Raw genomic sequence first — 121,896 nt, forward strand, 5'->3', positions numbered from 1 at the left:
GCTGTTTTTGGATTGAGCCAGTTTCTTTTTTTTTGCTCACAACTTCTCCACATTTGGAAAATACTCGCTCACAAGGAGCAGATTATGCTGGCGTGCATAAAAATCGTCTGGCTAGTTTGAACAGATGAGGGTACACGTTTTGATGGATCAACCAGTAAGCCAGTGGGTCTTCTGATCTTTCCAGCGGTGGATCAGTCACTGCACCTCCACTGTAGCATCCGCTAAGGCATTCCTTGCCCTCCTTGCTTCAGAAGCATCTCTGTTCAGAGTTTCCCAAAGGTTAATACCTGAAAGACAAAAGTAAAGGTAATCATCAGTACTGAAAGGTTTCAGTTTGTATCCTTTTTTATTTGTACGTATCTTGTCCTGCATTTTATCAATAACATTAGTTGTGGATGATGGATTTTCAACATTTGCTGGTGCTGGTTGGTGCTTGCTTCTGTAGGTGTGTCAGGTGGTGTGTATCTTATCAATTGTGAGCATTGTGCTGTCAGTCGTTTTACTGATGCCTGTGCCTGTACTTGATTGTAGAATCCAATGGCTTTGAATCTAGGATCCAGCAGCGTTGAAATGGTCAGTGCTGTTTGGTTCTCCGTAGTGTCAAACTTGTTTTGCATCACTGACACCAAGTTCTGTCCCAGTAGTTTAGCTGTGTTGTGGCTTATTTTCCCCATTGTGTCATACAAGTATAACATTAACATTTTCGTCATTGGGATAACCTTTGACCCTGAGACTCCTCGGACAGTTGTACTGTTGCCTGGTAAAAGGGGGCAAGCAATGGCAGGCATGCAGCAGCTGTTTCATAGTCCTCAGAGGACAGAGGTCTCACGTCTGTTCTGACTGTCTCGCTTCGAAAAGGCGTTGTAGCATGAGGAAGGTGCTGTTCCAGCGTGTGTCCACCTCCTGAATAGGCTTCATCACTGGGTGATTCATCTGCTCCTGCACTTCTCTGAGCCTCTCTTTTGCTGTTGTGCTGGTTTTGAAGAATGTGACTACTTTTTGTGCCATTGTGCGTAGGTCTTGTAGGCCAGAAGTTGCATCAAGAGACTTCTTCACCACTAAATTTAGTGAATGAGCAAAGCAAAGTGCATGTCTTAGATTTAAACTTCTGACAGAGGCAACCATATTAGCTCCTGCATCATTAATAGCTGTTTGGAACCTTGTTATTGGGGCAGCTCTTGTGTTGACATTTGAATCGCAGATTTTGAACGGACACACGCCGACAGGATGGAATGTTCTCGCATCATCAAAGGCAGAATTCCGTGAGGTTCTGAAGAGTATATAAGTAGGTGACATTTCTTCAGGCAGTCACGTCATTTCATTTCAACCCGTTCAACAGCACTGTGAGACGAGGATATCTTGGAAGAATTGACAACGCAGACCACTGATACAGACAACATCTGTTCATCAGAGCCCAACTGCAACTTTACACGACAGCATTTCTTTTAAATTGGTTCTTCCAGCCAAAGGAAATGCAGCCAGTACGCGAGCCAAGGCGATACAACAGGGACGCCGGTCAGCAGGCCCTAGTCGTGTCTCGCCACAACGTCCCGATGGAGTCTGATTCACTTCGTTCTGAAGTTGCGAGGCTTAATGAACTCTTGGAGAGAGAGAAAGCCCGCAATTTGAATGAAAAAGAAATCAGAGTCCAACTTGACCAAGAGTTGGATGACATCAAGGTGAAACTGACCAAGCAGAAAACCCTGAAAGAAATGTATATCAACAGGGAAAAGGAAACCAGAAGACAGCTAGAGAGGCTGCAGCAGTGCAGTGATCAAGAAACTCTACGCACTGCAGAGGTTGCTGCTCAGGGGAGGGACACCAGCCAGCATAAGAAGACGGCTGATCTCCGTCTGGAGATCAGCTGTCTCAAAGAAGAACTGGAAAGGATGAGCGCTTCACACCATGAGGTCAGCGTCCGCTATGAAAGGGACCAGCATCTGATCCAGACCTTGAGGGCTGAGCAGGACGCCCTCCGTCAGAAGGTCTCAGAAGAGGTGCCGTGCGGGCAGAGGGAGGCCATTCCGAATGCTCCGGCCATGACACACAAAACCGATGTTGACGTCCCAATGGAGTCTGATTCACTTTGTTCTGAAGTTGCGAGGCTCAATGAACTCTTGGAGAGAGAGAAAGCCCGCAATTTGAGTGAGAAAGAAATCAGAGTCCAACTTGACCAAGAGTTGGATGACATCAAGGTGAAACTGACCAAGCAGAAAACCCTGAAAGAAATGTATATCAACAGGGGAAAGGAAACCAGAAGAGAGCTAGAGAGGCTTCAAGAAACTCTACGCACTGCAGAGGTTGCTGCTCAGGCGAGGGACACCAGCCAGCATAAGAAGATGGCTGATCTCCGTCTGGAGATCAACCGTCTCAAAGAAGAACTGGAGAAGATGAGCGCTTCACACCATAAGGTCAGCATCCGCTATGAAAGGGTCCTGGCCACTGTCAGACAGCAGGCTGAAACCCGTCAGTGTGAGCTTGAGAAGGAAATCAGGTGTCACGCAGACAGGGTGTCAGAGGACCAGCGTCTGATCCAGACCTTGAGGGCTGAGCTGGACGCCCTCCGTCAGAAGGTCTCAGAAGAGGGGCCGTGCGGGCAGAGGGAGGCCATCCCAAATGCTCCGGCTATCAAACCTCTGAAGGAGGCTGGTGTCCCAGAGAAGAAGCCGTGCGAGCAGGAGGAAGCCATTCCGAATGCTCCGGCTATCAAACTTCTGGAGGAAGTCGAGATCTTAGAGAAGATGCCGTGCGGGCAGGAGGAAGCCATTCCGAATGCTCCGGCTATCAAACTTCTGGAGGAGGTCGAGATCGTAGAGAAGATGCCGTGCGGGCAGGAGGAAGCCATTCCGAATGCTCCGGCTATCAAACTTCTGGAGGAGGTCGAGATCTTAGAGAAGATGCCGTGCGGGCAGGAGGAAGCCATTCCGAATGCTCCGGCTATCAAACTTCTGGAGGAGGTTGAGATCTTAGAGAAGATGCCGTGCGGGCAGGAGGAAGCCATTCCGAATGCTCCGGCCATGACACAGGAAACCGATGTTGATGTCCCAGAGATGAAGCCATGCAAGCAGGAGGAAGCCATTCCGAATGCTCCGGCCATGACACAGGAAACCGATGTTGATGTCCCAGAGAAGAAGCCATGCAAGCAGGAGGAAGCCATTCCGAATGCTCCGGCTATCAAACTTCTGGAGGAGGTCGAGATCTTAGAGAAGATGCCGTGCGGGCAGGAGGAAGCCATTCCGAATGCTCCGGCTATCATACTTCTGGAGGAGGTCGAGATCGTAGAGAAGATGCCGTGCGGGCAGGAGGAAGCCATTCCGAATGCTCCGGCTATCAAACTTCTGGAGGAGGTCGATATCGTAGAGAAGATGCCGTGTGGGCAGGAGGAAGCCGTTCCGAATGCTCCGGCTATCAAACTTCTGGAGGAGGTCGAGATCGTAGAGAAGATGCCGTGCGGGCAGGAGGAAGCCATTCCGAATGCTCCGGCTATCAAACTTCTGGAGGAGGTCGAGATCGTAGAGAAGATGCCGTGCGGGCAGGAGGAAGCCATTCCGAATGCTCCGGCTATCAAACTTCTGGAGGAGGTCGAGATCTTAGAGAAGATGCCGTGCGGGCAGGAGGAAGCCATTCCGAATGCTCCGGCTATCGATGCCCTGAAGAAAGCTGATGTCTCTCAGGAGAATCTCCCAGAGATGAAGCGGATTTCAGGCTTGAAAAGATTTCGCCACTTTCTGGGTTTGAGAAAACCAAAGTGCTGGAAGAAAAAGAAAGAAGAAAACGTGTCTCCATCCAACTGAGGCACCTTACCGGACTTTCCCCCCCCCCCACCTACTGAGGCCAAGAAGTCCATAGGCCCTTTTCACAGCAAACATTTTGTCTTGTCGTAATACGACAAGCCAAAATGTCTGCAGTGAAAAAGGTTTATTTGATAACATGATGAAAACCATACACCCAAACAAGGCAACATCATGTCATTTCACATCGGCATGGAGGTGCAGTGGTCTTCCACGGAGAGAACCTGCCAAACGGCTGGTGTATTTCTGTGTGGAGGTCTTATGTTCCCCCCGTGCCTGTTGGGGTTTTCTCCGGGTGCTCCGGTTCCCCCCACACCACAATAATAATAATAATAATAAATAGATAATTAGATAAAATTCCTGTATATGTATTTGTGTTTTGTTGTCGCTGTCCAGTCAAGTTTTTAAAGAATCTGTTCTCCAATTTAGGGTCACGTCTCTCTTGAGGTGGGGATACGCATTACCACTGTTGACCTGATTATGAGTATAATTGCCATTCCCAATAAGCATCTGTCAGCTTAGAAATTACACGATAAACAAAGGTGCTGGTTGCCTGGAAACTAATGTCTTCAGATGTTGTACACTATCAAAAAATTTCGTAGATTTTACGATGAAAAACTGTCAAACCATGACAGTGAAAATCTGTAAACTCTAAAACAGTTTGATACTGTTTATACAACACTGAATCACCATAAATAAGTTAATCAGGAAAAAAAATTATATTTTACAGTTTTTCTCTCGAAAAAATACATTTCCCTACTCTTACACTGTTTTTTTTTTAATGGAAAAATGCCGTAATATGTCTAACATTCAATACTGTGATTTTTGCATTTATTTCTCGAAAAGAATACAATTTTTCACAGTTAAATGAACACACTATTGTGCTAATAACGGAAACATGCCGTAATATTTATAAGAAGTAACATGACGATTTTTGCATTTATTTTATGTAAACAATACAGTTTATACCTGTGAAATTGATCTACTTTTGTGTTAATAACGGACATTATTGTACATGATTTAATATTTATGACAGCTATAACCGCAATTTTTGCATACACGTCATGCTATAAATACATATATTAAATGTTAAATACACAAACTGTTGTACTGACAATGGAAAAATGCTGTAATATTTATAACAGGTCACATTGCAGTTTTTACATTCATTTCTCGTAAAGAATGCAGTTTGTAACTACTATTCTACTATACTATTGTGCAGATAACAGAACTATGCCATAATAAACTCAGCAAAAATAGATTTTTTGTAGATAGATGTTTTGTAGATTATTTCTCTGTTGTTACAATGCTAATTGTCATTGTTTTTCATACGGTTGGAGAGCCTGTTTATTTGCCTTTACAATGAATTACATTAACAATTTCCATCCTAAAAAAAAAAAATATTGCCTTAAATGTTGTTTAAATTCATATCTTGAAAGTAACTCTCATACGTGAATCTCTCATGAACTTTTGGAATTAAAACATGCATACATTTTGTAATTTTGTGTTGGTGTCAGGTTATTCAACTTCTGTGTAGACTCCATTGTTCCAGTAGAGACTGTTCACTGTTACCCAAACAACAAGCCGTGGGTAACAAAGGACATCAAGGCCCTCCTGAATGATAAGAAGAGGGCTTTCAGGGCTGGCAACAAGGAGGAGATGAGAATCACACAGAGACACCTGAAGTACAAGATCAGAGAGGCTAAGGAGGAATATAGGAAGAAGTTGGAGCGGAAACTCCAACAAAATAACAACAGAGAGGTCTGGAGAGGGATGAGAACAATCACTGGTTTTAAGTCAGCTGGCAACAGTGGAGTTGAAGGCAGTGTGGAATGGACCAATGAACTTAATCTGTTCTTCAACAGATTTGATGCCCAGGCCCCTGCACTCCCTATAGACACTAACATCAACACCTCGATTATTCTGCCCCCAACAACACCTACTCCACTCTCTCCCCCTCACCCTCCTTACAGCCTCTCATCTTCAAGGGAAGGCCACTCTCTCACCTCTATCCCCACCCCCTCACCCCCATCTTCAGTGACTATCACAGCTGAAGATGTTAGAAGACAGCTGGGGAAACTTCACTCTGGCAAGGCTGCAGGCCCTGATGGTATCAGCCCCAGGGTGCTCAAAACCTGTGCCATCCAGCTCTGTGGAGTTCTTCAGCATGTCTTCAATATGAGTTTGAGTCTGCGGAGGGTCCCGGTGATGTGGAAGACGTCCTGCCTAGTTCCTGTGCCAAAGAAGCCGCGCCCCGGTGACTCTAAGGACTACAGACCTGTGGCGCTGACCTCCCACATCATGAAGACCCTGGAGAGACTCATCTTGGAGCAGCTCCGGCCCGTGGTCAAATCATTTTTGGACCGCCTACAGTTCGCCTACCAGCCCCAACTTGGAGTGGAGGATGCCATCATCTACCTGCTTGACCGCGTCTACACTCACCTGGACAAGACGGCGAGCACTGTGAGAGTCATGTTTTTTGACTTCTCCAGTGCTTTCAACACCATCAGCCCAGGTCTACTGGGTAAGAAGATGTCAGCAATGCAGGTGGACCCCACCATCGTGTCCTGGATTGTGGACTATCTGACTGGCAGACCACAGTATGTGCGCCTGAAACGCTGTGTGTCAGACAGAGTGGTCAGCAGCACCGGGGCCCCACAGGGGACTGTCCTCTGTCCTTTCCTCTTCACCCTCTACACCACGGAAACTACTGCACGGAGACCTGTCATCTCCAGAAGTTTTCTAATGACTCGGCGGTGGTTGGATGTATCAGCAAGGGTGATGAGGTCGAGTACAGGGCTGTTGTGGACAACTTTGTCACATGGTGTGAGCAGAACCATCTACAGCTCAATGTGACAAAGACGAAGGAACTGGTGGTGGATCTGAGGAGGACCAAGGTGCCGGTGTCCCCTGTTTTCATTCAGGGGGTCAGTGTGGACATTGTTGAGTATTATAAGTACTTGGGGGTACACATTGATAACAAACTGGACTGGGGGAGGAACATTGATGCCCTTTATAGGAAGGGCCAGAGCTGTCTCTGTTTTCTGAGGCAGTTGAGGTCCTTCAACATCTGCAGGACCAGGGCCGGCTCTAGGCATAGGCCATATAGGCGGTCACCTAGAGCGGCAGCTGCTGGAGGGGCGCTGCCGGTAATAATTTGCATCCCCGAGTGGCGCCCCCCCCCCCCGCCCGCCGCTGTTGAGACGCGCGTGCCCCCCCCCCCCCCCCCCGTCCGGTCCTACACCATGGAAGGGGCGAGTGATCGGTGCACATCTCGCCTAGGGCACCATTATGGCTAGAGCCGGCTCTGGCTGAATTAACTGTGGAAACACTGTTCAGCAGGTGTCACTGACTGTTTCCATCAAACACTGTTCAGCAGGTGTCACTGACTGTTTCCATCAAACACTGTTCAGCAGGTGTCACTGACTTTTACCGTGAAAACAGGTGAGCAGGTATCACTGAATGTTGCCATGGAAACACCTTTCAGCAGGTTTCACTGACTGTCACCATGTTACTTCACTGATAAAGTGGGTGATAAGGAAGCTACCTTAAAATAAGCCTGACTTACTAAAGCAAGCCACGTTTAATCAGTCACTTGTGTGTCCTCCTGTCTGTCCACCATGTAGTACTGGTGTCTCTGGATGTGTTGGTACAACGTGGTGTATTTGGAGACCCTCCTCATCCTTGGCAGGATGAAGGTGTGAGTGAAGGTGTCTCTGCTCAGAGAGCTCCGCCCCTCTGCTGCCAGGACACTGTTAACGAACTGAAGACAGAAACTGAAGCAGTTATGGTCCTGCTCGTGGAACCTGAGGGACAGACAGATGGACAAGAAGAGGCAGGTAGACAGGGGACAGACAGACAGGTGGACAGGGAGAAACAGACAGGTGGACAGGTGAGAGAGACAGACAGGTGGACAGGGGAGAGACAGACAGGTGTTAGCTGTTGAGTTTCAGGCTGGAAGATTTTTTATTTACTTATCTATCTATTTTTAATAGAACTGGAGTGAGATATATCTATGTCGGGTGTGAGATGTTCCCGTGTCTGGTGTGAGATGTTCCTGTGTCGGGTGTGAGATGTTCCCGTGTCTGGTGTGAGATGTTCCCGTGTCTGGTGTGAGATGTTCCCGTGTCGGGTGTGAGATGTACCTGTGCCAGATGGGGTCCCACATGGGTCCATCAGAGAAGCGGTCCAGGTACTGATCCCACTGAGCCAGCAGGTGGAACATGTCAGGCCGGACCAGAGGAACACTAACGCAGCTCTCCCACCCAGTCTGATCTTTACGAACTCCACCAAGAGTGTAGTTATACACAACTCCTACACACACACACACACACACACACACACACACACATACACAATCACACACATTTTATTCAGACTGACATTAACATCCACAGACCTGCTGGGATGACTAATAAATACTTTGTAAAACCACCATATGTGGGATTACAGAGTTTACAGCTGGAACTATTACTTGTTGAACTACAGTTGGATGCGGTTACAGGATTTACTGACCCAGTTCCAGTGCCTTAGTCCCCGAGGGGGGACACTGGACAGACCCTGAACCCTGACAGACTATAATCTACATCACCTGTTTGACATCAATATCTGAGTCAAAGTAAACTGTTATCAGTCATCATGTTGTGTCATTACTGACACCTGTAGAGCCACATGACTGCAATTTACACATCTACACCATGTGCTACAGTGCATTGTGGGCGTTTCCTTTGTCAGATCAAGACAATTTTATTTATGCAGTCACAGATCACAAATTACCTATTTGTCTCAAGGGTCTTTACAGTCTGTACAGAATACAACATCCTCTGTCCTTAGACCCTCGATTCAAATGAGGAAAAACTCCCTCAATGGGGGAAAATGGTAGAAAGCTCAGGAGGAGCATCAGAGGACGGATCCATCACCCAGGAAGGATAGACAGGAAACAGATGTTGTGTGTACAGAATAAACAAAATTATAGAGAGATTGTACACATATATAAAGAATATGGATCCAAATACATTTGCATCACATGCTTTCCTATCACCATAGAAACCTGGAGAAAGGATAGACGTGACAGGCTCACAAGAGCCTCACTGAACTCTCTCAGACTGAACAAGACCATCAGAGTCTGGGAGCAGCTGAGGGGGGGGTACTGGAACTGGACAGTCTGACCTCTGACCCCTGAGTCCTACCTGTAGTGTTGGAGATGCCAGTGTGCAGATCTGACGACCCGTCAAACTCTCTGGGGAATAAGCAGTAGGATATTCACTGGTTAGACTGGTTTCGGTTGGTTAAACTGGGTTCAGCGGTCAGACTGGGTTAAACTTAAAATAATGGTCTTAAACTAGGTTAGAGTGTATGCCTGTGTGTAGTTACCTGTTGCATGTGTGTTTGTGTATATACATGTGTATTTACCTGTTGAATATTTGTGTGTATACTTGTGTCTATTTACCTGTTGTCTATGTATTCGGGTGTGTATTTACCTGCTGTGTGTTTGTGTATATACCTGCATGTATTTACCTGTTGTGTGTTTGTGTATATTTACCTGTTGTATGTTTGTGTGTATACCTGTGTATACTTGCCTGCTGTGTGTGTGTGTGTGTGTGTGTGTGTGTGTGTGTGTGTACTTGTACGAATTTACTTGGTGAGGTTATCGTGTGCAGGTGCGACCAGCAGGCAGCAGGAACTCTTGTGTCCATTGGTGAGGGGGGAGGGGAGGCTGACCGGTGCCTCCTGCAGTCTGCTCCCTCTCAGCTCCTTCCCACAGCTCGGACACTCCTCTGGCACTGAGAAGCAGAAGATTTCCTTCTGACAGTGACTCAGCCGGATAACACTGCGATCCATCTCCGGAAATCCTCACATCCACCTTTACTCTTCACCCTTTTAGTCCTCAGTCCTCCTTTCACTCCTCTGCTCCTCCTTTTACTCTGCCAGTCCTCCTTTCGCTCCTCAGCTCCTCCTTATGCTTCTCCAGTCCTCCTTTCACTTGTCAACTCCTTCCTTCACTCCTCCAGTCCTCATTTTACTCCTCTAGTCCAGCCCTCAGTTTTATTTCTAAAAGCCGCTTTTTACTCCTCCAGTCCTTTTACTCCTCAAACTCTCCTTTTATGCCTCAGTTCTTCAGTTCCTCCTTTCTTCTCCTCATTTCAGACTTCTCTGACTTGTTTTCTTCTCTCCTCCTCCTGCTGTCCGTCTCCTCTGTGTTGCTAGATTACAGCCTATCAGATGACATCACTGCTCGGCCCTGGCCTATCAGGTTGCAGATGTTTTCTGACAGACAGCCATGTGATCAGGCTCACCTGTTCTCCTGCTTCAGTCTGAACAGGTGACCTTCGGACTGTGTTGGCACCGTTGTCATGGAGACCGGCGTTGACCTACTGAGCAATGTCCATGTTACACTGACACTTAATTTGAAAAACCAAATGAAACATTCGTATAGAAAATACATATTAGAATAGAAATCTGTACAAATTGATAATAAACTTTTGTAGAGTAACACTTGTGGCCTTCAGAATAAAACCAGGGAGTTATAATTCTGTAATAACAGCCATGAATGTAAAGCAGCATTTCATTTTTCTAAGCAGCTCAATGAAAACACAAACTAATAACTGGTGTCACAAAACATGTCAAACTGAGTGAAAACTATACCTTCAAAATACAGCTTAGATGCAACTTTAAAGGCCATGTGATCTAATTGGTTCAGCAGACAGACTGTAAGTCAACACTTTTTCCATCTGACCTGTCAAACTGTGTGTGTGTGTGTGTGTGTGTGTGTGTGTGTGTGTGTTGCAGACAGGCTTAGGACACAAAAACAAACACTCACATGTGAAAAAAGTTCACGTGGAAAGAAAAAGTCTTCATCATGTTTTAACCCACATGTAACCACACTGCACATCCTACAGGAATTTAGTGGAATCATCTAATGGTTCATTATCTTCATGTAAATGACAAGTTCATTCAACTTACTGTCAGAACTCTTAAACATAAGGACCTCAAGTCTTTTCATTTAAAAAGAGAGCTGAACATAAAGTGAGTTCACTCAACTCGTCAAATTAAGCCTCTAAAGAAACATGATCAGCATGTCTCCTTTTATTTATAACAAATAGACTCCCCCCTGCATAGACATACCTTATTTTCTCAAATAAAAGCTGGCTGTATAACAAAAGAATCTATAAACTCCCTGTTATACAGTGTGCATGCCAGCTAAGCATTATTTACATTTCCTGTGAATTAATTTAATAAATTCAACAATATATTCATATTATTTTCAACACTTTGTCCTGGATTACTCATCTAAAATGCTACTGTCCTATTTCAGTCACCGTTGGTCCACGTGTGTTAATGTAACTGTAGTTTGTAGTAACTTGAGTACCACAAGTTGTGGATAGCTTTACTTTAAGAGTCATATTGGAACTGTGCAAGTCACTGAATTAAAATTTAGCACAGCAAAAAGAAGATTTTAAAAAAAATACACTCTACCCTGTTGGAAATATGTTTCAAATAAAGACCCTCAGCTTTAAATCAGGTTGCTGCATAAACATTACAGCAGCAGTGTCTATTTTATTTTATTCTATTTTCTTTCATCTGTGTCGTACTCGTATTATTATGGAAAGCACAATAACCAATGTGATCATAATCTCATATGTGCTGGACTTAAATGTAACTCATATGAATTCAGTTTTCCCCCCACTCCTGAACTTGCCTGTGGATGGCAATCTCTTCATTTTGTTACTATACAATTTCTTCTTAATTTCTTCATTTCACAGGTACAACATGAAACTCTGGACAGCTAACATGCAAAATACACTGCACATGTTTGGGAATAAACGATAATCACTATAAAAAAAACCCTCTCTGTCTGAAAGGGAGGGAAGGTTTATAGATGCTTTGACTCTTTTTCTCTGTATTTTTACTTTGGCTATTATATGAGATATCTCTCAGTCACACCTGTGGCTTCTTCCCAAGCAAACAAATAAAAAAAATGGATCTCAGTGCAGTACTGTAGTACATGCAGTGATGGAGGAAGTATTCAAATCCTTTAGTCCAATCAAGTAAAAGTATGACAAAAAAATCCTTAAAAAAAAAAAACGTACTAAAAGACATACTAAAAAAACATACTAAAAGTATGCATTATGCAGAAAAATGGTCCCTGACAATGTTTTACTACTATAGGATGTTTCTAGATTAATATTACTGCTGAATTACATATATGTTGCATTTCACTGCTGTGGATAGTTTAAGGTTGTGATCAGTTTGATCTACAGCAATGCCTCACGGTCTATAAGATCAACACATGTTTGCAGCTTGGTTGTGCATGTTTGATGGATCATTTTGTCAGTCCATGAAGGAACACGCAATCCTTTAGTTTAGCAGAAACATTCAGAGTCAAGATCACCACATCTGCAGATGTGTGGTTTACCCTGGATGGGGGAGGGTGTGAAACACTGTGATCTGAAAAGTAACTAAAGCTGTCAGACAAACGCAGCTGAGCAGGAAGAACCGTATGAAGGTGATACTTCCAGAATGAATACTTTCCAACAATTAAACGTCACTGGAACCTTCCTGCTGTGACTGCACGTGTCAGTCGGAAATGCTTGAGCGGAGCACCAACGTGACAACATAGGAGCAGCCTTCGCAGCTGTTTTTCCGCGAGGAAAATGAGCACCAAACAGGTCACCTGCAGGTCAGTCTTCCTCTCTGTCTGTTGTTCACCTGCCTACCAGTCTGTTACCTGTCTGTCTGCCGGTCTCTCGCTCCGTTTCTGGCTGAGAACACGGCGGGCGCGTTAGCTCCGTGCTAATGTTTTTAGCTGTTAGCTGCTGGTTGTTAGCCTGTGTTCCGCTGCCACTTCTGTGCGTTTGAAGCGAAAACTTACTCACACTTACACACATTATCTTCTGACCCGGCTCCTACATGCACAACATGGAACGGGGGAGTGGACAAAATATCGGAAACACAGACACAGTCCAGTAACAGATAACGTTTTTACTAAAACCGAGATTTAACGGTGCTGCTGTGGACGATCGGACCGAACTACTGGCACGAGTTGCATCCAAACATCCCCATAAACATACATACATATAAGAATACGCTCTGTTGTCAGTTTATTAGATACACCAGGGTAAACCGTATGTAATCTAATGCAACAGCCCTAAAAGAAATCCTGCCTTAATGAAGGTCAAAGTGATCAGTTTGAGTTGAAACTATAATAAAGAGGTTTGGATTCAACTGCATCGTCACTTTGCGGGATGCAGTTTGTGGTGCTGCTGAGTTGTATTGCATTATAAAAAGCATAGACCCTCATAGATAGGAATGGGGTCTGATGTAGAATGATGATTGAACTGTTGCCCCGGTTTTTTTTTTTCCCCTGTCGCCATGTTTAGTGTTTGTTTGTAGGAAACAGGAGACGTCACTTCCTGTGCAGCAGCTGTATCAGTTTTGTTGTGTTTCAGGTACTTCCTCCACGGTGTGTGCAGGGAGGGCAGCCGCTGTCTCTTCTCTCATGACCCAAACAACAGTAAACCTTCCACCATCTGCAAGTTCTACCAGAGAGGGGTCTGTGCCTATGGAGAACGCTGCAGGTAACTCTCACCTGTCAGGTGACACCTACTAAAACCTCAGCTGACATACATCTAAAGCCCGGACCGCACCGCCTTAATGAGCAGTGCGTGTGCATCACCGAACCTTTTTTTTTAATTTTTTAATTTCGCCGCCCCTGATAAGAGGTTAGAGCAGCCAGCCACAGTGGACTGTGCTGCCCGTTCACGTGCTGGTCATCTGACCCATGTTTTCCACCACATGTGCTCAGCAAATGGGTAACTTATTATATCCTGTGTTTATTGTCATCAGGCTGAGGTACAGTTACATCACTTCATGCTAGTGGTTACATCCCTTCCTGTGTGTATTCAGTGTGTATGACCTGTGTGCAGGTATGACCACATCAAATCTTCATCCAGAGGAGGAGGAGGTGGAGGAGGATGCGGAGGAGGTGGAGGAGGAGGAGGATGTGGAGGAGGAGGAGGCGGAGGAGGAGGAGGAGGTGGAGGAGGCGGAGGAGGTGGTGGAGGTGGAGGAGGAGGAGGAGTAGGAGGAGGACCTTCAGAGGATCAAACAGGTGTAGGAGGAGCTGGAGGTGGGGCTTCAGTCAGAGGTGGAGTAAAGAAGACGCTGGTCCTCAGAGAAAGAGGTAACTAACACACTACAAACCAACTATGTACACAGTCAGACATGTCAGCCATGTCAAAATGCAGACCTGATGACCTTTGGGGTCCTGGTAGGGAGGTACAACCCTTCCTTTAGGCATGCCACTACCTTTGTGGTCCACTGTGGGGAGGTCCATAGACGACCGGGGGGAGGTTTGTTGCCTCCTCTATTGGGAGGGAAGTGCATCTCCTCCTCTAGTGGCGCTTTTCCATTACACAGTTTTAGCTCTACTCGCCTCTCCTCGACTCGGTTTGGGTCGTTTTCCATTACAGTAGCTTACCACCTCAAAGTGGGTGGGGTCGTCATAGCAAGGCGGCCTGAAACTCCAGTGGCGTAATTTGTATGTGGCACAAACAAACACAACTAAGGACATGGAGTGTTTGGTTTGCGTGTAGCCGTTTACCTCGTTCACAGAAATAATAAAAACACATGGTTGTTGTTGCCAGGGTTTTAAAAACGGCGGGTTTGGTTCTTGTGAACGAGTCGCTCACATGACTCATCCAGTGACGTCACTCCCTGTCCAATCAGTGGCCTGCAGGCTGTTGACATCACATTTTCGGCTCGACTCAGCTCGCTTGGAACCCCGGCCGAGTAGGTACCAAAAAAGTACCTGGTATCAGGTACTATCGCCTAATGGAAAACCAAAAAGACAGAGCCGAGCCGAGCCGAGCCGAGCTGAGCCGAGTAGAGTAGGTGCTAGTGGAAAAGCGCCATAATGTTCCAGTGAGGGAGGTGCGTCGCCTCCCTTAGGTTGCCAGGGACGGAACTGGTTTGCCTCCTTTAGCGGCAGTAACATAATGTATAATGTTTTTTTTTCAATTGTGGAGGTTTTGTATTTGTAAAGCTTCTACAGAGAAGTGTGTGATTGTCTCAACATAAAGTCCATAGACAGAACAGACTGGGCCAGCATGAGAAACACTGTGATCAGTAATGAATGTATGCAGTTGTCCATGCAACGCAGAGTCACACCAGCAAGCCAGAAAACTATTTTTGCTGATGTGGTCAGCGAACGTTTTTCATTTTCATTCAAGTGAATGGGCACCATCTTTGAGGCTGCCATCTAGTTCATATAATACATCCATGAGTCGTAGGGAGGTGCATCGCCTCATGTGCTGCAGTATAAAAGAAAGTCAGTGAGGTCTTTTTTGTGCGGCTGCTCAAAATAACCGAAGGGGTGATTGTAGTCTATCATAGTGGTCAGAGTGGTATGGTGTCATAGAAACAAAACCCACATGCAGCGTTTCTCTCACTGCACAAGCACTTTGTCAAGCATGTGTCTTAGTGGAGTGTTTTTTTTTTTTTTTTTACGAATTCAAAAACAAGCTCTCTCTCGTCTTGTGTCTCTGTCTCAGTCCTGGGTGTTGACAGTACGTTTGGGGGTCCAATAGACAGCTTAGGGTCAGAGGTCACAGCAGCAGCCCCTCAGTCGTACGTGGACGCCATCAGGACGGGTTTGGATGCTTCGGCACACGAACAAGGTCAGATGAAACGCTGTTTCTGATGTAATCAGCTCCACATAATGACACAATGAGCCGTCCTGAACGATGAAGTTAATGGATGGATAATAATAGCTAGTGTTCAGCACTGACAATCACATTTCTGTGTGTTTTTTTTGTTTACCTGTGTTCTCTGCAGCTCCTCCTCTGATGGCCAGGCCTTACCAGAACCTCCCCCAGCTGTGTCCCTACGCCGCTGCGGGACACTGTTACTATGCAGACAACTGTACGTATCTTCATGGTGACCTGTGTGAGGTGTGCAGGCTGCAGGTGCTCCACCCCCATGACCCCGAGCAGAGGAGAGCACACGAGAAGGTGTGCATGTTCATTTCATGTGATTTGAAATAATTTAGCTGGTAAAGGAGCAGTCAGATGGTTCTTCACGTTTCTGTTGAATTTTTGGACCTTAACTTTAGTAAGCCATCCTGTAAAGCTGCTGCTGCGAGATACAGCATGCAACATTGTTTTTGTTGTTGTCTCCATTCACTTGTGTCTGATATAAAGATATGTTGTTGCTTTAGTGTACTGCTTTGCATACGGACAAAAATAGGGGGAAAAAAAATCCAAAACTGCATAAAAATGTAAACAGAAATTACAAAAACCTAATTTCTTTTCTAATTATTGGCTAAAATTTGCAAATCCATCTGTAAAATCCTTCAAGCTGAGTTTTTCATCAACTGCATTTAAACTGAATAAAGATGACTTCATGTAGGTGCAAGTAAACAACAAGCTGCTGGGTAGACAGAGGGGTACGATATGCTTTAAAGGTTGCTGGCTAGAATGTGGCTGTAACCATTCGGCTATAGGCTGAATCATCGGATAGCACTAATAATACTTGTGTGTCTGTGTATCTGTCTGCAGATGTGTATGCTGGCCTTCGAGGCTGACATGGAGAAGGCATTTGCAGCTCAGCTCAGCCAGGACAAGGTGGGTTCAGTCAGTCACTGGCTTTTGTTATGGAGGCTGAAACAGTAACAGTGTTGTCATTGTTGTTGTTCAGGTGTGCTCTATCTGTATGGAGGTGGTGGTGCAGAAGGTGAACCTCTCGGACCGCAGGTTCGGCATTCTGTCCTCTTGCTGTCACACCTTCTGCCTGCCCTGCATCCGACAGTGGCGCTGCACCAGAAACTTCAGCAACAAGATCATCAAGTAAGAGTCTATGCAGACACGACCAGAATCCAGGACGGGGTCTCTGTGCGTCCAGGGGGAGGGTCTGTGAGGTCAGGACATGAGGTGGGCACATCGTGGTGAAGTAAGGACAGGGCCTGTGAGGTTGGGACAGTGGGACAGAGTCGTGACGTGGGAACAGGCTCTGAGGTGGGGACAGGGTTTGGGTCTGGGTTAGGGTCTGTGAGTTTGGTACAGAATCTGTGAGGTCAGGACAGTGGGACAAGTCTCTGTCTGATGTGATGTATCTCGCTCTCTCAGGTCGTGTCCAGAGTGTCGAGTCATCTCAGAGTTTGTCATCCCCTCGGTCTACTGGGTGGAGAACCAGGATGACAAGGACCAACTCATAGAGCTCTTCAAGTCAGGAGTCAGGTGAGACAGTGAGCAGCTGATCAGGATAATGTTTTGTTGATAACAATTCTGAATAAATGTATTAAAGAAGCTCCATTTGTAGGTTAATACCTCCAGTCCAGAGTGACCTCAGATCTGATCAAATATTAAATCAGAGGTCATTTGTTGTTATTTTCTGTCTCTTCAGTAAGAAGTCCTGTAAGTACTTTGACCAGGGTCGGGGTTCGTGTCCGTTTGGAGGGAAGTGCTTGTATCTTCACGCCTTCCCAGACGGAACCAGAGCGGAACCCGACCGGCCACGGAAACAGCTGAGCTCCGAGGGGAACGTCCGGGTCAGAAACCTTTGCCACCATTTTGACTCAAAATTGTTGTTCATCAGCTCAGCGCTCTTGGGTTTTGTAGTTTATAAACAGTGCCTTGTTGTGTTTTTTTTCAGTTCATGAACAACGTCCGTCTGTGGGATTTCATCGAGGAGCGCGAGCAGCAGTCTGTCCCACTCCTGCCGTCCCTCGATGATGACATCACAGAGCTGAGGGAGCTCTTCATGCAGATGTCAGGGCCAAGCCACGATGGGCCGGAGACCTCGCTCACTGCAGACCAGTAGAGACCCGACCCGACTATGGCCTCAAGTCTCCATGGTGACCGGTGGCTCAGCGGGGGGTGGGGAGGGGGGGGTCTGACTGTCCAGAGGGTTCCAGACATAACAACAAGTCACTGAAATATTAAATCATGTGCTCACTCTACCACTCTCTGGTGTGTTTTAGTCTGGAAAAAGAAATTCGTCATGTCCACAAGTTTGGTAATTAGTTATTAATATATTATTGCCAATTTATTTATGTGTAAATAAGTAAATATTGTATCAACACAAAATTTTCAATACAGCATCACAGCATTGAGATATACTCTACTATAAATGAGCAAGATTGGTCAAACAAACATGGCCACCATCAATCAAAGTATTTTCGCCAAGGGTGGGGCTTAGCAGGAGATTGGCCTTAACTCATTAAAAATATGTCCAATCATCATGAATCTTTGTAGATATTTTCAGAATGTGTGTGTGGGGGGGGGAAAAGGACTGGCAAAGCGTTTTAAACCCGACCCAAAGGGGGCGTCGTGAATGTGTTCTTCAAAACTTGATAAATAATATGAATTCTTTCTACTTACAAAATTAGTAAACAGCAAATATTAACTAAATCTGAAGTGTCATATTGATTAGTGCTAGTGCGTGTGGTCTATTACATATTTGCTTAGAACTCTTGTTGCCTTTGAGCAATCCTGATGAAAACTCCCAGACATTTGCGCTACATCCTCAACGTCCACACAACTGGGGGCAAACGGTGGCACAGTTATTGAAATGCTGCAGACATTGTGATGATGAAACAAGTGTGTTTTTGGTTTCACCCCTTCTTTATACAGAGTTGAACTAGTTGAAGTGACTTTGTGAAGCCTAGAACCCATTCATTACCGCTTTGACTCTGGCCCACTGAGCTGTTTCCTCTTGTGAGAGTAAACGGGCATCAACCTGCTAATTGCCACTCGCAGCTATATTTTCTATTTGTATTTGCACATAGTTAAATGTTTGTTTGCCCTTGTTCAGCTTTGTTGTCCTTGTTTTTAGTTGTATGTCTATTCTATGTAAGTGAATTGAGAGCAACGGGGAAAAATCCAGAGACAAATGAAGTGTATGTGTACACATACATGGCCAATAAAGCTGACGCTGATTCTCACTCTGAAGTCTAGTCACTCACTTAGAGCATTTGGAGCTTGGATTTCAGCAAGACACTGGAGGCTACCAACCTGGCTCTGCAGACCAAAAGGCAATGTTGATATTCTAAATAATGTATGAAAGCAATATTGACTTTTTATCAGCAGTAAACAACATTAGTACAGTTTGAAATAAAACTAGAACACGCTCAAAGTATTACCAGCAATTAGCACAGGCACAGAGCTAAGCCATGATGAGATTAATGCTTTTTAGAATATCATCAGACCAAAGCGCTCACCCTGAACCAGGAGTAGCAGCAATATCAAAATTATCCACCTTTAATGTAATCCAATGAGAGCAGTGCTTAGATTTGGAGTTGTAAACACCAAGACTATACACATTTCAACGGTGTCAACAACAGCAACACTGAACAGAAGTACTACATATCAACTCTTCAGCAATACTAGACAATAGTTAGAACTGAGTGTAATCCAGTGAAGTACAGTTGTAGTTCAGCGTCACCATCCACCTTTAAACAACCCCAGGACTGGTTTTAACCCCTGAGGGCCCTTCTGTCACTTTGCAAATGTTTGCTCTTTTTCCTGCTTTTTTTTCCGTTATCTGCCCTGTAGTTGTCGCCACTGTGTTCCCACCAAACATGAGCTGAATGAGGCTCGGTACAAACAGCAGCGAGGCTTCCTGCTCCTCACTGAAGGTAATAGTTCCTCAGTGAATGTAGAACTACTGAAGGATCCACCGTGATCGTGGACCCACCTGCACCATGCACCTGTAAGTCACACAACATTGTGGGAATGTTGGACAGCTTCACTTAGCGTTCTCATTGGTGGATCATTAAATCAGTGATTAATTATAGCAGATGTAGCCTGCACAGCATACAAGACAAACAACACACAATAATGGTAACCATAACTCAGAATGATGCCATCTTTAATTCTACTGTGTTGGTGTGAAAGGTAGAATCTGCAATGTTGGAGAAACTAGCGAGAGTAAATAGATTTTAAAAGTATACAACCAAAAATATCCCACCCCCTAGTAATGAGTAATGACTACTGCAGGCTCAAAATTATTCTACCCCTTCTTGACAAGCATCTTTAGTACTTAGTTAGAGCATTCTTTTGCTGTTATGACCTGCTGCAAACGTGATGTATAACCAGGCACTAGGTTCTGACAAGTATAAGGATTCCTGATCTTGCAGGTTTCCAGTGCCAGAAGAAGCAAAGCAGCCCCAGAGCATCAGAGAGCCTCCACCATGCATCACTGTAGGCAGGGTGTTCTTCCTCCTCCATACTGCTGATCCATAGACCCGAAAAGTTCCTGTTTTGTTTCATCCCTCTATAGAACAGTATCCCAAAACTTCATGTGGCTTATTTATATGGTTGTCGACTTGTGTTGTGCTTTTGGGTCAGTAGTGGTGTACGTGGAGGCATGGAGGCCTTCAGCGTTTAGAAAGGTCCTTACTGTAGAAACTGAAACCTCAGTCACCAAGTCTTGCTGCAGGTCTTTTGCAGTCACTCGGGGGTTTTGACCACCTGCCTCCTCAGAAATCAGGTGGCAGCCGTTGATAGTTTCCTCTTTCTGCCACGTTCAGGTAGTGTAGCCAGTGTTCCTTTAGCTTTGGACTTGTGAACTATGATTCCTACAGTATCTCTAGGAACATTCAGTGCCTTTCCTATCTTTTATATCCTTTTACCTGATTGTGCGAGGCAATGATCTCCTCTCTTAACTTTTTGGACAGTTCTCTTAGCATACCCATATTTCTAACATGCAACCAAGCATCACTGTGAACAAACCTCTAGCCAGTCCTGGTATTTGATGTGTTCTATCTCAAGCCCACCTGATGCAACTAATGAGTCCCTTGATTAGTTGCATCAGCTGTGCTTGAGACAACATCTGATTTGAACATTTTGCCAAAAACACCTCATTTGCAATGGGGGTTGAATCATTTTGAGTGCAACTGTAGGTAGACGGGCAGGTTGGCCATCCAGCCATTTTATTCAGTCTTAATGAAATGAAATTGAATGAAAATGAAACAGAAATTTATTACAGTCCCATGACAGCCAGAGACACCAGCTTTTTTTCTTTATCTTAACTATTTCATTTATTGATTGCTGTCGATTGCTGTTATGAGAATTTCAACCAATATAACGGAAAGTGCTACTAAAATACGTTACAATTCAAAACTTAAATAAGTAACATTACAGATTTGAAATAACACTCAGAGACAACTTTATAAGAGTAGATGTAATTTGTTACTTCCGGCCCTGCTGATAGCAGACGAGCTGTACGACGAAGCAAGTTCAACACAGCCAGACTTTCTTTGCATGAGCTGGCTCGACATACGCTGAACTCTCAACCAGGACCGAAGGTGGTTATCAGCTGTCTGTGGTAACTCAGGCTTTCAGCTTCGGGCATCGGTGTGAGGATGATCTGCTGTGGAACAACCAAGTACATGTAGTTTCTTCTGACAACGTGATGCATACAGTTTGCACCACTGTAACTGCCTGATGTTTTTCAGTGACATTAATGTACAGCTCAACATGTTTACATCATGATTTGCATGTAGACAGTATAACATTTTCTCTGAGTTATAAATCTACATTGCTCATAGAGAACGTCATAGAGAACAAAGTTTAAAAACGGCTTCCAGCGGTCAGCTTGGTGACTGAAATCTCCATCTGCTGGAACAGGGGGAAAAGTCAACTTAATGTTGGTTCCCAACTTTTTAATGGAATACAGTTTCTTCTCCCACCAGGAACAGACAGACAGGTGACAAATTAAAAAGGACCAAAACAATAATAATAAATGAGCAGACAAACATGATGAATGCAGATGATCCCATTCAGGTGTCTTGATGAATACCAACATCCTGTCATGCTGTGTGACAAGTGACTTGTCCGCAGTTCACCTGGAGGCTATTTATTGTTTTACATCGTGCTTTTGCAACGTTATGATACATAAACAAATATTTTCTCTTCCTATATATTCCAGGAGAGTCAACAGACTGACTGCTGGAAGCTGTTTGAACGTACATGTTTGGTTTGGGTTTACTGGAAATATTCAGATCTATTCTAATATTTTTAAATAACACAACGCACTTCTGTTTACCATTCTGTTGGGGACAGAATGATAATTGTTGCTGCTGCTCACAGAGTTCGACATCATTTTTCAAACTGAGACATTGAGACGTTCACTGTCTGACACTGAGAAATATTAGAAAATAAAAAATATTAGAAGTGTCTGTGTAAATGTAATATATGAACAAGGTATCTGTAGGTTTCAGTAGTACAAACTGAATACCCTTTAATGCTCGTAAACAAAAAAGCCCAATAATGTTTAATGAGGCAGACTGACTGTATAAAGCCTTTTAATAATGCAGATGTACCAAACAGGTAGAAGTTGTTGTTGGTCATTTAACTCAAAGTAAGTCAAGTAACATGAAAAATTGTATCACGTAACATCAATGCAGCATTTCCAACCAGGAAAAGTTGAGCACTGAGCTTCATCATGATGTTCTGAAACCCGAAATACTAGATATACTCTCAATTCTCTTGTTAAGAGAATGTCATATTATAGATAATGGTGAGAGAACATCAAAAGTAGGACATAATATGAAGCAAATACTGAGAAAATCACTAATAACGATGTTTGATCACTGTGTTTTAACCTGACAGGTGGGTTTGAGTCACGTGGTGAAGAAGTTCAAACAGCTTCCAGCAGTTGACTGAAGCTCCATCTCCTTTGTGGGAGGACGGACAGCAGCCCGGATACTCAGAATCAATAAGACCGTGTCACATTGAGCTGTGAAGTGAGACGCCTCACTGCAGACATGATGACACCAAAGACTGTGCTTACTGTTGGTGAGTCTCCTGTTTTATGGGACAATTTATATTGCATGTATACTTAATCAGAACTGCTTTTAGAGCAGCACCTGAAACCCCACACACACCTTTCTGACAATTTCTGTATTGTTGCAAAGTGACTACGGGTCAGAAGCCGGGTAAGAGTGAGGGGTGTCAGGGCTATAGTGAACTGTTGGCTGATTCAGTCCGGAGTTTCTCTCTACTTTTTCTCTGCTGTTGTGTTTACTCTCCATGTTATTAATCATCGGTCACCTTTTGTTCGATAAAAAAGTTATTGAAAAACTAACAATCTTACTGTCACTTGGCAAACTCATCAGCATCTCTGTTGATAACCAGATAATAAGTTAACTGTGTATTCAAAATACACAAATGGTTGTTTTAATGCTGATTTGGGTATTTTTTTAGCCTGTAATCTTAGGCAAAAAAAAAGATATATTTTCAACTGTTGATAATGATTTAGCTTCCACCAGAATTACAAAAGAAAAACAACACCAGAAGTAATGGAGAACACATTTAAAGAAGAGGGAAAGGGAACTTTTAGTTATTACTTCAAGTATTTTTTGTGTGAGATCAAAACTTTTGGAGGTGGGTGGGGCTGCGGTGACCACAGACAGAAGCGTACAGCCAAGAAACAGCAAACAAAATCAGACAAACAAAATATTTTTGCGGAATCTGTAACAAATGTAATGTACATCATCAGCATCATTTTCCTCAAGACCCTGCTTTATTCTGATATAAGAAACTCATTTTCATGTTCAGTTCTTATGCCAGTTGCTCCACATGTTGGTTAACTGGTGGTTCATGGTTATTTATAAAATTGGTCAGTTTCAGTTTTAGTACCATTTTGTATATGGATGGCAGGCAGATATGAACTGGAATTATGAGTTTACACAATTTCTTTTGTCAGGGCTCAGTACAAGTTTGAAAGTCTGCAGAAATGCCTGAAGAACGTTAAAAGCAGATGTAATCTTGATATAGTTCGGAGGAGCCAAATTGGTACTAAGGCTGCACTAAGATTAGATTATTAAGAGTGTATCGTCTGCAAAAAAACACAAATTATATAAATGTCTTTTTCTGATCTGCAGCTTTTCTTCCACATATTAAACTAAAAACCAGGAAGAACAAGAAGAAGATGAAATGTCTCTGAAGATTTTAAGAAAACTCTATTTGTCTTTCAGCCCTGGCAGCTGGATTCCTCCTGATTTCTATAACTGGTGAGAACTCAAACCACACCGACTGAACCTTCACCAACAAACACACCAAGATTTAATCCCTAAATTCCATTATTAAATTATTATCATATACATTATTAAATTATTCATGCTAAATATTGTGTTTTATAGAGTTATTCTCACCAGTGTCACCCAACCAGCCACAACAAGGACTCCAAAAACCCTTGCTGTCAGTAACCCTTACTGTGTGGGTTTATGAATAAATCTACTTTATATTTTCCATGTCGTAGGGTCAGTAAACTGAAAGGATCTTTAAGGTATTAATTCCTGGGTTGATTCATCAAGGATCTTATTAGGCTTTAATCCCTTTTATTCAGTTTATTAATATGAAAACACCCATTACATTTATTCAAAGTCCAGTAAATGATTGCTGATGGATTTTCTTCAATTACTCACAGTTTGGCAATTAAAGACAAACACCACATGTCTATTAATAAACACTTAAGTATATTTAAGAAATGAGGTGTTCAAGTGCTTTCAGTGGCCACTTTTTAATTTGATGAACTTTTAGTGGCCTGAAGTGTGTAAAAACAACCCGCAGGCACATCTTGTCTACAATTAGTGGTGACATTATACTTCCTGTTTACATCCCCCAAAGCATAATGGGACCTGTAGTTCCTTTATCTCCCAAACACATTTGCTGTTTGGGAGATGCCCACAGTTTTGGAACTATACTTGAACCATAAGTGACAAAATCCTTTAAAACTAACTTTTTTGTTCATGTTGTGCTGTCAGATGTTTTTGACATTACTAAGACTCAGAATGTCTCATCAACGCTGACACAATTATATGTCCATTCATATCTAGGTATTTGTTCATGAAAACTGTCCTACAACACATATAGTACAAACGTCCATACAGCTTGATGGCATTTCTGAGTAGCCCAACTTATCCTGAAAACAACTATGTTGCATCTCTGACTATGACGTGTAACAACGCTGTTAAAAAAGCCTGTAAATAAAGAAGCTGAGGGCGCTTGGCAGTGTGATGTGCATGTGTGTGAGAGTGGCTGAAAACAGTTGATTTGTGTGTTTAGATGCTCGACCCACCCAGGAGGAACCGAGCAAAAAGTAAGAAAACCATCCCTGCACACCCGTCTTTCTTTCTCTTTGTCTCTTTCCTCCCTCATATCTCCATCTGTCATTGTCACCTCCTTCTCTTCTGTTTCTGGACTGCAAATTTGGGGGTTTTAGTGAACTGGGGGGACTTAATATTTTATTAGACAGTATGGTTATGTTTTCAAGCTGATTCCAGTATTTACTATGTAAATACTATGAATACTCATCTACTTATACTTATTATTTTATGTATCTATTACTTAAATCATTTTGAGAATCTGATGTACTTGAATTTTTTTTAAAATATGTTTTTCATTTGCTTTTATTTATCAGATCTATTTGTTTAAAATATTAATTGCTTTATTATATTTCTATTTGATTTGAATGTAGTTTATTTCTTTAAAGTTTTCATATTTAATTTTTATCATTTTAAAATATTCAGTTCATTTCATTTTCTATTTTCTCTCATTCATTCCTTTGTATTTTAGTTCCTATCCAACTTTATCTTATGTTGAACTGTTGAGAACTCTCCTGTGTCTTCTGCTGTAGTTTGGATTTTCATTACCATGCAGAAGAACACCACCACGAGGAGGTGGAGGTATGATATTTCATTATGATCATCATTTGTGTCAACACTCTCTGAGCCTCCACACAAGAATGACTTCAGGTGTAATCCAAAAGATTTCTGCTCCAATCGAGCTGATTCCAGCTCTAGGAAACATGTTTTCAGTCACCAGTCTGAATGGTCTGTTCATATGGTTACAGCATGAGATGTCCGAGGACGACATGTTCGAATTGCTGAAGGAGTGTATGATCGCACGTGTGGAAAGGTATGAAATGCTAGAGAAGTGGACAGGCTGTAGAGCAGAAGGGATGCAGTCTCACCTGAAGGAGATGAATAACATAACGTGGCTTTGTCACAGGTTTAGTGTGATGGAGATTAGTTAATGGTTTGTCTATTGTTTAAATCTGTGTCTTGTGCCATAGACTGGAAAAATCGGAGGAATTGCAGAAGGAGCATCTGAACAGGTATGAAACATTCAGAATAATAACATATAAACATAATAAAATGATACAAATGTTTTGCTCTTTAAATTCACTCTCTGTAAGCATTTCATGTGGCACCATTCAACCGACCAATTCTGTTGTCACTCTCACATTTATTGACAAGTCTATGAAGACAGGGTTAATGTGAGACAGGTTTTAGGTTTCCGCAGTGATCTGGAAAAACCCACTGAGTCTAAACTTGATCAAGTCTTTACATCAGTCCAGGTTTCAGATTTATTTGTGACTTATTGCCGTTGTTTGCCTCAAATATCCCAGTCCTTCTTGAACTCATAATTCAGCCAGATTTCAACCCACAGATATTTTTAGAGTGTGACTTAAACTATACTTTCTGGAGAGAACATGATCTCTCATTCTGAGTGATATCAATAATTCTACTAAGGAATCATAGAAAAAAGATGCTCCATATGACTGAAGTAGTTGATGGAAAATTCATGTTTTTATGTTTTCTTCAGTATCAGAGTGATCAACTGATAGCTGTCTGTACATCCATTGGTTGCAGTTAATGAATAAAGGCTTCAGTACTTCCCAATCCCCAAGTCCCAAAAGAATTTGGTCTCTGGGAGTGTGGAGAAGCTTTGAATCGACATTCAGAGCTTCAAGTTGGGCAATATGAATAACATTAATTACACTAGAACTGTTGACTGAATAGAAAACATGTAATTATTTTAGAATAATAACTTTCTTTCTTTCTTTCATTCTACCATCTAATGTAATTTTTATTTATGTATTTTTAAAAGTTGTTCTACCTTAATGTATGTCAGATATTTTTTACCCTTATTTTCTTATGGACATTTATTTTTAAAATTAATTTCAGATTGCTTGATGTAAATTGAGATTTTATTTCTTTTTAATTTATTATATTTACATTTGTTTTTCAATTATCCCTTATATCAGTCTGTGTTTATTCATGTCTTGTTTGGAAATTTGTTTTTAAAAATTGGTGTTAAAATCAATTTACCATATTTATATTATGCATATATTTTTAGAATTAATTTCTGTGTGTTCATATTTTTAGTAATTTGACTTCAGTTGGGTATTTTTCAGCCTGACTTTGCGTTGTGTGAAGTTAGTGAACTTGTGCAGCTGTTTGTCTCCTGTTCACCTAATGAAAGTTCTCTGTGTTTTCTGCTGTAGTCTGGCTACTCTCGTACACGGTGGACAGCATCAGGTGGAGATATGATTTTTCCTTATCATGATCATTTCTGTCAATATTGTCTGAACCTCCACACACGAATGATTTCAGTTCTAATTGAAATGGTTTCAGTAATAATCCAAGATGATTTTGCTTGTAATTGAATTTCAGTTGCCGGATGTAGTTTCCTTCATTAATCTCAACAGTTTGTTAATGTTGTTACAGTCTGAGGAGGAGTTGTTCGCAGAATTGCTGAAAGAGTGTATGATGGAGCGCCTGAAAAGGTATGACATGTCAGAAGTCTCATCTGAGGGAGTCTGAGCAGGACTGCAGAGGAGCTGGCACAAAATAGCATGATGTGACTGTTTACTGTTGAACTGAACTGAACTCCCCCTTTGTCTCCCTGTTGTAGACTGGAAGAGATGGAGTTTGCATAACAGGAGCAGGAAGAGGTAATCTATCATTCATCAATCAATCAATCAATCAATCAATCAATCAATCAGTAATCAACACTGTCTGAACATCCAAACTCCAAACTCCAACAATTCCAGTTCTAATCCAAATGATTTTAGCTGTCTGATGTAGTTTTCTTCATCAGTCTGAGGGGTCCATTGATGTGGTTACAACCTCAGAGTAGATTTAAAGTCATCTAGTGATAGTGGTCTGTACATCCATGGGTAGAGTGCAAACACAAGATGCTAATAGCTGGTTTAGCATACTGGAGATAATATGACAAATTGCAAACAATCATAGGCTAAGAAGTCAACATAACCAGGCTTTCTTTATGTGAGCTGGCCTGGCTAACCCTACACTCACCGTCAGCCACAACAGGTATCATGAAGGTGGTTAATAACTGTCTTTGTTTACTCCGTCTCTCCGCTTCAGGCTCTATGAAATAGTTATTGATTGAATATTATGAGCTATAAATGCCAACATTTCTAACTGCTGTTCTATTAGCTGCAATACCGGCAATGTAAACGGGCTTGGCAGCCACTGACCACGCTTAAATATATAATCTACAGTGGTCTGTAGTTGCTGTGCCTTTGTAATTTTAGTACATGAATGATATGCTATGTAACATCTGTTAGTGTGTTAATATTGAGGATTTTCTGCATCACAAACTGAATGCTGTACGTTCCCGTTTGCCCTACTGTAACTGCACGGCTTTATTCGGTGGCATAACTAACAAGTGGCTCAAGCTTGCATCATGATTTGCGAAGACAGTGAAACTTATTCCCTCAGCTGAAAATCTACAAGGCTCATAGGGAACATCATCAGGAATAGAGGGCAGTGCTTTTACAGTCAATTTACAGCTTGAACATAACATTACCATAAAGACGAAAACTCAACCTTTTTAACTTGCAATTTTGCAAGCATGTATAATTGAACATATATGCACATTTTGATTGTCTTAAAGCTTTGTAAATACAGATTAAGCAAAAAAGGGGATTCAGGGTTTTAAGCATGTGAATATAACTATTAGTTACAGCGACAGAAATGATGGATTTGGCCTCTAAAAGTTAACTCATACCTGTAGAGAAAAATGTAAATATTCACCGAGAACGTGACCAAATTGAGTTTGTTCTTCTGTTTTTGCTCTGATCCTGCTCAGCCTGTACAGGAAGTATCTGCCCGGCTTGGTGTGGAAGAACCTGATGCAGTAGCAGCAAATGAAAATCCATCATTGTGAATCGCATGCCCATCTATCACACTGACTGTAATGATCACCTGTGTGTCCACCTAAAAATTCAATATGTTATGGGGTTTTCTGTGTTTCTGAAAGGTTCTATGAGTTGATGATGAGTTTGATTCTGTTTCTGTACTCTGTGCTCATCTTTATTTCTCTCAGTTTCATCACTTGATGACTGAAGTGCATGTAGCTGTGAAATGGATCATGTAGCAACCACAGGGAAACAGACTGTAAGAAGTGACATGTTTAGAATAATCTGAAGGAAACCTTTGTTTTGCTGTCTTCCCCTCTCTTAATAAACAACATATAGGAATCTACAAACTCTGGAGCAGCTCTGTTTTTCCCCATTTTTTTTTTCCTACAATGAAAATGAGACACTAAAAGTCTTTAAAAAGGAGAACTATGATGAAATGCATTTGTCAACGAATGGTTGGTAGCATGAGATAATGTCTGTAAAGTTGTGCTCCATAATATTGCAAAAAAGGGGGACCATGCACTTTTTCAGTACCATGTAATATTATACGTTAGTGGAATGGGTACCGTAGACTGTTGTATGCAAAGGGTACCAGGGAATATACCAGAGAATATGGGATGACATGATACCAGGGAATATTTACAAAAAGAGAATCTTGATATTAATTAGGAGAGATTGACATAGTTGGTAAGTAAGCCAGTCTTGTCGTTAAACAAAACGTGTACTCTACGAGATACACATGTATATGCCTTATACCCACAAGTGGATTTCTCTATGCCCACTTAAAAAGGATATGGACATTTTGTGACAGAACTTTTGCTTCACAAATACTGGGTGGAGGCATCTCCTCCATTTATAAAATTAACCTTTTGTGCACAATGTTTAGCTGCGATCTCATTTGCCTCAGTACCCAAATGCAAGTGCAGATTTAAAATTAGCTGACATTTATGCAGAATCACTGTATTCTGTAGTGCTGCATCACTACCAAGGGAAGTCTGAAACAAAAGCAAACAACACTGAGTGTTTGTGTAAGCCTGGTCCTGAAGCTTCTGACGCCACTGAATATTAACTACTATACTAGAAAAATATGTTTTGGATCGGCAGTTCTTAGAGTTTACAAAGTAGGGTTGTAAAAAAGATGTATCTCTTGAATGTATCGAGTATTTAGCACAGGTGAATTAATAATAACATAGCATCTAAATAATCTTATGTTACAAAAAATTGTAAGACATTTAAGCTAGTATTCTAGAAAATGAGGTTTTGGATTGGCAGCTCTACAGTTTACAGCTGAATTAGTAATAACACTACATCTGGATGATCTATGAATAAATTCAGTAATGTAAACGATATAATTGTATCATAGCAATAATAAAAGTTTTGTAACATAATGCAAAGGAGACTGTGTTCATCTTGATAGTGTCACAGGTTCCCCAACTAGACCGAGCTCTTCATGCCACATTCTGGCGTTGTTAGACCGAGCTCTTCATGCCACAATAGCAATGGTTGATGAGGATCGTGAGTAATGAAGACAGTTCCACTTGTTACGACTTGAAGCACACCCAAGAAGACGGAGTCCAATGCTCGATGAGAGGCAAACAGATGGTAAAAAGATGCAGTTTATTGTTAGACAAGACAAGACAAGACACCAACATTTTTATTTTTATTACCTGACTTGGCTTAAAAACTCTCAACAAGATACCAACTCTGATTTAGATTGCTGGAACGCTCGACACAAGGCACAAGACGATGTGGCACAGGACAGGGGAAAACACAGACAATATATACACCAGGGAAGGGAACACAGGTGGAAACAATCAGGGCGGGGCAGACAATCACAGGAGTGGGAAACACACAAGGGCAGGAAGTCAAAGGGCCTGAAACAAGATGAACACCACAATAAAACAGGTCATTCATAAAACCCATGAACTAACTTTAACAAACTTGACGAAACCTAACACCGCTATGAGGAAAAGTTAAAAAAAACTCAAACTCAAATAATTCAAACCCGTGACCTTAACGATAATCATCGTATTGTTGCACTACCAAGGACACTTTTGTGTTTTTATATTGAACAATGTTAACAAGAAAGAGGCGACAGTGAAGAAAAGCAGACTATCTTCATCTCCATAGAAGCGTTTGAGCTGCCTCTGCTATTAAAAACTGACAAAAAAACACGATTTTTCAGGATAGGGAGAAAGAAATGAACATGGATGGTCTTAGCATTAACCCGTTAGCATTAACGTTCTGTGTTTTTGTGTAGAGAAACATTGACAGTGACCAGCAGCAGACCCTCCGGACAGCCCTGCGGACTGATGTCAGCTGAAGTGAAAACAAGGATAAAATCTTGTGATTGAATGTTGAGTAATGTAGCAGTTATGGTTAGAACACAAATATAAAAAAAACTGAGATGTAACAATACAGCTTCTGTGCTCCCAAATCCTACATAAACCCTACCGTCAGAAAAAAAGATGTACTGAAGGCACAAATAGGTAATCCTATTGAAATACATTCATTTGAAAATTGAGGGACATGGAAATGGTGAAATACAGGAATTAATAGATTGCGTTGATTGTACGACGACTGTAAGCAGTTCACTGATTATTTTCGATTAAATTTTGATTAAAAATTTGTTATTTCATTAACTTGTTAATTAATACAGAAAATAACAAACAAACTAGTTTTCCATATTAACTGTGAAATAGTCGACATTCAAAGGTAACTGAATTTCACATTCATATTTTGTGTACAAGACACGTTTTGAAATAGTTTTTACAGTACCTGTTGTAAATAGGAGGATTATATCACTCCAGAGAACCAATAGGAGGAGGAGTAGGAGGTGAATTTGGGTGGATCACATCAATCAACACAGGAGACAACAAGGTGCTTTCTATCAGGTGATTGCAGAATTCTGAACATTTGCCTGCACAATTTGCATGCCACCTTCTTCGAGATTGTCCTTAAGTTACCCTCTTGAGATGAGCCCACACTTTGGATTTCCTGCCAAACATGCCAGCTACGTGTAAATAACTATTTAGAAACAGCCATGTAAATGCTAATGTCTGTTTAAATATGCGATTCATGAAATTCCTGCAAATCAAATGGCACACAGGGGCAAAGAAACAGTACACTCTAGTGGTACATCACAGCACTGAGGCTCCTCTCTTAAAACCAGTGTACAATAATTTGGGCAGTTTGAGCTTTGCTGCGTGTGGGGGCAGGCTGTAAAAAAAACGAGGTGTCGAATTTTTGTATGATGAAACACTAGATCCTAGAAACTAGATCCTCTGTGTGTGAGTAAGTGATGAGCACTGTCTTGAGATAACTGCAGGTTAATTAAGAATAAACACCAAGTGAACAGATCAAATAGTAACCAAGTCAGATTCTTACATACAGATTACGTACAGATTCTCATAATGACAATCATTTAGCCGAATGAGGCAGCAACAGAAATCAAAGCACAGCATTATATTTAAAATGCAGAGGAGGAGAACGCAATTTCGCTATGTTATGACCAACAGATATGCATCTCTTTACCAATGCTATACAGCAAAATAATATTTTATTCCATGTGGGATGAGTGGAACACACATTGTGGGACTGGAGGGTAATGGTCATAAATCCAGCAGGAGCTGGTGGGCTCTACACCACAGGTTGAACTAAAGGCCAATTACTGAACACATCAGGATCATTTTATTCAAAATAGTGGTCAACCAAAGTACCGGATAAACATACAATGAACAATATAATGAAAATAAAGACTAATACCTAATAAATAAATGAGCAGAGATTAAGATTAACATTAAATTAGTCACATCATTCAAGTTCTTTTTAATGCTTTAAAATCTTTTTAAGTCCTTCAATACAAACTAGGCTAAAAGGAGTTTTTCTGAACTCGTGATCAGGAGAAACTTTACCTCTGATGATATTTACTGTTTCAGACTTTGCTGCTTTCTCTCTATCTGTGTCACCACCAATTACACTGATCCACTCAGAGCATCTTAACTCCTAACAGCTGAGAGCAGAGTCAGGCAGTAACAGGTGGCTGGGACACCTCCTCCTCCTCCTCCTCCTCCTCCTCCTCTTCCTCCTCCTTGTCTACCTCTCAGTCAAACACTCAGCTGTCTGACTGTGAGGACTGTTTCAGCTCTGACTGGCTGCTCTTTTCTCTCCGGCTCGGTTCAGTTTTGGTTTGGTGTTATGAAGCTGGCTCGCAGTTTGGCGGGCTAACAGACCCCAGCAACCGGGCTGTCAGGCTGCCAGGTGGCCGGGGGTGGGGGGGTGGCAGCAGGACGAAGAGCAGGGCCGAGGCTGCTGGAGAGGAAAGGAGGCAGAAAGAGAGGAAGACTGTGTGGACTGTGAACTTACTGCCACAAACAAACAACAAAGACCCAGCAGAGGACTGTGAAGAATGGGAGCTGCTTATGGAAAGAAGGTCAGTCCAACACTCAGTTTTTAGTTGTCTTCAGGAATCTAAAGTAAGTTTGGTTGTACAATAGATTTATTGCCACACGCAAACCAATACAGTCTGTCATCACTCATTTCCAGCACAAATATTTAGCATGTTATCCTCAGAATCAGATACACACCCTCGCCATACGAGTAATTTAATAATATAAATCTGTGGTTTACATTTGACACCTTTGGTTGGAGCTGAAATGATCTATTAGTTGATTAACATTCAGTATTGACATTCGATTAATCATTACAGTTATTTCATATCAAGCAAAATGGCAGATTCACTGGCTTCAGCTTCTTGGATGTGAGTATTCAGTAAACTGAATCTCTTTGAGTTTATTAGTGATGGTCAGAAAAATTAGACATTTGTAGAGGCAGCTGACACTGGACCCTGGGCATCTTCACTATATTGACAAATTAAAAAACGGAGAAAATAATCATCAGATGAATCAAGAAGTTAATACGCTACTTTCTGGTGTCGTTTTTCTCGTCGATGATCAAACTTTACACAAACCAAACCAAACGTCTGCAGCCTGCTAGCTGCTCTGTTTTAGGCACAGCAGTGTCATGTGATTGTGTCACTGTGAGCATGTCAGCATGCTAACATGCTCACAGTGACAATAATAACATGCTGATATTTAGCATTTATCATATCCATCCAATATTTGTTGAGTTGTTACCATCTTTTTGAAGCGGTGGTCAGATTGATTTGATTTGATTTTCATGTTACTGGTATTCCATTTTCATACATTGCATCTATTTTGGCTGCTGTTCAGCTATATTTTATGGCATTAAGTGAATTGTTTGACTTACTAAGGCAAAGTGACAGTGATGAGCTACTAAGTAAAAAATAATGAGACACTGAGTCAGAATTAGAACTGAAAAAGAAGTCACAATGGATGTGGTAGATTTATTTGTAATTTTCATTTTGTTTTGACTCTTTGACTACTTTGTTCATGGTAAAAACTCCTTAACTAACTCCATGGATAGATTAAGATCCATTAAAGAGAGATATACGCCTATAAATATCATTGTAAAATGATCCAGCCATGCTAGCTGCAGCCCTGTCTTATGATACAGTTTCTCAAGCTTGGAGCTTGGACCAAATGTGAGCTCACTTGATGTGCAGGCGATGCCAAAGAAGACGTCTTATAAAATGCGTTATAACGTTATTTCTATTAAGTTTGATATTGTTTAAAATGTATGAATCTTTCTACACTTTGTGAGTACTTCGCATGCTGCATAAATCAGTATACAACAGTGTATGTGTATTTAAATCTACATTAACGTGACAACATTCATCTGTGATTGAGATATTTTGAGTTTAGGAAGTCGATCAGAAGCCCTGCTCCATCTCAGCTTGTAGCAGAATTTATTGGAAACATTTGACAGGACTTTTAATATTTAAATCACTATAGCAATAGCTGGACTGTCCCTTCATCTAAAGCAAGAAAGAAAGAAAGTTTTTTTAGGTGATGTGTTGTATTCATTTCTATTCTTTCAGCTTTACGGCATGCTTTTGTTATTACTAAAGGAAAAACATATCCATAATCCAGACCATTCATCACTCTCCTGGATCCCAGTGATCCACCACAACTGGAGTACAGAAAGGTGTTGAAGTCAGGGCAAACCATACGGAATCAAAGATGATGTAGTTTATAGAAACTTTTCCTAATCCCCGCTCAGACAGGATGAATACTATTGGGGGAAATGGGGAGTGAAATCTTCTTCAATGTGCTCATCTGTAATTTAACTCGACATGGACATTCAGCCGGACAAAGACAAAAGAGAAAGACAAAAGCCTCCCCGGGGGGGTGCTGGAGAGTTGAGGGGGAGGCAAAGATACTGTGTGAGGAGAATTTGGATCAAAAAATTGCACTCAGAGTCATAACGCAGTGAAATCTGAACACACAGACATGAACACACATTGATATCATTCCATGTGACTCACACCTCCTGATTATATCGTTGTCTCTGATGTCCACTGAGAGTAAATGTATCATTATACTGTCAGTACATCCATAGGTACACTGCAAACCGGAACAACTAATAGCTACTTCAGCGTACCTTTATGGCTGCCAATTTGCTAAATGAAATGAACTAAAAAAACAGGCTTAAAAACTGGGCTGAACAGAGAATAGCAATACCTACTTCTACATTTGATGAGCAGTCATGAGGTCAATAGGCCTACATGTTGGTGCTAACATGTTTGCATCAGATTAGCAACAACAGTTTTGTCTTCATCAAGTCAAATTTCACACTGAGCTGATAAAATGTTGTGGAATAAAAAACTTAGAGGTCCATGTTAAAATACAAGGACGTCCTTCTGGACAGGATTCAACCAGCCAGTTCACAGAGAAACAGGAGGTAATTGTTGCTGTAATTCTTACTGGGGTGCTGTTGAAATGACCCACATACATGCTCTGGATGGGATTAAACTCTCTGGTGAGAGCAGACTATGTTAAAATCAACCCAGCACCATTAGAAACAGAATGAATGGGGCTTCAGTGAAAGTCTGCTTTGTTTATTTTACAATTTTAATGTCAGTGTTTCTCTGGTTGAAATGTTCAGTGACTTTAATAAGGCGCAACGTTTAATGTGTTACCAAAGGCAAAGCACAGTCTGTTTCACTTCTGACCACAGCCAGCATCACTGATGGGTTTTGTGATGTCACAGGGTCCTGCAGTACAACGTGACATCACTGCAGTAAGGCGAGAAGTTGAACCGCTGCAGTTCAGAAAAAACAAGACTCTTGGGGTCAAAGTCTGTCGGAGAAAAGTTATTTTTGCACAAAATGTTGTGAGCTGCTGATTGACTGAAATACTGAAATATTGACACTGAATCAGCTGATTCATCACACGTTACAGGAAATATGTCGGGATCTGTGTATTGGTTAAATCCAACCAACAGTTTTCATACCAGTCAAGGAAAGGTGATGTTTTTTGGTTTTTTTAGCTAATCAGAGGTGAAGAAAATATTCAGTAAGTAAAAATGCTAATATCACACTGTAGAAATAAGCTTTAACAAGTCAAATTAGAAACTGGACTAAAAGTCTAAAAAGTAAAACTACTCAATCTAGAAAAATGTCTCATGTGACTGATAAACTATTATATATTACATCATTAGATTATTATTACTTTAATGTAAAAACAGGATTTTGCTGCAGTAGTTAGTCGAGGCAAAGCTCATTCTGAATTATTTTATATCATTTTGTTTGACTGCAACTAATGGTTATTTTCATTACAGATTAATCTGCTGATTATTCTCTCCAACAGTTTTGTAAAAACCTATGAAAATAGTGAACAACGCTGTAACAATTGCTGAGCTCAAAGGGACCCAATGCCAGTCTAGTCCAACCAACAGTCCAAACCTTAAAACTATTAAAACAAATACCATTAATGTTACTATTAAAAGTTTTTGCATGAAAAATAACTCAAAACAATTATCATTTCAGTTCTACTTACATGTTTTCATATACATTTTGAGTGCAGTATTCTGAATTCCTGAAGTAACTCGTAACTGAAGCTGTCGGATAAATGTAGGGAAGTATCAAGTACAATATTTCCCTCTGAAATGTTGTGGAGTAGAAGTAGAAAGTGGCATGAAAAGAAAAAAACAACAAATAAGGTGCAAGTAGCTCAGATTTCTACTTGAGTAAATGTACTCGGTTACATTCTGTCTACAATGGGACGGTGGTCAAACACACTCTTCTTTGTGCAGGTCGTGCTGTGTATATTTTTTGTTCTTTATCAGAGTGAAATTCCTCAGAGATGGAAACAAAGTTGAGCTCAGTGGAATGTCATTTCTCAAACACACTCAGAGTTTCTGGTTAACCAGAGAAAGATGACAAATATTTAAGCTATGGGGTGCGACCCACCTGTTGAGGTGGGTGTGCTGAGGGTGTGTTTGTTGCCATGGTGACTAACAGCTGACAGCAGGGTGCTGGGGTGTCTGGATGGAGGTATCAAACCGGGACGTGTAGCTGTGTCCCGCTCAGATCGACTCCCGAGTCTATTTTTAGCCGAGTGTTCCCGTCAGCAGCAGCAGGTGGAGACGAGATGAAACGCCGCTGTCATGTTTCACTGTGAGACAGTCGGGGCCATAAATCTACACATGCAGAGAGGTGACATGCAGCTCTATCGGGCACAAATGTTTTGTGCTTGTCACAGAGAGGCAGAGTGGTTGCTCAAAGTCTGCAACAAATGTTTGCCATGGAGCCCTTTATATCTCGTAGCTGAATAAAAAAAGGTGCCACTGAGGAGACTGAGATATTAAGCCATGACAGCACATTCACTGACAGAGACACAATGCTGCTGAAGTTCTGGTTCAGCTCTGTTTCCTCTGCACGCTCAGGTCTAACATGTCACTAAATATAAACCCATGTGTTGCTGCTGTTGTTAAACACATCAGGGGTCAGATATTTAAAACTCTGTGTAGATTCATGAGCAAAACTGTGTGTACAAAATATGCACAAGCATTCTTTTCATCAGATTTATAAAGCTGTGTGTTTGCCTGGATCTGTTTTAGAAATCTCACAACTTATGACACATTTAATCACAGACATAAATAGACACAGAAATAACTCCTCTTTGCATAGTGATACTTCTGTCATTAGACCCGCCAATGAGACGAACTGCAAAAAGAAGGAGACTTCTCCAACAGAGCAGCTGTCATTACACATAGCTGTGGTTATTTGTAGCGTCCATATCAACTAATTCATCACATGTGAAGCATCATCAGCTGCGAGATCTCAGTCGTCATTATTCAACATCAGAACAGATGATCGGTGATCGATTTGTAGAGCTCATACTGAAACAAATTTCACAAAGTGCTTCCCAGTTCTGGATCAAATGAACGAGCACTAACAGGAAAATAACGGCTCGAACGTGAATAAAAAGATAAACTTCATCACTAATGAACAATTGAAAGTTTATAGAAGTTTTTAGAAGTGATTTCTTTTTTTGTTGTTGTAGGTGGCAAAAAATAAGTCCAATCACTGTAAACTATGTTTTACCGTAAGATTACATCTCATCTTATATTTAATCTCCTCGTTTCACCTGCAGAAATCTGTAGAAAACTGCTGGTCTGAAGTCTGAAGCAACACATTATTCTTTAATAAACCAGTTTATGTATAAACTGGTTTATGTATGTTTGCAGAATTGTGTGTGCACACACCATCTATATATCTGACCCCGGGTGTGTTTCCCTGTAGTCTGTATTAATGTGGCGACAGAAAGGACGATGTTCTGTGTTGACTGCAGCTCTGATGGTGTCTAAAACATATTTTTCTGGAAAGACGTCACGAGCGCTTCTCACATTGTTACATCAGTTTCACGAGAATGTTACGAGATAAGTTGGGACTCTCATTGTCAGCTCTCATGCTCATGTCGGGATGAATGAATATCAAACTCCACACAGACACTGCTGGTCACATTATTACTGTGGCTGAGTGCTGTTAACCTCCTCCGCTCTGGTCGCACCATGAATAGAGAAGAGTTTTAACAGACTGATCTGATCTGAGATCAGTTTCCCCAACAGCTTTAAATCGACTCCTGCAAAGTCTCATAGTTTGTTCAGCTGTTTTTGTTTACATTGTGCAGAAGAGATAAAGAGTGAGAAGTTTATTTCAGAGCTGTTAGAAGATGAGACTTCTCTCTCTCATAAACCTTGTGTTACTGTTGAGCAGTCCTGTTAATCAGACGTCGGTCAGTTCAGACGGTCGAGTTGAAAATGATACAGAAATGTTTCAGTCAGAATGAGGTCGTGACACAGACGGTGCCTTTATTCAGACATGAGACTGCCAAATGATCCCTTTTGTTTCCTGGTAGAAATGGGCTTCCACGGTTTGCCTGGCTGGATTAGAATTCTAATAGAAATACAGAGAAACCGCCAGGACACAGACAAAGTCCAGGATCGAGAGCGTTCGGCTGTGGACTGAAGGTTTCTCTGCCAATTTCTAGGCTGCGGTCCAACCAGCTGGACCAAACCTCAACAACACAACAAAGAAGCTCAGAGAGACGCTTCAAATCAAGTAATAATGACTTATTTACTTCAGAGTTAACTCACAGAGGAGGTGGACCTACTTTTTTGAGTGGTGTCTGCAGGTATGCTGTCAGGCTGCCTACGGCCCCAACAGTTCAAGACTGTACAAAGTATTATTTCATCGTTTGTATGCATAAATCCAGAGGATGTTATTTTCTAAATAACATTCAGAGCTTTCATACAGCATGAAACAACTATTTGCTATGTTAAGATACAGTGGAAGGATGGCGACCTGAGCAGAGAGTGAAGTCACGCTCACTCTGTGTGTGTGCTGTGATCCGCTCATCTTTGTTGTGCTCCCTGGGACAGCATGCATGATAGTGCATAGTGATAGTCTGTGAATCAGCAAATAATTAGCACAGGGAAAGTGAGCCGGTGAGAACCGCTGTGCGGTGACATCCTGAGGTAGGCTACTGAGCTAACACTGTAGCACTAAAGCTAAGAGAAGCTGCCAGTCAGAACAGATGTGTGCACAACAGATGAGAGACCTGGCCGAGGAGCGGTGGAGGCGGAGGCGGAGGCAGGGTGGTGAGGGTCTTATACGTTTTGGTCTTAGATGCTGAGAAATCGATCGAATAGAGAATCTTTAGGAAACTCACCTTGTCTCTATATGACATATAATAAAGTTATAATACAGCCTTTGTAAATGTTTGGATAAAGATCTCAGTTATGTTTCATTTTTCACGTGCTTCCTGTCTTTTAAAAGCTAAAGAACAAAAATAGAGCAGGAAGTGAACACATGAGGAATTTGAAATATGTTATTAGTATGGTGGCATTATATTGTTGGAGTCTGTGAGCTATAGTCAGTCTCTCAGTGTGATTCAGTGTGAATTTTTGTGTCTCTCATAACAAACAGAACAGTGGCCCGGACTCGAACAATCAGAGCCCAGAGCTCAGATCCAGTGAACAGGTTTTCTGTGAACAATTAGTTCATGAACTCATGTGTGAGTAACTTAATCAGGTCTGAGAGAATAAATAGCAGCAGGGTATTTTCAGCGGCAGGTTACGCAACATCGCTCATTAACAAGAAGAAGACGAGCAGCATGTGATTCTTAGTCTGATATTAGTCCGCTGCAGTCAAACAGATCCGGGATCAGCTGCGTCATTCACAGGTTTCAGGAACACAGAGATAAACCAAGTTTGTGTGTTTGTAGTGTTGATGTGGATCGTCAGTGGGTTAAATCCAGCTTGGACCACAGAGGCAGATTAAGACGATCAGAGAAAATCCCTGAAGCTAAAAATACAGAAACAAGGCGAGAGAGAGACCAAGAGGGAGCTTTTCTGAGGACCAGAGAGGAAGAGGAAGGAGGGTGTCTAGAGCTATCTTACTTACTTTTCTTACATCATATTACGCTGGGACTCAGTAGCCCTCACCCCCCTGCAGCCCCCATTTGCTATTACTCGTCTTTCTGTTTTCATACAGTCATGGTTGACAAATTTATGAAGTGGTGGGTCTTTGTTTTCACACAGAATATCCCTTTTACTGAAATGTAGATTTGACCAGCTTAGTTAGTGAGCTAATTTAATATTGTTGGTTGGTTGCAAAGCTCTCCGGAGTGTCTTTTCAACATAAATGTGTGTCCCTGGTGTGTCAAACTATGAGAAAAGACCATCCTCTCTCTTTCGCTCCTGCTCCATCTTGCAGTCAATGTGTGTGAAAACACACCGTTACGTCACACTCGGCACGTCCTCTGGTGTAAAGTGCGCGGCCTGTTGAACATGTGACCTCCTTCAGCCCTTCAGCAGGCTGCCTGTCTCACCCACTGCTTCACAAATTAAAAATGTGGAATTGTGGTTTCAACTTGACAAATGTAAGGACTTGCTGCTTTTCCTTTCAATATCTTTTTCTCATCATTTTCACGTCTTCGCGAACATGACAGGAGCTTGTTTCTTCCTGCGGTAGTTTTGGGGAAAAGCTCAGCTTTGGTCCAGTTTTCTTACCACTGGCCTGTGTGATGTCAGAGGTGTAATGTTGCCGTATGTCCAGCAGATGTCGGACTGTCCTCAGATCAGTTCCGAGCCTGAGGGTCATATTCAAATCCTCACTGTTTCAGTGTCCTCTCAACCCTGACACAGCTGACCTGACAGCGGCTGCATGACAACAGGTTGTCTCTTCATATAGTTACATAAAAAGTAGAGGATCATTTTACTTCGATCGCTTTGTTTACATCACTGCTTTCCAATCTTTTCAGCCTGAGACTCATTAAGCACCCTCATGTGGCATTTAGCTTGTTGTGATTTGATTAATGTGAGTTCTGCAATAGAAGCTGAAATGATTGGGCCCTCAAGGTGACACCGGCATTATTACATAACCTGTGTTGTAGAGGTAAAATCTTTAAAGGCTTTTTTATTTCTCTTTTGTCTTTGTCCCGCTGAATGTCCCTGTACTTTACAGACTATAATATGCAGTGCTACCACGCTTTAAGATGCAGTCCTAATGAGTGAAATTACACAGGAACACAGTGAGGATTTCATTCCCCACCTCCGCCTGTGATGTTCATCCTGACTGAATGGGGCTTCATGCATACACAATGAACAGAGAGTGGGAAACATAGGGGGACATTTGCCCCAGAGCCATGCCAGGAGCTTCCCCTGATTCCAGTCTTTATGCTGAGCTAAGCCAACCAGCAGCTGGCTGGAGACGTACAGACATGAGAGAGGTATCAATCTGAACATCTAACTCTTAGAGAAAAAGAGGACATCAAATGTTGAAATGTTCCTTTAACCTTCTGGTGAATTCCATTTAAAGTTGTGGGACCAGTTCAGGAGAAAGGGATCATTCATTAAATCTCTTCTCAGATCAGCCTTCATCCTGCAGTAAACAACATTCATGTCACCTCCAGAGGCACCCCCCAACACCCCCCACCTCCCACCCCTTAAAGTCTGATTGGGGGGGTCTGGTCCTGTGAGACAGTGAGGGCCTTGTCACCATGCTGAAGCCTGATGAAGTCTCTCCTAGCAACCAACACAAAGTCCATTCAGTCAGAGAGGACACCATCCAACTGACCTGGAGTCTGAAAGGAGACGAGCGGCTGAGAAACACCCAGAGAGAGGAGAGGGAAGGGGGGGAGGCCAGGGGAAGAGGTGGAGGAGGAAGGCTGAGTGCGGACAGAAATAGTTTGAATTAGAAGAACAAGAAACAAAACACTTGAACAAGTTGAATGTTGTTAAAGGAACAGCTCGCCATTAAAAGACATCCTGTCGTTCTCTGTCTAAAGTTCTGCTGACATGCATCTCATCTGCGACAGCAAACACAAGATCGGCGACCGGGTTACTTTTCCAGCAACATGTTTAGTTCTAAGATGTTATTGAAGGTGAACTCCAGAGTTGTGTTTGCAGTTGTTGGGGATCTCACTGATAGGGCTCGCCAGATTTGATCACATACCAGAGTCAGACAGTATGCTCAGAGCAAGTTAGCTGGCGATTATTATTCCTGCTGCCTGCTTGCAGAGATTCCCAGTTGCATTGTGGGTAATGTAGGTGCTTGGCTCTGATTTTCCTTTTTATAATCTTCTTTTTGTATAAAGTTTTTCCACAGGCCAAGCCTACAACCAGCCTTAACTTTACCCGTTGTGTCTCGTAAAATAATGCCTCCATGTGTCCTTCCTCCACTGCTAAGCCAGTCCCTACATAATGACTTTGAACTTTCTCGTTTTCTTCTTTGTCTTCCAGAAGGCTTACAGCATCGACCACGAGCCTCCACCGAATCAGCAGTGTGTGAAAAATGGAAAGCACCCAAATGGCAGAGGTAAGTTTGTCCCTCTCAGGTTACCGTCTGACTCGGAGAACAATGGTGCACTCTGGGAGGCGAGCCTGACCTCTGAATGGTTTTCCCAGCTTATCACTGCTCTCTCACTGTGTATCAGGCTGTAATGGGCCTGTTGTGGAGGCACTGAACCACCAGCTGCTTCCTGACTCTTTAAAAAGTTTGCCTGCTGTCTGCTCTGATTACGACACGATAGTATGTGGATATGTGTTTTAAAGCAGCAGACGCATTTAAAACACTACTGAAATACTCTAAATGTGTTTCCATCCATCTGTTTTTATGAGCATTTTATGAGCAAACACAAGAAATTAGAAAAAATTAATGTGTGTGTTTCCTATCGTGTGATGTGTCAAAGTTGGTGTGTGGATAAAAAGCAAATGGAAACAGGCTTAGTGAATAAATGATGACGTACTTGAGGCATGTGACTTAAATGCCACTCAGGGTTTCTAATGAAAACATCAGATCAGTGTGGAGCAATGAAGAAACCGTAAGCATCCTCACATTAATAACCCTACATAAAACTGTGTTCTATCACTGTGTCCTCTTCTTCTGCAGAGGTTTCACAGACTGACTGACACATGAGCTCATGTAGTTCAATTCAAGAAGCACTCATTCACATTATCTTTGGGCAATTTTCAGAAGATTTTGATCAAATTTGAATTACATTTGGATTGAAAGTTTTGTTTAGTTGAATATCAGTTTTTGTCCAAAAGTAGAAATAGCTCCAGGATGTGTTTAGCTTAGCTTAGCTTAGCACAAAGGCTGGAAGCAGAGGGAAATTACCAGCTTAGCTCCATGAAAAGCTGTATAAATGGAGAGAATCAGTATAATATTTGCTTGTTTTCAGCATCATCATCACAACAGCTGTCTGATCATTGTGGGATTATTAACTTTTTAGTGCACCCATTATAAGCAGTTTTTGCTGTGTTTGAAGCTGCATAAATTCACCCCCAAATGACCAAACCACAGAGTTTGAGGAGCTAATATAATTTACAGACCTAAAGAAAAAACATACAGGACAGTTCGGACTTGAAGGAGATATTCATATTACAAAATGTCCTCATGAAGAATGTGGAGCTGCTGTGTCTCCTCATCCTGTATTTTAAATCTTAAATCCTAAAGCATTGAGGCAAAGCTTGCTGTGTTGTGGAGGTCTTAACGTCTGACTGTGAGCTTACATTAGCAGTCTCCTGCCTCTGTGAGAGCTTCTCAGTTGAACTTTCACCTTGAAATTAGTGGAATTGTTCCCTTTTAGCTGTATCCTAAAAATGTTGCCGTCGCTCTTCAACACCCTAAAGAGCCTTTTTGTCTCTTTAAAGTTGCCAATTCAGTATTAGTGCATTTTATGAACGGGCCCTCAGTGACATTGCCCACTGCAGAGGTCAGCTCCTCAACCCCCAGGATTTTTGTGTGAAATGTTCAGTAGCCAAATTCACAATTTCAAAGCATTTATAGATGAAAAGCCCAGTTAATAATTAGTGATGAATCAGTCTGGGCGCCGTCATCGCATAAATCAGCAGACCAGAGGGAATGTGAGGATCTTCCTCCAGACAATGTTTGCAATTGATCATTTCAAATGATTTCAAAGATGATTTTCTTGCATTCTAGTGGATTTATGGAGTAATTTTGTCCCTTAAAACATCTAGATTTTAGATTTTACTAACCTAGATGTGGGAGGGAAAGAGTTCTAAGCTATTCTTTATTTGGATTTGTCATATTTTTCTTTTTGTCAGAGGTGCTCTCACACATTTACTGATAAGACAGCCATTCACACTCATATTCACACGTACGGGCAATCTAGAGTCACCAGTCAACGTAGCCTGCATGTCTTTGGACTGTGGGAGGAAGCTGGAGTACCCAGAGAGAACCCATGCAAGCACAGGGAGAACATGGAAACTCCACACAGACTCAAGCTGCAAACCAGCCGGCCAGCAGATTTGAACCTATTCTCTCTCTGATTCACAGCTGGCACAAAAGGTTCTATGAGCTGAGCAGACTAGAAATATCTCCTGACAACATGTTGTATCTAAGGTTCATCCTATTTACTGGAGTAGTGAACAATGTTTCATTGCAGAAGAACGTCATGGGATGGTAATAGTAATTATTCCAGGTCTTAGTTATGGCTTGTGAGAAAACTGTTTATAGCTAAATGCATGAAAATATAAATCAGTCTTAATATTTTTCTTTGGCTAGTGACCATGGTACAAGCAGGATAATGCCCTCGCAGGGTATTATCTTCCATCGGGAACTATCCCTTGCATGGATGTTACAGTAGCTACAGCTAGAATATCCAGCATTATTTAATCTGTGTGTAAAATTAGTTACAAACTGTTTGATAATCAGTGATATATGAGGATATATTAGCTTAGCTTAGCACAAAGACTGGATGCAGGGAAAGAGTTAAATACATCAAAAAAGGTTCCAAAGTCTTTCTAAATACAATCAGCTGGTTTTTCTCTACTGGTGAGAGTAGAGATCACAGCCACAATTTCACTATGTCTAGGGTGGACTTAGACATATGTCCACCTTATGGACACCACTCTTATGGACTCCACCACTGTCAGGTCAACATTTTCATTTGTCCAGTACTGCCCTAAAAAGACATTGAACATAAGAGTCAGATAACTTTAGCAAAGATGGAAATGCAACATTATTTATCATGAAGTATCAGGTCTCTATCAAGTAAACTAGATGTGATTATAGCACATAGTAGTGCCATTAGCTTCACGTGTTACATATTTTCTTTTAACGATATGTCTGCTTTCTGGTTTGTTCATTTAATGACACAATTTGAGCATTAACCTGCTGTGGGTCTGTGGATAACTGGCATGTTGTGTGGTGTGTGTCAGAGCTGTGAGTGTAAAGTTAATGTTAATAGTCTCTGTAAAGCTCTGAGATCAGACTGCAGTTAATCCTGCCAGCTGGACTCGCTCACATGCAGGACGGTTTGGACTGGGAGGAGAAATTCCATGATTACAAAATGTCCTCATTACACACTTTCAAGTGACTGTGCTGCTTTTCTATGTAAAAGATCATTTTCATTATTGGAAATTTCACAGTCATGACGTGTGAGGAGCTGCTGTTTCTCCTCACTATATTTCACGTTTCCTTAATAGCACTTCTGAACACAGAAACTCTCTAGGATGATGTAACATACAGGTTTATGTTTTACAGTTTGTTTTTTCTGGCTCTAAATACGACAATAGCCATAATAGCTCGGCTGCTGTTGCTATGGAGCTGAAACCAGTCAGAGATGTGAATCAGACCGGCAGAGAATTCAAGACGTGACGCCACTGTTACTGACTTCATCCAGAACTGATCCAGAACCGAAAACAGATCCAGTTCCTTTGGCAGCGTGCTCTTTCCAGCTGTAGTTGACTTAACTCCCTCAGTTTTTATGTCCACAGGCTTCTTGTACCTTTGACTTCTAATCAAAGAAAAAGATCTAACACAGTTGTTCATGTTTTGTTATGATAATTCAGTCGTGAGAGTTTCATGTTCATCTGTCTAACTGTCAAGCACCAGCGCTGAATATGAGGAACTTGAATTCAAGGATGCCTGAAATAACTCCTCACACCTCGATTACAGCTTGAAGGTTCAAATTTGGATATAAAGGTCAGAGCCTGGCAGGGAAAACACATGGACTGTTTCTTGGCTCCAGTTGCCAGGCAACCAGTGGAGACTTGGGAAAGTTACTGGTTGCCGCCAAGAAATAGTTTGGGCCATAAACTCCCATGAAACAGCAAATTGTCATTTTTGTGAAGAAATTAGTTATATTTAGTGCTGGTATGGATGTAGTTACCTCCGCATATAGTCAGGCTAGTTGTTTCCCCCAGTGTCCAGTCTGCATGCTAAGCTAAGTAAACCAGCTGCTGGCTATAGCTGTTGAACCGTTCCGGTTTGAGTTTGAACTCTAGTAATTTTGCACCTGAGCGCAAAATAAGTGATATAAAGCCTTTAGTGTCTCCAAAAGGCATTGTGTGAAGTGTTTGTAAATGTTCTAAAGCGATGCCACTTGAGTCAAGGCCAAAACCCACTGGGGCGTCTGAGCGTGTCCCAGAAGCGTCTCAGCAATCCGCTCCGCTAAAGATATGTGCCGCCTCTACTTTCGATGCTCCACAATGCATCAAGCAACACAGAGCAGATGAGGCAGGCAGGAAGTCAGACAAACAAACAACTAAGAGAAATGGGCAACGCGCCATTTGATGTCCCCGGTGAGTTTTCAGGGTCAGTGTTCAAGTGAAGTCAATCAATCGATCTTTATCAATCAATCTTTATTTATTAAGTAATAGTAATAGTAAGTAGTAAAGTTATCTCAACAGACTTTTCATAAGAAAGCAGGTCTAGACCAAACTATTTAATTCTACAGACAAAACAATTCAAGAATCCAAAACTAAGGATTCAAGAATTGGTCCAAGCACTGAACCTTGTGGAACTCCGTGTCTAACGTTTGTGTTGATGGATGTATAAACTGAAATCGATCTGACAAATAGGACATAAAACAGCTTAATGCGGTTGCTTTTATGCCAGTTAAGTGTTGCAGACTCTATAATAGGATGTGATGGTTAAGGGTATCAAATGCAGCACTCAGATCTGAAAAGACCAGAGCAGAGAGAAGTCCTCTGTCAGATGCTGTAATAAGGTCGTTTGTAACTTTCACCAGTGCTGTTTCTGTGCTATGGTGCCTCAAATAGACTATTGTTATCAAGGATCTTGAGAAAGGGAAGGTTAGATTTAGGTCTATAGTTGGCTAATACATGTGAATCAAGAGCAGACTTTTTAAGAAGAGCTACTTTAAACGAAGTAAACAGTTTTAAACTGTTAGTAAGACTGATTGATCATATCCAGTAAAGATGTGTTAATTAAGGATAGGACTTCCTTAAGTAGCCCAGTGGGGGTGGGGTCTAAGAGAAAAGAGACAATTGTTTGGACAACCCTTGAGTGTCGGTACTATAAGTTTGAAAATGACGTTACCAGACCTCTGTAACCTGCTACTCCTCTACTGCAGGCTCCAGGCTGCACCTAGCATAACACTCCCCAATTTCCCACACAATTGTCAGAGGTCTTGTTGCATTGTGGGAAATGTAGGTGCCAGGTTTTGACATGAAGAAGAATGACGATGTCTCTGGTTCTGCTCTACCGATTTTGATCCTTTTTGTTTTAAGCTGTCCATCATGAGTCTGACAGTGTGATGATAATTCTGTGGAGGACTTCTTTAAAGCTGTCATTCAGTCTGACTATCAGGCTATGATACATTTTCCATGTGTACCTAAGAAATATAACAATCAAATCTTGGAATTTAGTGAACACACAGCTCTCCAGATGACGAACCCTGTTGTTTCTGAACAATCTGAGTTTTCAGTGCCACAATCAGGTCATGACTGGATATCAAAACTGTGCTGGCTGCAGACTTTCAGCCTGCTGAAGATGGAAAATGAGGTGATGCTGATGGAATCATGAGGAAAGGCTGAGAGGAGGTTAGATAGAGGCAGAAATGTTGCTTTTCAGAGAGGAGGAGGAGGAGGAGGAGGAGTGTGAGTGTGAGGGGAGGCAGGGAAACACTGAGAGGATCATGTGACCGCTGTTTTACACTCGGCATGATTCAGTCAGGAGGAGAAGAGCGCTGCTGCTCGCACAGAGAGCATGAAGGTTCACAAAGACTCAAACACATGAGGATCACCAGGACATGGATCAGATGGATCAGAGGATGAGCAGCGGCCCCGAACAGCCCACCACAGCCAGGGAGGGGATGGTCAAGTCTGGTAAGAACCAGAGGAGGACTGACTCTGATCCTGGATCGTCCTGAAGCCTTTTCCTACTTATTTAGTCACAAACTAATGTGTTAGACTCATGCATTATTTATTCTGTTGGGTGTGTACTGGCACTGCCCATAGACAAGGTATTTATATATCTATTATGTTGTGTTTAGGAATTTTGCAAGATTTGTTGTTTTATTGTTCTTTAGGCTTCCTTTTTAAACATCTGGGCAGTAACAACAGATTAAAGATATCACTCTGCTCAGTTGATCAGTAAAGTACTGTCAAATTAACTCATAAAAAATGGGTTAACTGATGGTCATCTATTCAAATACTTCCCTAATAACTATAGAAATAAGTTGTTTAACTTTTGTGTAGGAAAGTGTGATGTGTTTAGAATAAAGCCAAAACCAAAAATTCCTGAAATTTGTATTCGCTCAAATCAAAATGATGAAAAACTCCAATTTAGATAAAATTATTAATGAAAATCAACCTCTTTTGTTTTTTTACACTGGAATTGAAATGATTTTTTACATATTTAGGAATAAATTACGAGTTAACATGGATATTATTTTCAGTTTTAGTTCATATAACTTAAAAATGCTTTTATTCTTTTATACTAATTACGCTAAAATATGCTATTTACTGTTTTAGGATGTGAACATTAGACTAGAACATAGACTAGATTCACTGGGGTGTACAATGTGGAGGAAGTATTCAGATCCTGTTCCTGCATTTAAAGTGTTACTTTAATACTAGTTATATATTATATATATGTATATATAGTAATATTACCAGCAAAGTTAACTTTATTATTTATGTGTGTGTTGTTGGTTTTGTGTGTAAAATGTTATTAACTAACTTGTGACTAAAAAGTATAATATTTAGATGTTATTTTCAAAAGTAGCATAAAATGGAAATATTCAATCAAAGTACCTCCAAATTGTACCAATTGTACATTTCTTGAATAGAACATACTTTGTACAACTGGCAGTGTTCTTGTGTTGTGTGGATATTTGGCTTTTATAATTTTCATTTCATAAATAATTCAAGTCTTGAGTCATTTGTTGGACAGGCACGTGGTGCTAACTGTTCATAAAGCAGCGTGAGGTTGGATGTGGACGAGCGTGGGATGATGAAGATGAAGTCAGTGTTGGCAGGGAAGCTTGATTTGAGGGGGAGTTTAGATTGACTTACTATACTGACATTCTTACATAATAACAGATTTTCAGAGGTTTTCTCATCAGAAGAATTAAAGGAAAGTATTGTCATGTAGCCTTTTGTAAATTAGTCCTGGTTTGGTCCAACATCCTGAGTTAAGAGGATCACAGACTGAAAGAGCTCTGTAGCTGGTTTCTAAATAGTCAAAAACAGGATTGTTTTTCCAGGAGCAGATCAATAGCTGCACAGTTGGACCTGGAAAACTAGTTTGTCTTTTGCAATATGTCATGAGTGTTTATGTAAGAGGAGAGCAGACTTCAGCCTGCTGTGTTTGAACAGTTATCACCTCTGTGTGTGTGATTAATTGGCATATCATAAAGTCTATAAATTGTCAAAAACAATGGCCGATGACAGATTGGTTTAATTTCAGTTTTAATTTGTAATCATTGTTTTTTCAAGGTTCTGATTTTGTTGCAGTGCTGTTGGTTTTTGCTTTTTGTGGCTCATTATTACTATTAATGTTATTGTTGGGCCCAGTCATCAAAGCTTAGAGAGTCGGACCAGAATGAGGAATCAAAGAAGAATCATTTCCAGTTTATATTGTGGGGTGTGAGAGCAGGTTTGTCATGCAAAGCTTGAAAAATTTGGAAATGTAGAAATTTCTGATCCTAGAATCAAATCAAAGGGTGCAGGATGAGTTTTATTCTTCAGCTCTAAGATGATACAAATTATCATCAAGTTTCTCGGTTTCAGATACTTGATTCTGATTTTCTAACTTCAGTGTGCTTTTTTTTTCTCAGGATGAATGAATTAAAGAGAGAAGACAATATCTTCTGACATGTCTTGGTAACATAATCACATTTCCTCCTGGCTGAGGTGGAGTCAGACAGTCTTCCTCTCACAGGGTTATCAGGCTGAAGCAGAAACACAGCTTCTAGTTGTAACCAGATAACAGGCACTCACAGAGACGTCGATAAACTACAGAGAGGATTTAGTTTGCACGTCCTGTCTCGAATCAATATGAAACCACAGAATATCTCAAAGTCCGTCCACACTTCCTGCATCAGTCCTCTGATTCAACTGTCCTGTTGAACCATCATGACAAACTCGGAGACTCTGAGATGAAATAAAGTTAAAAGACAGAATCAGAAAACTTAAGAAAAGAAACACAACTACATGTCCCACCGTCAGGAAGTGTGATCAGCAAGAGAACTGAGTGTCATGACTGCTTCATAACCAGCCATGTGGTGAAAGCAGCAGCTTCAGCCCTCCATCAGTGGACACAGTAAAGCTGTGGGCTCACAAGCGATTTATACATCCATCCATTTATACAATCACTGTAGCTATGTATGTATCTGTATCGAGACACACAAGGCAAATGACTGGAACATGACATCTGTACCATGGCCAGTGTGTGATTACGACAATCCACATATCCTCAGCTTACAACTGTTACAATCGTCAAATAGCTGGCTGGATATTTCATCAGATTTCAGGACCCAGAATAAAACCTTCGTTAGGACATTTAAAGTGGCCATCCTGATTCTGACTGAGCTTTGAACTCAGCAGCCAGTAACAGTCTGGAGTGACCACAGATCAGAGAGATGCAACAGCACAGCAGCTGTCAGAGTGTCAGAAACACAGTCACACACACGATCACAGCGACAGGCCGTTAGTACGAATAAAGCTTAGTATGTAGCCTGGACATTTTAACTGACTGTGGTTTTTATTTTCTGGTAAACTGACAACATACATTTATATATACATCCCATCCCACGGTGCAGCAGTGGCTTTACCTGTGCGAAGCTGTGTGCAAGCTGCGTGCTCCCTACCGACATCATACTGGAACACATGCTGGGTGGCACAGGTGCACTTCAGCTGCAGCTAAGGAGCAGCTTTCTCGCAGTAGGTGGGACATTTTAACCACCGTGGGTGTTCAACACTCATATACTGAAATCAGAAAACAAGAGCAAACAGGGCATCAGAAGCTGACAAGATGCAAAATGACCAAACCATCCATCCATCTATGAATGAGCATCATCACACCGTCAAAACTGCAAGACGCTTGTCTATGATATCTATATTATTGTAAGATTGTAAGGTTTTTATATATGTATATTAAAAAAACATGGTTTATATGTTTTTTATAATCCAGGGATGGGGTGAACACATGGCTCTCCATGTCTGCACACAGCCTGTAAGAGTTTAACACTGTCCTGTTTTCCATGTGAACAAGTGTTTCAACAATTTCTTCTTGAATCAGCACATCCTGGATGTGTATCAGACTGGGCTGCAACTGACAGTCTGCCAATCATTCTCTCAATTAATAATCTACTCATATAAAATACCAGAAAATATCCTAATATGTCCGTCACAGTTTCTCGCAGTCCAAAAAAGTGATGTCTTCATATGTATTTGAGAGATTTAGTTTACTGTGACATAACTGTGATACATTTACTGTGTACTGAGCGGTTTTTTTCCAGCTTGTGTGGCCACTAAAATGTAGTGAAGTTAAGTGAAGTGATGTGAAACAGAGAAAAGCAGAAAATCTGAGACACTGGAAAAAAGAGACACCATAGAGCGATCGGGGGTTTCCCTTCGGACTCATGATTAATTGATTGATAGCTGCCAATGACTTTTCTCTTGATTGGCTAATCAGTTAATTTATTGATAATAGGTGTGTGTTGTGCTTAAAGGCAGAATCTACAACATCGGAGGAACCACCGAGAACAGCTCGATTATCCAAGAATAGCAAAAAGTATCCAACTGAAAGTGTCCCCTTCCTCCAAAGTCACTCGTCCACAACACACGAGCGTGCTGCCTGACTAACGTTACTGCTGGGGGACGAGTCCGTGACAGTGATGAGGAGGCCGTCGTCTCCCGTGTTCACTCTGGACACAACCGCTAACTGACGGCTTTCTCTCAGCTTTTTAGTCTGATAAAGAAACAACTCTGTTGAACGCCACAATCATAGAAACACAATCAAAACAGCTGTCATCAATGTGATGTGACCTTTGGCTCAGAGCACACTGTGCTTTGTGCTGATGGGTTAGCTACATGTCTGTTTGGTCAGTCCTCTAAACGACAGTCTGTCGCGGTCAGCAGTGGCTCGCTAACGCTCTTTGGCTCAGTGGGTGTTTGCCTTATGCTGGTAACTCACGACAGTCTGTTGCCGAGCTGTGATTTAAATTTTGGCTAGCTCGCTAGCTCTAGCCTTGAGGATGGCTCTGGTCGTGCGCAGTGAGATCGGCAGGAATGTAGGCAGACAGACATTTTCATTTTCATTAAACAATTTCATTTATTGATTGCTGTTGGGCTGAGAATTTCAGCAAACACGACCAAAGGTGCTTCTAAGATAAGTTACAGACCCTGCCTTTAAGGTCACTGTGTGAAAGGCCAAGTATTTAAGGGGGTGTTGTTGGTTCTGGACTGTGATTCAGACCTTATCACCTCGCTAATGTTCTGCTGTGTGAATGTGCACAAATCCCTGCTGCCAAGGCCCACCATCTGGAGGAAGACCTGAAACCTGACGATGTCACAGCAGATGTCCACATACTTTTGGCCATGTACTGCAGCTGCCTCCGTGTTTCTGACCAGACATCCAGAGCTCATTTCATTTTTGTGAAATATGAAGCAGCAGTGGATGTTGGTCTCTGGTTGCACTTGAGAAAGAGGTCATTGTCTGAAGTGAACTGTATGACATCTGATCTCTGTCTCCCAGAATATCTGAGGACTCGGATCAGATGCCTGTTAATCTGTCCTTTCTTCTCTCAGACAAGCAGGGACGATGGACAGAGACTCACAGAGAGATGAACACTGTGCATTTAGACTGTAAAACCTGAAATCATTGGCGCCTGTGTTCGAAAACACATCCAGCTTCACTCTGACAAACAGCATGACATCATGAAACGACTACCAATGACCAAATCTCTGCTTGCGTAAAGTTTGATGTCAGATTTGAGAAATGTGAATGACTTTTAGTCCATTAAATCTAAATATTCTCATGGTTCTCATGATTGTGTGTCTGCCCTTGTGTCTGTAGCCTCAGCGTATGCAGATCTACATCATGGCGCACACAGGAAGCTGTCCCCGGTGTCCGGCTACGTCCCCCAGCCTGACTACCTGGAGGGGAGCGAGGACGACGACCTCATCAAACCCAAGAAACTGGTGAATCCTGTCAAAGCTTCAAAAAGTCACCAAGAGCTTCACAGAGAGCTGATGAGCAGCTGCAAACGGTAAGTGTGTGTGTGTGTGTGTGCGTGTGTGTTTGACTACATACATGTGTGTAGAAAGTGAAGACATGTTGTTTTTTCTAACTTGAAGATGTACAAAAGCGACAAGATTTTGGAAATTTCATTAGAAAGTGAGGATACTTCAAATAAGTGCGTTAAGAATAGTTTTTCTACAAAACTACTTACATTTCTGGTAAAAGTGAGACATTTAAAAAAAAAAAAAAAAAAAGGACATTGTGGAATGTTCTCGCCCAAAGTCAGCTGGGATCGGCTCCAGCTCCCCCGCGACCCTGACGGATAAGCATTATAGACAATGGACAGAAGGATGGATTGTGGAATGTGAGGGCTTTTTTTTGGACAATATTCTTTTGAAATAAAGAAATCAAATTTTTGGACACTAATGGACATTGTTATCAGATGAGGACGTTTTAGAAAGTGAGGATGTGGTTCATGGACAAACTCTCTGTCTTGTACTTACTAAACATCATATGTGCTCAGTAACAATGAGCAGACTTCTGTTCTCTAAATCACAATGTTAATCTCTTGAAAACCCACTGGCCTGCCGGCGGGATGGGGATGGGGAGGGGGGTTAGAGTCAATGAAGCCTCATACATGCATGTTTTAAGGATTACGGTTGGCTGGAATGTGAAGACGTTGGCAGCAGTAAACCGTCTCTTGCTGCTGTCTCACTTTGTCTACTCCGACTTCACAACTTTCACTGGAGGACACATAACAGATTTCTCACATAGTCTCATCAGGACTGATGCTTAAGATGAGCCGTCGGTCCGGATTATCAAGGGTTAATGCATTTAATCTCTTGATGCAGTTCCTGATGAAAATATGTAGCAGCATCAGCTGACCGACACATGCTGTCGTTTAACCCGCCGACCGATCAGAGGGCAGTGTTCTCTGTCCTTACATGTGAAGAGAATGGGGCTCCTGCTGCTGTCCTCCTCTGCCTGGTCTGTCTGGAGCTCCGACTGTGTGAAGTTTTTGAAGACACGAGCAGACGCTGCTAAGCAACAGCCTCCCACCTCACAGGCCTGCACAGCCAAGGACGCTGGGAAAGTTTTCACATCACCTTCACACAGTCGCTCATTCACACTCAGAGCTTCAGCAAAGCACTGTCAGCTTTTTTCTCTTTAGTTTTATCATTCATGAGGAAAACTAGAGCTGGAGGAAGCCCAGCAGCACACGCACTCCTTAACATCATCAGCTGCTAAATAAATCCAGTGAAACTTTGCGAAACTCAGAACTTTAGGTAAAGGTGCTCCTGCGCTAAGCTGGCAGGCCTGGTGTTAAGGATGCTTTGTGGGACGTGTTTCTTAAAAAAGTGGAGTAAATAATGGTGATGAGATGCTGAACATGCAGCAGATGCACCGATGAAACAGACAATCAAACTAAAGCTCTACAAGTGAAGTTTTTATCATTTACAGCTTCATGACATCATATGTGACATTGTTATTTTCACATGGAATTTCTCAAAAGCACCTGTCTGCACACACACACACACACACACACACACACACACACACACACACACACACACACACACACACACACACAGGCATACACACTCAGTTTTTGTATTTAAATCAGCTGGTGGCATTTACTGTATAACAGACTGCCCTCTGCTGGGGGGAACAACACAGAAACTCTTCATTCATTCAGATGATATAATATATATCAATATAATGTATTGTTGTATGTCAGGTAATTTGTACTGGCACTCAGTTAAAATATGAAATAACTTGAGTATGATTCTGTGTCATAATTAATTCCTGCCTGTCATATTGATGTGTAAAGAACATAAGTTGAGGTGGCATTTTAAGATAACCCATACTTGCCGCCAGAAGATTTAGGGCCTAACCTCATGTTATGAGCAAAGCAAGGCAGAGCTAGAGCTGTATGGGGTGGCAGGAATATTAGGCAAAAAGAGGAGGCCATACAGTACATACAGATGCACCTCCTCGACTGATACTTGCATCAGTCGAGGAGATCGAAGCATTGAAAAAAAAAACCCTCAAACAGCTCGACTGATCTGATAAAGACGACTCCATTATCAGAGAATTTCGCTGCATGTTTTCGAGACTCTTTCAGAAAAGTCTCTAGCTGTGGATGAATCAGCTCACAACAGCGATGAAACACAGCTGTGGCTTTATGTCAGATTCTTTGATGGATTTGGAACGTATTATTAACGCGGCTCCACAGCTGTGATCTCTACGGCGCCTCTTATGCACCAAAGCCTCTTGTGTGCCAAACTAAGTGCTGGCCGTGGACTCTGTCATGGCAGTTATTTATTTGCTGTACCTCCAGCTCACAGCACCGTCTTTTCCTCCAGTTGATGTCAGCTCAATGACTTTATTTCCTCATCCACAGTGACATCAGATGGCTTGGCAAAGGAAACACACTGAAACAATTTTAGGAATTATGGGAGTAGATCTCTTGCGTTTCTCCATAATGCCTAGCAGACTTCTCTGTCTCTGTTGGAGAATGGTGAGCTTTCTGCTGCCGTTGCTTTTTAGTGACTTGAACCAACTCAACATGGAACTGCAATGTAGAGATAACACAGTCACGCACCCTGTGGAGAGATTTCACGCATTTCAAAGAAATCTCACATTTATTGCTGCTCATCTATGTGCTGCAAAATACCGACTTTGCCATTAGGTTTGATTATTTCATTATCCTCACTGAGGTGGTGAGATTTGTAATGGACCGTTTCTGTGTGAATGTTGATGAGACTTTGCATTATAAGCAAAGGAGCTGGTAAATGAGGCATCTTTATAAGTCCAGTTCTGGATGCATGAAATCTGCCCTCATTCAAAGGGGTCTTGAGCTTTTTATCCTCACAACAATTGGCTCAGCTTACACATGCAAATCATCATTCTCACACCTAAGGACTGAGAGCATCCGAGCAGAGACAGCAGCTGATAAGAAGCTTCAAGATTAGATCAGGTGCACACAATAGGGGGGGGTGACCCGAACCACAGCACACACAACACTGTGTTAGAAAGTACTTTCCCATGAGAAGCAAACCCTGACAATGAGACAATGAGGCTGGAGATACTACAGCGTTTACATGAGGGCCATCAAGGGCTTAACAAGCGCCAAACAAGAGCCAACACTTCAGTGTGGTGGCCTGGAATAGCTTACGGATCACTCACAAGGTCGAGAACTGCATGTACTCTTGTACATGGAAGAGGAGAGTGCAGAGCAGGGAGCCCCTTGTCAACACCTCTCCCAGACAGTGTTCACACAGATTTGTGTGACCACAAAAGATAACATCCAGGTCATAGCAGACTCTAGGTACATGCCAACCCTGACAAGCACACCGAAAGCTTTGAAGCTGAAAGCTACATTTGCCTGAATGTACTGAATACCGGAGGAGGTTGTCACCGAGAAGGGGCCACAGTTCGGCAGTGATGTATTCAGAGACTTAGCATGTGAGATGGACTTCAAACACACAGCCTTAGCCCTCATAACCCACGAGGAAAAGACTCAGAGCATGTACTGCAGTTCAGACAACAGATCGGGATGACTGTGCCCACCCTTACAAAGAACTGGGAACCAAAGTGGCTGAGCAGACAGCATGTGGGGGTGAGAGATGCTGCGTGGAACAGTAAAACAGGCCTTCTGCTATAACAAGCATCAAGGTGTGAGACTGACAGCCCCTGGCAATACAAATGCCAGAAATGACCCACTGGACATTTAGGCAAGTCCAAAACATAGGTCACCTAGTCCAGTCAACACTGATGGACTGCCCCAAACCAGTTCTCTTAGGTTTTCCTCTTAGGCCACTACAGGATACTCAAGTTGTTTGTGCTAAGTAAGTTTATTAATGACAGGATACTTATTAGCAAACGGTAATTACTGTAAAAAGTGTAAAGAAGGTGCCATGAAGTAAGTTCTTCTTCTCAAATTATTCTTGAATCAACTAAAGCACATTTTATTACTGTTGTTAACATTCTATTCATTGGCATTGTATATTGCCTGTTAGTTAAAAGTCCCATATGCTCATTTTAGAATTCATGCTTGTACTTGAAGGTCCTGCTAGAACAGGTTTACATGATTTAAATGTTCAAAAAACACATTCTTTTTCTCTGTCTGGACACTTTGTCATTAAAGAACAGAATTCGCATTCGGCCTCTTTGTGTTACCAGGAGCATCAGTAAGTGAAGAAAAAAACAATGGCGGATTCAGGAGGGTGGGGACAGTCAGTCTGCTGAAGGTCTGGAGGAGGTCATGTGATCAACAGATCGTATCTAAAGACTGCCAGACTGTAGAGACACAGGGCACACATATTTATGCTGAAAAGACATTAAAACGTGCTCTTTGCATAATAGTGGACCTTTAAATGAGTAAAATTCTAAACGTCTATGATTTTTGATGATTTCTGATTTTTGAACATGGTGTATATTTGACTGTAACTGTCTCTGGCCTATGTATCTGGATTGCTAAATTGCCCTGTTGTATGTATTTCTTTAGGGGCGGAGTGGGTGTGGAGATGAAGCCGGAGCTGCAGAGAGTTCTGGAGTCAAGGAAGAGAGATCAGCTGATCAAACAGAGGAAACAGGAGGATGAAGCTCGCAAGAAAATTTCTCCTCTGGAGGCCGAGCTGCTCAAGAGACACAAGAAGCTGGAGGACGTAAGACACACACACACACACACACACACACACACACACACACACACACACACACACACACACACACTTGATAGTTGGTTTTCTTCTATAAGTCTTTTGCCAGCTTTATGTTTTCCTGTTTTTGCTTCATGTTACAGTTGGAAAAACAGCAGGAGAAGGATCAGGAGGAAAGCCTGAAAGCTCCAGAGTTCGTCAAAGTGAAGGAAAAGCTGAGGAGGACATCGTTTCACAGTAAAGGGGAGAAAGAGGTGTAAGAGAAAGAGCTTTGTCCTGCAGGAGACAGTGAACTGAGAACCAGGCTGTCCACGTGTTTACAGGACACCATCAGGATGCTCTCGGGACACACTGAGGACACGCTGAGGACACGTTGAGGACACGTTGAGGACACACTGAAGACATGCTGAGGACACGCTGAGGACACACTGAGGACACGCTGAGGACACACTGAGGACACACTGAGGACACGCTAAGGACACGCTGAGGAAACGCTGAGGAGACGCTGAGGACACGCTGAGGACACACTAAGGACACGCTGAGGACACTGAGGACACGCTGAGGACACGCTGAGGAAACGCTGAGGACACGCTGAGGACACGCTTAGGACACGCTGAGGACACCCTGAGGACACCCTGAGGACACGCTTAGGACACCCTGAGGACACCCTGAGGACACACTGAGGACACGCTGAGGAAACGCTGAGGAGACGCTGAGGACACGCTGAGGACACACTAAGGACACGCTGAGGACACGCTGAGGACACCCTGAGGACACCCTGAGGACACGCTGAGGACACGCTTAGGACACCCTGAGGACACCCTGAGGACACACTGAGGACACGCTGACGACACGCTGAGGACACGCTGAGGACACGCTTAGGACACCCTGAGGACACACTGAGGACACGCTGAGGACACACTAAGGACACGCTGAGGACACGCTGAGGACACCCTGAGGACACCCTGAGGACACGCTGAGGACACGCTTAGGACACCCTGAGGACACCCTGAGGACACACTGAGGACACGCTGACGACACGCTGACGACATGCTTAGGACACCCTGAGGACACACTGAGGACACGCTGAGGACACACTAAGGACACGCTGAGGACACGCTGAGGACACCCTGAGGACACCCTGAGGACACCCTGTGGACACGCTGAGGACACGCTTAGGACACCCTGAGGACACCCTGAGGACACACTGAGGACATGCTGAGGACACACTGAGGACACGCTGAGGAAACGCTGAGGACACGCCGACGACACGCCGACGACACGCTGACGACATGCTGACGACACACTGACGACACATTGAGGACACGCTGAGGTCACAAGGAGAACGTAAGAGGATGCAAACACACTGATGACATACTTGGAACACTCTTAGGATACACTACTGACAGCGTGGGGGCACACTGAGGACATGCACACACTCCCTATAGACATGCTGAGGATACACAGTCCAGATGCCGACAGCTGGACAGAACAGCTGTCCAGCATGTCTCCTAGGAGACGGAGACAGAACAGTGTGACGCTGGAAGGAACCTTCACAAAGACAGAATAAATAACGAAGGAGACTGATCTGATCTGATCAAACACGCCTGAAACAGTTAAAGCCTCAGTGAAGTGACTGACACACGGTACATGATGGACAGATCATCTGGTACTAAATGTACCTGCTGAACCAGTGTTGCCATGGAAACAAACAACTTTCTACTTGGAAGGAAGAAGTACAATAAAAACCGTGAAGTTTTGATTTGTTATCAGTTACTGTTTTCTAGGACACGATAGCAATTATAGAAATGTGCTGCATTCAAGCAAGGATAAAAGGAATTTTCTCAAATTTACAAGAACAATTTTCATAATGACAAGATCCTCTTTTTTGTATTCTCACCACGTTAAGTCATATTTATGACATACAGAAGTCACGATTTCAAGAAACGAGTCCTATCTGGTACTTAGAAGACGCAGGATTGTTTACAAGATTTGTTTTTCAATGTCAAATTAACACGACCAGGAGCTCACAATTACAAGGTCGCCATCTTGCATGTGGATTGGTTGCAGAAACATGACAGAAGTGCACTGCATTGACCAAAGAAAAGATTTATTTAAGTATGACTTAGCTTGTTGTAAATACAAGATCGGTGTCTCGTAGTTAAGAAAGAAAAACAGGATGAACATCTTTGGTTATTAGCCGTTATCTTGTAGTGGTGAGAGCTTATTCAGGAAGTGCTGTGGCATCTTACTAGCCAGGATAAAAGATTTGACAGAGACTGGGCTTTGATTTCAGCCGCAGACACGATTGCCTCGTGTGTGTCAAACGACTTGGTGATGCAGAAAATGTTGTCTGGTGTAACAAATTGTACTTGTGCCTAAATCTCATCTGAGCAGGAGTTTCCTCATCATTTCAGGAAGAGTTAGTCGTTGATACATAAAAGCTGAGCTGCACTAAAAATGCGAGAAAAGGAAACTTAGGTTTGATAGCATTTGTCCGGTGCATCCCGTTCTAATCCCATTCATAATTACGATACTGATGTGATAATTATCATATAATTAAGACATCTATATTTCCCTTGTAATTACAACATGCAAAATTTCACTTACAATTATTGAAGTTGTAATTATTTGTAATTATTGTAATTCTTTTATTCATATCTAATTTTTTATTCATATCTCATTATTACAAAGACAGAATTATTTTTCCTTGTAATTAGATGCTAATTCTGCTATGTTATGCATACATTTCTTGATAACATCCATACTTTAAGACGCATTTTGCGTTTAAGTCGGGTAGAAAATGCAGACGTAGAAGAAACCATCACGTAATTAGATCTTTTCTTGTGATTATGAGATGCTAAACCATACAGTAACTATGAGATAATTACAATATTACATAAAGCTTCACCGCAGCATTTGAAAAAAGACACTTACGTTTTACATCATATATCTATGAAAATGTTTTAATCACATTGATAATTATGACATACAAGTCATGATGACAAGGAAAGATCTCAAGCTCACATAATTCATATCAAAAGATTTTATATAAGATTATATATAATAATAAATCTAGAATTATGATCTCTGTATTTGGACATGTCCAATTTTACATGCACATTAAAGTTGTATGAAAAGATCTTATACTTATTATGAGATATATTTTTGTTCCTTGTAATTTTGATATGAAAAGTCATTATTGAGATTTGTTGTAATTATTTGGACACAGAACATTTTGGATTTGAATATAGTTACAAACAGTTTGGTATCATTTATCTGTTGTTTTCTTTTTATCAAGACTTTTTTCTGAAACCCGTGATCTCCTCTCACAGACCACATCGAAATGTAACTGAAGCCTTACATCTGATTAGGTTTCCACTGTTAATAGTGAACTGTACAATCATTGAAATTATTGTGAATCCACTGACTATAGAGCACTTTAGACTTTAACCGTATAAATGAAGAATAAAATGGTTTTCCTTTGGTGACTTTCATGCAACAGTTGTTCTGAACGACATGTTCACGTTCACCGCTGAATGAAATTAGAATCTACAGCACAAATGTGTTTTTGTTGACATGGAGACAATAAAGGATAATAATCCTGATACTAAAAGTGTTCAGATTTAAGTTGTCATTTATTATCTTGCAACCCAAAATCTCCACGACCTGAAATATATTAATATCAATACATCAATAACTGTTTTTGTTGGATTTTATTGCTTATGTCACACTAGTTTTGTGTTGTTAGCTGACGGTAAAATGAGCTCTGCATCATCTACTAATGTTAGCAGATTCTTTTCAGCAATTTCAAAACATCGTAGCGGTCAGAAAAACCTGACATCTCTGACTTAGAATCACAACAGAACTTTTGTCCCCCTCATTTAAAGTTAATCTGAGTCTAGCTCCATCACATACCTCTGTTCATATTTTATTATTTATCTCTGGGACGGACTGAATAAAGATATTTAGTAGAAGATCCCCTCAAGACATGCCTGAAGAAATACTTTGCTTTTAATGACAATTTGTGTCTGATATGTTTTTTCCCCCCTAAAACCATTAAACATAGATTCTGTATAAGATTAATCTGTAAATATTATTCATTCACAAGTTGTCCTCACTTACAAGTCAGCTTTCGGTGTTTGTGGCCCATAGGCTTCAAATTTCCTCACTACATAGAGGAAAGTTTCATTCTGGATCCTGATTGGCTCCAAACTAGCTGTGATGTCATAAAACATGCAGGTAAGTGCAGGTGTTTAACTGAGATCTAAGGAGACTTCAGGAGATGAATGTGAAAACTGTAGGTACACCATCCTGCACAGAGAAGTTGAAGAAACCCTTTAAAAGAAAGCCTTTAAAGTTCATATGAAACTTTTTGTTCACTGACCTCAGAGCTTCTCTGTGTGATGATGGTTTTATCCACCGGATGTCGCTGTTTCTCCTCTTTCCTCTCTGAGCGCGAACTCAGTCAAGTCACACAGAATCTGAATCAGAAATCTAACCGGAAGTTTGCAGCTATTACTTTGTGGTCACAACTTTAAATATATATATATATATATATATATATATATATATATATATATATATAGTTATTATTATTCCTAATTTCGTTTTCTAATTACTGATGGTCACGGAACCCCGATTACCTGCCAACAATAAAAACAACTCATTCACTCATTCAGTTGTGACAAATCAGGCAACTTTTATTGTATTTTGAAAAAATGTGATAGACGTAGTCCAGTTCATATTTTTCATTTTTTAACCTATATATTAACCTATGTATTTTGAAATTAGAATATTCATTGAATCTACTTCATTTTCAGTTTAGTTAACATCCAGTTTACCTTCATTTTGTGATTTTGTTTTACTCGACTTTAGCTTAATTAAGCACGAAAGTTCGTTCATGGAGTTTGAAAAAAAAAAAACAACCCAAAAAAACAAACATCCATGGTCCACTAACAAGGTAATTAATCACATTCCATCCAATGATAAATTCAGTGAGATTTGGTTGAAATCTCTGGAAAATGCTGTTTTGATTTATTTTGAAAATATGGCAGGAAGTGACCTTTGCTTCTCCTGTCTGGCTTGACGCCGCTTGGCCCGGCATCTGCCGAGGGGAGACTGACGCAAAGCCGAGAGGCTCGCTAGAGACCGGGCTGCAGAGCGGCCGGAGCAGCCGCACTCAGAGCTGCATTGTTCAACCAGCAAACACAGGCTGCCACAGCGGAGCCTGTGACCCGCCTTCACCAGCTGAATGTGTGGAGTACCGCCCGCACCCGCGACTGGAGACCGCTGATCTGAGCGGACTTACCTACAAATAATCGACAGGGGACTGATGTAAATTTTGGAAGGAAAGTAAACCGCTAGAAAATGGCAACCGCCGCCCGCTCCCGGCGACCATAGACGGAGAGTCAGGTAATGTTTTTCCACCTGGAGACGAAGCAGCTGCTGGGAAGCTAACGCTGTTTTGGTTATTTGGTTAAATATTCTGACGCATTTGTCTCCGCGGTGGGCGAAGTTGCAGCCTGTTCACTTGCTGTAGAACTGCGCTGTTTCCCAGAGACGTGCCTCTTTTGAGAGAAGGTCAAACCAAGCTCCATTCACACATCCGACATTCAAAACAATCCCACGGTTTGGTGAACTTTGTGTCATGGCTGAACGTGGATGATGACTTTTTACAAATCATTGGGCTCTACGGGTGAATTCGGCGCACATTTAATCTAGATAGATGCAGGTTATTAGCAGTACATTTTAGTTAAACTCTTAGACGTGGTTCGGGCTGCACGCCACCGCCCTCCATGGCAGGCTGAGGGTGGGAAAAGCCCCGTCAGGAAGACAAGTAGAATCGATATTTAAACTTTAAAGCATTTGTGAAATAACCACGAGTTAATGTAATGGGTGTGTGCGGATGCGAAAGAGAGCAACCATCCTTAAATTTTGAATGTGACCGGTGTAGTTGTTAGCCGGTGAATGAGGCCACGTTAAAGTGCCAGATTTCTGAATGGAGTTTGGTAGGACGCTCTCTCCGTAGGACCTGGCTGTGTGATGGTTGCAAACGTCGCAGCAGACCGTCGGGACGGTGCTGGCAGCTGCAGCTGCAGCAGCAGCTGTCACAGAGATGATGGGACACATTTCCACTCATATAATTCACCCATTTACTTCATAGTTAATGACGTTTGTCACCTGTCACCTCCGAGTCTGCCCCGATTGTGTGTCTGCTTCTCAAGTTTGATCCTTTAAATTTTGTTTTTGGAATAAAAAAAAACCAAACACGTAAATATAGCAATATAAGCTAAATAGCAACAGCAGACATGCTAACAGTTGGTATAAAAAGCGGGACAACTTCCCACAGTGCATCCCAATGCTCTATGACGTCATATACACCTGCCCTCACCACCAAGGCTAAAAACAGGTGGATTTTTTTAATTAAGGGACATTTTAAGTTACTTTTAAATGCCTTCGTCTTCGATGCAAACATGTCAACAACTCATTAAACACCATTGTTATGACATCACTCACGGGGGCGGGGCGATAAATACAGTGGATTAAATGGATACAGTGGATTAAATAGATGCAGTGGATTAAGTTGTTTGTCACGTTCACAATTACAGTGAAACATTAATAGGCAGTGACAATCTGAAATCTCAGGAGTTCTCCAAACTGTGATCATGCAATAGGTGCAGAAAAGAGAAATGCGGAGCCAAAAGTAGACGGAAAAAGAATGTTAAACATTCCATATAATAAAACCTAGAATAGAATTGTGCAGTAATGTATATGCATTATGGGAGCTGGCAAGGACAGGAGATGTGGACAGGTAGCGCACTTGTGAATAAATGAATAGGTGAGTTTAAGTGTATCAGTGCAGTTGTAAAGTGCTTAATAGATCAACAGTCCTCTGGGATGAGGCTGTCTGTGAGCCTGGTGGTGCTGGAGCGGATGCTGTGGTACTGATAGACGGCAGCAGACAGAACAGTTTGACAGGGAAGCCATTGTGGTAAATTCACAGAAAAGACAAGAAAAAGGTAAATGTTCATTGCATCTGAATGTTATGGATGTAACAGTGATGAAGTTTGTCCTCTGATACACACCCGTCCTGAATATTTGGCAGTACTATTGTTGACAAGACCATGCTTGTATTTTGTTTGGATGGAGGTAAACTGGAACAAACTACAGTATGATTTTTTTTTTTTCCAACTGTGCATACAAGTTCTAGATAAGAACCAGCAGGAGCAACACTGTGGGCCTCAGTGAAGTTAAAAACACCCTGAGTGTTATTTTTAGCCCAAATTTGTATCCATTTTAGCAAAATGACACCGTTAAAAATATGCTGAATTAGCTATTACCAGTCTGTTTGCAGTATGCCTGTGAATGTACAGATCACTGGATCACTTTGATACTTAAGAGAGCTTAAAACCAAGAGGATTCTTAAGGAGTGTCTTTTTTCTAATGATTTCTAAGTAGATTTATAGATGTTTTTTCTCGATGGACAAGGAGACAGATATTGATATCCCTGCGAAGTGTAAGACGCGCAGAATCTAAAAACATGTGTATCATGTCTGTGTGTTCAGATTTGAGTTATGACGCAGGAGTCTAGCTGCAGGCTGCAGCAATCTGGCTCACAGTTTGAAAACCTCAGCACTATGTAGACAGCTTAGTTTTAGGAAACGGCCCCTTTTCCAGTTGTGCAATCACTATATAACGATCAGTCATTAGGTGCAGCCACAGTTTACATCTCACTGTTGACTTAACTACTGATATTCGTTGTTTATGGAGGAGAGAGCGATACAGACACAGCTCAGGGAGTCACTGCTCTCAGCCCCCACACACACACACTCAGACCGGTCAAACCCTCTGAGTGTGTGTACGCTACAGGATGGTGACGTTTTATTGGCCCCGCTCAAACCCATAATCAAACATTCTTATCAATAGGGTCAGCAGTTACATCACCATAGAGACCATGTCTGTGAAGCAGCAGTGAGTCACAACACAGAGAGAAAGTAGATCTGTCCGTCCCATTCTGCAGGTGTCGGTAATCATCAGGTGGAGTCATCATATTTTAGGAGGGTTGATGTTATGATGATGTTGAACACAGAGATAACAGAGCACACTGACAGGCAGCCAGTGTTTAGCTGAGACAGGAGTTCATACCCATGGATGTGTAGCTCTGACAGAGTAAAACTGGACTTTTTGATCACAGAGGCCGCACACCTCTCAGGCTCCAAACGTCCTGGTAGATCGAGGATTGTGTGTTAGTGTTTATTTGAAGAGCCACACTCGACGCAGGGGTGTTCTCGATCACGCACAACTGATGTCATTAGCCTGAATCTATGCTTTCTTTGTTAGACGGACATCACAGTTCTGAAATAACGATTCTATCCGCTTGTTGATGACGGCTGGTTAACATGTAGCATTTATGAACCACGTTTTCAGTAACGATTTCCTCCTTGTTTAGTTGTGTGACAGCAAAAGCAGAAAAATATGGAAATGAGCATTCAGATGCATTACTGTGCATGAAATATAAATGAACACAAACGTGTCATATGTAAGTCTTTGAATACAGTTACTCTCCATCAAATACATCAACCTTTTATCCTTCAACAGTAACCTCAGCAATATGATCAGGACCATTAGATTCTGACCATTGATCATCATGTCCCAGGTGTCTTTATTATCCATCTGTTCAATACTTTAAAAAACAAAACAAAAAATTCCAGACAAAAAACAATCAGCAACTAGGTTTAAATTCAAAGTCCATGTTTTTCTGTACTCATTGCAAGCACTTATTTTTCCCCAGCTCATTCGTGTGTGTTTGTGCGCTCTGATGACAGGGGCTTGGGTGTGGCTCGGTGGGTGACAGTCGTCCCACCCCCCACCTTTTGACTCTCGGGGAGGGTTTCACGAGTCGCTGTGTGAACGAGTGAAAGTCTGACCTCGACCATGTGACACCCACGCAGCAGCATTGGCTCTTTGTTGTCTCCTCCCCCCTCTCTTTGAAAGGGCTTTACTCTCTGTGGCAGAGGTGGGGGTGGACCTGGGGGACCTCGGCGGTCTCCTCTGGTTCTGATGAGTTAATCTGACGTCTCGTCTTACAAGCGTCTCTCACGGCGACGTCTCACGCTTCCTGGTGGGCTCGTATGTGAGATGTTGCTCTAACAACGGCAATGATGAGTCACACTCTAAAGGTGTCTACACTTTAGGACACTGTTTTCATGTGAAAACCATTTGTGGCATCTGTCCACAGTGGAACACCTGAATGACAGGAAAACGTTTAAAACTCCTCTTCTTCATCCTCTCTTCAGTTGGAAAACAAAACTGCAGCCCGGCCAACATCTGGTGAGCAGCTACAGACAGTCTGTTCCTCTGCTGGCTGTTAAATCTGCATTCAGTCTGGTGAGAAAAGGCCTCCAATGCCTTTGTAGCTTTGGTGCCGCACATCTGACAGTGACTGGGCAGCTGTACATCATCATGTTGTTCACACTAAAACAGCAGACGGCTTTAACATTGATGCACTCTGCAGATCCTGCAAAAACTCAGTTTATGGCTGAGAAAACGTTTAAAGGCGTATTCACGTTACAGCTTAAGTGGGTCCACGTTGGCCGGTGCTGTATTTACCATTCTGGAACTCGCGATGAGGTTGAGCATCCATGCTAGTGTTGCTAACAGCCGATGGCCACATTGCAGAGGCTCCAGCGGTGTAGCCTGCGACTGAAAGGGGCATGTTAGAGGCCCCAAGTTCAAGTCCGGTCGAATGGGTTTAGGCCCTGACACCAGGCCCTCAGTGGTGAGCTCCTTTCCCAGGACCTGGTTCCAGGTCCTGAGCTTGTGTAAAGAAGAGCTCTGGTGATTTTCCACCTCAGTGTGTGTTTCCAGGTGTTGGCAAGCGCCACTGCTTATGTTTCTAAAGGTAGAATAACACCTTTAGAGTCTCTAGAGGAGCTGTGCGATGTCTCATTATTGTTCTCCAGTTATGAGAAGAACAAGAATAACATAATAACAAAGCATAGCATGATAGCATAACACACCACAATCCCACATTATGGGTAATGCACAGTAGGTGCCAGGTTTTCACTCGAAGAAGAGTGGATGAAAAACAGTGAAATCTCTGGTTCTGCTGCATCCATTTGAATCCTTTTTGTTTCAAACTGTCCATCGTGTCTTGACGGTGTCACAGCAGTGTGATGATACATTCTTCAGTCTGTGTGCTTGAGGTCTGACACGGTGACTGTTGAGATGTGAGAACAACTGCACAATGTGTGTATTCAGAGGGAGATGCCCTCTTTGGCGGCAGAACAGCCAGATCATTTTGGACATTTGTTAAAGTAAATGGAAATCAGAAATAAAAGTGATATTTAAACTGAATCCTTAACACTGATCCTCTAAATTCAGTGTGTGACTGACATGTGCTGGCATCATTTACTGTCAGTGGCAGCTGGGTCAGTGCATTCAGACCAGTCAGACCAGCACTCTGTCCACACTGGTATGTGTGTATTAGTGTGGAAGTGGGGCACAGCTGGTTTGTGGTGTGTGTGTATCAGGGTTTATTCGTCTCCATGGGGGCACACATGATGACAGTGGTCTCAGCTCTGTCTCTTACCCCACCCCCATCATCATTCATCTCCTCCCCTCCCCCCTGTATGTGTCGATGATGACCCCCCCGGGGTTTGAAATGGAGACAGAGGAATCAGACAGCAGTCTGCCGTCCACTCAGTGAAGAGCACACAGATTTATGCCATGAAAGATGTTTAAGCCATTTACTGTGGTGGTAATTGTAGTTAAGCTGGATTTGTAGTTTATGGGGCTGCATGCGTCGTCACAGGGGTGCTCCTCCTTAAAAATATAATCAGACATCAGTGTTTGAAGGGAAGACTCAATAATATACTGCTCTTCACTGACACATCTGGCTCTGAAATACAAATGGAAACTCAAAATATAAAGACGGCACGTTTAAGATATCAATAAAAGTGAGTCAAACACTTCCACATCAGTGTTTTCTGTGTGTTGTGTTGCGGTGACAGCTGCATGTCGTTGGCAATAAAGCGGAGCCATGAACCCGATCAGCTAACTTTTAGCAACTGGAGGTTAAAATAGTTCTGGAGGAGCTGCAGTGTTTAGCAGGACGGTTTGGTTTGTGATAGATGGAACCACACAGGTGGAGTTTCAAGAGATTAGAAGCAGGTCATGAAAAGGAGGACATCTCTGATCGGCGATCAGGGCTTACGACAGCAGCTCAGTGTATATATATGGGGCGAGGTTGAGGCGTGGACATTTCCTGTTCTGGGGTATTTTTTTCTGTTCAAATTTTTAATGAATCTAATAATGCTCTGATGTTAATACAGTAATGCAGAGTCAACTATCATACATTATGGGATTTTTGGAGCTGGATTAAAATTCTCTGAAACATAAAAAAGTAATAATATGCATTATTATTATCAAAGACCATCGTAAATCTGCATAGGTGACACTTTAAATAATCTAATAAGCTTTTGAATTAAATCGTTCTCCTTTTTTTAAATTCCTTTCACATTTTCTAAATCATATCTGTCTTTGGACCATTTAATATGAAGCATTCTGGTCATCATCTAAAGGTTTACCACTGCCTACACATTCAGATGCACTCAATAATCTCTGCATGAGAACTAGTCTGCACTGCATCCAGCTGGAATGTAGTGCTAAATCTTTATTCAGTGAGTTTGTTATAACGAGGCTCTCTCTCCAGCAGCAGAGAACTGTGCTTGTACTGAGTCTGAATATTGTCTGAACGTTTGTTAAAGTCAGCTACAATCAGATACCTGAATCTGCCAAAACCGTAGCATCTTATTTTGTCCGCCTCCTCAGGACCAGCTTTGGTTTAAACACAACAGTTTTTTGTATTTATAGTTACATCACTAAGTGCGTTTTAACAGCCCCAGTGACGGGGCTTCTTGTTCATGACCTGACCAGGTCTCAGCTGCTTTTACCTCCTCACAGTCTAACTTCCTCTTTGTTTCGGTCCTTCCTCCTCATTGTGCTTTTGTGTTTCCTTCCTTCCTCCACTCAGCTGCAGGTTTGTTGGTCAGATGGCTCCGCAGTGTTTCTGTGGGAGGAAAGTTAGAGCTGGGACGTCCCAACAGCTGAACAAAGATGTCTCAGTTAAACAGAGACACTCGCGCCTGTCAGTAACGAGTCCGTAGGCGTCTAAACATTACACATCCAACCTTTTGTTTTCTACTGTATTCACATCTCTGTCTGAGCGTCACGAACATGTTAAGTACCAAACTTATTGAGCATCTTTAAGTCAGATTTAAGATCTTAAGTTGAGGTTTTTGTAATCATCCACAAATTGTCCATAATGAAAGAAATATGAAATTATCAGCTTGTATCTGAGCAGTTTTGTCCAAAAATGGTATGTAGTATTTAGAAGCTTTCTGTGTGGGTTTTGAATATGCTGACACCGTCATCATATTCATGTGACCATAAGAACCATAAGAAATCATTTTATAGTTGAATCCTGTCAAGTTTTAAAGTAAAGTAAAGACAACAAAGTTAATTACTGCTACTACTCCTTTTTATCTATTTATTTAGTCAAGTTTTATTCATCCAGCATATATATATCCTTATACCTTCACTCATTGTTGTATTTGAAGAGACAGGTCGTTCATCCCAATAGAGGGTAAATGGGGAATAGTGATTGACAAGAGCAGCCGCTTTCAAAGTGCGACACAAGGAGTCTTGTCTCTGTGGGCTACAACTTCTTTTTTAAACCTGTATTTGTTCCTTTATCAAATTGGCACCATTAAAAGAACCCCCTAAATCACCTATGAGCCATCACCATTTGATACTGAAGGAAACATTTTCATTTACAAGTTTTTTTTCTATGATTTCTAAGCACATTTCTGAAAGTATTTGTGATGGACTGTACATCGCAAAGTTCTAAATAACTAAACAAGAAATCAAATACTGATGTATGTATGGATGCTTTCATGTTCTTCCTCTCTCTGTCCTCAGCTGATCCTCAGCAGCTCCATGTGTCCCCGTCGGTGGTTCTAGCAGCAGTTCAGCCGAGCTCTTCCCTCCTTCCTGCTCCCTCTCTGCTGCGGAAGCATCATGTCAGCGACTCAGACCCAGAAGGAGAGCAGCGAGGCGGGCTGGGGCTGTCTGGAGGCTCTGGGCCTCAGTCAGAAGGAGCTGGTCCTGGCCGAGGCCCTGCAGATGGAGTACGACGCCCTCTCCAGACTCAAACAGGACAAGAGCGGCACAGGATCCAGCCAGACTCCTGGCTCTAGAGGCTCCAGCCAAACCCGCTCCAAGACCCCAAATCCCACCATTGAACGCCCCCGACCCACCCCCAGCCAGCTCAGTCCTGCCCCCACAGGAGGAGGCCTGCTGAGGGGCCTCTCTGGATCCGACTCCTCCCTGAACCAGCCTGGAGGGTCACAGTCTCCTCACTCCATCCCAGCCAGGGCGCTCCCTCCACAGGGAGGCTACATCAAAGAATCCCTGTACATCCTGGACAGTCCGGAGGTCAGCAAGTTCAGGGACTGTTCAGGCTCCAGCCTCGGGGAATCACTTGGATCTGGGTCAGGGTTTCTTCCTAAAGGCTTCCCCTCTCTTCCAGATGATGTTCCCCCTGCTATCCCCCCACGAAACCCCATTCCTCCGTCATCAGGGTCAGAGAACCCCTTCCTGCCCTCTCGAGGGTCCACCATGCCACGCGACGTGAACCTTTTCACGCCCGAGGTGGATCAGCCCAAAGTGACGTCAGGAGAGCTGAACTACGACAACATCAACGACTCGCTGTCCCGACTCAACGGGACCCAGCAAGGTCCTCGAGGTCGGAGGACCAACGGAGAACAATCAGGCAAGCCTGTGGCTCGGAGTAAGACCCTCCCCCCTCAAGTCCCTCCCAGGACATACGTACCCGTTCCCAAGAGCAACAAGAACCAGCGACGGGTGTCTGCAGACCCGGTAAGAACCCTTTTCACTGCAGATGTTGACTTGTCGTAGCAGAATAAGGTGTAACAGACTTAAGTAATGATGGCTCAGTTCCATCAGTAAGTCCTGACTGTTCCAAAATTCCAAATTTTTAGTCCAAAATATTGTGCTGTGAAAAAGGTGTACATCGGTATGTGGAGGAAATTTTTGATGCATTTTCAGGGCTTTTTATGCCCAGTAGGTTTAACATTTAATGAATATCTTGTGTCTGTTTTGTTTAGAATAACTGTGACTCCTGTGTAGTAAATGATATGCATTTTAAAGCAAACACTGAACATCGCATGAAACGTTTCTCTCCAGATTCCAGATGTTTCAGATGCATATCAGGATCATGTTTGTGTGCTCAGGAATGTGTTCAGCAACCTGCAGTCAGTTTAAAGACACGTATTTTGTTGTTCAGGCTGCAACTAACAATTGTTTTAATTGTTGATTAATCTACCATGGATTTTCTCAATTGTGTCTGAAAACATCTCCATGGAAAACATGTTTCACTGTTATGTTTTACAAAGTTTACAAATATATTAGGCCAAACCGACTACTTCAGTTTTTGATGCCCAACCTATTTTAATATGTATTGACATTCGATACCAAATACTCCGTAATCATGTTTCTTTGTATAAGTTAACAAACATTTCCCAGTTCTGGGTTAGCGTGTGGAAACCGTTTAACAGTAAACACACAGTGTGCCAGCAGTCAGACCAGTTGGACCAGCTGTAAAGCCCTGATGGTGAAAGTAACAGCAACAACATTGGACAGCAGGCAGGAGAGTCACAGCCACACAGCTGAGTTTTGGAACGCGACCTTTATACTTCAAATCTGTAGAAATATTCTGTGAAATGATCAAGTTAAGCTTCATGTATATTGCAGAGACGATGGTCCATAGCTAGCCTGTATGAAATGGCACATGCCCCCTCGTGCATAGCATCCAGTGACGTTCACACTCCAGCATGAATGCAACAAAATGTCTTAAAGGTCCTGCACATATTTTACCATTACAGTAGTAATTGTACCAATACGTTGGAAATGGTATAATTTGTCCCTCTCCAATGGTAGAGTGAGGAACATGTCAAGTAAACACAGTGTTCACACTCCTCAGAAGAGCTGTCACCATCCAAAATAATTGAAAATATGCGTGTAGGTGTAGCTGGGTGTGCGGAGCCTTTAACAAGCTCCTGGTTAGAACGGCTGGTTTGCTCTCACATCAAAGTGTTGCTGCTGACATAGCTCATGACTGTGTTACAGCTCAAGGTTTATGTTTTTATGATCTGCCTGCTCTAACTAACATTGTGTTAGTCATTAACATTAAGAATTTAAAAAATGCTTTCCTCATACAGGTAAACATATTCAATTAAAGCAGTGGACATGCTGTCAGCTCTGGCGAGCAGAAATCAATAATCAAAATATTCACAGGACTGGCGAACGGACCAATGCCTTAGTACATGTTTGGGAATTCTGCTCTCGTGCTGCTTAGCTGCTGCAACCTTTAGACCAGGAAAGAAAGACTGGAGTGTCTGAATTACAACAAGGAAGGAAGGCCTGATTTTATAGCTCTAGGTCTCCAAGTTGAAGTAAACTTGAGAGAAAACCTGAGCTGAGAAGTTGGGATGTTTTATTCCAACAAATAATTTAGCTGTTTCCCTTCAAGCACAGTAAGTTCCTCCTCAAAGATTGCAAGAAGACTTCATTTTATACCGCCCTTTCTCCAACATCTCCATAAGCTACACTATAAGATTTATCTTGCGAGGGTAAGATGGAGGTCGTCAGGTGAATTGATGCAGCATCATCATGCCCTGGACTTTCATGGGCTGAGCAGTAAGATAGATAGAGTTTTTAATTTTGCAGTCAATTTATGTTTCAACGTCATCTACAGTGGTAAACTTTGGGTAGTGACCAAAATAATTAGATGATGGATACAAGCAGCCGAAATGAGTTTTCTACGGGGTGAGAGAAAGATTTATTAAGAGATGCCACTTTAGGTAGTTCAGTCATGTGTTCAGGATGCCTGCTGGATTTATCCTGCTACCACCGCTTTTGAAATTCTAGTTTAATCCCTCTAAGTCCGTTACAGAGATGGGCCAGGGACATGTTTAGATTGGGCACGTTTACTCAAAAAAAGCTCCAATCCATACTCGGCTCCTGCAGGTGCCTGCTCTGCTCCTACTGAAACCTCACCTGCACAGGAAGTGATGCAACAACCTGATCTCAATGGGAGGATAATGCCTCATTGTCACATTTCAGTGGAAAGTAATTCATATAAATGATGTGTGACAAAATAATACGATTATTATTATTATTGTATTATATTTTTCTCCCACGTGTCAAAACTAACCTGCTGTAAAACTGCAAGGGCTCCACAACAACATAATAAGAGTGTGTAACGGACAGAATGGGGATTTAATTCATTTATTTATATTTATATTCATCATGTTATCCCTCTGCAGAACTCGCATCTCATTTGGTTGCTCTAAGTAAACTCTCCTCTGATTGGTCGGCTCTGTGTTTGGCTAACAGGTGTCTCTGGGCTCCAGGATGAATGGGTTTGGATATGAACTCTTTCAGGTGTCTGAGGAGAGAGACGAGGAGGTGGCAGCTTTCTGTCACATGCTGGATGTGTGAGTAACACACACACACACACACACACACACACACACACACACACACACACACACTGAACCTTAAAACCAAGTCTGAACCTTCAGTTCTTTTGGAGTAGAGAGGACTGGCCCGAGATAGTAGAAAAATAGTAATGCAGTCCTGCTTCAGTCCATTAAAAACTGAGGGTTAGGAGAACGTTCACCTTTCAGCCGGACAATGACCCCAAGCACGAGGCCAAAGCAGGTGGTTAAACAAATGGTGAAGTCAAAGTTCAGATCTCAATCATCCAATCCAGAGCCTGTGGAACTGTTTGAAAATTGAGGCCCACAAGCGTGATCAAACCAACCTGAACAGCCTCGAGCAAATCTGGAGGAATGGGGAGGAATCAACAAATCTGATTACTTTTAAGGGGGTTCAATACTTTTCTTAGCTACTGTATGTTAAATGATGTCTGGAAATGGCTGCATCAAACAGGCTAACCTGTTAGCATCTCCTGCAGGCTCTAAAGGCAAAAGGCTGATATTTTTGGACAAGCTGTACACCTAGCATTCATTACTAGTGTCTTCCTCAATGTTTGGTAGGACTGCAACTAATGATTGTCTTCATTATCAGTTATGGTTTGGACCGGAAAACACCAGAAAATGGCCTGAGTGAAATCCTCAGATGATTTCTTTTGTCCAGCCAACAGTCCATAAGTCAATTGTTGTCATTTTTGCTTGAAAAATGATTAATTGATTATCCAACTAGTAGCTGTTGTGAAAAGAGTATTATAAAACTGAAGTTACTCAATCTAACATTGGTTAAATGTACAAAAGTACATTAGAGTATTTCCATTTTCTGTTACTTTCTGCTTCTACTCCACTCCATTTATTTGATAACTGATGTTATCAGTTACACTTCAGATTTTTAAGACAGTGGTACCTGACCTTTTTGGCCTGTGACCACAAGTTGTCCCACCAAAGAGACATTTCCCCTTTAAACTCACATCATTAAATTTAAAGAAATGTCAGAGGCTCTTAGAAGTAAAACTCTTTACTATTAAAAATAATAATAATAAATATATTTGTGTATCAGAACTTTGCTTGTTGTGTTTCCCATTAATCATCTCACAGCAGAGGCGCCTGTTGACCCATTGGAGGTGCCCGCCCCCTAAATTGGGAACCAATTGGACTAAGCTAGCTGACTGTACAATATAAAATTTAAAACTAGCCCTACCACAGCTACAACAGTAAATTGCTGCTCACACTTTGATGCATCAGTATTAAACTAACATTAACAATCTTTTATCATCTAACCACACTGACCTTTGACCTCACAGCTGATGTGGACTTCAGACTTCTCTCTGTCTGTGTTTTTTTAGTTTACGTTCAGCGTTCCCGCACAGCGATCGCTCAAAGAACACCGGCTTCGTTTGGTCGCCGTCTGTTGGCCATGAGGAGCTGCACCAAGGTCTGGGGGTCAGCTTGAAGGTCACTGTCATCAGTGAGCACTTCAGAGAGCCACTCACTTTCACCTGTGATGGTAAGACAATGTGAGGATGTGACTGGAGCTGTGACGGCTCACTACTACTACATGTTTTGAAAGAAAGTTTCAGTAGTAATATGTACTGAATTAAGCTGGAATTTTATAAGAAAAATCAACATATCAGAATAAAGCAGTTATTACAACTTGTTATTAAACAATAAGTTGTTGTTATACAAGAAAGTCATATATGAAAGTCATATTATGAGATGTATGTGTATAATATGAAACAGTTATAAAGCAACATGAAATATATATAAGTATATCTTTATATTTAAATATACATACGCACTCATTTACATTTGATATAATAAGTCAGTTCTTGCCAATGTCTTAAAAGTATACAGTCATAATAAAATATAATATAGTATTACAGTCATAATTTTATTACAAGTCATAATACTATATATGCTATATATCTAATTATGTTTTTACATACTGTATATGAACATACAGTACGTATACAGTATATATTATATTATTGTAATAATGATAATGCTGCAAGAGTTAAGTCATAATTGTATGAATGATGTCTGATCTGTGGTTATAAAGGACTCTGTGTCTCTCTGTGTTTGAGGTTCGTCCACTGTGGACCTGCTGATCTATCAGACTCTGTGTTACGCTCAGGATGATCTGGATCACCTGGACGTGGAACACTACCTGCTGAAGGTCTGCGGACACGACGAGTTCCTCAGCAAGTAAGAACCTCAATCCTCCCACAGTGTCTGAGCCGAGTCTGATTTAAACCCCAGGAAGCTTCACATTTCTGCGTTCGTATCTGTGACGCAGAGCAGTAAACTCTGCTCTGATGGAAAACCCCTTGGCATTTGTGGCGGGACTGTTTTTAATTTTTTCACTAGAACGGCAAATTTTCACCATCTTTTCTGTAAACAGCTTGTTTCACTACCTTAAGTCTGTTTAATGGTTCGGTTCCTCTCTGTAGAGCTGCTGTGGAACAGATCACACCACCGCTAAGATGTACAGCCTTCTACATTCATAATGAAAAATTAAAGGTGTGTCTTGACCTAAAAACTGATAATAAGTAAATGAATAATAAGGTTACATAAACACACTACAGATAAGTCGCAGTTCCTCTCGGACACATTTTGAATTTGATAACCTAATAATTAGCTTTACAAAACAAAAATACGATGAAGTTCAATAGTCGAGTTTAATCATTGTAGCAGAGGGTTTCTGTTCAGTTACAGTACAGAAAACCTTAATTGTTGTAGTTTGGCAGCTGATTTGAATGTTCACCAACTCAGCAGTTGGAGCTGGAGCTGCAGCTGTTGCTGCGACACAGCTCATGGAGTCATAACTCAGTCAGTCATGACAAATCCACGTAGAAATCATAGACGGGAGATGTTCCATATAACTGCAAAACTTCCCTGAGAATCATCATGTTTTTAAGTTTGCTTCAGTATCAAAGTGATCTGGAGACAATTGTCTGTACATACTTGGGTTCATTGCAAACAGGAACTGGTAATAGCTAGCTCAGCATATTTTTTAGTAGTGCCAGGTAGCTAAAATACAGAGCTCAATTTGTATCCCACAGCTTACTTACTGAATACATTATTATATTCCCTGTTTTCATCCCCCAGAGCATTGTGGGAACATTATTTCCAAAACCTTAGAGAGTGATTATCCCCAGACAAAAGTAAGAATATGAATATTGTCATGTTTAACAATCAGAACATTTTATGGCATTACTGAGACGCACAGTGTCTGATCACCATAGTTCTATTTGACAGTTTGGACATTTGCACCTGAGACGCAGATGTGACCCTGTTTATTATCTTGATTGAAGAGTAAAGATTTCCCCTGCCTTTTCATGAAACCAGTCTGCTGAACCAATTCCAGGAAACAGTACAATAATAAAATAACAGTAACACTAATCTGTGGTCTGTGGTTCAGAGTCTGAGTCCCATAATAACAGAGTGCAGCTCAGCTGTGGCTGCTGCCTAACCAGCAACACTAATGTTCGCACACCAGACAGACCACAACACACTCACATATATAGCAGCAGCTCTGCTCTAGGGATGATACTTCTAACACATTTCTGCAGCTGGTGTCTTGTTTTTGTGGTGTGTGCACAAGTGTGTGTCCTGCCATTGGAAGTGTGTTTCAGTCTGATAAGCTGTTACTGTGAGAGGACTTCCTGCAGTGAAACAATAACTGAATAACCCTTTATTACATCTGTCTGTCTGTCCTTTAGAATAAGATCGAATAATGAATCATATTTTTTTTTACCATGAAATGAATTACATTTTGATGTTTTGTCAACTTTTTTTGTGTCTTACAGCACACAATTAATTTTGCAGCTCTTTTTCTTAGCGATCAGAGTCCTGTCAGCACAATGACATAATGGGAGTTATACACAGCACTTAACATTCATATCAAACAAATAACACGGACAAACGGTATCGCATGGAAGCCACACAAATTATGGCTTTTTTAAGTGTAGTGTCAGAGTAATCCAAGTGGCTGTTGTGTGGTTCGATGGTTACAGTGTGAACAGAAAGCGTTCGCAGCTATTTGTTCTGTTTTGCTCGTGTGTATATATAAAGTTGTTTATTTGTTAGAATGAAAAGCTGTCAGTCAGTGGTTGTCTACTCTTTCTCCAGCAGTAACCTTCAATCATGTGTTGTGGGGGAGTGACTTTAGTGGAAAGCCTGAAGGGAAGGGGAGGGATACTTGCGGTTGGATACTTTCAAAATCTAGCTACACTTGCTAGTTTCAATATATGCTAGTTTCCAGTGTGCAGACTCTGCCTTTGATGGAGTTCTGACCCGTATTTCTCCACTAACAACCCGCTCTATTTTGTTTATATGAAGGCGTGGATCAAATATATTTCCTTATCACATCAACCCTTTAACCTTCAGCTCAACCATATGGTAGAGCACATTATGACTCACTATATCTTATTGAAAACATGTTTTACTTACGACATCTCAACCGTTTGGTAGAGGCCAATATTTCAAAAAAGGTGGGGTCTGTTCATAAAAAAACATAGATTTTTGTAATTGGTGCCCCAAGGAAATAGAATTCATAAAGAATACATTTTTCCATCACTTTTTCCTTGGTGCGGACCTTAAAGGGTTAACACAGGTTCATGGATAAAATGTTATTTTGTTGGCACCTAATAAACATATAGGTATGAGAATTGTAATGTGGAATGAAGCATATTAAATAATTTTTAACAACTTCCTTATGACATAAAGACATATAGACAGTATCTTTGCAGCCATAATAGCCATGGTCTATCTCTTGTTTAAGGAATATCATTATTTTCTGATACATCACCACTGTCAGCCAACATATTGTCCAATACTGTTTTCAGTGTCACTCTTAGCATCACTTGTTGTGTATAAGAACCATGACACTGACTCTACTCGTCTGTCTGCCTGCCCGTCTGTCTCTCTGTCAGCTCTCAGACTCTGGCCGGTCTGGAGTTTGTGCAACAGTGTCTGAAGTTCGACTGGGATGTCCGACTATTTCTCACCAAGAGATCTGCCATCAACACAGAGCTGGCCCGCATGGTCCGAACACACACACACACACACACACACACACACACACACACACACACACACACACACACACACACACACACACACACACACACACACACACACACACACACACACACACACACACACACACACACACACAGGCACACACACTCCTGCCTTAGATACCTTTAATCCTTCCTTCATGATGTCAACCTTCGCAAGCAGCAGAAAATGGACGATGAGTTTTGAAGGAGGAACACATCACTTGTGGCGGCTTGGTGTCACGCAAGAGTAAATACAGCTGAACGCAAACAGGAAGCTTGAATAAACACTCACATGCTAACCTCATCCATTCAAACACAACAAATCCACGAAAACCACAAAATATGCGGTTTGTCTTCCAAACAATAACGATACATATGTTTTCTGCTGTGCCACCTCTGTGGCTGAGGTTTGATCAGGTTTATACACAAAAACTGCACTCAATTAAGGTATCATGTACTGTATACAAAAAAGTGTTTATAAAACACTGTAATGTAGTTGTAAGCAGATAGAAGTGATAGAAGTGTGGACACTCATAAGTAAAGGCTGCTGTATAACGATAATGATAAACTACAAAGTGTTTTACCTGGGTACATTAAGATAAAACAATTTTATAAAAAATGACATAAAGTCAGGCCAGTAAAAGTAGAGAATGAAATGAATTCAGTACCCAACAATAGAATACGATGCATATTAAATCGAAATAAAACAAACAGGTAGTGAAATAAACATTTTTTAAAGAAGTAATGTCACTGATTAGATAATCATTAAAATCAGCTCTAAAACTTAGCGGTAGTCGGTGATGAGAAGCTAAAACAGGGCTGATATGATTTTGTATTCTAGCATTTATTAAAAGCAAAGCCGCAGATTTTTGCACCAGCTGAGGGCAAGAGAATCTTTGGCTCTAGACCCTGAATCAAATGAATTATGATAATCTCACTGAGACGATGTGAGAGCATGCATGACCTTCTCGAGATCAGGCTGAGAGAGAAAAGAGCTGATTAAACAACACTCGCGTCAAATGAAAGGTCACGCTTAGGTTTCTGTCTGCAGGTTTGATCATTGCAGACGAGCAGCCAAGATACGTCTGTAGGGAGGGGATGGACTTTGGATGACCAAGTACAATCATCGGCATAAAAAGATAACGAATGACAAAAAAGTATCAATATAGAATATGTCTTCAGAGGAGAAGTTCTAATTTTTTCTGATGAATAATGTACATTATACACACTTATTAATGTCCTTGTCTGCTTACAGCTACATTACAGTCAGTTATAAACCAGTTGTTAAATGTTGTACAGCTTATCTAAACGGAGGCTCCAATAGAGGGTGTCACAGACTATAAAGCCATTTTAGACTGATTGGTGCTATTGGGCTATATGAATAAAATTGACTTGACTATTAATCCTAAATATAGGGACTTGTTTTATGTTAGCTCAGATGAATGTTAGATGAAGATGATGGTTTGAATTTGAGTTCTTTTCTCCATGTTAACAGGAAACAGACACAAGTCTCTGGCACTACAGCGATGATATTATCATGGGTTAGTTTTACAGGCACTGAGGAGGCTCTGTGCTCTTGGCCACCCATGCTCTGTAGAGAGTGACACCCCCATCAATAGCATCAGAGAATCAGTTCAGTAGACTGGTTTTCATCATTAGATGTGAGATTTGCTGATTTTCTGACCAGACCCAGAGTCTTGTCAGGACAGAAAGTGGATTATTAAAGGTGTAAATCAGTCAGAGAGAAATGCAGATTAGTAAACACGACTGTTTGTTTTACTTTTTAATAACAGAAAGAAGATGATGAGACGTTGTCCACCATGAACCACAGCATCCTGCTGCAGGAGCGTCCAATCAAACAGACCGTCACCAGGTGACTTAGGGCGGATGCTTATCCTTGCTCCTATGTTTTTTTTTTCCGAGCTTCTTCACTTCATATTTTCCTCTCTGTGTTTGCGTGTGATCAGGGAGGCTCTGACTCTGCTGCTGGATACTTTTCACAATGAAGCCGAGTCCTTCGTTTTGTCAGAGGTAACCCACACAAGTTTGTACATCTCTACCTTTGAGGACCCTCAGTGACATAATGAAGCCCCTAAACCTAATGTTGTTACTACATGGCTAACCGCAATAGTGTTTTTTACTAATATCGTTAAAAAGGAACGTTTTGGAGTTAAACAGAGGTTGTTTACTGTATTCTTTGCTTATGTACATTTACAGTCGTATGCTTTTAATAGTGTTACTTTACACTAATGTCCTAGCTCTCTGAATAAGTCTGCTCAAAGACAGAAGGACCAGAACACCCACACAGTTATATATAACATATAACATATTCAAATTGTTTCTGTGGCCTAAATCAGACTCCTCATTCTCTCCCGTGTGTCTGTGAAGGTGGAGCTGCCGCTGCACGTGGAGCGTCTCGTCCAATCGGTGAAGGCGCTCTGCAGCTCGCTGGCCGCCGTGGAGACGCCTGATGTGACCGCAGCCCTCAACCAGCTCCCGGCATGCCCCTGTCGTCTGCAGCCCAAAGTCCTCAAGGTGAAGATGGCGGCAGCGTCCAGAAAATATCACACCGAGTTCAATATTTCCAATAAGCCAAGAAATTCACATGTTGGTGACTTGCCAGGTTGAGAGTCAGTGATGTTGATGTCTCAGTTCGTTCACTCTGATCATGTCCTCTTCTTCCTGGTTTCCACTCTGTCTGTCCTCCCAGGATGCTTCAGTGCTGGCTGTCAGAGAGAACAGAGGTACGCACCAACAGCGAACACAACTGTGTGGCTGTGCTTTGATCAAATTGGATTGACAACAGAAGCAAACAAGACAAGAGTCTTTATAGAGAGAAAAGATCAATAGGGCATTTAAAGCAGGACAATGTGTGAATACTGGGTCTAAAGTGAAAATAAAACTGTTCAGTTTAAGGAGGTGGGTTTAATGCTTGTTTCATGACACAGTTCAGTCCTGACACATGCTCCTGTGCGATCTTCTTGTTTCACAGAGAAAGTGGTGGAGAAGTTGACGGCGGCCATCTTGGATCTGGTGGAGCTGTACTGCAGCACGTTCAACGCCAACTTCCACACGACGCCGCAGAGTCACTGCTGCACGGCGCCTGTGCAGGAGGCCGGCCTCGTCACCAACGTGCTCTCCTTCAACGTGCACGCCGCTCACCGCATCCCCATCACCTGGGCCGCCAGGTACAAGGAAAAAACACTCACACCACACACCACTCACCCTAACAACCCCGATTCTGTCAGTGTGAGGAGCTGCCAGCGCCCCCTACAGGCTGCAGTGTGCATTACAGTCACAGAGTGAACAAACAGTTTGATGATTCAGCTGATCTCAGACAAGCACAGTGTGTGTGTTTGGATCCTGAAACAAAAGCAGCTCAGACTGAGAGCTGCTTCCTGCTGCCCCTCCCCCAGTGACACACACACACACACACACACACACACACACACACACATACACACACACACACACACACACACACACACACACGTCCCTGCCTCTCTCTCTCTCTCTCTCTCTCTCTCTGTCTCTCTGCTGGGACAAAGGGCTGACTGCCTGGGAACCAGACCTGACCTTTGACCTCTTAGAGGAGGCAGGACTGGCTGCTTTGCCTGACACCTGGCTGTCAGCATCACAAACCATCTGTGTGTGTGTGTGTGTGTGTGTGTGTGTTCACGTGAAAAGTGGTAGTTGAGTACAGTTTTGACGTTTCTCCTTTCTTCCCTGAGAGAAATATTGTACTTTTTACTTCACTGCATTTATTTAAGGGCTTTACTTACTTTGCAGATGAAGATTTTAAATAAGAAACATATGTTAAGCTCATAAAATCCAACACATTGTCATATAGTGGTTCCTGACCTTTTTATGTTGTGACCACGAGCTGTTAGCAGTTCTTCCAAAGAGACATTTCCCATTTAACATCAGTTTGGCCTCATGGGAGTAAATTGTGAACAATGTTTGATAGATTTTGGCCGAACAATGTGACAAAAAAAAATGTAAAACGTTGTCCTGCGACTGTAGCACCGCCTGCAGGCTGTTACTGTAGACTGTGTGATGTTAAAAATCAGCGTGAAGTGTTTCTGGACTCAACACTCAACTTAAAAAGCCTCTGAAAGACTTAAAAACGAAACTCTGCCAGTTTATAAATACTTTTCATTTGACTCACGGTCTCTTCTTCCAGCTCTATCAGCTTCCTCTGCAGCATCTGTGTCTTCCCTTCCCCCTTTTTTAATCTGAGCTCAGTGCTGGGCTGCATTAAGAGAGGAGTTAAACAACAGACTGTAGAGAAAACAAAGCGAGGTCTCGTGTCGTGTTGTATGTAGCGAACATTGCTAATTAAAGCAGTGCTGCTGTTCGTAATTCAGAGAGAAAGAATGAACACCCTCCCACAGAGCAGCTGCTGATAATATTCGGTGCAATATGATGAGCCATGCAGATCCTGATCCATTTAGTTTATGGTTGACAGCAAGAACAGTCACAGTCAATACATAAAGAAACATGCTTTATTCTATCAGGGTGTTTAAATTCACCATCCCTACATTTGCTAAACCCAAAGTACAGCTGAGGCTATTGGGAATGTCTTTAATTTTGCCAGTATTCGGACGTATTAAAATGTTGAAAAGTCAGAGGATCACCAAAGTTATTCCAGTCCATCCTCAGGGGAACATGAATGTGTGACCCACTTTTCAACATAATCCATCCTGGTAGATTTGAAGTGTTTCAGTCTGGATCAAAGTGAATGCCACTGCAATGCTATTAGCAGCCTGGCTAACACACAAAACACATTCATGGCCCCTAGATTATCCTCTGACCTTTCATCCAGCTGTTGTGTATACTTATCTATATGCTGATACTTAAAAATAGCCAATAGTCCGTGTGGAGTCCAAGATATGTTAAATATGTGTTAGTTGCGTCTCAGGTTTTGTTGGAAGTGAAATACTGACCTATCCTCTCTCACTGTTTTTTTTTTTATATTTGTTACTCTGTGTTGAACATTTATTTGTTGACAGCATCATGACATCATGTCCCTGTCCTGCTCTCTGATTGGTCAGTTACGAGGGTTTCTTCCTGTCCTGCTCTCTGACCCATGGAGGAGTGGAGCTCTGCGCACCGCAGCACACCAGCAAACAGTCGGTCAGCAAATACCTGTTCCACCTGGTGGTGTGGGACCAGAGGTACGTAACCTCACCCACTCCTCACCCTCTGACCTGCAGTAAGGTTGAAACAGGTCAAATACATACATATGTTACATTGTTATACAGGTTGGTACACGTAAATGGTAAATGGACTGTACATGCATGGCGCTTTTCTTGTCTTTTCGACCACTCAAAACGTTTTCTCTCTCTGTGTGTGCAGGGTCTGTTTCCCGGTACAGATCAACCAGCTACCCAGAGAGTCTCTGCTGACGGTGACGCTGTACGCCAGCTCTCTGCCGCCCCCCGGAGGAGCCGAGGAGAAGGGGAAGCAGCGGCGCAGCATCGAAGCGCTCGGTTGGGTCACCATGCCGCTCTTCAACTTCAGGCAGTGAGTCACGTGACGCTCTGACACGGGAAGTCACTGATCCCAGCCGAGAAGTAGTCTGCCGCGTAACCCAAGTTGTTTTCACACCCTGCTTTTTGTACAAACTAAACAAACATGCTATAACATGTTCATCAGTGAGCGTTAGATACGCTGGTAGGTGGAGCTGTTTCTGTTTCCAGTCTTCATGCTAAGCTAAGCTAACCAGCGTAGAGGCGGGAGTGATCTGAGCATCTTACTCTGAGAGAAAAAGAAGAAGAGGGTTTCGCTGAATGTTAAATTATTCCTTTTCACAACAAAGCAGCAGATTTTTACTGCTTTAACATTTTTATTCATATTTTAAACATGATTCCATTATTGCTGTGCGTTCCCTCGAAGTATTTAGTTTTACAGTTGTCGACCAAAAAATCTCTAAATAACCAGCTTAGTGACTTTGCATCAGACCTGAGGTCAGTTTCACTGCTTACACACCATATATCAAACAGCAGCACTGTCATGTTTCATGATTACACATAAGTGTGAGTGCTGCACGACTCTTGCATGTCACAGGTAAAATGTTTGTTGTGATCATTGAAATCTATCAGAATGAACAAGGAGAGGAAGGAGCCTGTAATCCTGCAGCATTGTCATTTTTTATTTTTTTTTCCCCACTCTTGTCATGCGTCAGAGATCCGGTTTCAGTTACACGCTCTCCATTATCACTCCAACAGGTTCCAACTGAGCCTTTATGGTGCCATTTCCTCCACAGGAGCAGTTCACCTCCTTCCTGCTGAGAACACCAGCAGGAACTATGTGTGTGACTGATAGGAGCATATATGTGTGTGTGCTGACTGTTGACCTGTGTGTGTCTCTACAGCGTCCTGACATGTGGCAGGAAACTACTGGGCCTGTGGCCCTCGACTCCGGGGAGGAGTGGAAACGCCCGGACGAGCTCGCCGAACTTCAGCCAACCGGACAGTGTGATACTGCAGGTGAGACAGAAGAGCACATCCAGACAACTGCAGTCCAGATGACCTAAAGTGTTACCGCTCTGCTCTGCTCTGCTCTGCTCTGCCTGTTTTATCAGGAGGCTTTGGGGCTGATTTCAGACAAATATCCCAGCAATGATGGCAGAATATTTAGTGACTCTGTTATCGTGTTACTAAATTAAGTTTTGATCATTTTTCCACCAGAGAAAGTAACAATTTTGTTACCAAATCACACTCTATGTGCAGAAGAGTTGAATGATTTAAGACTAGCTGTGAGCTGTGATCATTGTGTATAATTAGATAATACAGGTTGTCTCACAAAGCTACAGACGGTCATGAACTAAGTGGAGCTCAGACATCCAGTTTGATAATCAGCTTCAGCACAGATGGAACAGAAAACTGAAAGTTTATTATGCAGTGTATAGCCCCTTTCAAGAGAAGATATCACAATGTACTGCCTGTCTTTTATGTACTTATTTGTAAATTGTCTCGAGTTGCTTCTCAAAGATGTCCACAGATCTGAAATCCAAAGGGAGAGACTAAGGAGCCTTAGTTAGCTTGCTCGAGTGTAAAAGTCTACAAAAGAGAATAATTAAAATTCTAAAATCATTTATGTTGAAACATTTACAATTAAAAGATTACACACACAGGGAGGTTGTATGTAGGTCAGTACGACACACACATAGATTTCTGGTGCTTTGTTTCAGTTCAGTGAACTGACTCAGGATCTGTGTGTTTTTGCCTGATTAACAACCTCATTAAAGTTCAGGTTAGAATACACACACACACACACACACACACACACACACACACACACACACACACACACACACACACACCCACGTTCAAAGCTTCACTGATTCACAGTGTTAAAGGTACAGTCACTTTTCCACATGCAGTTCAGTTTCTGGTCGTTTGTTTATTCAGCGTCTTCTGTTGCTTTGAAGGGGATCCAGGAAGATTTAAGAGAGATGAAAAAAATCTGTTCCGAGAGAAGAGACGGATAGATATATTTTTTCCAAATTTTCTTTTCTCTTGTATCCTCCAAATGAAACAGTCTGAGAAGGAAACCCACTCTCTTGCTCACCTCCTGTCTGTCTGTCTGTCTGTCTGTCTCAGGTGGACTTTCCCACCTCGTCGTTCGAAGTTCGGTTCAGTACCCCTCCTCCAGCAGACTTCTGTCCTCAGTACGACTTCTCCAGACTGGACACCATCAGTCAGATCCAGCTGCAGGATGTCCTGCACAAGAAGGCTGTCTTCTGGTCAGAGACACACCAACACACACACACACACACACACACACACACACACACACACACACACACACAGTGACACTTATTCGATGCAAGAAAATAGCTCATCAGGAACACAGTCTCCTCAGAAGTACCATTTTTAGTGTGCTGCTGTTCTTCTTGAAGCTGCAGCGTGTGTGTGTGTGCAGGCTGACGGTGGAGGACAAGCGTCTGCTGTGGGAGAAGAGGGCCTTCTGTCAGTCAGAGAGTGCAGCTCTGCCTCTGGTTCTGGCCAGCGCCCCCTGCTGGCAATGGGCTTGTCTGCCTGACATCTACGCCCTGCTGAAGCAGTGGGCCTGCCTGGGTCACCTGGACGCCCTGGGACTCCTCCATGCCTCGTACGTCTCCACCCACATGTCCGTCTGAGGGACTGAGCGCCTAAGTACCGTCATGACGGTAACCTGAGTGACATCATCATGTGTCTTTCAGGTTCCCAGACCAGGAGCTGAGGAGGACAGCTGTTCAGTGGATGGACTCCATTTCAGACCCAGAGCTGCTGGACTTCCTGCCTCAGCTCGTCCAGGTAAAATAATGGGAGAGGCTCTTATTTTGTCAGCTGCAGAGAGAACCAGGCTTTTATTTTCTGTTTGTATTGGATCATGTGTGTGGAGTCCATCCTTTTTTTTTTAATCTTCTCCTGTATTGTTTTGCTGGTGATACAAACTTTATTGAATTATTCTATTGAATTATCTCGAGAAGTTCAGTATAACGAACATTTCCAGTCGTGTCACACTCCGGATAACAGAAAAACACCAAAACTGAAACCCCTCCTGTGTTGTTTGCTTTCAGTACTCTAATTGCAGGTGGGAGTGTCTGTAACACTTCCCAAAGTGTAAAGGTTTAAAGTATAGTGATATTCTACAATAATAAGAGTTTTATTTAACCCATGTTAAATAAAGTTAGTTGTTTTGGTTTTATTTAAGTAAAAGTACTAATACCACACTCTTGTAGTACAAGTAAAATACCTGCATTGAAAATGTTACTTAAGCATAATCAGGGAAATGTACTTAAGTATTAAAAGTAAACGTCCTCACTGCAGAAAAATGTCCCCTGTTGGTGCAGCTAGTCAGGTTGAATTTTCGGGAGATGTTGTGGGTAGCGATCATGTCAAGGTCTGCTGCTCATAATCCGAACCCCACGCTTCATTTTCCAGTGTGTATTTGTGTATTTTTCTATGGTTTCTGAGGTGTGTAAGTGCAGTCAACCCGGATTGAAAGTTCCATGTAGCTGCTTTAAGTACAGTACATAAGTAACTATAGTTGGTTACATTCCACCACTGCCGTTATTATCATCTTACCTATTTATAACTAGTATGTTTGTCCATGTCTAAAACTATGGGAACAGCTCTGTTCTCATACTGAAGTGTATTTTTAGTACTTTTACTTAAGTAAAAGATCTGAATATTTATTTCTTTCATTTTGGAGGTCTTTATAGTTTAAGCTCCAGATCTTTTTAGCTCTTTTTCCCTACATTAATAATGTCTTTATGCACTAATTAATTCCAATCACCTCTAATTTTCAAATGTCAAATTGCCATATTGACAGTTGTCAATAGTCATAGTTTTAATGTGAAACATGCATGCAGGAAGTGTTAGCAGTGATTGAAAAAACAGCAGAGTGGAGCTGACTGGAGTTTAAATCAGTGAGAGAGAACTGTGTTGTCGTTACCCAGAGAAAGTGTGCCCAGCAGAGTGGTGACTATGACACAACTCTGAATTTCGACATCGTGGTAAAGGCACGGACAGGGCTTTTAGTTGGTTCATTGATTCGTTTGAAATTCTATTTAATTAGGGCAAATCAAATCTTGGGCTGTACGAATAGAAAGTGACTTACTCCCTTCACAGAACTAACCCTGATCAAGTGTAAAATGTCTCTCTGTGTGTCTCTGTCTCAGGCTCTGAAGTACGAGTGCTACCTGGACAGCTCTTTGGTTCGCTTCCTCCTGCGGAGAGCCATGGGGGATGTTCGCATCGCTCACTACCTCTTCTGGTCAGCAGCAGTCTGGTTTACTAATCGCACAGATACATGAGCAGATAGAGGACATGAGTGCTGACAGATAGAATTACTGCCAGTGTGGTTTGGTTTATTACAAATCCAGTTTGTGCCACTAAAGGATTCATACATTTCCTACAGTTTACATTTTGTAAATCAGCAACGCTTGGTGACATTACTAACTTGAGACAGACAAATCAGGAGAGTTGAGTTTCTCTCTCGGTTCTTCATTTTCTAATGCACATTAGTTTCACTGCACTGGTAGGAAACTGCAGTGTATGTAGAAGGTGTGTTGCTGAAGTAAAGGTCCCATTCAGACTTCTCATTTGAGAGAAGAGGCATTCGAGACAGATTAAATGTTTGTTCAAATCACCTCTGGCGAAGGAAATAACATCTACAGATTTGGTCCACTGCATCCTTTGATATAAACTGATAAAGTCACACTGAGATGAGCTAGTTTCCCTTTTCTCTGATCCCATCTGATGGAGCCCAGGAAACAAAGACTGGTTGGGATCAGATTTGTGAGTCAGATATATGTGACTGAGTGTAAATAAGAATAACATAAACACTGACCAGTGCTCCAGGTTTAACCCAGACTGTTTCCGTCTCTCAGGCTGCTGAAGGACAACCTGCAGGACAGTCAGTTCAGCGCTCGGTATCAGCACCTTCTGGCCGCTCTGCTCTGCTGCGTCGGTCGAGGTCTCCGTGAGGAGTTCGACCGTCAGTGCTGGCTCGTCTCTGTCCTCGCCAAGGTGGCTCACAAAGTCCGAGACGGCACACCGTCCAGCAGACAGGTCAGGGGGACAGGCTAACGCTGTGGTTATTTCCAATTATAGAATTATGTTGTAATTATACCACTGCCCTGTTTAGTACATGAAAAGGTAATAAATAAATAGGCATTTGAATATTTGACATAAGTCATGAACTGTTCTGTGATTTTTTATGAATTTATTAATATTGCATTTTTTTTTTTCACTTTTAAATGGAGCAACAATCCTGTAACAGTCCAACAGAGGGCAGCAGGCCCTCACCTACCAGAGAGATCACAATGATCTACATGTCAAAGATGTCCGCCAGTTAACCAGTTCATTGTATTAATAATGGTGTGTGCGTCTGTGTGTGTGTGTTTCTATTACAGTGTGTCCTGAGGGAGGGTCTGGAGGAGATGAAGCAGTTCTTCTCAGTGAACAGCAGCTGCAGACTTCCTTTGAACCCGGCGCTGCTCGTCAAAGGAATCAACATCCAGGTATTTAAGGAGATGCACACACACACACACACACACACACACACATTCCCGTATTCCCTAGCCCCTCATCTTAACCATCACAACTAGATGCCTGACCCTAGTTTTAACCCTCAAATGGCCCTTTAAAGTTGTGAGGACCAGGCAGAATGTCCTCACAACCATGGTGCAAAAACAACATTTGTTCTCAAATTAGTTCCGAAACCAAGATGGCGATGGCCAAAATGCCTGTGACCTCACAGTGGCTCCATCCATCTATTTTCTACAGTTTATGTTCATGGCGTTAGAGATACTTACCTCTTTTCATCCTCTGTAGAGCAGGACGTTTCATTCCGATCTGACCAGTACCGTGTCTGACTTTAACGAATACTGAGTCACAAATATTGTGTCTGGTTATCTTTAAGGCATCATGTTCAGTTCTCCTTGGAAATACAGTGAAATATTTCTTCTTCTCTGTCTTTTATAGTCGTGTTCCTTCTTTAACTCCAACGCTGTTCCTCTCAAACTGTCCTTCCATAACCTCGACCCTCTGGGAGACAACATCAACGTCATCTTCAAGGTAAAACATTTCTCCTGTTTTTGTCTGTTGTTCTCATCTCCGGAGTTGAATTCATTCTGTTCATTCTGTTGGTTTAAGCAGATTAAATTCAAGCTGAATTCGTGTGTTTCTGTAACTTGAACTGTGACACGGGCTGACGTCTCTGTTTCTGTCCAGTCAGGAGACGACCTGCGGCAGGATATGCTTACTCTGCAGGTGATCCGGATCATGAACAAGATCTGGATCCAAGAGGGCCTGGACATGAGGATGGTGATCTTCAAATGTTTCTCCACCGGCAGAGGACGAGGTGAGGACACAGCGGATGTTTACCACGGACAAACATCTCCACACTCTCTCATATCTATCACTCCCTTCACTAGTGGTGAATTACAGCTGTGTGGCTTAATAGAGAAATCCAGTCCGGTGCATTTGGAATATTCATTTGGACATCAAAACCCATGGCAACAGTCGAAGCATTTGGGACACCATATAGGACAGGTGTATTCCACAGGAGGACGTGTGTTCTCAATACTGGCAAATGGGAAATGGTGAAATAGATAAATAGATAGATGGATAGAAGCAAAATGTTGCTGAGACAAATATGTGTTTTCAGGTATGGTGGAGATGATTCCTCAAGCTGATACTCTGAGGAAGATCCAGGTGGAACATGGCGTCACCGGGTCCTTTAAAGACCGGCCGCTGGCTGACTGGCTGCAGAAACACAACCCTACAGACGAGCAGTACGACAAGGTACGCACACCTTTACACACACCTGCACACACACTCGTACATACTACAGATCACGCAGCAAATAAGCCCCGAGGGTCAAGTTTTAGTGTCTCTGCTGTTGTCATGCAGCTGGTACTCATATTTAGATTATTGGTCCTGATTCTGATCCTGACCTACATAACGTACCTGTTGTACCTGACCAGCCTGGGACCCTGCAGGAGAAACTCCTCCTCAGTTGGATCAGAATTATAAAATCCTACTAACTCTGTGTTCAGGCGGTGGAGAACTTCATCTACTCGTGTGCCGGCTGCTGCGTGGCGACCTACATCCTGGGAATCTGCGACCGCCACAACGACAATATCATGCTGAAGACCAGCGGTCACATGTTCCACATCGACTTCGGAAAGTTCCTGGGACACGCACAGATGTTTGGAAACATCAAACGGTGAGAGAGAGAGAGAGAGAGAGAGAGATGATGTTGAATCCCGTTGACTCACTAAGCTGCTCCGACACTCCACAGGCACAGCTGGATTCAAGCATAATTTTACATTAATTAGCTTCAGCTCACTGTAGAAAGGTCATGAAGCTCTGTGGTTGGCTGTTTGTTAGTGAAATGGTGGTGCTCGGTGTGTCGTTGTAACCTGTGTGTTCTGTGTGTTCTTGTGCCCCTGCGCCGTGACTGGTGTGTGATGCGGGTCATGTAATGCACGCAGGGACCGCGCGCCCTTTGTCTTCACCTCAGACATGGCGTACGTCATCAACGGAGGAGACAAACCGTCCAGTCGCTTCCACGACTTTGTAGATCTGTGCTGCGAGGCGTACAACCTGATCAGGAAACACACACACCTGTTCCTCAACCTGCTGGGCCTGGTGGGTATAAGGCACACTAATCAACATAGACACACACACACACACACACACACAGGGGAGGTGGACAGAATAACAGAAACACCTTAGAGTACAGTAAGGTAACAGCCCTGCAGTGGATTATCACATGAACACTACAGCGGCTGCAGCTGCTCTGCTAAAACGTCATGTGGTATGCAACTTATTTACTGCTTTTATAACATAATACTAGTCTGCACATAAAAAAAACACATTTTACTTAAGACATACAGCACTGATGGCAGTTTGTTTGGTCCTCGCTGATGTCCTGTTTGACAGTTATAGTTTATTATATTTCTGTTTATCGTTACAGTCATCTACCTTGGTGTGGGCAGCCTTTAGTGCTGTAGCATTTATGTGTGTGTGTGTGTGTGTGTGTGCGCGCACGCAGATGTTGTCCTGTGGGATCCCTGAACTGTCTGACCTGGATGATCTGAAGTACGTCTATGATGCGCTGAGACCTCACGAGTCCGAGGCAGATGCCACCATGTACTTCACAAGGTACACACGCACGAGTTAATTTTAAGTAAATAACTACAATTTAAAAGAAAGAATGAATGAATGGTTTATTTTAGTAGTCTCAAGAATCAGACAATAAAATAATCTCTCAAGTTCTGTAACCCTCCTCTCTCCAACTGTGTCTGTGTGACCTGTTCAGGTTGATCGAGTCCAGTCTGGGCAGCGTCGCCACCAAACTCAACTTCTTCATCCACAATCTGGCTCAGATGAAGTTCGCCTCCACGGAGGATCGCCCCACACTGTCGTTCGCTCCCAGAATTCACACGGCGAAGAGTGACGGCCTCATCAGAAACCTCTACATCTGCCGACATATCCGCACCGCCAACCCCAGCAAAGGATACGTGAGTCTGACTCTGCACTGACACACAGGGCGGGATGTTAAAGGATGATGCATGACAGAAAGCCAACTGGAGGTTGACAGCTGTTACACTCGTGTTTGTGCGTCTTTCTTTTTGAGCGTCAGAACCTGAATACATTTTGTGTGCTCCAATTCAAAGAGCTGTTGGAGGGTAAAGGTTAGGAGGAATAGGAGAGAGAGAGAGGAGGTCCTCGCAGGTATAGAAGTACAGATGTGTGTGTGTGTGTTTTTCAGGCCTTTGTAGTGAAGGTGGAGCGTGAAGGTCAGCAGGAGGTGCAGCTGGTTCAGAGGACGTTTGAGGAGTTTCATGAACTTCACAGCAAACTGAGACTCATCTTCCCCTCATCCAAACTACCCAGGTACACAGTAACACACACATAACCCACTAACCCTAACACACACACACACACACACACACAAACTTGCAGTAAAAACACTAGAAGAAAACACAATGCTGAAGTGAACAGATTTGTATTTCAAGACTCAAGTTTCAGCGTTTAACATCTCTTCTCTCTGTCCCTCCCACAGTTTCCCCAGCCGTTTTGTGATTGGACGGTCCCGTGGCGAGGCGACAGCAGATAGGAGGAAAGACGAGCTGAACGGTTACGTGTGGCACCTGATCCACGCTGCCCCAGAGGTCGCTCAGGTCAGTCACACTCACTGAGGATGATGGCGTGAAGCATTTCTCCTTTGAACAGGTGGACAGAGTCACCTTCAGAACTTACTAACACTGACGGGGTCTGGTTCTTTACTTTCTACTTTTCCTCTGGTGCGCTCAGTGGTGGAAGAAGTACTCAGATCTTTTAATTCAGTAAAATTAGTAATACAACAGTGTAGGAATACTCTGACACTTAAAAGTCCTGCATGCATTCAGAATTTGACTTCAGTAAAAGTGCAAAAGTATTAGCATCAAAACATACATAACGTATGAAAAGTAAAAGTTATTTTAATTATGCAGAATTAGCCACATCAGAAGAGTATTTTTTCTATCGTTGAGGTATCATCACTGATGCATTAATGTCTTCATTACTTTAATGATCCAGCTGGTCCAGATGAAGCTAATGTTAATGTCTTTAATGACTGCTGGGTGACTTCTCCCCAAGGATCAATAAAGTTTTAGCTTAACCTGTAATAATACATCATAAGTTGTTTGTTGATTATATTTTGTATTATTAATCTAAATCTGTAAAGTAACTTAAGATGTAAGATTTATGTAGTGAAGCAAAAAGTACAATATTTCCCTCTGTTGCAGTGGATTAGAAGGATAATGGAAGATGGAATTACCAAAGTACCTCAAAATTGTACTGAAGTACAAATACTTGAGTAAATGCACATAGTTACTTTCCCTGTCTTTCTCTTTTGCCTAATTGTGTCTTCTTTTCCTTGTGTTCTTCGTCCGCCTCACTGACTACTCGATACAGTATGAGTAGTACTGACCGTGTGTACAGGTAGTACACTTGATCTCTGTGTTGCACACTGACAATTGTTCTATGTCAGATTCATCAAACAATGCAGGAACTCTTTAAACAACTTCAAACTTGATGAATGTCGCCCGTTGATAATGAGCTTAACATTTCTGACACTTTGATCATTTGCATAATCAGCGATTAAAGGCTGCCTGTTCTGCTCTGCTTGTGGGAAAGTCACAAAAATGAGTAAAAACCACGAAACCTCCAACGAGCAGACAGAAACGTAACTCTTTCAGCAGAGTCAGTAGTTGTGTTAGAGGCGCTGAACTAATAACAATATTAATAACAGAGACATCAGAGCTGCACTGTGACAGAAATAAAGAGGGCGTTGTGTTTATGTTTCAGCTACTGCACCAGTCAGTCGCAGCAGTGCATCTCATGTTCCTCATGCCTCTGTCAATCTTCATCACTCACTAAGTTTCATTTTTACTCAGCGGGTTCTTAGAAATGTTCTCACTGTGAGGAAACTTATCAGCCTGACCACAACACACACACACACACACACACACACACACACACACACACACACACACTGAGGGTGTGGATCAACTCTGCGGTATCAGGTCCCTCCTGTTTTAGAAACTTGGCGGGACAAAGTACTTTCACTCTCTCTGCTGATTACTTCTCACGCACTCAAACTAAATATTATTTTATGTTATGTTATAATATTCATATGTTTAATACATATTTAAATGTCAGACAGGTTTACATGTGTTTTATGTCCAGTTTTTAGGATCAGAATCAGGTTATTTGTTAATGCGAAAGGAATTTTCCTCGTTGTTTTGGTGCATAATAATAAACACAAAAGAGAAGGGAAAAAGAGTACTGCAGAAGTCAAGAAGCACGAATAGAAAGTACAGAAAGTTACTATGTAACTTGTAAAACACATCTGTTACAAAGAAAACAGCTGTTTTATTGGCTTAATTTGTCAAGACTTCCTACTTGAGTGTGTATTTTATCAGAAGTCATTAACAGCTGATAGAAGCAGGTTTATGACTTCCTGCTTGTCTGACAGCAGATTCATCATCCTGCAAGTCAAGGATGTAAATGGTCTCAAGCTGTTTTTACAAACTTTAAGTGTGGTTATGAGTTATAATCATAAACAACATGTCTGACCTGCATCTGATCAGTGATCATTCAAAGGAATCCTGGTAGTGGAATTATCATTAACTCTTAAATGGACAAGAACGATAAAATACAGTCATTGTTATTTTCTGACCGTTTTGCGAACCTCTATGAATGTAAATAAATAAATGTTATGCATCTTACAGTGTGTGTGTGTGTGTGTGTTCAGGGATGTGTCTCCTGTTGAATCTGTAGATGTGAAAGAAAATCTAAATAATCTAAATTGTGTTACAGTGTGATATCGTCTACACGTTCTTCCACCCACTGCCCCGAGATGAGAGGCCGGGAACTACAACCAGCAAACCAGCAGGTACACACACACACACACACACACACACACACACACACACACACACACACACACACACGCACATGCACACAAGCACACACACACACAAGTTCATTTATAGGGGAAAGTGTACATCAGCTTTGACATTTAACTACGTCAGTGTAATTGTGTCTGTGTTAGCTCAGCAGCTAATATGCACAGAGAAAAATCTGACTAAAGAAATTAAAAGATCAGGCAAAAAGAATAAAAATCAGGACAAAAATTTGGCTTCCAACAATGATTACAAGACAGGAAAAATCAGCTGGGCCACGAAGAACGTTAGGAGTCACCACTCTGATGTGAAAACCAAATCTGTGACAAGCTGACTGTCTGATCTCTATTCTTGGTTTCTGTAGTTTAGCTGCTGCTCTCTGCCAGTTAGTAGACTGCTGCAGTGGACCAGGGGAGTTAAATGGGGGAGAAACATGAGGAGAAGCGTGATACCGACAGAGGTGAAAGGAACGTCTGTATGCAGTTGTTCTTATCAGGAAGTTATTTAGGTTTTTCCAGCAGTGTAGCTGATTAAAGTACTTGGAACACTTTGCATACAGTCAAATGTGAACACACAGACATGCTACTATTATTCACTATATTTTTAGATTCAGTGTGACTTACATTTTCAGAGACTACCCCTACATCTGATCCACTAATAAACATCTATAAAACTGCTCAGGCACAGATGGAAAATGCTCCTTATAACTGCCTAAGAATCATCTTGTTTTCCAGTGATAGTTGTCTGTTGAGCCATGGGTGCACTGCAAATAGGAACTGCTAATAGCTAATTCAGCAGACTTAAAAGGGTGCCAGTTTGACAAAATCTAAACAAATCTAGGTTAAATCAATTGTATCAATCTTATTGTCCTGGAACAATCTCCTCTATCCATTCTTATATAGATATTTATTATGTGTTGGAAGCACGCGGACACAGACAAAAAAAAATCTTAATTGGTCGTTATCTGGATCACGTTTTGGAGATAGGTTTCAAATGAAAGCATGTCTCATGGATTTAGTGTCTCTAAACCCTGTTAAAGTTTAACTGCTCCACCCACATTCTTCAGTTATACACAGTATGTGACAAAGAGCACATACAGACACGCACACAGAGTCAGGGTTCAAAGTCCAGTGTGTTTTTAGGCGTCAGCATCACATCAGTGCGTGTCATTGTTAGTGTAGTGAATACACACACACTCTCACCCTCACCCTCACCCTCACCCTCACCCTCACCCTCACCCTTACCCTCACCCTCACCCTCACCCTGGCATGGCTCCAGACATAAAGCTGCCCACCTCTGAGCCAGGTTCTGTCTGAGGTTTCTTCATTCTAAAGAGGAGTTGTTCCTCACCATTGTCGCCTGCTGCTTGCTCAAACGGGGATTCGAGACTAATGTTGAATTCTTGAATTGTTGGGTCTCTCTTGATTAGTGTCTTTAAGGGTCTTGACTTGCTCTGTGTGAAAAGTGCGTTGAGGTAATGTTTGTTATAAAGTGGCACCTTGTGAATAACAACATGTGTGGCATTTTATAACAGCAGTTTGTCACAGAGACAGGAATGTGGTCAGATGAGCTGTCAGGACATGATGCTCTGTGCTTCAGCATCGACTTCATCAGTGCAGTAAATACTGACTCTAATAATACAGAGCAGTCAGTGGGACACAACTTTGTGTCTGTTTTTACTGAGCAAACTGGAAGCTGATCTGTTAGAGGTCCACAAACAACAGTCCAGTTCAACAAATGACTGATGTGAAGTGTGTCTGAGCTGCTGCGTGTCTGTGTTTTTTAGATTTGTCAAAAGATTTTCGCTGATGTGTGCCTGTGTGTATTGCAGAGATGTCGTGGTCTCCACCTTCAGGGAAAGAGCTCGGCGAGGTGAAACTGTCGATCTCCTACAAGAACGACAAACTCTTCATCATGGTCATGCACATTCGAGGACTGGTCAGTCTGGCTGTGTGTGTGTGTGTGTGTTTGTATCCGTGTATGCGTGCAGGTGTGTTGAGCGTGGTCTGTGACACGTAGAGTAAAGACACCACAGGATTTGTTGTCTGAAACGAGAAAAGTGACAGCAGAGGATGATGACTGGGTTCTCAAAGTGCTCGGTTTAACACCGGCTGGTTATAGTGGAACCCAACTGAAAGTCATGTTTTCTTATTCATGCAGCAGCCCCTGCAGGACGGCACAGACCCAGACCCCTATGTGAAGCTGTACCTCCTCCCAGACCCCCAGAAGACCAGCAAGAGGAAGACCAAGGCAGCACGGCGCACCTGTAACCCCACGTACAACGAGATGGTACCAACTGGACGTCCTGTCTCATTTATGAGCTTGTTGATTTGTTTTCCTATTTCCTCATTTCTTCTTCTTTTCCATGTCATTATCTTCTATTCTCCTGTCCCCTCCCCCTCTCTGACCGTCCAGCTGGTGTATGAGCGCATCCCTCGGGGGGACCTGGACCAGAGGGTCATCCACCTGCGGGTTCTTGGTGACGGGGCTTTCTGGGAGAACACGCTGCTGGGAGAGACCTTCATCCCGCTGAAGAAGCTGGTCCCAGGCCACCACTGGGTGGACTGGCACCAGCTGGGTGCTGCTGGCTCAGACCCCGCCCACTGACAGACAGGGAACAGGAAGCGGAGGATTTAAAGGAAGAGAAGAAGAGAACCAGTTCTCCTCACGAGGACAGAAGAAAAAAGGAAAAGCCTTTCAAAGTAAAAGCCGTATGGCTGATCCTCCCTCTGTGTTTGAGGGAGTTTAGGTTTAGTGTCATGTTTAGGGTTAAAGCTACAGTTTAACTTCACTGACATCATCAGGTTAATGTTATTTTGGAGAGTTTAGATTAGTTTTTCACATACTCAAAAACAGATGTTTTATTGGTAATTTATTGGATCAAAACCAGCGAGAATTCAAGAGGGTTTCATCACAGTGGTTGTGAATGACGCAGATTTGTTTTCATGAACAAACTGCCCAATAAAGTCACTTAGAAGTGAATGAATTAAATTAACTAACTAGTTTTTATCTTAACTTGGGTCTCATATTTAACACAAATGACAACTTTTACACTTTCCAACCACACAACACAGACTGGTGTCAGCCACGAGGGACTTTTTCTAATGAAAACATCGTTTGGAGTCCGACCGTCGGTGGATTCACTCTGATTCACACCTTGATGTTGAAGAGAAGAGTTCCCTGTTCAGACTGTCTGATGTTTCTTCCTCGGTGTGTTTTCAGAGGCTCCTAACAACAAACCTCCATTTCACTTTGAAGTGATTTTTATTTTAGAATGATATTCACTGATTTTGGTTCTGATTTGAGTTCAGTTTGGTTCCTCACTCATAATTTTCTTTTGCATATTTGTTCTACTTTTGGATATTCCTTCCTACACATGTGAATCATTTACATCAGGGAAAGAAGAAAAATGGCTGATGAGTTAAAAATTAAAATGATAATAATAATAATAATAAGAGTTAATATCATATTTTTTCAGTCAGTAAACACACAGGCAGGCTGGGAAATTCACATTTATTATGGACGAAGGTGAAGGAAGTTTTTTTTAGAAAGAAAAGCAGAGAAAGAGAAAAGGACGATGAAGAAAATGCACATTTACTGTTCAGAAGTTGGTTCACGTTTTACACAATTTTCATTATAAATGGTTTTTAACTTTCTTCTGAATATTTTCATCTTTCTGCAGAAACGATGACAAATGAAATCCTGCGTCATATCAGAGAAAACAACCCATTTGTGGCCAGTTGAGTCATTTCAAGCACTTCTCTAGGACGGTAAAAGCTGCATTTAAGAATTCCAGGGACAATTTTTTGCAGCTTTTGTGGCCTAAAAATAATAATTTTGGTCAGCCTGACCCGGCACAAACACACAAGCTCACACTGGGCCTCGGTTGTGGTTTTAGCACAAAAAGGTGTAGAAAAGAAGATTTTTAACTTTGGGAGGCTGCAGGAGGTTTTCTGTACATACAGAGCTTTAGCCTAAATGTTGCTAACAGGAAGTACCTGACGTAGAGTTGGAGTCAAGTGGACCAGAGCGGTCGTCTGGTCGGACTCCGGCTCTTGAGATGTAGCGCTGTATAAACAGGAAGGAAACTGCAGGATATTTTTATAGTGAGGATGTGGATTTGATTTTGTATCTGTGGTGCATGAGAGCTTCTTAAAGTCTGAGTGAGAGAGATCCTGTCAGGAGGAGGAAGTTATTGCTCAGTTTGCCTTTAAGCTCTTCGTGCTCTGATTTCTGTTCAGCTCTTAATAATCTGCTTGGTGTCTTTGTTTCCACATTTCATTCCTTGTTTTTTTTTTTTTAATCTTCTTTATGTCTGTGATTTTGTACTTCATGGGAAAGATTTGTGGCCATTTTAACCTGCCTCTGTGGGTATCTGATAACCCAGGTCGCAGTGAATACTGAAGGGGAGCAGAGTTCATCCTTGCAGGTTGTTTTTGCGCTGTAGACAAGGAAAAAAAACTGAGGAGGTGAACCTGCAGGAACCAAACTCCACTGATCTGCTCTGTTCAACACTCTTTTCCAAATTTAAAACCCGTTCAAAGGCTTAAAGAGAATCTGGATTAACCTCAGATAAAATAAGTTCACTTTTTAATGTATTTCCTGAGATATTTGAGGTTAATTAGTCTTTATTTTTTACCCTAATGCTCTCCTATAGTCCTCTGTAAGACACAGCTGAAGCTCCTCCATTTTTGCTTAAACAGATTCAACAAGCATTGATCTTTGTCCCTGTGAGGAGTGGGGGGGCATCTAGTCGGCGGTTGACAGCTGTGGGCCGGTGTTGCTATGATACATGCTTTTAGCCTCTATGGTGCAGCACTGATTTCATGGCATTATAGCCCTGGATGTTATACAAACACTAATGCACATCTTACCAACAAGCCCAGATGGTGCTGCTTATTCACTGTTACTGTGTTTACACAGAACACACAGCACGTTTTACAGGCAGTGCAATAGTATACAGAGGCAAAGGAAAGTATTGTTCAAACAGTGAACATTCAGAGCAGTGCATTCTAATCAAGACCACACAAAAATCCACCTGATAGTGGATTTATTTAAAAATGAAATCCATCAACTGTTGTTCAAAAATGCAGTTGTTTTTTTTTTTTCAAATGGAATTTGGTGAAACTTTTTAGTAATGAGTCTGAATAACCACCTCATGTATAACGTTGATCTTTTGGAAACGAGTGATGTGCAGTAAAGGTGGTGGGTTTGAGCCCTGAGCCCTGTGACACACTGAGACCACGGGGACAGAATGTAAGTTCAAAGTGAACTGGGTCCTTATGTACTGTACATACTGAAGCGACTGAAAATGTGATTAGGTTTTCCACTGCATTATAGTCTGACCCACCACTCTGATGTAGAGGCTGTTATTAATGTGTAACTTTCATTTTTGAACATGTTTTGTATTATTTGCACTACAAAATAAACTTGAAATGGGAAAAAAAAAAGGTTAAGTTTCTTCTGAAATGCTTCTTTCATTCCTTCTGTCTGTCTTCACTTCATCCCTCCATCTTTTTTCTTTCCTCCATTCTCTGCTTTCTACATCTAAATGTCTTTTTTTTTAAATCTATTTCTCTCCCATCTTCTCTCTCTACCCTTCCTCCTCTATATTCTCCCTGATTTCTTTTGCCTTTCTTTCTAATTCTACTCCTCCTTCATACAGATCCCCCCCTTTTCTCTTCTCTCTGGTCTTGCTTTCTCCTTCCATCCTTCCGCACCTTCTCTCCTTTTTTGCAGGATTTAAATAAACATATTTTAGTTGTTTACTTTCAGTACTTTTAGCTGAGAATACTTCTGTACTTTTACTTTAATTTGCAATGTGATTTTACATTGTACCAGCATTTTTACTTCAGCAAAAGATCTACAGACTGAAATGTGGTTGAAAGCTCTGGAAAAGAGACTCTCACTCCAAATTTATCTACTCAAACTTTTTATATCTTATATAGAGCACTCAAAAAGGGAACAAACAGGAAAACCAAATCGCAGCTCTGATAGCAGCAGGGGAATATTGATGTCAGACAGTTTGACTGTTGGTCTGTGATCCTCCACAGGATCTGCCGTCACTCTTCTGTGCTTGAATCCAACTTTTCTGACATCTCTTTATTTTGGATGAGTGTGTCATCAGACGCCTCCACAGGTAACTTTTCTACTGATTTTGGTCATTTGCCATTTCAAACTGAAATAAAACAGTTGAAATGTATAAAGCTGAAAACAAATATACATCTTGTGTTATGTCCTCGCGTAATCAAATCATGACTTTATAAAATGTCCTCAATTTGCATTAACAATGTAATTTCTTACACTATTATAGTTTACAGGGTTATCTCTGAAAATACTTTCATGTATTCAAAGTTGTCAATTACTGCGAAATGTCCTTAAGCAGGGAAATAAGTTTTCAGATTAAGGTTTCTTTTTTTAAATCACTATTCAGGGAGATAGAATATTGTTTTGATTATTGTTTTCCAGTAAATCAAAAATAACAAAAACTGTATTTTATTCAAATGGTACATATGTCTAAGAATGATATTTCTTTGATCTATCCATCTATCCTTTTATTTTCATATTCCGTCTCCAGGATAATGCAAAAAATAAATAAAATAAAATTACAATAATAATGATTAAAAAGTAATGGACTTCCATTGAATATGTCACTAAATAATTTCACATTACATTGTAACAGGCTGCGTTTTCTCCCTACAAACTTTTTTTTTAAAACAAACTATTTTTGTGCACAATAATCTTTGCAGCTTCCACTAGGCCATCAGGTCTAAATAAGGGACTGTGTGGGAGACCCACGCTGATAAACACGTGGCAGCAGTGAACATTTGCAAAGAGAAACCTTGGACTGTCTTTGATTATGTAACGGGCAGCAGTGAGCATGTGGTGCCTGTAACACGCTCCCCTAGTTCAGTAACACCGCGACGCTCCCTGGTCGCGGATTTCACAGAAAAGAAAAGACGAGTCATTGTCGACGGTCCCTTAAGTTTCTGATGAAATCTCAAACTGGAGCGTAAAGACGGAGAGACGGAAACGACGCGGCGGCTTAAATTACACTTTACTGGAATACAGAAGCAGTATTAACTCTGGACGGAGTGAAAACAGTCTAAACTAGGCAACGAGGACAATAAAAGGAGTTTTCGGAAAGATTATTTTAATCTACCGTCGCTCTCTTATCTAATAACCGCTAAGCTAACTGCTACTGCTAAGCTAACCTGCTAGCATCGCCGGCATACGTTGGAAACTGAGAGAGACCTCCACCCGCCGTCGCCTTTTCACGGAGATTAAAAGCAGACAAAATGGCTCTTCTTTCATCGTCAGAGATGGGTTCTTTTTTACACTACGACTCAAGCGTGTTTTGCCTTTCTTGCTGCTCCAGCTCCGTCACTGTCTTTACGAAATTCTCCACAAGAAAGAAGTCTAATCACCATTCTCAGCAAAACGTCAACGCCGCGGAGTGTGCCGGTGTTACGGACGACATTTCCTGGGCTCTGTCTCGCAGCGATGATCGGTATGCGTCACAGGCAGAGTAAAGACAATGTTTCACTAAATTTACTTTATTTGTATAAATGGAAAACATTAATAAAAGCTCCTGATAACCTGAACTGTAGCCGCTTCAGCCACCTACAGTTTGACAGCTGTCAAATCAGAAGCGACACTATAGAGCACCTGCCACTATCCGCTGAATTATCACTGTTGCTCAGGTAATGTCACATCATTTACATTTTGCACTTTTGAGTTGAAGAAAATGTTCAGAAGTATGAGCAATACGGGACATTTGTCAGACGGGCAGAGCTCGTCCACCCCGGCCGGGCATGGAGTCACCTCACCCGGACTGGACAGCCAGGAAAACTCGTGGATCGGCCTGCTGTCAGTGGTGTCCAGGCCTGCGATGTCATTTCTACAGAAATATCTCCCAGGGCGACCGCGAAACCTGCCCTTGTCTGATAAAGGGACTGGGTGGATCAGCGGGGACTTAAAAACTAGTTTTGTTGAAGAAGAAAGTAATTTTTTAAAACAGCTGGACGACATAATGCCGCTAATGCAGCACCCGGCTCCTCACCTGACCTACCTGCATTGTCAGCACGCCGGAGCCGCCAGCCTGCAGGAGCCGAGGGACGGCGGCACTTTACCGTGGCTGTCCGCTGATTCTCTCCGGGAAATAGGGATTCAAAGCGCAGAGGAAGTGAACTTAAACCTCTGCCAGCAAACTGAGTTTGGATATTTCTCCTCTGCCAGAACTTTTCTCAGTCAAGTTTTGTTGAGCTCGATGTCATCTCAGGAAATAAAATCTACGGGAGGGAAGGAGTGGGTGACAGAGGCGGCATTAAAGAGCAGCGGGGGGAAAAGGAGGAAGTGGTGGGACAGCTTTTGGGGAGGCGAGGAGAAAGGACTGTTGTCAGATTTGTCCTGGACTGAGGAGGGGACTGTGACAGGCCGGCTTTGTCCACAACAACCGGTGGCTGAGACAAAAGCCCCTGCTGCCGAAACAAGCGCTGTGTTTGTCCAGAGCCGTGGCCAGGAATGGAGGCAGGGAGAAAACACTGGACCAAGTGACCACAAAAAGCAGCCACCTCACAATGGAGGCCTTCAAACAGTCCAGAACAGAGAGGGGTCCACACCAGTCCACCAGCTCAGTATCGGTAACCACCTGTGCTGCTCAGGAGCTGCTGCCGCCGCCTGCAGTGAGGTGGCACTTCTGACTCCTGATCAGGACAATGGTTACTCCAGTCTGGAGGAGGAACACTTCCAGATGTGCCACCTATACATGGTGAAAGCCCTATATGAAGAGCAGCCGCAGCGGGAGACCGAATCAACGGAAAATAGTGCCGCTACCAATGCTGAAATGGAGGAAGAGACCTCTGAGGAGGGAGAGTCTACATCAGGAAAGGTTGATGAGGAAGAGGGGCCACAGAGAGATGAGGAAGAACAGGAAGCAGACACAACCGTGCTGACCACCCCCCAGTGCCAGAATAAAGCCATCGCCTTCATCATGGGCTGCCCCTGCAGTGACGATGACAGCAGCCAGTCAGACAGGGAGTCCAGTGATGACGATGATGATGGCTTTGACAGCGAGGGCTCGTCTGATCTGTCTGACTCGACTGATGAAGATGATGAAGATGATGATGAAGCCTCGGACAGCGAGGCAGACTCTGAGGCAGAGCGCCTGTGGAACTCATTGTGCCAAAATCAGGACCCGTACAACCCCCGAAACTTCACCGCCCGGCTGCATTCCAGCCGCACCCCACCCAGGACCATCCCCAGCTCCACACCTCCGTCCTCCGCCCAATCCACCCCTGCTTCCTCCCCTGACTCTGTCCCACTCCCTCTTTCCTCCCTTGCAGCCTCTCCTGCCCTCACCTCCTCATCCCCTCCCTCAGGCCATGACTTCTGGGATGACTCAACCTCGGCCAGTGAGGCAGATGAAGCGGAAAGCCTTCGCCTGTGGAGCTCCTTCAGCTGCTCGTCTGACCCCTACAGCCCCTTGAACTTCCAAGCCCCGCTCAGGACTCGAGCCCAGCCCAAGGCCAGGGCAAGGGCCAAAAAGGCCTCCCAGACTCCTCCTCACTCCCCCCACCATAACCCAGCATCTCCACCTGAGTATAGGAAGGAGGATGCTGAGGAGAGACTGGATAGTGGCTTTTGTGACCCCTCCACCACACAGAGCTGCAGCACAACCAAAAAGGTCGGTTTGGTTTCTTTTTTTTCTCTCAGTTAATCTTTGACATTCGCCTGATCACCAGTCAGCCTCAGAGTAACCTGGCTTTGGGTTTTGGATCAGTGTGTTGGCTCCGCAGGTGATTGAAGGTTACACACATACATATGCATAATCTGCTTTTACAAGGGGCTTTTTTGGCTTGATATTTTCTGACTTTGAATGATTTAGTTGTGCTTTATTTAATATAAGCCGGTTAGACAATGAAAATATTGTTGATTCATTTTGATAACTGCACAAACAGTCAAATCAGCACTGATGCTGAAATATGTAAAGCAATACAACTAAACCCCAAAGAAAGAGGGCAGAATGTGACATTTGAACAGTGTGATAGTTTTATTACTTCCAGGTCATGTTGAAGTCATTTCTTGTAAACATGGATCTGAATAACGTGCTGTCGGTTCTGCCGTGAGGCTGAAACACAACCCATCCCTCTCTCTGAGTCTATGTGAGGTCTGTTTCCTTGTTTCTGAATTTAGCGCATCTCATTTTACTGCAGCTCTTCATGTAATGAAACGTGTTGACCTGAACTGAAACTCCCACACCAGCTTGTCCTCATGACTGTCACTGGGACCCTCAGAGCCCCTGTTCATTAATGATAATGAGATAATGATGTGCTGTGACTGAGCTTTTTCTATTGTGTTTTTTTTTTTTTTAACAAAACATAACATCAACAAAATAATTAGACAAGAAAGGAAAGGGCAGATTACCAGGGACAGCATTCCATACATAACAAACATGGGAGTACTGTCTGTTCAAGGTTACTTTCAGTTTTACTGAGAAAATACTGTCATAAAAATGTCATTTATTTATACACACGGTTACATACAGTTAAATTAACAAGGCCGAAGGAAAAAATAGCCAAATTAATATGAACAAGTGGTGTTAAATATGATCACACCAAGTCGTGTGTGTGCACGTGCATTTCAAATACCCTCAACAGCGAATCAGAGCTGAGCCCTGCTCAGACACCCTGCACCATACCTTCTCCACTTTCACTGTCAACTGTACTGAACAGAGCGTACTTCTGCACATTTTCAGCCTTGGGTTATCCACCTGATGAAAAACAGTGTGAAAGGGCTGTTTCGTAAAGACTGATTATTGTAAAAGGTGTGTCTGAAACACTGTTCTGTCTACATGTCTTCACACAGATAAAGACAGTTGTGATGTTTAGAGCCCCAGAGCAGCACATGTTAAACATATGATATGAAGAGTAACACTTATGTATTTTGAAAGGGGAATGTCTGTGGCCCACTAAATACTACAACAAATGTTTTTTTTTTTATAAGAAAGGGTTTATTTCTTCATGTGCCATAGATTTCTTGGTGTAGTTAAAGTAGGGCTCCTCACCCGTGATGTTACCAGGGCTTCTGTTTTAGTGCTGTGGCGACCCTGGCTCTCCTCCATGTGTTTCACAATCTCTAACCCACTATCAGTCTCAAGTCCCTCTGCACACCCCCAGCGACTGCCTGTGATGTTGTTATAGTGACTGGTCACCAGTTCCATACTCAAGTGCACTATTCAGGTTACTAGTTCTTATCTACTACTGCAGTGATGTGATCTGCTTTTCAGCACTGGTTAGCCAAAAATTCTTATTGTCGGTTTACTGGTTAAATTGTTAATAATTAATATCGCTATAAATAGTGGAAGAAAATACAGCAGGTATCAAACCAGTATAACTAATGGAAGCGTAGAGTAGCTCAGCTCAGGCTCCAACAGAAGTAAAGATGAAGTGAACCCTGCTGAGTTCCTGTGTTTTGCTCTGTGGTCATTCTAATGATGTGTGTTTACAATACAATACACAGAAAATTCACAAATGGTAAAGTACACAGCACTGGGTCAGAGTTACAAAAAAAAAACAATCTGAAATTATCATCATCCTCCTGTCAGGTTCGCTTCTGTGATGACGTAGAGGAGTTCTTCGCCAGCTGTGGCGAGGAGGAGGAGGATCGACGGGGGCCTTGGGAGGAGCTGGCCCGGGACCGCTGGCGATTCCTGCGACGCTGCCAGGAAGTGGAGCAGAGCATCGCCTACTGCCTGCAGCCGCAGCACCGCAGCCTGGTGTACCGCCGCCTCACCGTCCTCTGTGTCCAGGACATCTGAGGACGACCTTTTCCTCTACGTCTGCGATGCCTGAGGACGATTCGTTTGTCCTCTAAGTCCAGGACCTCTTAAAAACACCTGTCATACTGACAAAATGAAAAGCTGCCCTTGGTAAGCAGTGAAACAAACACATTATAGAGACAGAGAGAGAGCAGGGGGACAGATTGAGAGCTGCTGAACTCTTCACTGACTGACTTAACTTTAGTCCTCTTTCTAATGTGGTTCAGCGTCTGACTGAATCCACATCTGTTTGTTTCTGCAGCTTCATCTTTTTGGACTCGACTAATTCAACATGATTCAGGGCCGCTTCATAACTGACTCATTTAGTAAAGTACTAACTGGTGATTTGAAGGGCTTAATGTGGCGTCACTGTGAGGAAAAACCCTGTTGGTTGACAAGTCGTCACTGTGTTCAGGTTGAACAGTGTCAGGACAAAAGCCAACTTTTTATTTCTGAAGACAGAGAGAAAGAAGTCTAAAAATGCCTGCAGCTGTGTTCAGTTTCAGTATTTTCTCGCCGTTTCAGACCTCACCGCAGTTTATTCCTCTCATGTCATCATTCATTTTACGTTTGCAGTTTTTCTGCTGATGATTACGTCCCAGACACCATAACAAGCTGCTGTTTTCATCAGAAGATGATTAAGAAGGAAATATTTAAATGTTGCCTGAAATTCGGTTTATTTAATCCAATTTTCTTGCGAAATTCAGGATTATTTCACAAATTATTTCATATTTTCATTTCTGGTTGTTGGTCCAAAACCACAAAATATTAAGTTTTGTGCAACAACCACAAACTATTCACATTTTCAGCTAGAACAGGTGAATTTTATTAGGTTTTGTTCAAAAAAAATTAATAAAATGATTAAACAGCTATTAAATTAACACAGTAATTTTCAGTCAATTGAGTAATTGGTTCATCGCTGCAGCTCTTCTCAGTTTACAAATATTCACATTTGAGAAACGGCTATGAGAGAAAATGTATCGATTATCAATACAGTCCACCAGTTGATGAATCGATGAGTGAGGTTTGTTAAATGATCTTTTTTTTAAAAAAAAAAAAGGAAACTGCAGCTTCTTTGTGCGTCTCAGATGTAACATCAAAGTGCAGCTGGACTCCCCACGTGTTGACATCCAACCAGTGAACAGAATCAGTCCCTGATGAAACCTGCAGTGTAACGGAGCTCACAAGCTGTTTGATGAGGATTCAGGTGTGTGAAATCACTCAGTTCAGTGTTTCCATTTGCTGTTTGGCAGCCAAAGCTTTTATTTTTGTCCCGTTTTCTCTTTAAAGCCAAAGATCTCGTGTGTGAGCTGAGGGGTAGGAGGAGTTGAAGTTTAAGTGTTTGAATCTGGTTGATTTGCATGAATTTATCTCATCAGTGTAGAAAATGTTTCTCTACCCACTCAGTCTCACATAATCACTGTTAATCGATACACAGTAATATTCTGCTTCTAATCAGTATGATGTGAACTGGTATTGAAGTCCCTTTAATGAATACTTTATCTGACTGTTGAACTGAACATCCAACACTTCAGCTGACTGACGGGGAAGTGTAGCAGGAGATTTATTCAGCTGCTCCGTCAGCTTCACCTGAAGATTTCACCTCTGTGACTTTCTTTGAGAAACATAAAAAGTGTTTTCCCACAAAAACCTGTGATCTGTTCGGAAAAAAAAAAAACAAGCCAGACTTAGGGTTAGGGTTAGACTCAAATGTGTCAAAGTTTGATTTTGCTGCATTTTCACTTTGAACAAATTGTTAAAAAATTGGAAAAAGGATCATCTAAATTAGGAAGTAAGACTTTGAATTTATGTATTATGTATCTGCTGACATCTCAGTTACTACAGACAGATTTTGGTTGGTGCTCAGTCAGTATTTAAGCAAGTTCATATTCAGATCTGTTGATGAGCTCGGTGTTGTCACAGTTATTTGTTCTGATTTAGTCAAACATTCAACTTGTTCCTTAGTTGACTAATAATGATGTCTTTCATTAATCAGTTTATTTATGAATTGAGCCTTGTTGTTCCTCCACATTCAAGGGTTAGACTATCATGTAGACTTGAAAAAAACTTTAAAATTTAAGGTAGCTGACATTTCTCATCACATGACTATTATTTTCTTCACCAGTTTTTTCATGTACAAATGAAGGAAAATGCCAGCTAAAACTGAACAGATCCCAAGTTGAAATCTTGCTTTTTGTACTCGGCTACATCGGATAAAAAGCCCAAAACCTGAAGACATTCAGTTTTCCAACAAAGAATAGCACATCCTCACATTTGAGAAACTAGTTTGCAGTTTTGCTCGATAAATAAACAGTCCAGTATTTTAAAAAAGACTAATTGTTTCAAGGGAAATCACACAGGACGGACTTGTATTTATGACCTCTGAGTTTCTAAAGTCCAGCCTAAGGTACTGTGTGTAAGGAAGTCTTAGACAAAGTCTTATTGAACTTTTCGTATGAATGTTCAGAGGTTTGTCTGTCTGATAATCAACTACCAGTCAGCAACCTTAAAAAATAAATTGGCAAAAAACATAACGAAAAAAGTCAAAGATTGGTCTCATTTACCTCAATGGTACAAAGTATTAGTATGTTCCTCATCCTTCAGTCAGTGTTCCTGAAAATGGTTTGTTTACTTTTTGAAAAGAAAATAATTTTCGTTGTCACTGAAGTCCATTAAATGTCAGAATAGTGAAAAATATTTGACTAACGGTCCAAAACCAAAGAGATTCAGTTTACTGTGAAAGAAGACACGAGACACCAGAGAAACACTGAACTGTAGTGAACCTTTGTTTGATGAACAATATTCACTCATTATTTCTGCTCAAGTGAAAAACAGAGTAGTGTCACAGACGGATGTTCAGTCCAGCAAACAGGAAGCTCAAAACACCCTGAATCGTGAACACTGAGGGTTTTCCCTGGGAGGTCTGACTCACTAAAATGTTTCATGTCTGTAAAGTATGTGCATGTTTTCTCCTGCAGCACCGATATAAAGTCTCCACGTTATTGAACACACAGGAGGACGCGGCGGACATAACGTGTCTACTGAAGCAAGTATTTTGTCACTGCACAGTGTTGCATTAACCGGAGTCGTGTGTTTCTGTCGGCTGATGTGTTTGTGACTAATGATTAAAAATCAGAAGGGAATGCCACATTTGAACTGAACTGTCCAGCAGGAGATCTGTGCAGGAGGTGGACGTCTGGAGGAAACAACAGATGAATCTTTGGTGTTATTTTAGTCAGAAAACGCTTTTTATTTTTCTAATGCGTTGATTGGTGGGTAACTCATTCTGCTTAATCATTTCTTCACAACTAAATATGACGATTAAATATTAAAATTGATATTTAATGATCACACACTGGGTTGTTTGCCTTTCCTCTCTCAACACACTGATCGTCAAGGCCTTCGATCTGCTTCCAGGGCTGCGGAAATTCACTTTTGGAAATATGAACACGACGAATAAAGGCCTTCAGGTTTTAACTGTCACAGAAAACATGTAATTTTTGACAATGTAGAAGATTATCCTCTGATTCAGCTGCTTTTGAACTGACTCACTTTAACAGGCTGCAGTTTGGCCAGTAGGGGGAGCTGTTCGCTCACCGTCACAGCTGCTGCCACCTATTGGACAGGAGAGTTACTGCAGACTTGAAGATGTCACCACAGGTAAACACAGTGACTGCTGCAGGCTTTAAATGGTAGAGGGGCCTTTTTAGTCTTTTCTTGGGTTCAGCATCTTGCCCCTGGATACTTCCACATGCAGACTGGAGGAGCGGGGAATCGAACCGCCAAACCTTAGATGAGCGGACAACCTGCTCTATCAATCTAATTGGTCCAGACATTCATGTTCCCCTCAGGAGGAACCGTAATAACTGCTGATCTTCTCTTTTCATCCAGCACCATAATCAGGGCAACATTTTAACTGGTCAAATACTTCAAAGCACCACTGTGTCTTGTGTGTGGCCTCACAGCTGCTAGAATGACTGCAGACTCCGTGGCTCTTTTCACACCTGGAACATGTCCATGGGATCATTATTTAACAATATAGAGAATGGATGTGGATCTTGAACTGAAGTTCAAGTTCTTCAGACCCCAACTATCTACCTTTACTGGAAACAGAAAAAGTCTCTCTTTCTAGTGCACTAGTTATTATTTTAATAGACAGTGGCCCACCTGTAAAGCACTAATGAAACATGAATGCTCCCAGAGGGGGGTGTTTGTTCTCTCTGTGATGTTTGTAGAATGGAAAAGATGAATCTGCCTCAGTTCAAGTCAAACAGGAAGTTGAAGGTGGTGTTCTCAGCTGTGAAACTATGTCTCAGAGAGGATGTCTAACATGTGACTCCCTCAGACTCTCCCCCACAGTCTGGTCCTGGAGGTGAGCTGTCGGGTGACTCTCCTCCACTGTGCCTGCCGTCCTCCAGCTCCACCAGGCCCTGCAGGTATTTGATGTACCTGATGGCAGCCCTCAGCGTCTCCACCTTGCTGAGCCGCTTGTCGGCGCTCTGACCCGGCAGGTGGTCCCTCAGTTTGGCGTAACCCTGGTTCACGCACCTCACCCTCTGACGCTCTCGCTCGTTCCGTTTCTGGATGAATGCTGGCTCGAAGGGACACTCGTAGACGCTGAAGTGTCCGTGGTGGTGGAAGGGGGCCAAGTAGGGCAGGAACCCCGGCCCGGGGCCCCTCAGAGGGCCCTTGTAGGGGTCCATGCCGGAGGGGTAGAAGAGGAAGGGGACGGAGCTGGACAGAGAGCGCTGTGAGATGCTGCGATCGTCACGGTGAGAAGCAGAGGGAGACAGACTGAAGCTCAGGTAAGATGATGGAGGGAAGGTGGAGCTCATCGTGTGACCTGCGCTGACTGACGGCTGAGGAGGAGCAGACCTCTAAAAGCACCGGAGACCTCAGCGAAGGTTCAACCTCTGACACTCAGGCTCCCTCTGACCTGCAGAGGCACAAACAGACATGAGAGAAAGCACCAGAGACAGTCAGGTGAAATGGCTCGTGTTTTAATGAGGCTGACAGCATCGAAGCAGGGGAGTAGTTTAGCTTCAGAAGGGTCAGGGACACAGTGAGGTAAGCAGTGCTACTAAATCAGTCTGACAGATGAAATGAAATTGGTTGTTGTGCTTCCTATGATAATGGTGGTGTAACAAAAGCAAACTGACTGTTAACATCTGATCGTTTTGATATTTAACCTGAAAGTTGGCAGCCTTTTCAGCCCCAAGTAGTGTCTTCAGGTCAGGCGTCTGTCAGAATGCTTACAGCCCCAGCAACCTCATCATTAAAGGTTCAGTGTGTAGGATTCAGGGGCAGCTATTAGCAAAAGTGGAATATACTATTCATGTTTTCAATAGTGTATAATCACCTGATATTTTGGTTACCTTGGAATCAGCATGCTGCATCGCCATGTTTCTACAGTAGCCCATGCTGTAGAGATCTAAGGTAACGAAAATATGGGGTGATTATACACTATTGAAAACATGAATAGACACTGAGGTGGCAGGTCACCCACAAATTGGATTTGAACTGCGAGAGGCCCAAAGATTCACTCCCCTAGCGAATAATGTACTTAAGTACAATTTTAAGGTACTTTAAACATTTCCATTTGCTGCTCCGTTCTACTTCTACATCCCTATATTTCATAGGGAAATATTGTTCTATTTACTCCAGTCTTCATCTATCTGACAGTTTACAGTTACTAGTTGTGAGATGGAGATGTTCCACTAAATTCCACTAAGAGACGTCTCCCTCTAAACCCACAAAGAAGTGAAATGATTCAGTAGTTCACAGACAAATAGGAAACAGATTAGTGTGTCAGGACTTTGATTCTTCTTCTTCATTAATTAATCATGTCACGGCCCCACAGATTTATCAGGTGAGGCTCTGGAGGGCCCCGACCCCCGGACTAAACAGGCTAACTGTAAGTAAAGTAACTCGATCCACCTCCAGCAGCTACAAGAGCCAAATGCTGCTCTCACATTAATGCCTCAGTACAAACAATCTAATCACACACTGAATCATACGTCACACAGCAGAATGTTTTTACTACTGACGCTTGAGTACTTGAGTACTTTACTGTACTTTTACTGCTGTTACTTTACTTCTATACTTTGCAGTACAGAACTTTTACTTGTGCAGTAACAGATTTTTTTGGTATTGATACAGAGAGACTTCCGTAAGAACATCAACCTGAATCTATCAAAGTGAAAATGACACCAAGTATTAATACCACAGTGTAAATCTGCCGTGTTACAAGTAAAAAGTCCTGCATTAAAAATACTACATCAGTAAAAGTACAGAGGTATCAGCTGCTAAATGTACCTTTGAGTATCAAAAGCTCAAGTATTTACTATGCAGAGTATTATATTATCACATACACTGTATTATTGAATGATTATTACTGATGCATCTTCGTGGAGGCATTGTAATGTGCAGCTAGCTGAAGGGGAGCTGGGTTGTTGTTAGGTATTTTACTCTGTTAGAATGCATCACTTTTAGCAAACCTTTAAAGTAAGTAGGTAAAAGCAGCAAAATAAATGTATTAGAGGAAAAGTGCATTACTTTCCTCAGAAATGTCGTGGAATAGAAGTAAAAAAGGATGAAAAGAAAAGGCTCAAATTTGTACTTGCTGCTGCAGTTTGAAGTCTTCAGTCCGAACCTGCTGGATGTTTCCTGTCCAGGTGTCGGACTGAGGAGGTACTTAAACTTTTACTTAACTGAACTTGACTTCACCTTCACCTTGACTTAAACTTTTTGCTGTTTCCCTCAGGTTTTTTTTTTGTGTTCTTTCTCTTTTTTATGTTTGCTTTCTCTGACGGGCTTTGTAGGCATTGATACAGATATAGTAAGTGCTTAATAAATCAGAATTTAAACACTTCTGTTGAGCACCACTCTACTTTAACGTTTTCAGTGGATTGAATTAAACAAGCTCACACTGGTCCGCACATGCTAATTGAATAAAATGTATTTTTATGATTTATTTTTATTTCTTTCTTATCATCACTTCAGTGACTTTTGCTCAACTCCTAAGGAATAACTATGACTGAGAATCTTCTCAGACATCACTTCAGTGGCATGTCACTTTATGTGGGCTAATAAGCTCCTCGTCAACTCTCCAAACAGACCCCAGCACATTTCAGCGTGCACTATGCTTGCAGTAAAACTTTGAATCCTCGTATCATGTCATTTTTGTATCAGTGAACACTAAATTAGTTCATTTCAATAAAGTCTCAGTGATCAGTGGATCTGTGCTAAATTCGGTTCTAATCAATAGAATCAATATCAATGATTAGAATACCCTGCAGTACAACATTTAAGTGATGAACATATTATTCCATCAATTGTAATTCTCTGATTCTTTTGAATTGTCTGTTTACATAATGGATTATTTTACTTTCGGTACTTAAAATGGATTTGGATGCTAATAATTTTGCACTTCTGATGAGGCATCATTTTGAATGCGGGGCTTTGACTTATTATGGAGGAAGCTATTATAGCTCATTAGCTAACATCTGGGTTTATCGAAGCTCCTCTGTCAGAGCATAACCTGGTCAACAGCAGAGACGTGGTTTACACACAGAAGACAGGAGGACATGACACTTATTGGTCTCTTAATAAGCCGTGGAGACATAATGTCCTGTTAGCAACCGAGCCAACCAGCTTGCCAACTGAATGAAATGATGAACAGTCCTGAGAACTAAAGATGGAGTAAACAGTCCAGGACGGAGACAATAGAAGCTCAGAGAAATACTGTAAATGACTAAAGTCGGCGTGTTCCTGCTGGTTAGCATGTCAGCAGTTAGCTCTCCAGCTGCAGTAGTTCATCAGCTGACTCTGAGTCATCAACATGGCATCAGTCTTCCAAAACCACATCTGTGAACATGTGGATCCATTTCACTGAGACGATGAGCAGACGTTCTGATAACTACACCAGGTAGTGAGAGGAAATGTGTGTTTCCAGTGTAAGAACAGAACTTTTGCACTATTTAAACAGATTGACAGTGAGGTAAAAGCAGCCGGTTTATATTCGCCTCTCCATCTCATAAATGTCACCAGCTGGTAAAGGTGGGACTAACTTTAATGACTATGTGCTGCTGGGTAGCTTAATCTAAAATAGTACAATTTGTTTTTTGAATGATATTTTCCATTAATAACACAACTTTTCAAAGTCAGTGAAGCTGTCAGAAAAGAATATGCAGTAAAACAATCTTTTACTCTGGAGCGTAGTGGAGTAGAAGTAGAAAGTATTAGAAAATGGAAATACTCAAGTAAATACACGTACCTCAAAAACTGCATGTTAGTACGGAATTTAAAAAGTATGAATACTCTTCACTGATTGATTGTAACTCTGGTGATGACTTAGAATAATATATTAACAAAATCTGAGAAGAAAAATGTGCTGTAAATTGCAGCTTACAGCAAACACTGTTCCCACAGTATAAAGACTAACAATCTCTAAACACAAACTACACGGTGTAGTATGTATACATGTCCATCCATTATTCGTATGAAACAGGATCAAGTGTAACATGATGCTGCTGTCTTTGTCTCACCTTCAGATGCTGCTGCAGTGTTCCCTCCTCACTGTGGCTGCTGGATGAGACACTGAAGCTTTACCTGCTCTTACTTGCTGAAGCTCCGCCCCTTCAGGTGCGTGATGGGACATCAGGTAGCGAGAGCAACAAACACACCGCACATTCTTGGATTCTTGGAGTTTATGAAGTGATGGAGCATAAGAACAAAAAACACTGTAAAAAAACTAAACACAGATTTCATGTTGTTTTCATGCTGATTTTGAATGGAAGCTGTCACAGTGAGATCCTGGGAGGAAAAGTTTAAAAACAACAACACCTGTCTATTTAATATTTTCAGAGTTTGATCAGACATCAGGTTGATATCAGGAGCGTAAACGTGGAGTCATATTTGTCCTAACTGTCGGTTGTGAGACATCAAAGAGCATCGGCGGATAAAAATGAGTGTTTGCAGTTTCCTCTTCCTAAGTCCTGTATTTCCAGATGAAAGGCGTCAGCGACACACACCCTTCCTGTCAGCTTCTCATCACACAACACACGCTGATGACTGTTTACACACACACACACCTGTAACCTGAGCTGCTATCTGAGAGTTACCCGCAGTGAACTGAACAGTTAATACGAGTATTTCTTCGTGTGATTTGAGAAAAAGAGTTTGCAGAGATCAGAACTTTCAACACGTTTACCCAACTCTTCATTTCTCTTTTCTTTTAATAATAATAATAATAATAATAATGATAGTGATAATAATGATAACCGCTTTGGAGCGCTTTCCAAGAAGCTTTTGTAATAAGTTGAATCAAAGATTGTAGAGAAACCAAAACACACTGAAGACACCTGGTGAGTCAATACATTTATTCACTATTCATCACTTCTAATAATCTAATGACCATAATAGGATGTTTATAATATAATGCCCATAATACACTGTTGCCCATAAAGTTGGAATAAAATGTTTCTTACCTCTTCTCATGAAATGATTGTGACAATGTGATTTATTCTTGATAAATAAAGTGTATATCTTCTCAACTTTATTGATCAAACTCTTCCAAACATATCACAGTGAAACTTAAACCACAATGAACCTTTGCAAACTGTGTATTCAGGCTTTAACAACATTGGGGGTATTGAACAATTATTCCAACTTTATGGGCAACAGTGTAGAATATAGAATAATATGATATAATAAAACATCCACATATAATGTTCATACAGTATAATAGTTATAATGTAATGTCAATGAATATGCTATATATGTGCTGATGAAGAGTGAGCTGGAGGGGGGACCTGATGATGTCTGACAGATAAATGATGGCTGGCAGCGCTGTACAGACCGTGAACACAACAATGAGTTCAAATGTTTGAGATTGTTGAAATGTTGATGGGAACATGCCCGTACATTCCAAACCCAAATGATGAGCTTAAAAAAAAAAAAAAAAAGATAAATCCACACAACCAAGTCAATATGGACTTCATAAAAACATAAAATTACAGGAGTCACAAAAGATAATTGTCAGATCATGAAATTTTGAAAACATTCTTCTTTTCAGATTAACCCTGTAAAACAGAACACACACACACACACACACACACACACTCTACAGAAACATTCTGGAGATGTTGTCATGTTGTCAGACTGTCGGGACGTGCCATTCTGTCTTCAAAAGCTGAAACCAGGAAGACGTCACATGTTCACCCTGTTTTTGGTTTTTAACTTTGAAAAGTGACATCATCAGTCAACACCTGTAGACAGAAAACACACACACACACACACACACACACACACACACGTGCAGGCCTCTTGTCGAACAGTTTGTTCTCCAGTATTTGCTGTTGCTTGTCTTTCAGACCGCAGGGAGCAGGAACACTGTTGATGCTACATGCATATTGTGTTTACTGCATATAAACAAATATCTACCGGTCTGTATGTATGTCGCATGATGACAGGAGCAAAAATAAGAAATTAACTGGTGACGATAAAAGTATTAGAATACAAATACAAATCAGTTTTCAACACTTAAACAGTAGGTTGTTCACACACGCAGACTCAAACACTTGGCTGCTGTTCAACCAGAGTTGAGAAAACAGAAACTAAAAGTAGCCCTCAAGCAAACTGCAGCAGTGAGTTCCAACAAACTCTGCTAGAATAATATTTACAGGCTGAAAAGCTAAAAGACACAGAGTTTACTGTGTGACTCTGCTACATGAATGAATCTGGCAGCCACATCCGCAGAGTCAGTCAGGTTGAGTTGAGTCGTGTACGTGGGCTTGTTGCCTGAATGTGTAAAGCAGTGGTGCCCCCAGAAATGTTTCATAGGGGTGTCCAGATGGGACCATTGAAAATATTACGGCGGCACATCAAAGTGATTGGTAAAGAGCTTAGTTTAATGAGGCTGTGATTATTCTAGAAGTCACGATCTTACAATCCTACCTTATAAAACATGGTGCCACTGCAATGAAATGGCTACTGTGGAGATTAACACGATCATACATGAATATGATTCAGTGGGCTCATCGAGTCAAAAGGGTCAGCACCTAGTTAGAACCAATTTATGTTATTCCAAGACTGTTGAGGGACCCCATTATGCAGAAATATTCAAATACACCACTTTTACAAACAGACAAAAACAAAACAAACAAACAACAAACAAAAATAACACATTTCTACTGCATGCAAAACTATTTGCATGGGTCCAAACCTCGCCAAAAATGTAGTCCCCTTCCTGACAAGCTGTGGATGTCTTGTCTAGTTTCATATGATACTAGCTTTAATATTGAGCTCATCGCATGTCGGCCGGGGGGGGCACAGCCTGGTTCAATCACAAAGAGGAAAGTCTGTTCTTAACAGACAAAGATCTCCACTTTATTTCACTCTGACTGAGGCTTCACATTAACATTAACTTTATATTTTCCTCCACTACCTCCATTACAAACATGTTATGAAGTGATCTGTTTATGTCCATTATGAACAGGTGAACAATCCCAGCAAGAAAAACCCGTTTCACTGTTCACGTGGACGTCTGAAAAAAGGTGAACTAGTCCTTTTATACCGCAGAGTGTGTCGTGTCGTCAGTGATACACTCAGGTCCTGTCTGAGCGCTGTGTTTCCTCCTCAGTCCTAATCTCCCCGCCTGTGTGTGTTCCTGCAGGAGGAAGCTGCTCCCCACAGACAAACACATACACACACACACACATCTGTTTGTTGTGGTTTCATTACTCTCTGTGTGTGTGTGTGTGTGTGTGTGTGTGTGTGTGTGTACGCATGCATGCACGTTTTTTTTCTATCCTCACTGAAACCAGTCTGGTATAAACACCCACTTTGTTAATTGAGCTGGGTCAAGGTTAGGGTTAGACTGTCCACAGTGAATGGAAGTCAATGTAATGTCTTAATAAGAATAGCTGTGCAAACTCTGCATGTGAGTGTGTGTGTGTGTGGTTTAATAAGGGCATGCACATGCAGGAGTGTGTACACTCTGCTGTTGTTTTAGTGTAACATCAAAGATGAGCCGACACTGTGATGAAGCTCAACATGCAGAGACTTGAAGAATCTAACGTGTGCTCTTATTGTCACAGAACCATACGGGGAATCATGTAAATAACATGTTTCTAATGTGAGCCTGATTACATTCAGATCAATAGCTGCTACTGACTGATGTGTCTCCACAGATGCTTGTTGTTTATGACTCAACACAGATCAGAAGTTGAATAAAGTAAATGAATGTATTTGTATTGATATATATAGATACACTACTCACAAAAAGTTAGGGATATTCGGCTTTCAGGTGAAATGTCAGGATGAACCTAAAATGCATTCTAACCTTTCCAGGTGAACTTAATGTGACCTTCTCTAAACCTTTGAATGCACATGTCCAACTGTTCAGTGTTTCAGTACTTTTTGCACAAGTTGCTGTTCTCTAACAAGAAGCTTAACAGCAACATTCACAACAGGTTTGATCCATGAATCGACCAATACATTTCCTGCTTCAGTTAGAATTGGTATTTAAACAGTCCTCCTCATCATGCTGTTCACATTCTGACATCATGAGACCAAGACGACACCTAACAGTTGATCAGCAGCACTTCAACACTGGAGGCTTCAAACAGGAAGTCCTCAGACGGAGGTGTTCACTGAGCTTAGAGGGTCACAGAGTGTCATC

At 42.1% G+C, this 121,896-nt stretch overlaps 6 protein-coding genes across 8 annotated transcripts; 4 read left to right on the top strand and 2 right to left on the bottom strand.

Annotated features, from left to right (window-relative positions):
- Positions 1-7,135: 7,135 nt before the first annotated feature.
- LOC139217399 (MKRN2 opposite strand protein-like) lies at positions 7,136-10,099 on the bottom strand. Of its 2 annotated transcripts, XR_011585622.1 has the most exons (5): positions 9,430-10,099; positions 8,981-9,030; positions 7,937-8,105; positions 7,270-7,597; positions 7,136-7,196 (listed from the first exon to the last, which is right to left on the bottom strand). XR_011585622.1 is itself a non-coding variant. In XM_070848740.1 (4 exons), the coding sequence occupies exons 1-4, from the start codon at positions 9,630-9,632 to the stop codon at positions 7,375-7,377; spliced, it is 645 nt and encodes a 214-aa protein (XP_070704841.1). In that variant the 5' UTR covers positions 9,633-10,099; the 3' UTR covers positions 7,253-7,374. The 2 variants fall into 2 exon arrangements, 1 of the variants encoding a protein (XP_070704841.1); XM_070848740.1 differs by lacking the exon at positions 7,136-7,196 and having other exon boundaries at positions 7,253-7,597.
- A 2,221-nt stretch (positions 10,100-12,320) lies between these two features.
- On the top strand, positions 12,321-18,732 carry mkrn2 (makorin, ring finger protein, 2). The gene is made up of 11 exons (XM_070848661.1): positions 12,321-12,471; positions 13,241-13,369; positions 13,718-13,755; positions 13,879-13,974; positions 15,344-15,469; positions 15,627-15,802; positions 16,349-16,414; positions 16,488-16,636; positions 16,916-17,026; positions 17,193-17,337; positions 17,442-18,732. The coding sequence occupies exons 1-11, from the start codon at positions 12,446-12,448 to the stop codon at positions 17,607-17,609; spliced, it is 1,230 nt and encodes a 409-aa protein (XP_070704762.1). The 5' UTR covers positions 12,321-12,445; the 3' UTR covers positions 17,610-18,732.
- A 14,173-nt stretch (positions 18,733-32,905) lies between these two features.
- LOC139213679 (protein FAM107B) lies at positions 32,906-62,326 on the top strand. Of its 2 annotated transcripts, XM_070844314.1 has the most exons (5): positions 32,906-33,177; positions 42,915-42,990; positions 53,968-54,160; positions 58,643-58,802; positions 58,940-62,326. In XM_070844314.1, exons 1-5 carry the CDS (start codon positions 33,154-33,156, stop codon positions 59,054-59,056), a joined length of 570 nt encoding a protein of 189 aa, XP_070700415.1. In that variant the 5' UTR covers positions 32,906-33,153; the 3' UTR covers positions 59,057-62,326. The 2 variants fall into 2 exon arrangements, with proteins under 2 accessions (XP_070700415.1, XP_070700416.1); XM_070844315.1 differs by lacking the exons at positions 32,906-33,177; positions 42,915-42,990 and adding an exon at positions 48,684-48,770.
- Positions 62,327-63,945: 1,619 nt separating this feature from the next.
- Positions 63,946-102,838, top strand: pik3c2b (phosphatidylinositol-4-phosphate 3-kinase, catalytic subunit type 2 beta). The gene is made up of 33 exons (XM_070839623.1): positions 63,946-64,211; positions 71,781-72,740; positions 75,279-75,379; positions 76,723-76,883; positions 77,461-77,581; positions 80,311-80,422; positions 82,233-82,312; positions 82,407-82,470; positions 82,828-82,974; positions 83,150-83,183; positions 83,432-83,627; positions 85,494-85,616; positions 85,798-85,965; positions 86,816-86,930; positions 88,047-88,189; positions 88,369-88,557; positions 88,649-88,742; positions 90,113-90,207; positions 90,824-91,004; positions 91,349-91,456; positions 91,920-92,012; positions 92,169-92,298; positions 92,605-92,741; positions 92,996-93,165; positions 93,434-93,590; positions 93,997-94,106; positions 94,264-94,465; positions 94,717-94,841; positions 95,011-95,128; positions 97,311-97,386; positions 99,228-99,334; positions 99,557-99,685; positions 99,812-102,838. Exons 2-33 carry the CDS (start codon positions 71,880-71,882, stop codon positions 100,001-100,003), a joined length of 4,839 nt encoding a protein of 1,612 aa, XP_070695724.1. The 5' UTR covers positions 63,946-64,211; positions 71,781-71,879; the 3' UTR covers positions 100,004-102,838.
- Positions 102,839-104,396: 1,558 nt separating this feature from the next.
- On the top strand, positions 104,397-109,829 carry ppp1r15b (protein phosphatase 1, regulatory subunit 15B). The gene is made up of 2 exons (XM_070849393.1): positions 104,397-107,081; positions 109,002-109,829. Exons 1-2 carry the CDS (start codon positions 105,144-105,146, stop codon positions 109,212-109,214), a joined length of 2,151 nt encoding a protein of 716 aa, XP_070705494.1. The 5' UTR covers positions 104,397-105,143; the 3' UTR covers positions 109,215-109,829.
- A 3,710-nt stretch (positions 109,830-113,539) lies between these two features.
- LOC139207802 (achaete-scute homolog 5-like) lies at positions 113,540-114,049 on the bottom strand. Its single transcript, XM_070837498.1, has one exon. It carries the CDS (start codon positions 114,047-114,049, stop codon positions 113,540-113,542), a length of 510 nt encoding a protein of 169 aa, XP_070693599.1.
- Positions 114,050-121,896: the final 7,847 nt, after the last annotated feature.

The sequence above is a fragment of the Pempheris klunzingeri genome, chromosome 2 (genome assembly GCF_042242105.1).
Source record: "Pempheris klunzingeri isolate RE-2024b chromosome 2, fPemKlu1.hap1, whole genome shotgun sequence".
NCBI classification, from domain to species: domain Eukaryota; kingdom Metazoa; phylum Chordata; class Actinopteri; order Acropomatiformes; family Pempheridae; genus Pempheris; species Pempheris klunzingeri.

What these genes read in the sequence shown, in the direction of transcription:
- LOC139217399 (XM_070848740.1), bottom strand. Translation starts at nt 9,632, where the DNA reads ATGGATCGCAGTGTTATCCGGCTGAGTCACTGTCAGAAGGAAATCTTC. An exon ending in TGGCATCTCCAACACTACAG is followed by an intron (nt 8,106 to 8,980) that starts GTAGGACTCAGG and finishes GTGTGTGTGTAG; the next exon opens with GAGTTGTGTATAACTACACT. An exon ending in TGGGACCCCATCTGGCACAG is followed by an intron (nt 7,598 to 7,936) that starts GTACATCTCACA and finishes TCTGTCCCTCAG; the next exon opens with GTTCCACGAGCAGGACCATA.
- pik3c2b (XM_070839623.1), top strand. Translation starts at nt 71,880, where the DNA reads ATGTCAGCGACTCAGACCCAGAAGGAGAGCAGCGAGGCGGGCTGGGGC. An exon ending in ACTCACTTTCACCTGTGATG is followed by an intron (nt 76,884 to 77,460) that starts GTAAGACAATGT and finishes TCTGTGTTTGAG; the next exon opens with GTTCGTCCACTGTGGACCTG. An exon ending in CTGGTGGTGTGGGACCAGAG is followed by an intron (nt 85,617 to 85,797) that starts GTACGTAACCTC and finishes CTGTGTGTGCAG; the next exon opens with GGTCTGTTTCCCGGTACAGA.
- mkrn2 (XM_070848661.1), top strand. Translation starts at nt 12,446, where the DNA reads ATGAGCACCAAACAGGTCACCTGCAG. An exon ending in TGCTTCGGCACACGAACAAG is followed by an intron (nt 15,470 to 15,626) that starts GTCAGATGAAAC and finishes TGTTCTCTGCAG; the next exon opens with CTCCTCCTCTGATGGCCAGG. An exon ending in CTCAGCTCAGCCAGGACAAG is followed by an intron (nt 16,415 to 16,487) that starts GTGGGTTCAGTC and finishes GTTGTTGTTCAG; the next exon opens with GTGTGCTCTATCTGTATGGA.
- ppp1r15b (XM_070849393.1), top strand. Translation starts at nt 105,144, where the DNA reads ATGTTCAGAAGTATGAGCAATACGGGACATTTGTCAGACGGGCAGAGC. An exon ending in GCTGCAGCACAACCAAAAAG is followed by an intron (nt 107,082 to 109,001) that starts GTCGGTTTGGTT and finishes TCCTCCTGTCAG; the next exon opens with GTTCGCTTCTGTGATGACGT.
- LOC139207802 (XM_070837498.1), bottom strand. Translation starts at nt 114,049, where the DNA reads ATGAGCTCCACCTTCCCTCCATCATCTTACCTGAGCTTCAGTCTGTCT.
- LOC139213679 (XM_070844314.1), top strand. Translation starts at nt 33,154, where the DNA reads ATGGGAGCTGCTTATGGAAAGAAG. An exon ending in CTGATGAGCAGCTGCAAACG is followed by an intron (nt 54,161 to 58,642) that starts GTAAGTGTGTGT and finishes GTATTTCTTTAG; the next exon opens with GGGCGGAGTGGGTGTGGAGA. An exon ending in GACACAAGAAGCTGGAGGAC is followed by an intron (nt 58,803 to 58,939) that starts GTAAGACACACA and finishes TTCATGTTACAG; the next exon opens with TTGGAAAAACAGCAGGAGAA.